General features: G+C 41.5%; 3 protein-coding genes across 6 annotated transcripts; 2 read left to right on the top strand and 1 right to left on the bottom strand.

The window, feature by feature from the left end:
* The first annotated feature begins 2,721 nt into the window (after positions 1 to 2,721).
* N4BP1 (NEDD4 binding protein 1) lies at positions 2,722 to 20,813 on the top strand. Of its 2 annotated transcripts, XM_054640470.2 has the most exons (7): positions 2,726 to 3,138; positions 5,479 to 7,238; positions 11,529 to 11,659; positions 12,043 to 12,139; positions 13,395 to 13,502; positions 15,015 to 15,122; positions 17,194 to 20,813. In XM_054640470.2, exons 1-7 carry the CDS (start codon positions 2,896 to 2,898, stop codon positions 17,522 to 17,524), a joined length of 2,778 nt encoding a protein of 925 aa, XP_054496445.2. In that variant the 5' UTR covers positions 2,726 to 2,895; the 3' UTR covers positions 17,525 to 20,813. The 2 variants fall into 2 exon arrangements, with proteins under 2 accessions (XP_054496446.2, XP_054496445.2); XM_054640471.2 differs by lacking the exon at positions 15,015 to 15,122 and having other exon boundaries at positions 2,722 to 3,138.
* A 43,028-nt stretch (positions 20,814 to 63,841) lies between these two features.
* SIAH1 (siah E3 ubiquitin protein ligase 1) lies at positions 63,842 to 82,464 on the top strand. Of its 3 annotated transcripts, none has more exons than XM_077184994.1 (2): positions 63,842 to 63,980; positions 81,064 to 82,464. In XM_077184994.1, the coding sequence occupies exon 2, from the start codon at positions 81,066 to 81,068 to the stop codon at positions 81,912 to 81,914; it is 849 nt and encodes a 282-aa protein (XP_077041109.1). In that variant the 5' UTR covers positions 63,842 to 63,980; positions 81,064 to 81,065; the 3' UTR covers positions 81,915 to 82,464. The 3 variants fall into 3 exon arrangements, with proteins under 3 accessions (XP_077041109.1, XP_054496580.1, XP_054496578.1); XM_054640605.2 differs by lacking the exon at positions 63,842 to 63,980 and adding an exon at positions 64,215 to 64,354; XM_054640603.2 differs by lacking the exon at positions 63,842 to 63,980 and adding an exon at positions 77,676 to 78,005.
* A 3,175-nt stretch (positions 82,465 to 85,639) lies between these two features.
* LONP2 (lon peptidase 2, peroxisomal) lies at positions 85,640 to 122,784 on the bottom strand. Its single transcript, XM_054640498.2, has 15 exons — positions 122,470 to 122,784; positions 121,384 to 121,618; positions 120,574 to 120,705; positions 119,146 to 119,268; positions 118,199 to 118,359; positions 117,908 to 118,002; positions 116,405 to 116,663; positions 110,784 to 110,925; positions 104,853 to 105,003; positions 104,146 to 104,272; positions 102,980 to 103,113; positions 95,038 to 95,180; positions 90,099 to 90,306; positions 88,862 to 89,052; positions 85,640 to 87,166 (listed from the first exon to the last, which is right to left on the bottom strand). The coding sequence occupies exons 1-15, from the start codon at positions 122,700 to 122,702 to the stop codon at positions 86,945 to 86,947; spliced, it is 2,556 nt and encodes an 851-aa protein (XP_054496473.1). The 5' UTR covers positions 122,703 to 122,784; the 3' UTR covers positions 85,640 to 86,944.
* Positions 122,785 to 144,179: the final 21,395 nt, after the last annotated feature.

Genomic DNA, 144,179 nt, shown 5'->3' with positions numbered 1-144,179 from the left:
AACTGCTACCAGCAAAATATTGCACTTTTCCATCTCTAAAATCAACTTACAAGATACAACCAAAGATCCAGGAAAGTGAAACTTCCCCTACAACTAAACAGAGCCTGTCACTTTGGATATTTTACTGCAAAATAAATTCCTCCCATAGGAGGAAAACCAAATCATTCTTTCTCAACAAATCCACTTTGTAAGCAGCCTATTGTAAGATGTCAGAGAATTTCCAGTGTTCTCATCCTAGATCACATTTAGGGTTTTACACCTGCATTTGTGCTTATGGCAAGAGGCTTGAAATTTCTCCTAAGTATGAGGAAGATTAAGTAGAGGCTGCAGTTCCAAAACAAAAATAAGGTAAAAATATGATAATTTTTCTAGTCCACATCACAACAATGCAGGGAGAAAGTTCCAACTTGTTTTAATAGTTGTCCTGTGTATATAATCATTAGTAAACCTTTTCCATAGCATCTTTTTTTCCACCTCAAAAGGGTTTAATTTGTCTTGAATGTCACAATGTCTGGTGGTACCTGATCTCAGCAGGCTGGGCCACAGAACCACAACTGCTCACACTCACAGTGACCTCCCTGAGAGCAGCCTCGGAGCTCTGTAATGCATTTGAATACAGATTTATCAGGAATATATCTAGAATTATACTCATACAATCAATTCAGCAGTGAATCTGTGTTTTATAACATACAGCATGGAAAAACAGGCAAGAAAGTACCCAAAGCACCAAGCATTATCCACATCATTGACAAGTCAGTAAGCCTTCTTTTATATGAGAGATTCCAAAAGACTGTGTTGATGAGATAGAAATAAATTTTCTTTCCGCTTCTGAATGATATTTTGCGTCCCAAAATGCTAGCAATTTCATTTTTATTATGAAGTTCCTTGGTTAAAATATCGCTTGTAAGTAATAATAGCTAAAAGAAACGTCGGCTGCAGTGTCTGCGTTTCAACAGTGGATGGCACCAATCACCTCAGAAATTGCCTCCCTAAATGGTAGATTGCACTCTTATGCGTGAACCTTGTAGCATAATTCTACGGGAAAGCAAAATGCAAATGTCTAAACAACAAAAACAGGAAAAAAAATATTGTCTTCAGGAAAGTGCTTCAGGGAAGCATGTTTCTTAAATATGACACTCTCTGTCAAAACCCTGTTCTGTGCAGAATGAGTGTGTGCAAATTCAGCCTGTGTACACAGATTTTTTTTTTTCAGTTTACCACTGTCACAGACAAATATTTTATTTGGCTCAAAGAATGACTTCAAATTCAGTTTGGAAAGTGTATATAGCAATACTCGGACAAAAGCTTTTAGTGAGATTTTCCTATGGGCTAAGAACTGCAAACTGTCATTTGCTTAAAAAATTCTAATAGGGATACAAGTGGCTTTATAAAAATATTTCGTATTTCTGTATTAAGCCTTTCATAGTTTAACATACAAGTACATTAAAGCAATATATGTACATTTAAATGCACAAGAATAAAGTATTTCTTTAATGCACAGCTGCTGAAGTCTAAGTTCGTAGCGATGCTAAAGAGATGGCCAAAACAAGCAGGAATTAAATAGTTCCAAGGGGAACTTGGAAGACACTAACCTGTGTTTGGGATGGTATGAAAGGAGACATTTACTGCTTTGTACAACAGCTGGTCCGCATTGTCAGCTCCAGGCACTCAAAAGTCAACAGCAGTCCCAGAGATACGTTTTAAGACCTAATCTTATCCTTCACATCTCTTTACGCCTTGGGGATGGGGTGAGGGGCGCTAAAATGTGTTCTCTATATTTTCCGAGCTATCAGAGCTAAAGATTTGTCCCCTGGCATTAGAAGGGATAAAGCTCGCATTTATTTTTAAATGAAATCCAAGTAGGCAATACCAGAGCTGCCAGTGCCAAGAGTGTGTTACACCAAGGTTTCCCCGCCAGGCGAGCGGGAGCCTCTGGCTGTGGCCGCGGGGCGGGGAGCGGCCCCTCCGTGGGGCTGTGCCAGGCGATAAGGGCGATAAGGGCTGCGGGGAGCGCTCACGTTCTCCCGGGACACACAGACAGGGAGGAGAGGAGTCGAGGGGCGGGGAACGACCGGGAGGCGGGGACGGGGGCCCGGGAGGCGGGGAGAGAGTGCCCGGAGGCGGGGACAGGAGGCCGTGAGGGCTCTGTGCAGTTCCGGGCTCCTCAGCGGCAGAGAATGGAGGCCGAAGGCAATGCAGCTCCTGGAGCGGGTCCTGCGGAGGGTGACAAAGCTGGACAAGGGACTGGAGCATCTCTCTTACGGGGAAGGGCTGTTCAGCCTCGGGAAGAGACGACTGAGAGGGGACCTCATTAATGTGTATAACTATCTAAAGACGGAGTGCCAGGAGGACGGACCAGGCTCTGCTCGGTGGTGAAACTGATGCACAGGAAGTTCTACCTGAATATGAGGAAGAATTTCTTTCCTGTGCAGCGGCTGCGCACTGGAACAGTTGCCCAGACGGGCTGTGCAATGTGGAGGTTCCCCGGGCAGGCCTGGCCGCGGTGCTGTGCCGTGTGCCCTGGGACGGCCCTACCCGGCCAGCCTCAGCACGGCCTGGGCGCGGTGCTGTGCCGTGTGCCCCGGGACAGCACGGCCTGGCCGCGGTGCTGTGCCGTGTGCCCTGGGACGGCCCTGCCCGACCGGGGCGGGCATCCTGACCCACCGTGGCCCCGCCCCGCGGCCCTCAGGGGGCGGCCCGGCCCCGCCTACACCGCGGGGGGGCGGGGCTGGGCGGGGCGGGGCTGGGCGGGGCCAGGCCGCCGGTGCTAACCATGGCGGCGCGGCTGCGGGCGGGCGCTGCCCGGCGCCGTCGCGGGCCGATGACGCGGGCGGTCGGTGCGGCGTTTCCCGGTGTCGCTGTTCCCGGAGCGATGGGATTGTGCGCCCCGCGCTGATGGCGGCTCGCCGGACACCGCACGGCTCCGCGCCGGAGCCCAGGGTGGATGAGTTCACCGTCCCCGCCGAGAAGAGCCGCCTCCTGGAGCGCAGCCAGGACCGCATCGAGGGCTTGTTCGAGGTGCGGCTGGCCGTGCTGGGGGCGCAGGGGGACTGGCGGCCCGCGCTGCAGCCGCCCAACGCCAGCGCCAGGATCTGGGTGCAGCTGGCGGGCTGCACGAAGGCCGTGAGCAGCGCCAAGGTACGGGGGCAGTGGGGCGCTGGGGCCCGCCGGACCGGCACTGCCGGGACCGCGGGTTGGAGGAAGAAAGGGTGGGGAAAAGCCGAGTGCCCCAGAAGGAAACAGAAACGGCACTGCTTTGGCAGGTGGGTGTGTGCCCGGTGCCAGGGAGTCTCCCGCTGTGTTGACACAAGCGCAAGGAATAAAGCGAAACAACTCAGCTCGGAAGAGCGAAGTTCACGGGCACAGCGTTATGAAATAGCCCGGCCCGCAGCTGAGGGGGAGCACCGCTGGGGATGAGCCGAGCTTTGTTTTAAAGCGAGATTAAAATGTTTCGCTTTCCTTCTTCCTCCCGGAGTCAAGAAATTCCTCGGAGTAGTTTGGGCGTTGCCATGTTTTGCCTTACGGACTTCGCTTATTCCGTCGCATTTAGTAGCTCGTTGGCAAAGCTCTCAATAAAGCTTAATGCAGCTATTATTTCCTTCGTATAAAAGTTGTCAGACCTTTCACCAGGCTGGAGCAGATAGTTCTCTTTTCAGCCCAGCTGTGATGAGTTAAGAGAACTGTCTGTGCAGGTTTGTCTCAGAGGGGGCAGCAGTTGCTGTGGAGTGTCTTCAGGCGTGTTAAATGTCTTGCACAACTAAGCTTTGGGGGGAGTTTCTCAGCAGTGATGCTGAAATTGATATTACTCATAATAAGCCTGGCAAGTACAGCTGTTGAATCATGTGATGAGAAGTTTGGTGTGAGCAGTAGCTAGGCTGAAGGTCCCTTTCCAACCCAAACTCTCGATGTATGGGCGTTGGGCGGATATATTCGGAGCACGTGTTTTGTGACTGATTTCAGACAAAAACTTGATTCCTTACCTGTGTCATGCACGTGTTCCTCTACGTGTAATGCACTTCCTTACAATGAACTGTAAGGAAAATACTATGACTATATAGGGGGTTGAATTATTTGACTCTAAAATTTACACTAAATCAATTTGCCTGGGCTCAGAGAATCCAGAAACTGTTACAGGTAGCTGCTCTTCTCCAGGCATCTGCAGCGCAACTTCCTTTTTTTCCAGGAAATTAAATCACAAGAAATAAATAGCACAAGATTTCCGCTTTCTAATTGCTGCTTTTCCTAACAAGATAAAAAAAATGTTTTCTACTCTTAATACTTTAAAGTATGAGAAACTTGATTTCTCTTCTAGGTAGAACAGTTTTCAGACACCGTCTGGAGGAATTCTTGTATAGAAAGTGCAATTGCTTGTGTTCCGCTGAAATGTTTGGTGGTAGAAATTTGTGTTATAATTTATCAGTCGCAGATAATGTATACGTTCTCCATTGCTACTTAGTTAAAAACAAAAGTTCCTAGATTTAGAGTAGCCTTTTCACCAATTATGTTATCTTGTCGCTCTGCGTAAGCAGTCATGTAGGGCGTGGAGAGTAACCCTGTGGGTTTTGCTGCGGAAGCACTTTGTGCTGATACGTTCCTGAGGCAGCCTGCCTTGGTACCCGTGATGATGTAACTCGAGGAGATAGGAAATGGGTTACGTTATTCATTACCTTGTGTTGGTTCTCAGCTCCATTTAAAAAAATTAATGTTTGAGAGTAAATAGACGTGATATACTTGGGATTCTGCAAATACAACAACTGCAGCTTAAAAGCTGTTTTCACTACATTAAAGAATTTTAAGCACAGAAGGAGGCAGTTTGGGAAAAATAATGCTATCTGAAAGAATAAATAGTATACTGTATTCACAGAGTTTTGAACTCTTGACACATTTAAAACAAGGTAGTATAGTGAATTTACCAATTTACCTGTAGTAGCTTACAGGTAGCAGAAATAGTATTGGGTTGGTTGGGTTTTGGGTTGTTTTTTTTTTTTGTGTGTGTGTTTGAAAATCTGGAACTTCAGGAACACAGAAGTATCTGGAGCCTGGTGGCTGCTTGCATGATAAGCCTTAGAAATGCACTTTGAAACTTTTTAGAAGTTCAGGTTTATGGACTAGGTAGAACTCTAGTGAAAGGCATTTATTCACGAAGAGTTCTCTTTGACCAAGGAATAGGTATAGGAAAATAAATCTCTTCTGACAGTCTTTTAAACTGTTTGATCTACAAATTAAGTTACCTGTTACTATACCTGGGTATAAACAAGAGAATATAAAAGAGCTTTCTGTGACATCTATTTAAAAATCATTTTAGATATTGGTGTTTTATTTCTATTGTCCTGTTTACTGGTAGTGTTTACTTTCTGACATGACTTATGCTAAGTTTGCTTTATTTTCTAATGTTTCTGTCCATTACTGACCTAGTAAAAACTAACTGGATATATTGGGATTTCACAACTATTCACTCTGCTCTCTTTCTCCTCTTAGGAGTACATCAAGGGAGTGTGTGAACCTGAGCTGGAAATAAAGGAGTACTACCCAAAGGACATGCACTGCATCTTCGTTGGTGCACAGAGCCTGTTTCTCAACAGCCTTGTTCAGGATACCTGTGCTGATGTAACAGTGCTGGAAATGGGATTGCTCAGTATTAAGGGGGGTGCAGAAGCTGTTGTTATGGCTCAAAGTCATGTGCAGCAGTTTGTGAAGCTTTTTGAGAATAATGAAAGTTTATTAAATGACAATGAATCAGAGATTAAAAAGCAGTTCAGACAATTTGTGGAAGCACATGCAGATAAGTATACAATGGATTTACTGATTTTGCCTAGTGCACTAAAAAGAGAGCTCCTAGCTCTCACCCAAACTGCTGTTTCTGAAGGGAAGACTGATATCATAGATCTCACAGGCTCTGAGAACTCAGAGCAACTTGGACAGAACAGCACCTCCGAAGTCATTTCTGCAAACACAGAAGAAAGGGCAGGTGGGGAGGAAGCAAGAAACAATGCTGACACACCTGTAACTGAGCTTACAAAGCAAATGGACACTGTGTTTTCTGATGCTTCTGAAACAAGATTTGTTCCCATAAAGGACCCTCTGTTAGAGGCAGTGGCCTGTAAAGAGAGGCAGTCATGTAAAAGAAGATCCTCTGATGAGGAGGTAAGGCTCCCTAAAAAGCATTTCTCTTTGGAAAATGATCCACAAGTGAAATCTGCTTTACACAAGAATCCTTCAGACCCTGATGCAGTTATTGATCTGGTTTTGGATAGCTGCATTGAATCAGATGGTCCTACTTACTGCCTTAAAGAAGGTGATGCTCTCTCTGAGGAAATGGAATATAAGATTCTTGTCAACTTTTTCAGAACAATGGGATATTCCCAAAATATTGTAGAAAAGGTTATCGGTATCCTAGGACAATCTGCGGAACCGTTACTATTGCTAGAAGAAATTGAAAAGGAAAATTTGAAGTTTAAAAAAGAACATGAACAGTCGTCTCAAAAGCCTAGAACTCTCAATCTTCCTTTAGGAAATAATGTAAATAATTCACAAAAGCTAGAAGACAAAGGCATTTCTGGGAATAAAAGTCCACTTAAATCCAGTCATACTTCTAAGGAGACAAAAAATGAATATCACCAAGTAAGAGGTGCTCCGGACACACAAGTTGGTGCAGAAGATAAAATGCATAGATTGGTATGCAAATCTTCTTTCCCTCCCAGCAAAAATTCAGTTCTGTGCTATAAACAGAGAGATGTTTGTGGCCCTGGTAAGAATCACAACTCAAGGTTAAGCAGTATAGAAACTGATGGTGGGGTGACTTCCAGCACGGTGCACGCCGGAGCTCTAAAAGATGTTGGCTTTGTAGCCAGAGGGAGCTCAGATGTGCAGCATATCTCAAATAAGAGTAAAAGTGCATTTCAGCAAAAATCTGCAGGGCCCTCAACTGTACAGAACAGCCAGCCTGGTTCTGAGGAGCAGCTGGGACACTGCAGCTCTTCCCAAGCGAGGCCTCTCCACCAGCGCCTTTCCCAGACCTCACATTGTGACCATCCTGTCCCAGACCAGTTACTGTCTTCACAAAAACACCCTTCAAATCCAGACAGAGACACAATGGGACCACATCCAGATCATTCAGTTACTGGAGTTCAAAGATTTTTGGACTCTCTGAAGAAGCCATACAAACTGGAGTTGATAAATGAACCTGGAAAACCATATTTAAAACATATAATTATTGATGGAAGCAATGTTGCAATTTCGTAAGTATTGTTCTTTTCAGCTATCCTTTTATTAACAGTTCACTGAACTTTCAGATGAAATGGGGGCTAAGAGGTGGCAGTGGCATGTGTTAAGGTTTTGCTAGCTAGGTTTTTGTGTGCATGTACACAGTTGTGCCATTTCAAAGTAACCTGATTTGAATCACCAGTGTTCAGCTCAGTGTAACACTTCAGTCAGAAGTAATCTCAGGGCAAGCTTTGCTCTGTTGCAATCAGTGTTACGCATGAAGTTTAATTTGCTTTGCCAGTGCCTAACAACGAGGTTAAATTATTGTTGACTTAAGTGGTTTGGGGGAATTTCTTGTGCTCTCAACATCTTGTAGTCTTAAAGTGGAGGTTCTCATCTAATAGTGACATATTTCTCATCCAACAGCATTGCATATTAGTGCTTGGATCCTGTTATGCTTTTCAAATGTATATATGTATATTTACCAACTATGAATGTGCATTACTGAGGTGCCAATATATCCTTAATGCGCCCCAGTGGATTGGCTGCACACACCCCACACTGGAGTAGGGCATAGTAGCTGGGTGCTATTGACATAGAGTCCCCAAAAAGGTTATTTATAACACCTGGAGCCTTCTACCCAACCAAATGAAAGCTGGTTATGAGACATAAGGGACAGAGCTGCCTCAAAACAGCAGAACCATTGAGATATTCAAATGTCCTACTAAATAATCAATGCTTGGGGGCCTGTTGGTTTGATCATGGAGGTATTCTGCAGCTTCCCTCTGGCTAAATAAAGCCTCACTCGTTTCTTGCATTTCATAAAGTGAAGAGTTGTTTTCAAAATTGCTTTGAATTGTTCTCAGTTTTACTTCTCAGTACCTTGAGAACTACTTCCATGCCTGTGCTGGTTCAGGGTTCTTTTGGCCCCCTTTTTTGATGGGGGTGTGGGTATTAATGCATCACCCACATGCTTAGACTAATGCTGTATGTGTTCCTGAATCAGTGCTTGCCTCAGAAGTCTAGAAAGCTGCAAAACCTGTAGAATATTTTCTTTTGACACGTGCAGCACCTTGATCTGTTGTTATCACATTCTCAGGGTGTCTGTGGAGTAAGAGAATGCCCAGAGTTTACCCTAGCTGCTAACAAGTATTTTTTTTAATTACTTGTTTTATATGCTGAAAACAGGCCTTTTGAGGGCAGACTGCAATATCCAGTTGTTGGATCATTTAAATTCTATTAAAATGTGGAAAAAGCTCAGAATGAAAGAATAATTGAATGGAATTATATCTTCCTAGAATAGTTTGTAAATACTATGTACTTGTGGTGGTGCATCCAATCAGAAACATCAGGTGCCCAAACAAGGTGGGAAACAAAGGGTAAGGAATTGTCCTTTGAAGCCTTGGTAAACTGTTTACCTGAATCATAGCCCAAGGAGGGGCACCATTGTTCCTACTCTTTGGGGAAGAAAGCCCAGGAGTTACTGGGTTGGGTTGTGGCCAGGGGGACCCTTCCTGCTGGCCAAAGTCAGTCATCCTGTGGTCCTGTAGCCAGCAGTGCTGAGTGAGGCCCTGTGAGCTCTCCTGGGGCTCAGCAGCTGTGCCAGCACCTCCCTGGAGTGGGACACTGCTCAGAGCTCCCAAATCCTCACCTTTGTCATACTCAGAGGACTGTTCCTGGTGTCAAAGCTCCCACACTCCCTGAGGTGTGACCCTTGCATGTTGGGAAATGCAAAGGGACTTGCTGGGAGCATTTCACTGACGCTGAGTGGAATTTGTTGATGAGTTCCTTTAGCACAGGGAATTAGGTGTTCACATTGTGTACCTGTGTGTGTGTACTGATCATGGTATGAATGGTACTGCCTCAAATCTACCATTAAGTCATTGTTACAGCTACAGCCAGCCCTATGGAATTGCTTTGTCAATGTCAAAGTGCTCCATGATTAAGTGCTGTTAACCCTTTTGCCCCCTTATCTTGGCATCCATATGCTTTGCACCCTCACCCCCTTCTGCATTCCTGGCTTCTGTGTAAATCCATGCAAACTGATTCTAATTTGATCTTTGTATGCCTTAATCTGTGCAGTAAATAATGAACTTACTCTTCACAAGTTCACAAGAGTCAATGTTGCCTCCAAACTGTGTGAAGCCATATTTTCACAAATTCATATGGCTTTGGCAATACCTTTGACAGTGTTTCTTTAAGTAGCCAAACCACTCATTTGTGACAGTGTTTACTTTAGTCACAAACCAAAGGGAAAGTGTTACATGACCCAGAAGGCAACCCGCTCTTTGCTGCTTTGTGCTGCTTGTGATCATCTTTTGTTTAATTTAGAAAATACCTTTGTAGGGTCTTCACAGGATTTTAAAGAACTGGGACAGGCAAAGGCAGTATTTGCAATGGCATTTGGAGAACAGATGCAGTCTTTGAGATGGATATCTTGAAAAGACCATCTTGCTGTAGTGATTTGCTGTCCCTTCAGGTGTTTATCTAATTCAGTTAAAACACTTCTAATTTAATTTAGTTTAGCAGTGACATATTTTTCATATTATAGCTTACATTAATTTAAATGTTGTTTGATGAAGTTGCTTCTATTTGCATGCTATTTTAAGTTGTAGCAGAGCAGAACTTTGTGGTCATTCAGGACAAATTGGGAGCTGGTTTTCTAAGCTTCAAAACACTTAAAAGCCAGTACACTGTAGTTCAGCCAGCTTGGAGCTCTTAAACAGGAGGATGAACAAGCAGAGAAAGCATAAATTTTGACATGAATATTGAGACCTCTGCATTTCTTGAAGTCTAGTTGAAAACTATTAATTCATTGAAAATACTTAACAAGTTTTGCAATTTATTGAATAGGATGCCTAACTTAAATTATTGGTATGATAACTGCATTTAAAGCTTATGTCCCAGAAGGTATACAAAAAGTAACTCTTCTATGAAAATTGCCTTCTGGTTTTGACTGTTCTTGACACAAAGAATGCTTAATTTTATTAAGGGCAAGTGTGGCATAGTATTTTTTTCCCTCTGGAAATTAGAGGAGTTAGATTTTTTTGCCTTTTGTATTTCAGATATGGCTTATTCATTTTCTGCCTTTCTACATATAGAATTTGTCTCCAAATTCAGAGAACCTTAATAGATTTACATTTTGATAAGCATATTTTTTACAGAATTTACAAAACTGGAAAAGGATAAATGAATGCTACTAGAGGCTGAGTTTCACTGTAAAATATTTCCATGGAAATCCTTTAATGACCATTATGTTGGGAAGATTTCTTGGTAGGTTAAATTAGGGTTTAAAGATAGGATTCTGTTCAAAACTGACAGGGCTTACTATTAGGGTTAATAATAAGCACTTGCCTATTATTTGGGAGACTGGTTTAAAAAGGAATACCCCTTGCTCACTTATTGTTAAAAGTACTTTGTAGTGATTTGACATCTAATTCAAAACATAGATTATACACTATTTTGCAAGAAATGCTTTGGCTGTTCATGCCATCAGTGCTCAATCAGTGTGTCTTTTCTAGGCAATCATATCTTTGTTTTGTCTAAGTGTAGCCTCTATGGAAATGCTGGAGCCTGGTTAGACAGTTAATTGTGCCATGTGTTAAACAGGCAAATAGGGTCACTGGGTTAATTCCAGCTGGGTAGGGCCTCACAAGGTCATCAATTCCAATCTTTGTGTCCCCTCATTTTAGGCAGTTGCTGGTTTTTTGGAAAGTCACTTAAGGGAGTTGTAAAAACAGATAATGTATCTCTTATATCTTTAAATTGAGAAAAAAGATTAATGCCAAAATACAATGTTTTGAAAATATTTCTCCAAAGAAATTTCATTATTTTGCTTCAGAACAATTGTTCAGACTGTTGAAATGAAGAGAGAGTAGGCCCTAGTGGTTATCAGAGAGTTGTTCAGATGTAATCCTTGGTAATCAGTTGAACCAAGGGTGTTCTATTTTCTAGGACTGTATTTGGAACTACTACAATATTGTATTATTACAATTTTAATCTATACTCAGTAGAGTTCAGAAATCATCACGATGGGCCTCTTTTTTAAAGCTAAACCTGCTTCTGATTACTCCATTGTTGTTGTGCCCAGGAAACTGAAAGGAGACTGAGCTGTGAAGTTGCAAAGTGATGTATCTGTTCTTCTGCTGAAGAGCTCTTTCCATTTAGAAGATTGCTTATCTTTAACACCCATCTGCCTTTTCTTTTCCTGAGGCTCTATGTGGGACTTTCAGCTTCACTTAGCAAGGTTTTGTTCCATTTTCTTTGTTTTCCTGGTAGTAAAACCCTAGTGAATTTAATCTCCCTTTTTTTTGTTTCACCCTCAGTCATGGTCTGAGGAAATTCTTCTCCTGTCGAGGAATTGCAATAGCTGTTGACTACTTTTGGAAACGTGGCCACAGAAATATTACTGTGTTTGTTCCACAGTGGAGAACAAGACGTGACCCTTCCATTACAGGTGAGGCACATTTCCTAATGTTTGCTTAATTAAAGCAGACTTTTTCTTTGGGACTTGTGTGAAGAATAAATGGAGAAGGAATGTTTCATCAAATGTTGAGCAGGAGCAGTCTGGCTGCTCAGCATGAGTAATTGGGTTTCCATACTCAGTGTGAGAGACCCTGTAATGCTCTTTAGGCTAGCAGGGGTGCCATCAGTGGAGGCCTTTTTGGGTTGGTTTTTGTTTGCTCTTTAATTTCTAGTGTTGACCTCCTCTTCTCCATTTTTTATATGAGCAATTCTTCACCTATCAATAACATTTCTCTAGCTTAATTGGTACAAAAATAGCCTATCTTCTCTCTGGTAATTTTATCTCAGACTAATTGTCAAATCATGTTTTAACAGAGCAGAATTTCTTAACGCAGCTCGAGGATGTTGGAATATTGTCTTTAACCCCTGCAAGGATGGTTTTAGGAGCAAGAATTGCTGCTCATGATGACAGGTACAGAATATATGTAGTTTTAAAGTCTTTTTGAACATCTGACTAATGGTTGTAAAAGCTCAATATTTCATGAGCAGTTCTGTTAGCTTGTTCTGCGACCTTTCTAGACAGAGCTATGCATCCAACTTAAGACTGAGTTTTACATCTGTTACATTATTTCACTGTTGTAGGAAACAATATTATGTATTCAGAACGTCATGGAGAACTACAAATTTTCATGGCAATTAAAAAAAAAAAGCTGTCTGAAGAAATTAATCCTCCAGTAATGTTTTTATGCTTTTCCATTCTATCCCTGAACTTCCTTTTATTCTTGGGGCATAAATCAGCTGCTGATCAGAGAGTATTTAGCTCCATTTCTTTCTTAATGCCATGTTGGCACACAGACCTTGCTGTGTCTTTGGAGCACTGTATTTGTAACAATGCATAAGCCAGTGAACCTCCAAGTTAATTTGACCAGCAAAGATCAACTTTAAAATGTGGGGATCATCTGTCAGTGAACGAGACACAGTAAGCTTTAGGAGTCTGTGGGAGTTTCCTAGTACTTCATTAATGTTTTATTTATACCCAGCCTTTCATAAGAAATGCTCTGGCAGTGCAGTTGAGATTACTGTGGAAATAAGTGGTATAATAACATATTTGCACTTTTGTTAAAAGCATGCACTTTTCTTTAAAAGGACACCATCCATTATCTTGTGGATAAAATTGATTCAAATGGCAAAAAATGTATTTTCAGAGACATTATAAAAGATAGCAAACATTTTTTTCTTAATAAATCAGTAGTTGCGTTGTCATTGTTTAACAAAAGAGTTTTTAAAAAATGTTGACAGAACAAACCACTAACATGCAGAGCACTGACTTGCAGAACACAGACATTAATGCTAAGCAAAAAAGTGTATGTCAATGAGTTTGTGTTGGATTGTGTAATAAATACTGTACTGCATAAAGCATGCCATTTACCTGTGCAAATATTTAGGTCATGGGTTTTGAGGGCTTTTGCTTGTGTGGGTTTGTTTGTTTGGGTTTTGAATGGGGAAGAAAACATCCCATGAAGACTCTGCTGCACTGAATAAGTGCATGCTACCCAAAACGTTGTAAGTTTAAGGTGGGTAAAAACAGAGTCATTTCCTGGTAATCAGGGTGCTTGTTTTCATGCAAATAGATTACTTTGGGATGATGAAATGTTTCATTTTTTAAGTCTTTGGATTGTTCTCAGCAAAACAAACTATCTTAGTAATCATTGAAATTAATTTTACAGATTTTTGTTACACCTTGCTGCTAAAACTGGAGGTGTTATTGTGACTAATGATAACTTCAGAGAATTTGTGACAGAATCATTTGCCTGGAGAGAAATTATTCAAAAAAGGTAATTACTGAATTTCTGTGAAGTCTTAAAAGGATGTCTGTCCTTGCAGTTGTATGCATTCTACCTACATGTGGGATTTTGTTATCTTTAATTAATCTGTCATGCAATTCTGGTAGATCCAAATAAAGTACTCTGTGACTCACTGTGGTGATTCATGGCCTTACAGTCATGTGTTGAGTAGTCTAATGTCCTTGTTATTCATATATTCTGTCATGTATGAGTGTTAATTGTTCTCATAAGCAGGAGTTTGGTGTAACAGCACGTGTGTCACTTCTGAAGGTCAGTGTTGGATCTTGTTTGAGCAGTCCACTTTCACAGCCTCTCTTGTCTGAAAGCTCATTTTTTTTAGGGAGACATCATAGCTGATGAGGATGTAATGTCACTTTTAATTATTCAGAATCAATCACTCTTTACTCAAGTGGGACAGATTGTCACAGCTAAACAGAATGAACACTTGCAGCATATCCATGCAGCCATTTCCCTGCAAGTGTTTTTCTTTGGGTTTAGATGAGTTCACTTAGTTATCAAATATTCCCTACTTCATCTTGTGGACTTGTTTCTGCTTGTTTCTTCTTGTTTGTTGCGTTTGGGTGTTTGGGATTTTTTTTCCAGTTTCAATTTAATCAGGTTATTTTACTGCTGAGGTGTGATCTTCTGTTAGTAAAATTCCCCACTAATCCCTCAGTGTCCCTGACATTTTCTGAGGGTACATCTGTTACAGCGGCTGGGGTCAATATAGCTCTAATGAAATAAGGAACTAAAAACTTGCCCTGCATTCTCACAATTTAGCTGTGAGACCATGGAGTTGATGCTGGCTAATCATGTAGGTTTTTACGTCATTTCTTGAGTGAATTCTACCTGAGTCAGGTTCTGTTCTTCCACAGAACTTTAGCAAGAGTGCTTGGTGTGGGCATCTTGAGTCTGTGGTTTTTTAAGAGCTTATGTTAACATCTGCTATTAGTTTTACTTCTGGGGAAATTCCACTGTACCAAATCTTCTCCTTGCAGACAAATTTCACTTGAACTGGGTTTGTTTGGGGTTTTTTTAATACAGATTTCTACCTGTCCCAAAGTGATTCCAGAAAAAAAGTTTTGTGTCTTAACTGTAAGCATTTAATGCTATATTTGCTAGTTGTGTGGCTTTCTGCTAACACAGGCATTTCAGCTACATGACTGAAGATCCTTGCAAGGAAAAGGAGTTAGAACAATCAAAAAATCTCTGATCACCTAGCAAATTCCACCATAGTCTTGTTGCAAATCTTCAGTCATAAAACAGTAGCTGTAAAAAAAGGGGGGGGGGGGGGAAACTGTGTTCTGTGGTGTAATAGGGAGAGTTCACACCTCTCATGGAATTATTTTGACAGGGAATGCTGGTTGTGTCTTAGCTGGGTTTACTAATTAGTCTTCAGGGACTCCTGATGTGGTGTCTACTCTAAGGAAATTCATCCTGTGCTACAAAGGTGAAGGACAACAAGGGTAAAATACCTTGTTATTTAAAAGAACTCTCTTGCAGGTTGCTCCAGTACACTTTTGCTGGTGACATATTTATGGTTCCTGATGATCCTTTGGGAAGAAATGGACCCAGATTAGATGACTTCCTTCGAAGTGAAGGCTGTTCTAGGTACAAACACTGTTTTCACTTTTGTTTGACGCAGTTATTTCACTTTTGAAATAAACTGTTCTCCTGCTTCACTCACACACCTGTAAAGCACAGTAAATTAAGCAGGAACACTGTAGCACGTAGCAGTTTAACAAAAAAAAAATAACCAAAACACATTTTTCCTGTTACTTCAGTTCATTCAGAAACTGCTGGTGACATTTGTCTCTTACTGAGATTTCTCTGAGAACTGAGATAAGTATGACAAAAGCTTCTTCTGAAACTTGACTCTGGTGGCTTTCATGCACGGGTGTGTTAACAGCACCCAGAGGTGCCAGAGGTGTGGGTGTGTGGTGTTAATTACTCTGATGTTATCTAGGACACCTTGGTTGGTCACTTCTTCATAGTGGGACAATAGGTGCTACAAACACTCAGGTTTTCTGTCACGGGGAGACACTTCACCTCATGGCTGAGGGTACTTTACTGCTGTCAAAACAATTTTTGAGGCATTGTTATTAAATCTGTTTGTATTTGAGTAACAGTTATAAATGTTAATCAACATAAATTGTTCGTTTAAGATTAATGTACTTTTTAAATGTGCACGTATTCAAAATATGAATTTGCTTTGCATGAACTGCCAAGATTTGAGGATTAATTTGCTCTTTTTCAAAAGAAAACAATATTCTCTTCTTTCACCAGTTTAGGAATTAGAAATGCTAAGAATTCTGAGGAGTAGTGAGAGGGCTTTTAAAAACAAATGAGGTAACTTAAAAATTGTCAATAGAAAAGGCAAGCTATTCTTAAGGATTAATACAAAGAATGAGCAAGAATCTCATCTATTGTAAACATTTGAGGAAAGTAGAACATTGTTATACCATAGATTACAAGCTGATTTGAAAATAAGTGTATTCACATTAAAAAAGCAAGTGCAGTGCTAGAACTCCAGAAGGAAATGCTGAGTATTCAAGCTCTTGTACAAAACCTTTGAGATGTTACTTGGAACACTGTGTTTTACCTGCCTGTGTCTGAGAGAAATAAAATGAAAACAGAGTGTTCTGAGGTAGGTGAGTGTGTTGATTGTAGAAATGGAGTCTTTTGAGAAGACCACAGAAGAGCTTGGTTTCATATCTGTAAATTTGGAACTGTAACTATGTTTGGGTGTTCGTTTTGGGGTTGGGCTGGGGGGGGGGGGGAAGGGGGACGACCAGGAAGAACAGAGAAAAGCTGCCAGTAAAAAAGAGTTAATTTTGTTCCTTCCCTGTGACTTTTCTACATGATTTAAATGATGCAGAAAGCATAAATGGCACCAGGAACAAGATCAGAAACTGGCAGAATCTTCAGCAATTAGAAAACCTTTCCACACTGAGTAACTGGAGGTGGCATAACCCAAATGCTTTTAAAGTAGAGCTCTGTAATTTAGGTGCTGTTTCCCTTGGTGGTAGGAAACTAGACTGTAAGATGAGTTCCACTTCACATTTCTCTGGTATCTGCTGGCATCTGAAGTAGACTGACCTTTATATTTTGTAGTGCTAGCAGTGCATAGAGTAGCATAACTTTTTAAAGTCTGAAATGAAATTGCAATAATTAAGAGTATTCAAATCATGAGACTGCTAAAACAACTTCATTGCCCTATTAAGGATACCATACAAGGGAAACAAGGCCTGGTCCAAATATGAGCACAGCTCAGTCCAGAGCAAAAGTACATGAGGAATAGTCTCATGAAGCACTCTTGGAACTGGTCTGTCAGCATTTTCACATGCTCCCTGTCAGTGTACATGTATTCAATGTATCTTTTTATCTATACCTTCATAAAATTTTCTGTAATCTGACAAGTAAAGGACTCACAGCATACTGAGCCTATTCCTGGGTGATATTAATGTTAGCTGTGCCAGATTCATATTGAGAACTGTTACACCCCCTGTTTTGTTTCACTTTGAAAGAATGCTTGTCATTTGATTCCAGTCAGTAACTGGCTGAGCAGCAGGGATGTTTAAGTTATACACATTCGTCTTTTCTCTCTCACGTACAGAGAGAACTGCAGCTAGAATGTCCTTTAGCTTAATTAATTAATTAAAATTTTTATTTTGTTCCACAGAGATTCCTGGTCAACACACACGGCTTTACAGAGCAGTGGACAATATTCTTCTGAGACACCCTCTTTCCTCCCCAAAGTGAGCAGTAGCAGTCAACAGCCTGGGGGCAGAGTGTATGATGATCGTTCATCCCCATTGCTTCCATGGGAAGAAAACACAGAGCCTGGTCCAGCAATTCCACCACAGAGATCTCCCTCTGAAACAGCCCAGCTAAGAGAAGCCCTGATCAAAATTTTTCCTGACTATGATCAAAGGCAGAAGATTGATCAAATACTATCTAATCATCCATTCATGAGAGATCTTAATGCTCTGTCTGCCATGGTGCTTGACTGAATGCTTCCACAACTTTTATATCACAACTGCTCTGACTAATGATTATCAATGTGAAGAAAAATGTCGCTCTTTTATGTTACTTTGTGAATATTAAAAACCTAATTTTATTTGTATAAACAAAGATATTTTTGTGTATGTTCTGTAGCTAATAGATGCCAGGTTTTGGTAAATTAAAAACTGCTGCTACTACAGATTTTTAGTAATATTTTCTGTGGGAAAAAAAAAAAAGTCTTCTGCTTCACTGGAATTGCTTGTTAAAGCAGTGGCAGTACTCCCTTTTGAGCAGGGTGTTAGTGCTTTTTACAGAGCCCTTTTCCTGGAAGGCAGAATTCCGGTCGTTTGGAGGCCCGCGCGTGGGAGCAGCTGCCAGCAGGTGGCGGCTGTGGGTCCGTGAGGAGCCCCGGGAAGGGCGTGAAAATCCAAGAAAATCCAAGAAAATCCATTTGCTCCTTCGGGCTGGGAGTGCTGTGCGTGGTAGTTAGAAGAGAAAGCGAAAATTCACAGCTCTCATCAGGAGAAGGTGTTCTGAATTCTTTAAAAGTTCTGAAATCTACACTTGTTTTTGACTATCAGTATTCTTTCAGGATAGTTTTAATATCTTTAACAATTGCACTGATTCTTTGTCTGTTCTAAGTGTGAATGGGGTGATGCTAACAGAATGAGACACTGTCTGTATAGAAATGGCTTTTTTGTGCAGAACTACAGCTGTAGTCAGCTCCACCCCTTTAGATCTGTTCTGGGATCTATCCCAAAAAGTAAGGGGCAAAAAGGAAGATAATTTATAAAAGCTGACCAATAGGACCACTTTCTAGAGCAGAGCAAAGTTAAGATTGTCTGTATCTCTGTACACGCTTAAGTCTGTTACTCCTTCCTTTTAACCAGTCTCTGGTGCCAAGTATTCATGTGAGTAAAATCTAATTAGGCTGTAAAGACAACTTGGGCTCCAGAGCCTACATTCAACTTCTGATGTACTGAGCCTTACCCTAAAGAATTAGTGGCTTTCTCTCCAGTTCCATGGGGTCTGAAATCACTCTTTGTTTATATGCAAAAGAACTGAAATATACTTGGGGAATTGGGGATTTTGAAAGACTGTTTGAAAGACTTTTTTGCATGGCCCTTTCACATTTTGTGAAGTCAAACAGGAGGCAGTCTTGCTCTTCCCTGAACACAAGCAACCTGAAAGAGAATTGCAGCAAGAACAAAAAAGTTTTAGGAGCAGTAGTTACAACTTCTCAAAAATACAGGTGGTGATGAAGAGAGGCCTTTAATGTTTCTGCATCCGAATAGACAAATCTAAATTATTCTTTATTCTGTATAAGTGAGTGGGAGATTTGCTATTGAGGTGGGCAGAGTCCTTCTGACCAGTACATGTTTGCCAAGAACTAGTTTTTACCTGTGAAGTGTTATGTAATCTCTGAGTTCTAACCCCATAAAAACTTAGGCAAGTTCTTAAAGCCTGTTTCACTGACTATAGTTGGTATAATTTTAATAAATAGTAAGAGAATAATCACCAGCTCCCTCACACTGCCTGGGGGGCCTGTGTACATGTGTGAACATGCTCCTTGAAGAACTTGTCTTCTTTTCATTAGGTATATCCCTGATTGCATACGTTGTTTCCACTTTATAGGTGCTATTGTGGGGATATAAATATATTGTAATCTTTATTTCATAGAGAATTTCTTCATGGAGTTTGGAAGGGACCCACAAGGATCATCCAGTTCAACTCCTGGCCCCCCTCACTTCAACATTCCCAGCCCATGCCTGAGAGCATTGTCCAAATACTTCTCGAGTTCTGTCAGGCTTGGGGCTGTGCCCACTTCCCTGGGGAGGCTGTTCAGTGCCCAAGCACCCTCTGGGTGAAGAGCTCTTTCCTTGTCTAACCTAAATCCCCCAAGTCAGCTTCAAGCCTCAAGTCCTGTCACGAGAGCAAAGAGATTGGTTCTCTTTCTCCTTTCTCTGTTTCTTTCTCCAAAGTCTGTTTCTGAAGCATGCCTCGTGCTATTCAACCTTGGTTGCTGCAAAAACTCAGCGAGAAGCAGCGTTTGGAGTGGAAAATACCAGGGACTTTCCCTTACGTGTGAGTGACCTGGCATTTCCCCTCCCTCCCTCCCTTTAAAGGGGTAAAGTCCTGAGACTGATTCCTGGTGTGGGGCCAAGTGCAGGATTTCTGTGACAAATACAACAGTTTACTGTCAAAAGGAGTGTTTTCTCTTACATCTTAAGAGCATGTAATGTAAACAATTTCATTGCAGTTGTCAACAAGCAAAGTTCAGATGAGTCCCAGTAGTCGGTGCTAGTGCTGCTGCTTTCCTTCCTGTCTCAGTGCCTTTTTGGGGTAGCTCGTGTTTTGGAAGAGCATTTCTGAACCAGAGAGAGAGTGCCTGTGAAAGTTCCATGACAAACAGTGACTCACAGTGTCTTTCTAATGCTGGCAGTGTTTCCTTCTGTTTTGCAAGCTTGCAGGCTATGTTTGATATGAATGCCTTTCCTGCTAGAATTCTGTGTAGCTGCATTAAGTGCTATTTTTAAATCTGGGGCTGGATTATGTTCTGGATGGCTCTGTTTTATTGGAAAGGAGTAGCTCTGCTATAATTCATTTATAAGACCTGTTATTTTCACAAATACAGTTTAGAATAATAATGACTTTGCAGATTCTGAGACCTAATCTGTCTGGTATTTGGAGGAGTCTGGTTATATAAGCAGGTGTTTCTCTGATGTGTTCAGTTTCTCTATTTTATCGCAGAATGGAAACCCAAGTGCCTTTCAACAGTGTAACTCGTGGTGTTCAGACTAGCCTTCCTAGCCTTCCTGACTGCTACTGTTTGTGCTCAATTTTGTACATAAATCTACCAGTTTTGTATATGTTGGTATGTAACTGTGCACACAGTGGAAATACTGCAGTGCTCAAGTAGATGGTGTTGATGATAACTTTTAAAAAACAGATGGATTTTAGATTTGTACATTTTTTACCTATGTATTGTATGCATTTATGTTTAGAATGTGGTTCCATTGCACTGTTCAAACTCTGCTGAGGTGCATATGACAACCCCAAGTTTTTCCTGTCTGCCTTGTGGCTCACCAAGTTCTGTCAGATTGCATTATATAATTTTAAATGGCTAATTCAAAGGAAGCATTTTTTTAAGAAGAAACTGGGTTTGAATGCACTGGATCCCCTTTTCAGTCTCCACTTGAGTATTTTTAACTGTTTCAGGAATGATATTTTAAGTGTACATAAGAGAAATAAAATATTACATATTTTTAATTAAACAGAAACAACAGTCCAAAGACATCAGAATTCTGAAATATATTAATTGAGTTTTATTTTATTATCATTTTTCACTGTGATTCAAATCCAAAGTCAAGTATAATTTTTCTCCCTGGTTGCTAATTGAGCATGTGATATTCAAAGTATTGAGTCTTAGTATTGATAATTTTAAGATAAATCTTTACTGAGCAAAATATTAAGAGTCTACTCATCAAAAATAAAAGGCTGGTTTGCACGTGTTTTATACAGAAACACACGCCCTTCTCAGTAAGAAGGTGAATCCAAGGCGGGCGCTCCAGCTGTCGGGGTTGTGCGGTGCCCGGCCGGGTGTCCCGCGGGGACAGGAGGGGACGCGAGGGGACACGAGGGGACACGAGGGGACGGGAGGGGACACGAGGGGACACGAGGGGACGGGAGGGGACACGAGGGGACGGGAGGTGGCGCCGCCGGCCCGCGCCTCGCCCGCCCCGCCTGGGGAGAGCCGGGCCCCGCCTGAGGGCAGCGCTGGTTCCGGACTGTGGCATCCCGGTGCTTTCCCGGTGTCCTCGCTGCTGCTGCTGCTGCGGGTAGGCTCCGTCTGCCTCTCGGCTCAGGGACCGTGCTCTGCTTTGCTGGTGGTTTATGTTTGACAGGCACATGAAATTGGTGGTAATATATTTACCTTTGATACGAGCTCCTTGAAATCAGAAGTGCGGCCAGAAGTCTGCTGTTTGAACAATTCTGATTGCCGGGAGTTTCAGATATCGGTGCATGAGAAATTATATTCTTACATAAAAATTAAAAAAAAAAAAATTTAAAAATTTAAAAAAAAAGAAGAAGAAAGAAAAGATTCAGAAGTATTGCATTAAAAATCAGAGACAGCATCAGAGAGGGCAGAGCTTGCTGCCGGGCATTGCTGAGGGGCAGAGCAGGAGCCAGAGGCCGGAGCCGCCCTTTGCTGGGGCAGTGACCTGGAGCACACAGCCCTGGGCCAGACTGGAGGCACTGGCAGGGAGATTCCTCCTCCTTTTTCTGAGGAGCATCCCTGCAACCCAAACTCAAACACACCCAGCTCAACGAGGGGTTTTGCAGACACGGAAATTGGGAATATCTAAAAGGCAGAGCGTGAATGTCTGGGATTATTTTCTGTGAGGAGAAGGAGGAGGTACACTGTGGTTTATAAATACTTTGTGTGGGAGGTCTTCACAGCAGAGGGCCTTGAATTAAAGAGGCACATCAGAGTCTTTTGCCAGATCTACTGGCAGAACACCAAGAATATGGATAAGGGCATTCTTGACATTCTGAAGTGAAGGGGCATTAAAATAGTAATATTTGGCATTCATTGGGAATAAATTAATGTTTTCTGTCATAGTTGTAGCTGTCCAAGGATTCTCTACATTAGGCAAACAGAACTTGCCATATTTTAACTTTTAACCAAATTTTTATTCTCTTAGCCTGTGTGCCTATCAGCTGCTCACACCTAATCTAAAGAGAAGTTTCCTGGGCTGAATATAACTTATTGTGAAACAAATACCATCAACACACAACCTCCTAGTGTCCAAACTTGTTTCCCTTCCAGACTTGAGCCAGAAACAGACTTTTGAGTAAATGAATAAGAAGATAACACTAGAAATTAAACAGTTTAAGACGAGGATCATGGTGATCAGGGTGATCATGAAATTAATTTGCAGAGTCTCTATCAACTCAGTGTGTGCACATGATTATTTTTTTGTATAAAACCCTTCAATGTGTTGATTTTGAATAAAAATTATTTAGGGCTCTGATTCATAAGCAGTAGACATTGTAGTGGCCTAAAATGGTGTTGGGGTGGTTGCAGGAGGTTGACTGCAGCTGCCCTTGCTGGTGCTGTGTGCTGGTTTCTCTGCTGTCACAGCTGGCACAGTGGTTTAAACTCTGGTGGGTCATGAGTCTGAGCCCTCTGTTCTCTGCTGTCAACAAAAATGCAGAGAAGATAAAGATATAGTAGCTAGATTGTTATCCTTTGTTTTACAGCATCCACCAAAGCCCTACTTTGTAAATGGAAATCAAATTAAGCTTTCCAATATTACAGCAGCTATGAGTCTTCCAAATGATGATGGATTGAAATAATTCATGAAAAAGCCCATGATATCTCATCTATCCCATCTGGTGGATTTAGTCTCAGGGCCTTTCAGGGACATTATTCAAATGTTTCTGGTAGGAGGTGAATGTAATTGCTGCTTGAGGAGCTATTTGGGAAGGGAGGCTATGATTTCTTTTAATATAATATTTAATTATATACAAATAATAAAGCAGCTTAAGTAAGTTTGTAATGTTTCTGTAAAATTATTATAACCCTTTCTTTCTTTCCTCACTGGTGGGCTCTTGCTTGTCTTTTATTTGTCTCATAATGCACCAATGGTGAGTGATGCATTGTGAAAAGGATTTAATGGGACTCTGCCTTAAATTGAAGTATCTGATCAGTGTTTAGTCAGTGCTGCAGGGGCAGAGACAGAAATAGTCTGCTTCTTTTTTCCCCCGACTAAGGTATATGTGACACCTTCTTCTTAGGACTGCTGTTCAGCTGTGGTGGTTATGGATTAAATACTAGTGCTGCATGCAGATATTCTCTTTCTCCCATAAAATAAGGGGTAAGTGTACATTGAAAAAGTTTCACTAGCATGATATCTCCCAATGCTGTAAACATACAGAAACACAGGCAAGAGGAACTCAGCTAAATTAAAACAGGCAGGCCAGTGGGCAAGGAGGAGCCTTGTTTGGTATCAAACAAACAGAGGCTGTGTGCTCTTGTGACACAATAAAGTCAATAGTCCTACACCCTGCTATGAAAGTGGGGCTTTTTCTAAGTATGAAAAATTGAAGTTATGAACATTGGTTTCCAGTTTCTTGCTGGGTGAAACAAGCACAAAATCTGTCCATTAGAATCTTGTTTCAGGCTATCTCATGGTTAGTGAATGCAAGAGGGCTGATCAGATATCAATGTGCAGAAGGGTGGGAAATATGATCAGAAACATTCAGAGCCTCTGAAACCCACTGGGTGGGTGTAGGGAACGAGTTCTATACCACGAGTAAAAATCTGACAGTCTGTTTGAAAACTGTGTTTGTATTCAGAGAAGACTGTGAGTTGTAACAACTTATTAAAGTACCACAGGCAGTGTTACTGTCTCACTGCACAGACTGCAGCTGTGAAAGGGCTGGGCATTGAGTCATATCCTACTGTAAAGTACCAGTTCAACAGGCATTAAATTTTACACTTTCTAACTTTTGATCTGAATTAAGAGCCTTTCTGAGAGTTCTGTGTTCTACTGAGTGATTTCACATTCTGGGCTACTGAACAGTCTTGGAAACAGGTGCCCATTTTCTGTTAAGTGTATCTTGGTAGAAATAAGGTGTATGTATGTATATGTGCGTATGTATAGGGCACACACCGTGGTGGCTGCAGCCTTCTCTGTGTTCCTTTTTAACCAGGTTGCTCCCTGAAGCTCTCAGCAAACACCATATTGAAGAGATCTGTGATGGCCCACTCCCCCTGGACTCCCAAAGCAAGTCTCTACAGACGAGGTAATTAGCTCCCAGGTGAACAGAATAGATACTGGAATGAAGGGTAACTTATATTATGGAAACACCTGACAGAGCCATCTGATTTAAGGTTCTTCTACACCACATGATCTGCAAATCCACAGTAAAAGAGAGTCATGATTTGGGGGTTTTTCTTGTTTTAACAGGGCAGGTTTAATTCCAGAAGGTACTCAGAGCTCATGACTCTTAGGGGCCTAAGGATACAGAAAGGAACTCTGTGGCATTTTCAGAAACACATAGGTACATAAAACTTCTGAAGGACCACAGTGCTTCAGGTGAAGTGTTACTTCAGCACTTAAGCACTTACATTTTTGAAAAGCTCATATTTTGTCTGCATAGAATATCACTAAAATGTGATATCCCCAGAAAGGAAATCAGATGTAGATTTGCAGTGGGAGGTAAATGTATTTTAGATCCTATGCCATTAGCACCATCTGGAGCAGTGTGTCATATGCCACAGGAAATGCACAACTGCAGCCACGTGGCTGTGCAGCATTTCCATGTAAACTGCCCCAAAAGTGGCTACAGTTTATTGCAAGATCCATAAAGGGGGGAAAACACCAGTCAAACTGTGGACTTGCTAAGCTGGGTGCAGCTCCAGTTCTGATCATTGCTTCCATGAAGCTGGAAAGGGTCTCAGGAGAGAGGCTTAAGGCTAGAGGTATAAACATGAAGCAGCTGCAAGGGAATGAGCAGTTGGAATTTTGGAGTATGTGGGAAGGCTGCACTGGTTTCATTACAATTGTTGGTGCAGGCAGAGATTGTGTTTAGAGGGTCCATCCTGTGTTTGGTGTTTAAACAAAGGAGCACCTAAGAAAGTTGTGAGTCCTGAGGTACTGAGCATCAGGACCAGTAGTTGTCACTTGCTGGCATTAAAGGCAGTGAGCTCAGGATCTTGGTGCAGAGACCAACCTTGAAATGCTTTCATAGGAACTTCAGTGTGCATCAAAGTGTCTGCTTTTGTCCAAAACCTGGCACAGGATGTTACTTTTCCAAAGCAGAAAGTGCATTTTCATCTGAAGTACTCCAGAGCCATTCTGAATGTCTTTGGCACATTAAATGTGTTGATGCTTTGATCTCACATTAATGTGAAGTCAGAATCCTCTTGGCCTGCAAGGGACCTTGTCAAAAAGCTCTATCTCCCCCTCTCTCATGAGGTTTTTTTACTGGTGGTTTCCAGGCTCATAGTTCATCCTCCATCATAACTCGTGCACCTGCTGTTCAGTACAACAGTTAGCATAAATGTTTACATTGCTTACTTGAAGCACTGGTACACAAGCAGGTTTTTTGGTGGATTTTTTTGAGTTTCTGGTTTTGTTTTGTTTGGGGTTTTTTTTTAATATATAGAATGGTTAGGGTTGGAAGGGCCACAAAGATCATCCACTTCCAGCCCTCTGCCATGGATGGGAATCCCTTCCATTAGAATAAGCTGTTGTGGGTTTAAAATACAAAACCAGCAAGCAACAGAACCCTTGCATAAAAGTGAGGGAATGTGGAAATACAGCTTGAGAGCAGGACTGAGAGCATTGCTCAGCTTGTGACAGGAGTGGATGTGTTAGCCACAGTAGCCATAAGCCTTGGCAAAGGAAAGCAGAGCCCTGAGGAAGGAGTGCAGAAGCCAATGGTGTGCTTGGTATGATGTGCTTAGCGTGCAGGAGCCATGCAGGACCCTACACGCCTGCACGGGTCTGTGGGAGGCTTGGATTAAGCAATGTAACTTAGTTACATAAATGTTATGGCTGTGCTATTTTTAGCTACACCTGAAAAGGTACAAAAACTGAGCTGTGTGGATCAATAAATGGCTTCATGCATGCAAAGATCATGGATGGAGCCCCTGTCTCCTCAATCACCAGCAGGGGAGCAGCCATGGTGCCTGACAGTGCTGTTAATCTGCCGGGCCGGCCAGGGGGAGGTAAGCTTCTTACAAGTGTTTGTCTCCTCAGGAATTCCCCTCTGCTTAACCAGTGATAAAGAGATGATGGTCCATTTAACCATAAAGGCCTCTCTACCAGCTGCCTCTGTATTTATTAGCACAGATTCTATAACACGAGAATAATTTATAGTACAATGCCATATCTTATTACACAAGTGTTTGGTGATATTTTCTGTTTCTTGTGAATTGTTAAATATGAGGCAGCCATGCAGAAATGCTTGGATGTGTGAAGGTAGTGAGGCATTTAATTAAGTTGCAAGAGCCAATGCACTCACAAATGGAATATTGAACATGCCACTTATTTCATTCATGGAACAAAATTGCTTGTGGATCTGAAAATGAAAAGACTTGCAGGCAGGCATGTTTCTCTGAATTCTAGAGGTATCATAAGTGGTCTACAGTGTGGGTTTAATTTGTACATGCCCTAAAGTGGGGGTTTGTTTGTTAACTAGTTTAATAAAGCGAATCCTTCTAGAAAATCCACTCTTGACTTTGCTTCAGCTGGACCAAAAAAATGCAAATCTCTTCCTTTCTCTTTGCAATGAAAGTATGCTATACATAAAAAAAAAAAAAAATTGTTTGAGCTTGCTTTTTGGGTGGGCACATCTTTTTTGGTGGAAGGTGTATTTTGGAGAAAGTAGGTTTGGGATTTTTTGGGGGGGTGCTTTCTGTTATCATGGTGGGGAGTTTCTTTGAGAGAGAAGAGACTCTTAGTTATTCCTGTTGCCTAGAAAAGTGCCATGTGTGGGGTTTGAGTTCACACAAACTGGGTTAATCTGGGACTGCCATAAGGGGCATATGGTCTCACAGGGAGCATATGGTGTGGAAGAACTCATCCATTGTAGTGCCCCAGAACCTTCCCAGCTGGTTTGTCCATGGGGTAACTGAAGTGTTCACTGGGGGAAACTGCACATTACCTGGGGAGGCAGGATCAGATTTCATTATTTGAGCCAGGATGCACAGTTCCCATTGTAATCTATTTACTGGAACTGTTTTCCCTCAAAAAATAGCTCAGGAATTAAAGAAAAATCTTGGCACAGGGACCATCTTTGGAAATAATCCATGTAAGAGTGAAATTGCTATTTAGGAAGCTTATAGCCTCATGAATTTCATTAACAATGTCTATTAAATACTCTAAAATTATACTTGAATATCATAGACCATCTTCCCGGTTCCACAGATGTTATTCAGCTGACCTTAACAGGATTACTTGTTTGTGCTTGTTTGGTTTTTTTAGAGTTTGGAGAAAATTGTCTCCATGGCTGAATTTTTCCACTAAATGTATTATTGAAGAGGCTGATGATGTTTGCTGTGATTGTGTACATTAGCTCTGTTTGGCCCATTGTTTGCCTGCTCAATGGCAAACATAAGGTTTTCAATAAGAAAATAGAATAGAATTTTATTTGTAGAATCAAGACAGCAATCTAAAGATCCATGGTTTTTCAGTGCTTGTAAAGTTCTAAGCATAAACACAAATTACTTGGATATTTTTTGTCCCCATCTGCAGTAACTTACATCTCTTCAAATGCTTATGCAGAGTCCTTGAATAGTGATGTATCTATGTAAACAAATTGCAGCGTGGCCTTAGAGATCCTACTGTATTGGCAGATTTTATAGCTGTATATATGCAAATTAGGATTCAATACTCCACACAAACAGAGTAACTGTGAAAATCTACTGTTATTGAAGCAAAAATAAGGCTCCAAGCTTGTGTGGCAGACCCCAAGATAATTTTCCAGAAGACTCTTTTGATAAGAGGTGTAGAAGAAAATGAATTCCTCATGTGTAGGTATGAGAATTTGGATATGAAAATTCTTGTTTCCATGAATATGAATATTAGTGGGGGCCTTTTAATTTTCTTTGGCTTTATCAGTACTCATGTTCCTTACATGCTCTGCAGTGAATGCTTTTGTGAATTCTAAGCATTTTTAGTAAAAGATCTTAAATTTATTTTATTGTCCCTGCTGTTACATTTGGTTAACAACTAGTGCAAGGTAGGGCCTAAATTTGCTTACTAAGGCAATATAACCCCAGATCAATTTGAGTCAGAAAGGACCTCAGGACATTACCTAGTCCAGGCTCTCATGGAAAGGAAGTTAAAGTTAGTGCAGCAAAACTTGTGTTGAGAAGTGTGACATGTTTCCCTGCAGGAACAATTAAACCACAGCAAGTTTGCATGTTGTTTTTCTGTGTGTACATTAGTTGGTACACAGAATTGCAGACACAAAACATCTCTCATATATTTTGTGGGAAGGAAATCATCTTCCTCTGTAGCATTTCAATTTCATCTGGCATTTTCAGAACAGCCAGGATGTGTAAAACGGGGAGATCACACACATAGAAAATCTGCATGTCAGTGTAGGAGCCTCAACATTCCAGTCTTTTGGCAACAGAAAACCCTGCCAAGGAAAACTAGCTAGATACCTAAGCAGAACAAGTCAACAGGAAATAGCCCATGAAAAGGTTTCCAGCAGAAAGCCATTGGGGTTTCTTAGCAGAGTGAGTACAAATTTCACAGATTATATGCTTGTTTAGTCATCAAGGTAAATCTGGGGAAGACAAGATCTCTTAACACTAACACAATTAGCAAATGGTATGGAATTGATCAATGTTCTGTGTGTTACCATTTTGCTCTTAACTCTGACTTTTTTAGATGTTCTTTGCCTGTTGAAGTGCACTACATTTGTTAATTAACTCCATCTGCTGGAAGTCTGGTCTGGCAGTTTAATAATATAATGAGTTGCTTTATTTAAAAATTGTGCTTGAATGTGCTACTGTTGGTCAAAACAAAGAGAATTTAAGGTGAATATATCTTGGAAATATCCTCATTGTGCAAGTGATGTCAACATATCTTAACCTATTTTATCTATAGTTCTCCACATTTGAGATTTATAGGAAATGGTGTGCCATGCATTCATTATGCAAAACATTAAATTTAACAGAATAATCTTGATCACACCAGCTTTTCTATGTAGATCATGTTAAGAAGTATAAATAATCCCACTGAAAGCATGAACGGGCTTGAATTTTGCAGCTTTGAAGAGTAATTGTTAATATTGAATCCCAAGCAAATTTCTGACTTATTTTTAACTCTGGCTTCTTCATTACATGTACTTAATTGTAAATCAGAAGTACATTTTTAAATACTTAATGTTTACTATTCAAGAAATCCCTGTGCCTGCTCCTGCAGAAGCCACGAGTATTCTACCATGTTCATAATTATTCTCATGCTGTTGTGTTGTTAATAAATAGAATTATATTGCCCTTCAATAGAGTTTACAGCTGAGCAGTAGATTGCATAGCCTGACATGTGGATGACAGGCAATTGTAGTTCACCTAATAACCTGGATGGTTGTCCTAGGGTTCAGCTTTTTGCATCCTGGGAGATTAAATGCTGCAGATAAAGAATTAGGAGAGAGGATGCCATGATGACCCATCTAATGATGAGTAAGTGGCTGGGTGAGGGGTCCTTCTGCCACCCATGCTGATAAAAATGTTTATCAAAACCAGTGGAACCCCACTGGTAGGAAATACTGACTTTTTCTTGCATCCATTTCTGGTTTTCAGCAGAACTGAAAAGCACTTTTTCTAATCTGTAAATACCTATGCTTAGAAATTGTCACCTATCAAAATTTTCTTTGACAAAACTGAGGTTTGTTAACCTTCTTCCTGCTGTGTCACTGTTGTGCCATAAGCTTTCCAAAATATTTTTACAGTTGAAGAGAAGCTGTCTTTCCAAACATTTGCAGATGCCAAGTGTTGTTTCTAGTTGATATTCTTGTGTAGAAATATGCAAAAATCCATTGTAAAGACCTGCTGAAATAATCCAATTACTCATGTGGGCATTGCAGACCCTTTGTATTACAAGGCTGCACAAAGAGCTGAGCAGTGCTAGTTGCAATGACCCTCAGGTCTTCCTGTCACTTGCTGCTTTTTAGGATGGCTTTTGTCTTAACCATAAATTTTTGTGTCCTTCCTTCTTCCTTCCTACATATGTTGTAATGCAGTCAGTGTTAGGAATATTCAGTGTGACCACCAAACTATGTATTTAACATCATTATTGGAACTTGCCATCCTATGAAGTTACTGGCAGTAAAGATTTTGCACCACTCTTTAGATTGCCTACATGAGTATAAACAGCAGGGTCCAGCATGGATCACCTGGCAACCTGCAGGTGTTGGGAGTTGTGTTTAAAATCTATTGTCAGCCTGCTTTTAGTCCTTTTATTAGTATTTAATAGTATTGTCCCTATTCTAAACAGAATACACTATATACATATATCTCACATATAGATATGTCCTATATATTTGTATATATAATAAATGAAATGCTCTTCTACACACAGGGTAAAATACAGTTGCCTTAACCACTGGTATTGTCCCCTATGAATTACACAAACTTATCTGTCCTGATCTAATCTTTCTAACTGAATGGAAATCTGACACTGTCAGGGTGTGAAGACTGGCAGTACTTGCAACAAAATAAGTAGTAGTTGGTGACAAGCACACAATGTTCTCTCACAAATCTACCTGCTATCTGCTCCTAGGAGTTTATAACTATGATTAATCCACCTAATTCAAATTGCTCCTTAATCACTGCCAGAGTTCATTACAAACATACTTAAGCTTAAAAAACCCTGTATCTGCAATAATTTATTAATCTCTATTTAATAATAAATAACCAAACCTCGGGGAGTTGACCTGGACTGCAACCATTAAGAAAATCCTGTCTGTAAGTAGATGCAGCTGTAACTTCTTTTGTTTCACAGAAAGTGCTTGGATGGAAAATAAACTCAGCCTATGTAGTAGAGCTTGAGATAATTAGGTTGAAAGTCATATTGCAGATTAAAAATAAGACCCACAGGTTCCTTATGTCTGATGTAGCCTGACTATATCTGTATACACCTGCCCTAATGTATTTTTATTTCCTGGGAATACAATCCTTTTTATCAAAAACATGAGTAATTTATATGTTACACCAGGACAATCTCTATTGACTTCTTTAAAGTCATGCAGAGAATACATCTGGGTATCCTTTGCCTCAGGAGATGTGTGTCTCTTCTTAAAAGTACAATCTACAGCATTAGCTACCACAATGGATTGTAAATATGCAATTTATCCAGACCACTCTAGCTCATTGAAAATTCTGGCTATAAATATATTTCTAGTAACTGAATATTCAGATATGTACCTAATGGAATTTCCAGAAGTGCCTAACTGGCTCCTTCCCATTGATGTCAAAGGAAAACAAGTGCTTTTGGAGCACTACCCTTCTGCCAGAAGTTTTTATTATTAATTGAAAACAGCTCAGGTTATGTATTATGAGCACATTTCAGTTTGGCTTCCCGAAGTGTCTCCATAATGTCCAGGCCATATTTATTTGGCTTGACAGAGTTAAAAGGGATTGCACAACCTGAGTAATTTACTGTTTTAACGGGTGCTTAGCAAAGGGTGTGTTGTTTGGCACAGGTTCAAACAGGCACTAATTAGAAAACAATGGGCTTTTCTAGGCCAAGGTGATGGCTGAAAAGGCCTTACTTTTCTAAGCTCCATCATGCCTTACCTAATTTTGTCAGTGTTTAAAGAGACTTTTAGAACACTATAGGAACATGTATGGTCAAAATGGTTTTTCAGGGGGAATTTTAGCATCTCCAAACAAAGCAGCTGGATTTTAAGCAACTGGGAAGAAATGAGAGCAGTCAACTTAATAAAATTGTAAAGTAAAGGGAATTCTCTGTGTGCCCAAGGTAAGATCACAATGCTCTGACTAATGATTATTAATTTAATAGGAAAACTAATTGTGAAGGGGAAAAAGTGACTTACCCAGAGCTGGTTTGCATCGTAGATAGTCAGAAATGACAGTTCCTACAGTTGGCTTGTGCCTTGTGTATAACATGTAACATTGCTTCTTCTAATTCATCATTAATCTCATCATTTTTATCTTTGTATTTGGTTATCTAGTTGTTTATAATAAAAACCACACTGAGCTATGACCAGGATAATTGAAGGAATCTTAAAGATATCTATGATGGGTTGCTCAATCACTTTTGTTGCGCAATCTCATTGAAGGGAGAAAAGGAGATTTGTGCTGATTGTGAACTTCATCAGTTTGAATGTTATACATCTAAGGAATCCTAGAAACCAAAAACATAAAGGACTTGTTTTGTTGTTTTTCCTGTTGGTGCACAAGTCTTTGATTACTGAGTTCTATATAACAAACTGCAACATTGCTTTGCTTTTTATGGTTGCTTACAGACTTAGAAGTACCAGGGTAGGGTCTTTTGGATGGTGGCTGATTTTGTCATGACAAATGTGACATAATTGTGTGAGAATGCTGAGTAAAATTTTCTTTTGGATTACTGCAGCTGCTTTCTTCAGATATGGGTGTGATATTTTGCTTTAAGCTTTTTATAAAGGAATTGTAGCTCAGGTCTTTTTTGAGTTGTTTCAGCTCTGCTGAATGATTTGAAGGAAAAATATTGACAAAACTGTATTTCTTAAGAATAGCCTCAGCCTGAGGTCTGAGTGAAACCTCCAATCCTTTCCAAGCTGAATGATGCTGAAAGGACAAACGAAAAGAAATAAGGAAGAGGGGGAAGTGCTCAGAAACTACAATATTTATATGTGTCCTTTGCATGGTTTTGGCTATGGAAAATGTAATCCCCTGACCTGACTTGCCCAATGGGCTCTCAAGACTTAGACTTTGGATCTTTCCTTCTCCTTTTGCCTTTTACTATAAGCAAAAGCAACAGTGCAGCATCCTGCATGTTAAATCAGTGCACAGACCAGTAAAGCTGAGAACAATACATGTGCAGAAGGCTCTGGGAGTGCAGCACTGACAAATGAGGAAGAAAAATATTAATACTCAAGACAAAGCAGGTTTACATGGGAAATGGAAGTTGTGCTGTTTTTTCGGCTCTATTATTCTGTGTAAACCTGGCAAAAGTTTGGCATGCCCTGAAAGAGGACTGAGCTACAATCTAGAGAGAGTACAGCAGAAACATGGTAAATAAATGTGTGAGGTGTCTCTTGATCTCTAGGGGAGCATGACACTTTTTCATGTCTGTATAGATCAGACATGATCTATACAGATTTTATTTTATCTATTTTATTTTTTTTCCTAGCGGCTTCAGTTGTTAAGAGTGAGATCAGTAGGTTTTGTCCCACATTTGAGAAATTTAAATATTGGTTGAAATATTTGGTTTTCTTTAGTGCATTCCATTGCAGAGCATCTTGTTTTGCTTTTGCCTCTCCCACTTCCTTTCAGAATTGTACTAGCAGCCTACAGGCTTGTTCAGCATTTCAAAGGGGCAATATGATTCCAGCCCAGAATGGTGTCAACAGGAGACAGTCTGCCCAGTGTCAGGTTTTTCTTTGTTTACGCTGTGAAATGAGAAGGGGGGAAAAAATCAAATTGTGCACAATTGGCTCCAGTAAATGCCAAGAGACAGTAAATGCCTTGTTTATTGCCTGGGGAAGGCTGGTAACTTGCTGACTTTCCATCGAGGCTCCTCGGTAAAGATCTCCCTTGGAGCTGGTTATGCAATTGATGGGGCAGGGTTTTGGCTTCTGGAGCAGCAGGCTTGCATAACAGGGCTTATAATCCAGCACTCCCTTCCCAGCCTGAAAGGACCTTTTTCATAAGACATTTTCTACAACAAAAAACTTCTTCCACATTTCTACACAATTACTGAAATAATGGTACCCTGACTCTTAAAAAAAAAAAAACATTCTACAAGAGATTTTTTTTTACTTGATCTCTTTGTGTATAGGCACTTTTAAAAAAATAATGAATCATTTATAAGTTCTTTTTTTTTCCAACCATGAAGGCTACTTTGTATTTTATTAGCAGAATTCTTGTTGATACAACACTGAAGAAATTGAATTATGCCAACTAAGCACTTCTTGGAGGCCTTAGCACAAATAGGCTGGTTTCTGAGAGCTTCATTTTTCTTACATGACCTACATTTGAAATCATAGGTGACCAAACGTGCAACCAGAAGGTTCTGTCTGTGTAGCTGGGAGAGGGAGGCCTGCATAGCATGACATTAATGCCACAACGATGTCTGTGGGGATGGCTGCAGTGGTTACTTAAGGACAATGGGAATTGGGATGTCTTGTTCTTTATTGCAGCCTAGGGGCACGCATTCTTCTTCCTCTAACAAGAAACTTCCATCTATTATTCTTCTCCTTCCTTCATAAAATGCACTGCCCATCTCCAGATGCTCGATTGGTGTGTGCATGGTTCTGTCCTCACAGGAATGTATGGATCTCCCTGGCAGCCTGGTGAGAATTCCAGGGCAGCTGATGGGTAGCTGTGTGTCACACCGAGGTCCTCCCTGCTTCATGGCCTGTCTGGGCAACTTTATATGTCAGTATCAGGACCCATGCAGTGTAAACTGACCTAAATATTTCTATTACTACTTTGTCCTGCAGGACAAAAAGCGGAAATATAGGAAAAAATGTGTAAATGAAGTCTTTGAGAATTGAAGTAGGAAATGTAATATCCTTTCCCTTCTGTCACTGAACTGCCCCACTGAATCCTCGTGCCCAGCAAGAGAAATGTTCTCAGCTTGTTACAAACGTGGAGGTTCTCAGGGTACTCATCAGCCATGAACTGGTGACTTGAAAAGAGCTGAAGTTACATCTCACATCATTGTCAGCTGTAATTGCAGATGACTGGTCTTTCTGAAAATAACTTTGGGGATGAAGATGTGGTACTGCTATTTCAGACAACAGCAATCAGAATGACTTACATGACATCTCATGAAATCTGTTATTAAGATGTCTGTAGCAGTCATTACTTGTTTTCCTTCCATGAAAGCAGATATGTAAGAGGAAACTAAGAAAGGTGCTTATTTAAATATTACTAGTTTAAGTTCTTGGATGAAATCTCTGAGAATTCTAAATCTGGTTGCTGAAGTCCTTATTCACCAGAGGAGCAGTATGGACAGCAGAACTGGAAGTTTTATAACTATTGCACAAATATGAGTTGTCATACATTTATGCATTTTTAACTCACTGTCCTCAGGAACTGGACTTTGCCAGCAATATTAGCAGGGAAAGGTTTTTGCTGGAAAGCATTCACTACAGAAAAATTTGTTTCTCAACTCTCCATTGTTCTTCTGCTGCCACTGCCATTGTCACCATTATTCTGCTGTTTCATCACACAAATGAATCTCCCAATATCTGGATTGTCCCCAGTGAGGTGGTTATCAGAGGGGCTGCTGTTTTTGTCTAGTGGATTCTCTGACACCCCAGGAGATGATTATTGGATCAATCACAGTACCAGGATATGTTCAATTATGTCTCTTGGATTCACTAAGCATGGTCAGTTTGGATGTGAATGGCAGGAAAATTATCCTTCTGTGTACACTTCTTTTAACTCCCTAAGGGGCTGACAAAAATAACACTAAATCTCCAGCAGGAATTGTTCAGACACATATTTTGAAAAGTCAGTTTAGTTGTAGCAAAAGAAAACGTCTGAGATGTGGTATGGGCAAATTGAAGTAAATTCTGAGATTATTTTGGATTTTATTATTGAAATACATTTGTAATATCAGCTGTATATAAATCAGGAAGCATGTTTACAGGTCATTCATGACAGTTAAATCTTTTATGAGGAACTGCACATTTATAATTTGGGGCTACCTAAAAGGCAAAATATGAGTCCCTGCACACAACCTGGCTGCTCTCCACTAAGCAGCCCTAGAGTTAAATCTGTGAGAAACTGGAACCAATCAAACATTCTGTTTATGCAATCCATGTTATTTAATGAGCTACTCACTCTGGAGTTATTTGATCTTTGACAGTTTAGGGGTGGGGATGGGAGGTAAAGTTGCATTCTCACTGGAAAAATCCACATTAATTTCAGAGTTTTTAACTGAGAGAAATGTGGGGTCTAGACTGTTGTATAGCAGCACATTCACTAAATTGTGTATGATTGTGTAGTCCAGTTCTTACAGTAAAAACAAGTAAAAGTTATATGAATTCAATATGTATTCAATTCAATTTTCATGTTCTGAAAGAGTCTGGAAAGGCTAATCATGAAACCAAAACCTATATCTGAAACTGTGAAATTTCAAATAAGTTTCCATGGACAAGACTTACTGAACAAGAGAACTTTCAGTTTTTCTCCTTAAGAGCCTTCAGCTCTGTTTGTCTGGCTTTTTAGGCACAAAATGAAAAAAATTTCCACTCATGTCTCCTTGAAACTGATCCATTGAGCTCAGGAGCAAGGCCAGAGGGGAAGAGAGTGTGTGCAGCTCTAGAATTACAGCTGTGAATTAAACTAGAAACATGTTATTGATATTACAATATTTATACTCTATACTAGCATTTTTATGGACATCACTATTAATGACTGCAAAACAGGATTTTTTTTTTCTTAGCTATGGGGTAAAACCCTTTCTGTAGACTCAGTAAAGATATCTGTGAGGGTCATGTTAATCTAGAACAGGTACAGCCTTACAAGGGGCTCACATCATGTCCTTGAGTGTTCAGCTGCCCAGCTGTCAGCGTGCCCTGTCTGTAGATTTGTGTCAGTGCAGCCCCCTGAGCACACACAACTCCTCCTTTGCTACCTAAGATGTATTGCTGCTGTATAAATCAGTCAAAAGCATACACTATGTTTATTAAAAAATCACTTTACAGTCGTCATGGTATGTAGTGGATGCTTTGAATGAAGGTCCTATGAAACAAACAAAATTTGTCTTATCAGGTTATCTAGTTATGCAGCAATCTGGGATAATTCATTGCAAGCAGAAAAGCAACATAATGGGGAAAGTTTTCTGTTTATTGGAAAAAAATCAAATTAGCAGCTTCAGAAATAGCCCTGAGTCAGACAGCTAGCTCTATTATTATGTTACTTAGAAGCTAATGTATTATGAACAAGTGCCAAATATTTCTGTGTAATGCAGAAGAGATTAAATGGAAGCTTCTATTTTTGAGATCTGCTTTGTAGCATACATGTAATCAACAGAAAGTCCTAGATAACAAGTAGTACACAGATAGCCCTGCTAATTATGAATAATTATGTAAATGGTTATAATCTCAGAATAGTACTTATCTGAGAGATTAATACATACCAATCAACAGAAAAGTTTTGAAAATTAGTTTACCAAAAGTCAGTTATAAGTTTATTTTTAAATGGTGATGGGGGAGCATAACTCAGCTATGTAGTTTTGTTTAAAATCACATTCCTAGGAAGGAGAAAACTCCCTGAGAGGGCTGGACTGCACAAGTACATCAGGTTTTGAGTCTGCTCAGCTAACTTGCACAGTACTTGGTTGTCAGAGATGACAAAAGTTGTGAGTTTCTGAATACACTTCTGTGCAGCCCTTGGCCAGCTCAGTCTGGTTTTATACTTTCTGTATTATTTCTGTGCTGGAAAGGTCGCTGTGAAGGGCTGCAGAGTCAGATATGGTAAGAGCAGTTTCTCCAGTTAATGCATTGCAGAGGCAACTCCAAAACAATTGTTCATGCAAATATTCCAATCTCTGAGACAAATGCCAAAAGTGATTTCAAAGATCTCTCTGTTCTAGGAAAGTTCAGATCTAGCTGACACTGTGCACAGCATTGTCAGTACAGGGGGTCAAACTGATCTGCTTTATTTTGAAACAGGATTTAGGATGCAGTTCTTACTGTGTAGAAATGTTTAGGACTCAACACAAGTGTCTAGAGTGAGTTGCACAGGAATGGGCTTATTTTAAAAATTCTCATCCAGAGCAAGTAGATGGCCTAGTTTTGAGTGAGAAAAAGCAGCAGCAAGTGTTGACTCACTCAAAACTGACCTCCTGTCTTTCCAATTCTGTGCTTGTGGAGCCAGGGCAGAGAAAACATCAGGGAATTTAGACTTTTAGCATGGATTTCCAGGCTCTGAATATATTTGTGTTCTCTGAATAGTTAGCGATTGTTTAGCCTTGGGTGTGTAAAACTGTTGCTGAGTTTGCAGGTGATGGTTTGAGCTTTTGTGGGCAGCAGCAGTCGCTGTCTTGCACAGTTCCAAGTGCCCAGGGAAGGCTCCCAAGCGCTCCCCAGCACAGCCAGGCGCTCCAGCAGCTGTGTGTGGAACAGGACCCGCCTGCAGGGCTCTGTGCAGGGGCTGTGCCCACCGGAGGAGGCAAAGCCAAGGCCCGGGAGAGGGCGGGATGCGCTCCACAGCTCCCAGCAGAGCAGCAGCGTGGCAGCACATTGCTGATGTGAAGGGAGCCCCGAAGGCAATTACTGCTGCCTCATTAAAAGGATTAAAACCACCTTCTCTTCAGACTTAGAACCTTTTCTATGTTGGCTCTGCAGGCTTTCTGAAAGAGGCTGAACAAGAAATCAAGTTGTGTTTTGGTTTAGCTTTTGAAGGAGTACTATTTAAAAAGGACCTACTTCTAAAGCAGAAAAAACCTGTCTTTTCAATAGGTATTGTTGTTAATTGTGAAGTAAAATGTACAGAGACACCTTGTTCCTATTGGCTTTCAAGTGTTTCCATGCTATTAAAAAAAAACCCAAACTTTTAAGCTGAAGCAAGTTCAATTAGGAAGCCTTTGAAAGAATCTTTCTGCAAGATGTATTAAATTCACTGAGATTTTTTTCCCCTTATGCTATCAAACATGTTATTCTTCATGGGTTAAATTCTAAAACTTACTTTCACTTGGGCAAATTCAGTTTTGGTTTTAATGATGAAGTAGCTTCAGTTTAGCTCCAAGTTTTGAAAATCAAAATACAACATATTAAATGATGTGGTAGTAGCAAATACAAGTTGATAATTGTAATGCTATTGCTAAACATTTTGATTTGGATAGATGAAAGTTCTGGAGTTTTTGCTTCTACCACACAATCTTGGTGTTAGGTATTAGTTTTCCCCCAACATGCATTTATACCATTTCCTCATTTGAGTAATCACTACCTCATTTGAATGAAACTTTAAAATTGCATAATTCTGTCTCTGAAATTCTGTAGAAGCCAATATTCATTTGAATTTGACTCTCAAATTCTTACCAGATGGTTGGATAAAGTTTATATTTATTAACAGTCTGTTCATGAATAGGAAATCCTCATGTGATCACTATGGGGATGAGATTTTTGGGCTGTTTCAGGAGTGTGCCAACACTGATCCACAGCAGCCCACTGGGAGCTACACAGTGTGTGATAGGGACAGACCCTGCCTTCAGGGAGCCTAACACAAGATTAACGCTGGGAGAAGTGGTAACAGGCAGAAGAGGAGGTTCTGAGGAAAGTCTGAGGTCTTTCCTCACTAAAACAATGATACTCAGAAACTTTTTATATCCATTTCAAGTGCTTAGTTTAGGGAAACAGGGTGTTATTTATTGGCCCAAGTTTAGGGGGATTTTTTGTTTCCTCTCTGAAAGGAGAGGATGTAGAGTGTATGTTTTACTTGAGCTATTCTCACACTGACTGAGTCTCTGGTTTTGTTGTATTTGTGGCTTTATAGAAAGGACCACAAATAAGGATGCACATTGTGAAAATAATGCTTTTACTCTACTTACCTGCTTCTCCTTTTTTTGGGGCACCAGGAGGAGTTCCAGTGCCTGTGTCTCCCAGGAAAGCCCAGTCCCTATCCCAGCTCACCTGCAAGAGGGGTGTGCTGGTCCTTTCTGCACACTGATAGTATCTGACAGGGAACTGGCTCAGGGAAATCCTCCAGGGCATTCCCACCGTGCTCCCTTTGCTGCCCAGTGATCTGAGCACAGAGGCTGAGCCTTATCAGTGCTGCCACTGAGCAGCCCCTGCCCGCCAGGCCAGGGAGGAGCATCTGGGAGAGCTGTGCCGATGCCCTCCAGTGCTTTGATGAGGGACTGGGAGGGGCCCTGGAGCAATGCTCTTTGTTCAGCACTCACTGGGTAGGGCTAATTGCATCTGAGCTTGTTTCCTCCTCTTTCTAACACACTTTGTTATTTGAAGTTCAAACTGGCTGTGACATTGATTCCTCCCTGGTGGCAGCTCTGCTCTTTACCAACAGGAAGTTTGCCTCTTGTGTGGTTGTTACCCACCAGCATGATTTCCTCCTCAAGAGGACTGTGCACACTAAACATCTTCTCTAGATGTGTCTTCTGTCATCAGTCCTGTGCTTGAATTGTTCTTTATTGTGTCTTATGTAACTGATGGGGCTTTTCAGATTGTGGCTGAGCCAAGTTCAGGGCTCCATATATTGTGGGAGCCATGCTCAGTGAAATACAGCTTTCTCCACTGGTAATGCTTGGCTAAATAGTCTTGCTGTTACATGGATTAAATTTACATAACATCTTGTCTTCCAAGGTTTTTTCATTCATTTGGTGACAAGGCACAGTAGTTAATAGATCAAACCACAGCTACACTGAGGATGGAATTTCAGTCTCTGAAATGCTAAGACAGCAGCTGTGCTCCCATGGGACAATGTAGATCACAAAGTCCTGGATAAAGTTTTTTTCATTTAAGTGGTTCTGGCTTAGAAACATGCTTCCAGGGCTGATTAAACCCAGACACTGAACATCTTTGGGAACTTCTGCAAATTATCTTTATGGAAAAACTCTTCTTACTGTTGGAATTACATCTGGATACCAGCTTCAGCCCAAGGAAACCCAGACACACCAAATAATTATTTTAAGGGGAAAAATTATATTTTTAAAGTAAAGGTGTCTCAAACATTTGATTTCTTAAGACAGACACGTGGCAAAGAATTTTATGGAATATGCTTTGGACTTTTCTAATTCTGACATAGAAAATATTCAGACACTGCCATGGTAGATGAAAGCAGAGCAAATATGCTCAGAGGTCCTAAGAAAATCACAGCTGGTTGGTTGTTTCAGGATCTGACCCAGCAAAGATTGAAACCATTTAGGAAATCAGAACTTTGGGTTTTACAGCCAAATCAATCTGATATTCTTAATTTTTATCTCAGCCTAAGAGCCCTAGCGGTAAAGCTGATTTTCTGGTGGTATCAGCATTTTCATATTTAATTTGTCTGCAAGTGTGTGCCTAAATCTGCCATCTTTTTTTTGAACACAAATGCTTTGCTTTTTCCCCCTAGTTTCTGTGTGGCAATGAAAACACTGCTAGATGGTCTAACCTCCAGATATTTTCCCTTTATGGCAGCTGGAAAATGTGCTCTCCAAGAAGTACTAGGCATAACAATAACCCAAAAGAGCTCCAGCTAAAAGGAATGTAGAAGTTTACAGCTACAAGCATGTTTTCAAGTGCAATCTAAGTAGGAGGCTACCAACTGTTGCTTTTTTTGTGAAGTAAATTTCCATGGCGGAAGGAGGATGTCTGAGTGGACTGAAAATGGTCTAAAATATGTAAAAGAAAATATAGGCTACAGGAGGAAAGAAAATAGACTGGGTTTTAGTCTGTCCAAGCAAACTAAGGCAGAGCAGGCCCAGATTCAGGGGCTGGCCCTTGGTCATCCTTGCTGGTTAATTGTTGTGGCTGAGCCCAGAGTGAAGGGATGGCTGGGAATTCCTTTTTTCCTACTTGCACAGATTAAGAACCTCTGAAGTGGTCAGGATTTTTCTTTAATGTCTGCTCCTTAAAGATTAATTTAAAATTACTGGGTCATTTACTGTTCTTGTTTTGTTTACAGGCTGCAAGCGCTTATCTAGACTGAAAAGCTAAAATAAGCTCTCTTCTCTTGTCTCGTCTCCCTCAGCATTTAAGGTACCAAGAATTAATGGTCAGGATAAGGTATTTTGGTCTAAAAAGATTAAGCTCTTTTTCCTACTAAAGCACCTGCATAAATACAGCCAAATCCAGACTCAACAGATGATATAAATGTTATATGATGTGACTCAGCAAAAGCACAGATGTCAGATCATAGGTGAATACTTTAATTCTAACTACTTTTAGTCTGTCATATAGATGAGTGCCATTACTAGCAAAGTCAGAAATTGTCTGCTTTGCCCTTTTTTACTATTTATTGCATATTCTCAGTTCAGTTGTGAGTAGCTGTAAAAAGTTTCCATGTGTGGAAGTGTGGGAATGTGTGTGCTACAACCCTGTTACTTTTATTCTGTACCGCTTGCAGACCTTAAGTATAGTCAATACCTTGTTTCTCTGCAATTCTCAGTCCATTATCTAAGTTCCAAATGGAAACATTTCAAAGATGCTATAAATTATTCTCTGGAACTAAATATGAATGAAAATTATCTAAACACCTCGTGCTTTAAGCATCCTTTGTTTGATTGCTTTACAATGTGAAGGTACTGGGGGAAAAAAATGATCGGACACATCCTGTTACTGTATTTAAAAGATTGGCATCTGAAACCAGATTTGATAATTTGGAAGCAAGCAATAGCTGCAATTTAAAAGGAGTGGTATTATCTGTCCCTGACTACAGTTTTGCAACAGATCTTAAAGAACTAGAAGCTTCCATGGAAATGCATTGGGAACCTGAGTGCATAACCCCCTTAAACTAATGGGCTAGGGTCCTCAGGGGAGGAGAGGGGCCTGGAGGGAGTGAACTGTAATCCAGTTTTTATAGATTTGTTACTGCAGTTCCCTCTGTAGTGTCAGAATACCCTCCTGGAAGCTGCTGCTTTTCTGTCAGCAGGGAGGGGCACAAGTCTACCTTCAAAATAAAAGGTGGGCCTAAATCTTGTTCTGCAAATGGAATAAAGGTGGAATATTTTCAGTGAGTCCATCCCTCAGTGGAGGGCAAGGAAGAATCCTCTCTGTGCCATCTCTTCCATGTGTTAGCCCAGCTCTGGACATTTTTGTACTGACATGCTCAGGATCTCATTTCAGTAACTGATATGAAATTCAAGGAGAAGGGAAGGGAGCAGCCATGTGTGTGTATGGGCCAGCAGCTTTGTCAGCCTCTTTCCCTGGGGAGTTCTGAGGGAAGTCCCTGGTAGCAAACCCAAAGCAAGACTAGAAACTCTCCCTCTTTCATCAGTGCCTGTTTTAGAGTGCTCAAGTGCTGCTGCAAAGGAGATCGAGGAATTTGGATTCCTCACGTACTTTTAGGTTGCAAAATTAATTTGATACCTTCTGCTGCCTTTGACACCAGATAGGGTCTGAAAAGGGCTTCACCATCTGTGTTTGTGTTGGCTTGGTCTTTGCATGTCTGGTGGGTAAGTCCCACAAGTATTTCTCTGTGGATTTTACTTAAGAGCCTTAGCTGATGCATTTTTGCATATTCCATTGTCTCTGCACATGGCAAATGCACTGAAAGCCTTTAACAAGTCCCAGATATTTCCATCTCTTGTTTTAGGGAAGTCTAAAACAGGATGGTAAAACTCTCCAGTCTATCTGATGTTGCTGAGCATTCTTTGAACTCAGTAGTAACTCCACACAGCATTTATGGACAGACAAAATTCTCCAGAACCATCTGTGCCTCATGCAGAATTTCAGCTTATCTATCTGTATATTGCATTTTAACAGATATGTAACATAAACAGCTTTTCTGGTTACAAAACTGTACAAAACCAGGTGTCCTGGTTACAAACTTCTTGTGAAGTCTTGGGACATGCTTCTAATCTATGATAAAGCCACATTTAACCATTTTTATTTGGTAAATATGCCTGGTAAATCATGAGGCAGGAGATTCATTGCATGCAAAATGGTTGCAACAACTGAAACAGAGAAGGGAGACGAGTTTTGTTGGAGAGAAGTTTTGATGAAGAAAGAAATTTGTGCCTGGAATCTTAGTAATGAAGTAGTTTTTCTCTAGTAAACACCCAGTGGCACTTCTGCCTAGGAGAGGAATGGGCATTTTCAGCCTTCAAGAACAGCAACCAGGCCTGTATTTGGACCAGGGCAGATACGAGTTGGTAAGTGCATTTAAGAAATTGAAATAAAAAAGAATAAATATTTAGCATACATTTTTGATCACCAAAATACTGTCTAGTACTGAAATGGACAATAAGTTTACTTTCTGCATATTACAAGTTCCTAATAAAGTAAATCAAGAAGGTTGAAACCCAGGTGGGAATCTCACTCTACCTTGCTGTATGCTTGAATTTATTGAAAATTAATAGAGTTTCTTGACCTGCTGTTGAGTTCTCACATGTCAACTTCACAGTGATTTCAATGAAATCTAGAATTTAGATTTGGATGTGTACAGGCTGCAGACACAAGTAAACTCTGTTTAGACAGCGTCAGGTAATTTTCCCAAGAAATGTAAAGATGAAATGCCTTTCCAGGAATTTCCTGTTAAATAGTAGCCTCTCTGTGAATTTAAACTTCAAGAGCTGGTACCCTGCTGAATAGGGCTGTATTGTTATGGGGACAAAATGGTGGGCAACTGAAGCAGCTTTAAAATGTAAATGTAGCTTTTCTTTTATGTCCAGATCTCTCTCTCAAAGATATCAGATTTATGTGTTGCAAAAATAAAACTACAACAACTAAGTTACATTTATTGGGGGGGGGAAGGAAAAACGAAATTGGAACCATATGTTCAGAACTAAGTTATTACTCCTTTCACAAATGGTTTGTTGTACAGCTTTTTCAAAATTATCCCAGATAAGTATTCTGTTGATGACAAGTTGGAATTAAATTAGGATAATACACCCTGCATTATTAAAAAAAAAAAAAGTAAAATAAACAAAAGTATCTTTCTGGCTAAAGGTTAGTTGTCACCTTAAAGAATTTTTGGTTTAGGTTATTAAAGCACTCAATAATGATTGGCTGCCCCTGGGAGACATTTGTAATATTTTATTCCATGTAAACATATGGATTCAATTTAGTCAAAGGACATTGTGAGTGAAAGCTGGCCTCTCTCCAATGCACTGCAATAGGTGTCTGGAGGTTTGAATACTTCATTTGCATTACTCTTATGAGATAAAAATTACCATCAATCCAACTAATGGAGACCCAGTAAGTGCCCTTTAATACTAAGAATCATAAGAAAAAATTGAAAATTAAATTCAAGTTCACATGCAGAATGTTGCTGCAGTGTAATAAGGATTTGCAAGAGAGGTGTACAAAACCTTTTTAGGAATCACTTTGCACAGATATGGCAGTAAAATAATTTCTAATTCAGACTAGTGGAAGTTTTCACTCTGAATTGATATTTGGGTTTTGCCATTTGATATCATAACAGAAATAATGTTAAGCTGCTTTGCTACCCTTTCACAAATGTCTGATTTATTTTCTTCAAGAGTAAATGAATTTGGGCCTTTATGACCAAGTCAAGGCAGTACCAAGCATCTCCTTTTGAGGTACCAAACACCACATCAACACTGTCATGAATCCATGGAGAAAAACATCCCTTGATAACTATAATATTTATGGTTTTGGCTCTGAGCACCAGTAACCATGAAAGACATCAATATTGTTGATTAGTTAGTGCACAGATTTAATTCCTGAGATTTAGCTGTAACTTCAAAGTGATGGGCCTTCTTGATTGAATTTAAGTTTCATGGTCAAGTCACATTTCTTTTGCAATTTATAACAACCTGGGAGGCTGTTCCCAGATGCAGTAAAAGCCTTTGGGGGAGCAAGGAGCTGGGTGGGGAGAGCTCGAACTGAGCAGATGCACTCCAGCCTGCATTCACCTTCTCTGGCTTTCAGCAGAAATTTTCTGTCCTGGATTCCTTGCAGTTTTGCAGTACTTGCTGTTAAGGAAATCAAATAATTGCATTTCAATTTGTAAAATGACCACATGCCAATATCTTACAGGTTATAAAGACTAACCCAGTACATTTTCCACTTGTGGAAGGTGTTACCTCAGGTTTGATGAAGCACTGTTACATCCTTGTAAGGTGTGCAGTTCCGACTGTGCAGCTGCTTTGGCTTGGGGCACCAATCCTGCTTGCTCTCACCTACTGCCCCTGGGTTTTGGAACTGCATTTTTGGCATTAATCAGTTGTCAAAACATAAATATCTGTTATCATCGTGAGGATTCAAGATATTTCACTTCTGCTCTGGCTTCCCATTCATAAGGCACAGATATTCTCAGAGATGTTCTCTGTTAGATCAAAATAATTTTTTAAAATAATTTGAAGCAGTACATGTTTCACATTCTTTCTAAACAGTAAATGCTGTATGTGTGGTCCTGAGACCCTGTCTCAGAGGGCCAGAGGGATCCTTCAGAGCCAGCTGGTGGATCAGGCCAGCCTCTGACACATTGGCTCCGCTGTGCTCTCTGACCTTCACTTCAAAATTCCAACATTAGGGGGAATTGTAGAATATGTGCTAACTGGCAAGAAAGGGAAAATATAAAAATGCTCAGAAATCAAACAGTAAATATTAATGCAAAGGGCCCATATTGGGTTTTTTAAAATATCTTTTAAAATTTTATGGTATAGCAATAGGGATGTGCAGAACATGGACACAATATTCATTCCATGTGCATCAACTCTGAATATCCCTTGCCATGGATCTTATGAGGGGTTTTCCTTGAGATTCTGTTTACAAAAATGATCAATCCAGATTTTTGAAGCATAGAAACACACTCACTTTTTGACTGTCCCTCTGCAATTTTCCATGGCTTGATAGAAAACACAGCCATCAAAGCAAGTGGAAAGGTTGTTCTTGGCCTCCTTCCCAGTTTGCAGTAGGTGAAGGTCCATGAAACTTTGGTATCCAGATCCTTGGGGGGGATGTGGGTGCATACATGGACTATACAAACCATAATAAATCACTTATTTTAAACATAGTTGGTCCTTTTTCTTGGCATCTAAATGACTGAGATTGTGCTGTATTTATTTTGTCTCTTCCTAAATGTTGTATTGAAAAGGAACAGATTCTTCCCTGCCCATTTCCTCCTATGAATTCATTTCAGTATTTTTATTTCTAAGCCTTTTTCAGGTTATTCAGAGGTATAATGAGCAAAGTTTCCAAAGTAGTATAACCATTTTTTCACTGATTTTCCAATTATATGGTATAGAAGCTCCACCAATCATATTTATCAGCATCCATTGCAAAAGTCTGAAGTATTACATGTGTCACTAACATTTTATTCCCCAAAAGTTAAGGGCAGAAAATAAGAATGCAAACAAGCACTAAATCTAAGCTAAAGGAAACAACACCAACTGCTCTAATAGTGAGATTTGAATGTGACAGCTGCCTGGCAATACCATGGCAGAAAACTCTACAACATTATTGGTGACAAAGGAAATCAGGAGTGCTGGTTGTTCTTGAACCACTGCACAAAATGGTGGAAATTAGAACCTTTCTGATGTTTCCTTAAGTACAAATGGAAAAAGAACAAACGGTCAGAGATTCTTTGCAAGACAAGTCATTTCCAGCTATAGTCTTGCTTCCCTGTATTTTGTAAAGGTACTTGAATTCCTCAGTTCAGGGGATTGCCCGAGTCATGCAAGTACTTGTTATGGAAAGACAGCACTTCTGTTTATACTGCTTTGACTTTCAGCAAAGGTCACTTGCTCCCACCAAGCTGTACCTCTTCATACAAGGAGTTTGCAGGAGTTCTGTGAGTTTTGTCACTGTGAACTTGTAGCCTTGGTGCTCTGCCAGGGGCTGGGACTCTTATGTGTTAGCTTAAACTCTGTGCAGAACCTTGCAAAAATCAAACAAAGCATTTTGTTGCCTGCAGACATAGTGAGGAGCTCACTGGATTAGTTCTCACTTCCTTCTCCCTCCACAAGGCACTGTCATTTTCAGCTCCTATGGAACTTCCTGATTACAGCACTCCCTCCCTGACAGTGAACAAAACAGTATTTAGCACACCATGTCTGAATAGCTCAGCGTCTAATTTTAAATATGTTTTTCACTGCCATTTTTGTGTCTCTGTTTTTTCAGTAGCTTAAATGAGGTCAAAGTCTTTGTGGCTTTTGTACAATGCAGGCTAATATATCTCAGTAATCTCATCATCAATTTGATAAGGGATTTAGGAGAGGTCTTCAGTCCCCATTTTGCCCCCAGGTGTCCGCTGGTTTAAAAAAAAAAAAAAAAAAAACAAAACGAAGAAAGCCACAAAGCTGTTTGAAAGCTCTATTTCTGGCTGAGTGCACATTTTAGCAGGCTCCTGATTTATTTATTGTGTTTGACCTGGCTGGCTGCTGGAGCTATGGAGATACTCTGAGTGCTGTAGGAAATCAGCTGCAGAAAATGTCAGGCATTCTGCTTGTCTCAGACAGATGCAGGTGCAGGATTACACAGGGATCTGTGCACTGTTTTCCTGGGATGGAGCAGTGCTTGCTCCAGCCACTGGCTCTCCCCTCTGTTGGCACGTGCCTCTTTGGAACTGTGCTTTTCCAGGTTTGCTGGGAGCAGGAGAAAGTTTGGTTCATTTGTTTTCTGTCAATATTAACCCAGAGAAGGCTGATCTTTGCACCAACTTTCTTTTTCAAGCACAGAATCCTCAATTATCCTCTATCCCCTTATGTATTTTTGAGGTGACGTAATCCCTATGCTGTATTTTTCTATAAATGAATAGCACTTTGAAAGAATCATTGTTTCTAAAAGTGGGTTAAGGTATCACTTTAAGATCATTGCAAGATCTCTCTGTTTGGAGGTTTAAATTTAGAAACCTGTGCTGTCATTAAAAAAAAAAAAAAAGTTGCTTTTCATCTGCTTTCCCCCTGGCTCCCAGGAGCCAGTCTCGATGTAGCAGACACTTCATTGCTATTTCCTTTTCAAATCTAGGACAGTGAAGCTGTGACACTTTTCAAAGTCCCAATGTCCTTGTTAATATTTCTTTGTGCTGTGAGTGAAGGTAAAGCTTATGCAGGAAGTGTCCTAGTTTCCAGTTCCTAATTCCAGCAGAAAAACTTTAGAAAACAGAAGTTTGACAGCTTCTGGTATTGCTGTATATTAAATCATGTATATTGTGGTGTGTAAAAGCTTTGTGCAATATGGAGCAGATGAAATGCAAAACCATGACAGTTTATGATCGACTTGTAAAATATTTTATGGCTACTTTTGTAAGAGTTTCAAACCTTCACAATAGTTTAACTGAGATGCAACTGTCTGGTATGTGAGCGCTTCTGAATGGCTCTCTAGCACCAGAAAGATATTTTCATACTGGAGTTAATTCAGCAAAAGACCACTAAGATAACCAGGGGATTGAAGTACATGGTACACAAAGAGAGGCTGAGAAAATTTGGTTATTTGAGCCTGAAGGGGAAACCTTATTGTTGTCTTCATCTGTTTAATAGAAAAGTGCAGAGGGTGACTCTTCCCAGGGGTGCAGAGCTGTAGGATGAGAGACAAAGCATGTAAACTGGATCACAGTAAATTTCAGTCACACAGGAAATGTTTTCATTGTGAGGCTGCTCAAACACTGGAACAGGTGACCAGAGAAGTCATGGGATCTTTGTCCTTGGAGAGCTGGATGGGATAAAACCCAGTTCCACCAGATCTAATTGCACCTGCTTTGAAAAGGGGATTGGACCCAAGTTGTTTCCTTTCTATGACTGAGCAAAGCATTTCGTGCTGTTTTTGTCACAAGAACAAAGCAGAATGTCTTTCATATAAAAGCTTAAATATTTTTAGAGTTGCTGTGAAAATGGGGAGCTCCAGATGCACCAGCTCTGGTCACACTTTCTTGTCCTCTCCCTTCTCTGTACTCATGCAGCATTAACAGAAATTGGGCAAATAATACAGGAACAATCAACAGGCTAATACCATAATGCCTTTGCAAAGGGTTTGACCTGGCCAGCAGAGCATGTTAAAACCCTATTTGTGTGTGACTTTTGGTCCATGCTGAGGAACAGTGGGGTCATGAGTGACAGTGTTTTGAATTCAAAACACTGGAGCAGAGGAAAGCTCCAATGAGATCTGAATTTTTAACCACCAATGATAGGAATGTGTGCCTCACACAGAAATTCCTACTTTCAGCTGTTTTATATTACCCCATAAAAATTGCTCAGAAATATAAATATGCACATACACACTTATTTTGCTAAGTTTAATCTCAACAATGTTTTAAATTGTTGCTGCAGCAGAGACTTAATTCAAAAAATGAAAGTGAATACAAAGGAAATGAAATTCAACATTCTGATCCCTGTGCTCCTAGTTTTATCCACTCACCAGTCAAAATCAGTTATTTCCTCTACTGCTGTGAGAAGCAAAGCTGGGACACTGATGGTCCTTCCCCACTGACTGCATTATGTTTTCAACTCATGCTTGAGGGGAAAAAATTCTTCAAGAGACTAAACCATTATAGCTTTTGCTTTCTGAAATGAAAGATTAATGGCTCTTACTTCCTTGCTACAAAGCATTCCTTTTAATTCTTCTCTGGTATAAGAATTTTCTTCACTTTTTCTACCACTTGGCAGGAGGCAAAGTTTTGTACAGTATCTGTAAGACTTCTGGGCAATCAGCAAATCCTACTAAAGTTTATATGAAGAAAACTGAGTGGCTCTTGTAAGAATGATTGATTATGCATAGTGGGGACATTTCTGCTATGGGACAAATACTGTTTTCCTACATGTTCACCGACCTTGCTGGGACTGCCAGTGTGCTACTGAGCTCCTCAGGAGAAGATATGACTGAATATTGGTGTTATCCATAAGTGCTGTATATATTAAAGGCTAGATTCTAACACCTAGACTTTAATTATTCTCTGTCCTTATCTATGTAACTTAGGAAGTCAGTATGGAGTAGAAACAGAAGGAGGAAAGGGTAATAATTTCTGAGTAAAGCAGGTATTTAGAAGATGGCAGTAGTTTTAAAAATGAGAGTACAAGAAACATATCCCTTTGAAGGGGTAGCATCTACATGGCATGCTGCAGGTTTTTGGTTTTAAAACTAACATCTCTGAGTACTGGCAGTGGGGAAAAAAGGAAACTAATCAAGCAATCTTGGGGGTTTGTCTTTCTTCTGTACAATTTCAAAATAGAGATGAACACATCACTGAGTTCCATAAACCAAATACCCCTCTATGCAATCCCAGTAAATCAGCAGAATTGCATCATGTCTAGTTACCTCTGCAATTTGGACTACATGACATTGAGTTCAAGGTGCTCATATATCAGGGGAATAGATATGTCACCCTTGGAAGATATTGGCATGTCAACTACTTTGCTTCAGGGTCATAAGTTGATGTGGAGCACTGTTTGGAAGGCCTTCCTTTGGGAAACTCTCTCCTGAGTATGCGAGTTCAAAAGGAAATATTAATAAATGTGAATACTGAGAGGGGAAGACATATTCTGCAGTTCTGCAAAATGAGAAATAAAGGGAGATCTATCAGTTCCTGAGAAAGAATGTATTGGGAAGAACCTTAATGTTACATGCCATTTATTAGGCATCATATAAATACCCCTTCTTTGAAGCAAACTGCACTGATGTTCCCTGCAACAAATGCTGAGGAGAAGGAATGTGGCTGAAATAAATACTTTTAAAGTTCTGAAGGTAAAATGTACAGAGTAGGATCTACTCAGACAAGATGGTAAGTGGGATGGACAGAGCTTTGGGACAATTTAGCTTAAAGCAGGAGGCAGCTTGGGGCTGTGGCTGTGCTGACACACAAGTGATCCCAATGCCCAGGGTGTCTCTGTTCAGCACCGTGTTGTTCTTGAAAGCAAAGTGGAGGAAGAAACCATCTTGAAACCAGTTCACTCCTTAGGGTCAACCACACCAATGGGAGGGACTTCTGCTGTGTGTGACCTTTCCCTGATACATAAACTGGAATTGCAACTTCCTGTGCACTTCCATCCCCGTGCACCTGCACAGCATTTCTGTCTGTGTCAGTGGGCTTTGACCCAGCCACACTCTGCATCCTGACCTTTGCACAAGCCGGGTATAAAGAAACTAAACTAGGCTGTGTATTCAGCTTTTCTGGCCCTGGCATGGGTCAAAATCAGTTCAATGGCTGCAGCAGGCTAAACTCAGGTTCTCTGAGGGGAGTGCAAGGCCGGCAGGGGAAGAATGGTGAAAAATTGAAGCCCAGTTGGCATATATTTTTCAAGAGAAATTAAAGGTGCTCTGGTAATACCTGGAAGTCCTAAAATCTCTGAAAAATACATCTAAGTAAACTCTAGGCCTTAAGCTTCCTCTGCAGTGGCCTGTAGAAGCACAGTGTGTTAAAGATAGCAGGCATTCTCATCATTCTCATTTTTATCCTGTGTGTATCACATTATACAGCTGTCTGCAGTTGGTGATACGAGCAGAATATATTGAATACATTTATTTGTGAAGCATTTAATGTTAAAATGCTTGATCTCATCACTAACTTTTAGCTTATATTGTCTTCATACTTGCTAGAAAGCATTTAATATCCAGATTGATAAATATTGCTCTTCTTAAATCCTGATTCACAATACAATATCTTGATGGCATAATAACTTACATTAGGACCTGATATTTATTTTGCTTGTCTTTACAGTTAAAGGGGTTTGATGAGATCCTGCCCTCTTTCACCAGCTGCTCGATTTTTCAGCTTTCTCACCACTGTCCAGTTTCTAGCAAAGTGGTGAGGGTAGGATGTTTTCTTATTGTATTTGTGACATAAGTGATCAGATGGCACAAGTGCTTAAATTCCACTCCAGTCCAGAGGCTGGACTTGATTGGTTTCACTGCACACAGAGTGCATGTTTGTTGGTAATCATGTTTTCTTGTCATACCACTGAAATAGCCAATCTTACTGCCTTAAGTGTAGAAGTCTGGCTAATATAAGTTGCAAATTACTATGTGGTGTTACAGCTCAGCCTTTCTTTCTTAATGGACTTAGCCTTGCCAGGGCTAAATCTTCACTAATGATGTAATCTTTGCTAATGAGGCTTCAAAAATACCTAGTCAAATAGTGCAAGATCTTACATAAATAATAGTGAATAATCTGAGGTAGCTAGCAGTTCATTATGGCATGGCAGGAGCTTGATGGAGTGCTGACAAATGGGTTGCAAAAATGACAGGCAATGTTTCCAGAAAATGTGAAGTGGTGATATTGTTTTCCATTGTGGATTTGACTCAGAAGTTTGGAACTTGACTTCTGGCCTTCATATCCAACACTTTTTGGCAGCATATCATTGTGTAAATAAACCTGTTTAGTTCTTTTATTATGGTTAATTTCCCAGATCATGTCAAAGTACATGAAATACATTTTAAAATTAAATTACCTTTTATCTTGAACATTTTAATTGTTATTATTTCAATATTCTTCATTCTGACATGTAAAATGTAGAAATATGTTTTTGATATTGTTACATTTGGGTTAATCAAGCCCTTGTACTTTCTGTGGGAAGCAATGGGAAAGGTTATCTGTATCATAACACAGCTGAATATTTCTGCTTTGTACAATGCTGTAAGATTAGGTGTTCCTGCATGGCAGACTTGAATCTATCCTGGCTTACAGTTTGAACCCTTGACACCCCCTGCCCCATTAGAAAAGAATGCTGGAAAAATACAGGAGATGTACAAGTTGCATTTTGGGGGAAAATCAGAACTATGAGAAGTGATTCAGAGATTTTGATGAGAGATGGGCAGAGCAAGTTCACTTGTAGGCATTTTTTGTACTTTTGTACTCTGGATTTTAATACAAGCATTGGCAATCTTATAAATTTCTACTATGGAGCAGTATATTAATTACAGGACATAAGATGTTCACTTATCACTCGACTACTGAGAGAGAAGGATGTTGATTATAGCAAATCAATACAGACAGATAAATAAAGAGGATAGCAAGGAATATAATGCTCACAAAGTCTTTGTCAGGATAGATGCTGCCCCCACGTTCCCTTGGAGGCTTGAGAGAGGATGCCTTTTGTTCTTGTACAGGAAAACTGACTTATATTTAAAGATTTGTGTTATGGTCATCGTGTGTGGGATGAATTTGCTGGTATGACAGACATGTTCTTTGAAACATCACTGAGCTGCTACCCAAGAAGTTACTAATTTGTATTGTGAGCTGTTCCATTGTTCCACAATGGAATCAGAAAGCCCTGGATCTGTTAAAATGGAGAATCTATTCACTAGAGTGGGAAATTATTACATTTACCATAATCTCATCTTCCTGTGTGAGCTATACAAAAACATTCCCTCCATCCCCCACAATTAATTTGCAGATGTGCAGTATATTTTATGTCTCTAATAATGAAATTATTTCAGATCTTACTGTGGATGAAATTAGATTGTGGTCAGTGGAAAGGAGACCACATTCTGGTCATACGAAGTCCAAAAGCTTATTAGCATGTACATCTTAGTCAGGAGGTTTGCTTGTGAGTAACTTCTGTGACATCAGAAGGGTAAGTGTCCATCAGCATTCTAATGTCCTGGCTGTTCAAAAGGGTTACTCCATGAATTATGGTCATGAGGACTGGGATTTTTCATAGTCCTTTTGTAGGAACTGCAAGGAGTGCACATCAAACATACCAGTCTTTTTTTTAATGCACACATGAAGACAAAAATTGCAATTGGGAAGTGCAGTGGCTATTCCAACATCCCCCAGGCCAACACAGAATCTGCTGATGGAAATAGAGACATAGGATTTCATGTCCTATTTTGCTTTTCTTGTTAATTGTCTGAATTTGGGCTGTCCTAGAATATGGAAGATTGGTAATGTTTTATTAAATATGTGCAAAAGGAGATGTATCAGAGCATTCACAGATTATGTTTGTCTAGGTGAAACTTGGTTTTTCAGACTGCTAAAACAGTGTAATGCATACATTACTCAGAGTTTATGTTGTAGATAACATAATCCTTTTGATGTAGGAAATAACATCTGTCAGATCTCCAAAACAGCAAATGATATTTTTTTTAGATTAGCCTTGTAACTTGTCTGTATGAGTAATAATGTGTATTACAGCACTTGGTCTAAGCTAGTCTCTGCTGCTGAACCAAAAAAACCCCATCACACAGGAACTCATTTAAAAGGCAGAGAAACAGCATTTCTTTGCCTACTGGCTGAAATTAGTTGTTTAGTGTTGTAACTGTGTTAAGACAGATCACACCTTTACATCTTGATGTCACTGCAATGGTAGTTCAAAACTCAAGGCAAAAACATGAAAAAGTGGGAATGACTTAGAAAAGGGTCTCAGACCAAGAATTGGTTGCTTTTTCCTCCATCAGCACAAGAGATGCAATTGATAACCTCTGTGCTTAATTTGTATTGATAATGTGCAGAGATTTATCTCCTTCCTAGGATCAGTCCTGCCGCCATCCTCTTTGGGGTAAGTGGCTTTTGGGGTGGTATTTTAAATATGGTTATGGGCTTGAAGCACAAGCTTAGGCTGCTGTATTTAGTGGTACTGACATAACCAGGCACCTTTCTACCACCCTGTCCCTATTTGTGTTAGTTTTAGTTTATATTGTATAAAACCATGTTGGAAAAGATTTTGCATAGTAAGAAGGGTTTTGTTATGGTTTCATTAAGCACCATGTTATAATAAAGTTACAGAACTAGAAAGCTACAGAGATAAATGAAATTTAAAATAGTTTGTGAGGATTTATGTAAGCATGTACACAGTTCAGAAGGCCTCTGGCACTAATAAACCCCAGTGTCTATCCTCTAACTAGATTAAATTCATTTCCATTAGAATTCAGCAGATGCAGCAGCCAGGGGTTGTTTTTCATTCCCAGGGGGTACCTTCTCCTTGATGGAAACTCCAGATACCCTTTTGCTTTTCAGTGTCTAATTGGTAGACAGCAATCAGGAAGGTGACAATAAAACTGAGCTTATGGTAAACACCAGTTAAAAAAGGAGGAAAGAGTTGAAGTGGACATGGTTTAAAGCAGTTTCTTAATGGACTTCAAAACTAAAATGAAAAAGGAAGATTTGAAACTGTGAAAAACACAATGCCCAATTCAAAAATTTGAACCTGGATAGTGGAATAAAACAATTTCAGAGAGAGCAGCCATTGTAAAAGATACTAAATAGTCAAAATGAAATCAGAAAGGAGGAGAAGTGGCAGATTAAGGAGTTGGAATCAAGAAGTTCATTCCTGTTTTCCAGGAATATGTTGAAATTTATGTCTGCCTCAAAAAAACCTCCACAACAAAATCCCAAAATTTTGAATGCAGCCCTGTAGGAACTCTACACTCAACAATGATGAGAAATTTGATTGAGTAAAATAGTTGGATTTTCTGAATGAACTCTAATTCCTTGCTAAAAGCAGTTTTACAGCTGCTTTGATGTGCAGCTGGAGAAGATTCTGCTGTGGTTAGTTACCAGGATAGGTCACATTCCAGACCTTCCCATTGTAATATTCTTCTAAGGACCATTTCTTGGAAGCCCATGGATGAAATTTATTGATTGTGAAAATTATTGTCTGTGATGTGATGACTGAAGGGGGCCATGTTTGCTGAAACTATTGGAGTCACTTTGAGATTTGTCCCTGAATAGTGTAGCTTAGAATACATACAGAGAGAATTGATTTTATTGCCATTTATTTTATGGCAGTAGAGTTCCCTACCACACATCCAAACTTTCTGAATGTGTAGGATGGCTAACAGCAAGAACAGCTCTGCAGCAAGAAATCTCCATGTCCTGGAGCTAAAGCTCTTCTAAACAAATCAGAGATTTTTGCATTAGCACTCTTTTCAGAATTTTTAAGGAAGCATGCGTTACAATAATAAATTAAGAAATAATTTGAGACTGTGCAGATCTCAGCTTCATATGATCCAGCTCCAGTGGCATATTATTCAAAATAAGGAGATGGTGTTACTGCAGGTTTCCCAGGTGCTGTATATCAGGCTGAGCAGGCAGACAGGGCTGTAGTATTTTATCATGTCTCCAAGTGCCTCCCTGGGGTGGGCCTGCTGGAATGCAATCCTGTCTGCAGGATCCCTGTGGTAACAAATGCACTGTGCAGTGCTTCTCCTTATCCCCACTGGGCCAGCCAGCACAGAGTTTGCTCCATAATTATGAAAAAGGATGTGTGTTTCACTGTGCAGATGTTCAAATGATGTACTTGCTTTCTTCCATTTAGAGAGAAAGAAACTTTTTAGCAGTATCACAGTGAACACAGGCACAGCTTGCAAAGGATTTCTGTTTAATATCTTATTGAATGTTGTTACCATGTCACCCAAAAATACTTTGGAAGATGATATCTTTCTGCAGCTGACAAGCTATAAATTTTCTCTCAGGCAGCTCTGCAAATGTGTGATCTTCCCAAGAGCTTTTCATTTTAAGCAAATGTACAAAATAATCAAAAGAAGTATGGATTTATTTATAACTACCTAAGAGATTTTACATTCAATTTTAGGCTTAGTTTGGTGTAAAAGCCTAATTTTTAATGAATCGAGTCTAATAATTTTACAAAAGCCTTTCACCTTAGGCAGGGAGCTGTCCTCTCCATACAACTGAGAGCAAAAAACCCAGCCCCAAAACCCAAACCAACAAGTAGTAACAGGAATTAAAAACCTAACATTTTCAGTGGGGAAGACTATGGTGACATTATTGATGATTAGTGTCACCATTCTAATTAGGATGGTGAACCTTTTTTTGTCATATGACATTTTTTAATCGTTCTGTTGCAAACCAGACTGTTTTAATTATTTTTTCCCTTTTTCTTACAACACTGTTAAAAGAGCCCTGTTGAATAAAAAGAAGCCTGTGCCTCAAAATCTTTCATGTGCAGCACCAGCAATCCATGGGGAGGCTGGAAACAGAGGTGCCACAATGGTAAATGATATGACAGTCAGCAGGAAAAAAGATGTGTGCAGTATGAATTAGGCATTTATATCAAAGAACATTATAATGCCTCGAGCTTCCTCTGTACTCAGGTGTGAAAAACAGAATGTTATCTCTTGTAATTTTCCCCCTTCTCTGGTAAATCAGAAGTGTCAGGGATAATGCATGTAATCAGATTTCTTTGAGGCTGACAGCTTCCTCAGTGCTTCACCCACTCTGATTTTATAATCCTCATTACACTCTGTGGTGTCTGCTTGGACTGTCTTCCAGTAAAATTAACAGGAATGTTGAATGACAAAGGATACCTGGCAGTAAATATCCTTACTTTGCACTGTTCCCAAAATACCTAATGTAAGGTGTTATATTTGTACAATATATGATTTGCTGGTATATTTCTGGTGATAAGTCTTCATTGACATTGATAATGTTTTTAAAACCTATTTTAAACAGAAATAGGAATGGGAATAAAGTTGACCCTTCCTGTACTGTATGATCTTGCTGCATTTGCACCTTGGTGACCATGAGAACTCTGCTGAAAAATTACTAACAAGAGGAAAATTCAGAACTCTCCAGTCACCCATCAATGAAAGCTGAAAGCAAACCTTTCTCCTTTGTCCAGGCTTCCCATGGTAGTGCTCCCATTCTTACTGATTCATGCAGAAAATGAAAACCAGGAGACTTTTTGTCCCTGTTTGTATGGATAGAGGAAGAAAAGAGGGAAAAAGAGTGGAAGCATGACCATTTTCTTTGGAGGTGTTCTGAAAATGCTCCTTTTCTGGCAAATGTTTGTGCCTGTGCTCAGTCACGGGCCTGAGTGCAGTCAATGAGAACAGGAGAACAATGAAACATTTATGTGTACTGAGGGAGCTGGAACCAGTAGGAGCTGGTAGACGTGGCAGGATCTGAGCAAGGTGTTAATCATGTGCCTTGGGAGACTGGTGGCAAGTACAGAAATGGGGATTAGTGCCTGTTTTCTCATCAGAAAACTTGAAGAGAAGCCATTGGCCTCTGTCAGAGGCATTTCACAAAAGCAAAAATGGGATTTGCAAGCAAGGAAAGTGATGCCACTTTCTTTTTCTCTCTAATATGTTCATTGCATATTTCATAAATAGGCTTATGACAAAGACATACCAAATCCTATACAGGTCCCTCATTTTAGGAAGGCTCACAATGTTGGCTCTTTGCCTGAGCAATGAGCAACAGTATAATGAAACAACCTTTATGAATTTAGAGAAAAACTACTTTTAATGTGCTTGGTATGGAACTATACATCAGCAAATTAACTTATTTGTGCCAGCTACAGGTGTTTCCATACTCTGTTTGCTGTTTGTTTCTGTATTAAACTAAAGATGTGCTGAGTCTGGTAGAGGACTTTTTTAATACAATGTTTAGCTTTAGCTGGCACCTGATTATGTGCATGCAGAGATCATCTATCAAAGTAATTCACATCTGGTAATAGGCCCAGATTTAAAACAAAACAACAAAAAATATCCACCAAAAAAACAACCTGTTTAATGGATGACTTATGACTTTCTATTGTTTCTAATTACATATGACTAGCCAGTATTGTTGTTCTTCATGTCATGGTGCAAGACTAATTTCTTCCATGCAGCCATAACCTCCTAAGAAGCTTACCAAAAGAAAATCCTCAAAAAACCCTTGTTCAGTCTTACAGACATGGAAATTTCAAAAGTGGAAAAGTTATGATATTTGTTTTCCACTATTTTAAAATAATTTTTTTATCCTATAGTTGGCTTAATGAATTCTAGTTATGTAGTCATGATTTCTACATAGTATCATGTGATCACAGAATTTCTCCAATGCTATTTAGTGCTATATAATTACACATCTCATTTTTCACCCAGAAAAATTTAAATGAAGCCTGCGTGTTTACATAGTAAGACCTGGATGATTCAGGAGATTTTAATTGGTTTTAAAGGCTTTTAAATTTAGTTATCTGGAATCTAAAATAGGTCAGGGCTGATTGGAATTTTATTTTTTCTAATGACTAGTTATAGATTATTGCAAAATAACTTGATGGTCCTCAGCCTCTCCTTGGATTCATACTGATCCTCAGGAGGGCTGGCTCTTTGTGTGGCTAAGAGTGTACTCCTGCTGCCTTGAAAAGCAGAGCTTGTTTTAAAACAGGATTTAGATTAATTATGGCACCCATACTGGCACTCAGTCACTTGCTTCCCTCCTAAAGCTGGAAGGTAATAATTGTCTAGAAATGAGCTGATCACAGATATTTCTGTGGAGCTCGATGAGCTCAGCTGGTACATCAGGACCACCAAATCCAACAGTCTAACAGAACACGAGCTTCCAAATGAAACATTTATTATTTAAGATACTAAGAGTGGGATTCTATTTACCTTCTGAAACTTTAGGTCTTCTCAAAGTTTTGTTTGTTCCTTTATTTTAGGGGAATCCAAATTTGAAGTAATTGCTTTTATATTGCAGATGTTAGAGGCAGCCTTGCAGGAAAAAATCCCCAAGACTTCTGTCACATGAGTATTTATTGATAAAATTAATGGAGACAACAATCCTGTGCATGCCCAAGGCTGTGCAGGTCAAGAGTGGGATATCACAGGGTTTCAGAGATGTTCACTACCTTCTTACAAACTAGGTTTATACCAGACAGTATTCAATGTATCCAAAATTGCATTTTTGTGGAGTTCTTCTTAGCTCAGAATTTTATTGCTATGCAAAATGTGCAGTTCAAGCACACATATGAAACAGCTATTGATGTTTTTCTGTAAAAATAAGTTTCTTTTTTAATTAGCTGCTTTAAGTAGTCATGCCATTCTTTCACTTTCTTGCTGCCAGAAGGTCCCTAAATAAAGTGTTTGGAAATACTGATGTTTAGCAAGCAGGGCAGTGAAGAATATAAATTCACACTCCCAAACTCATCCCACTGCAGAATGAAGAGATCAGTAGAGATCTTAGATGTCCTTTTGCAATATGTGTAATCACTAATTTTTAATTAGTGTACTGTTACCTTTGGGTACTTCAATTAGGCAAGCCTCAAAAATAAGTGTGTTTTGTTGGACACTCTGTACTCAGTTTTCTTAATGGCTTCAGTGTTCTTATTTTGATATATAATAAAAAAGTAGTTAGGATAGGACACTGGGTAAAAATGAATTCATTACTTTTAGAGACTTTGAAAAGCTGTAAGTAGAAAATCACTTAAGCATGTGTATTTTTCCTTTCTTCAGTGTTGTTACAGACAAGCTTAGAATTGAGTTTATGTTTGGGTGCTTTGTTTAGGGTGTAGGCATTTAGGTCCCAGGACTGAGTGTTACTCTGACTGATCAGAAACAGTGTTTCTGCCTGAGAAATCGAATCTAGACAAACATTTGAGTAGCCAATTTGTCCTCTGATAATCATGTTTCATCTCAAGAGAAAGCTGCTATGTGTTGATCTTACTTTCTTCATTCATGAAGCAAAAATGGGTTTTAAAGAAACATAAAATAATCAGCAATGACTTTTCACATAAAAATCATGTATCCAATAATAATGTATGAACTTAGTAAAATGCTATTGTAACTCATGTAAGTAGTGTGAACAAGTTTATCCCTTTTACTCAATGGATGTGAAATAATAGGGCTTTTAAGAATGAGGACACTGTCTAAAGTTTAAAGGAGAGAAATAGTATTTTATTACATAAAATGAAATGAAGATTACAGACATTATTGTCAAATAAGAAAACACAGTAAGGCCATTCAACTATGGGACAGCATACCCCTAGAACTTCAAGGACAGTGGTTTTACACACTTACACACTGACAGTAGGCACATTTCTAGTAAACAATGCACACAAAAGTAATGTCAATAAAGTAGTAAAAACTGATGTTAAAACTACTGATTTCAGTTTGAAATTATTATATTAACAGATACTGCTAATTTAATGGCTTCCCCATAGAGTCAGCCTTTATTACTCAGCATTTAGAAGGGCCTCAGATGGAGTGCTGTGCCCAGTTGCCAGAACTATGGTCAAAAATAATGAAAGAAGCAGCTACAGAGTATGCAGAGAGCAAAACCAAGAATGATCAGAGGCCTTGCAGTGGTCATCTAGTGATAGAAAGGAATTGATGTAATGTACTGAAGAGGAAAGTATTATAAAACAGGAAAGTGAAAAAAAAAGCTTCAGTGTTCACAGAAGTGTTTCAAGAATGAGCTGAAATTATAATGGGAGATTCAGATTATTTATCACAGGGGGGACCAATGTAATGCTAAGGACAGGCAAACATCAGAAGAGGTTTAAACATTTCTGCTGTGGGAGGACTTTTATGAGCTGCTGAAACAAACACTTGGTAGGAACAACAAAGGCATGGCTGATCCTACCTTGCAGCAGCAGCATGGAGTGGATGATGCATCTTTGAGCCCTTTCAGCCCTCGTTTCCCACAGTGATGAAGGCTGTGCCACCTTGCCATGGGGTCTGTTCCAGCCTTCCCTCACTACTCACTCTGACCCTGTGGGCAGTGACGGCCCAGTTCCAGGGAGGAACGAGTCTCAAACACTCTGAAGTTCCTGTAGCTTCCTTGCAAAACTGAGCTAAGTGGTGGTGCTGCTGCTGACTCTGGTGTGCTGGAGGGGCTGGCAGAGTGGGCTGGGTGAGGGAGCAGGCTGGGAGCACAGCAGCTGCCTTGGCTGTCCCTCTGGGGCACCTGCAGCCACAGGCACCGTGAGCCTGGTGCCACCCGGCTTAGGGCAGGTGGGCGAGCTGGTGGCACTGCAGGGGGAGCAGGAACAGGGGAATGAATTGGGAGGCTCCTGTGGCAAAGTCAGAGAAGAAAATCCCATTAGAAACAGGGTTTAATTACCTTCACTGCTCAGGAAACTAGCTTCACTCAGGGAAAAGCAAGTGTTTGTAGGCTGTTGTTTCATAGTGACCAACCAGCAATGCATCGATCTGACACAAGACTTGTCTTTTTTTAGCAAAAGTGTGTGTTTCCAGGATCAAAGTGTTAACCACACAGATACTTTGTACAAACCACACAGATTACCGGAACTGATAAGCATTGTGGTTCTCATCTCTAAAAATACCAACTGCTACTATTATAGCTGCTTTTTCCCTTGCTCTCTATAGGATGGTACCTTTTTTAGAAGCTTCCACTGGTGAATAGACCTCCATATGTTTAAAAATACATCAAATGATTAGCACTACTCTGTACTAAAATTGAAGGTGGGGGAAAAAACTTCAGTATTGAAAATATGTTGCTTCAGGATTGTATCCTTTCTATCCAGGACAAAAATAATTTTATTTTACTTAATCATATCTCTTTAAGTATTCAATAAGTCAGCCCAACTATGAGTTGGCAGTCATTGCCATGTGTATCACTCCTCATGAATACTTAAAGCAAAAGGCTTAATAACCACTGCATAGCTACAAGGTGTGCAGGGAGAAATTATATGCAAAGAAGTTAAACTCTTGTAGTTGGCCATCCTTTGACAATAAATAATTGATATTATCTATACTTGGGAGGATTCTTAAAGAGTGCATTTGGTACATATTGCACTGCATCACTACAGTGATCTCTGAGATTCTGCCTTAAAATTAATCACAAAATTCTCTGAATAGGAGCAGACTTGGCAGATTCAATACGGGAATGTTATACAAAAAGAAGTGCTTTACTGGTCATCAAAAGGAATGAGGATGATAGTGAGAACCATCTGGATAATCAATTAAACTGGCCAAGAAAATGCTTCAGTCATTCAGAAAATGGAAACAAGACAGCAAATACATATTTTTAAATATTTTACTGAAAAGAAAATAAACAGTGTCTCTCCTCTGGCAAACCTCTGAATAGCTTCAGTAAATGAGCATGGTCCTAATCCAACAAAGCGTATGCAAGCACAATGGTAATTACATTTATTTCATCCAGCTTACGTGTTGAAAGTTACATTTGTATTTAGGGCATTGCTGGATGGGGACCTAACCTGAATTATGCAAAGTCTTTGAACAGAGACTGGAGGAGGGGTTTGTTTTTAGCAGTCCATTAAAAGCACCAGAATGCCCCCGTGCCGGACGTTCCCGGCCTTTCTGCGAGAGGCCCCTTTGCGGGCTCTTTCATTTTCTACCACACAATCCCGAGCCCTTGTGACAGTCCCCGCGTGGTCCCGCGGTGCCCGACCCTCGCTGCCCGGGCACGGCGGGGCCGCCACGACCGCGAGGCCGCGGCAGCGCCCGGGGCCCGTGGGGGCTGAGGGGGGCCCGAGCGGCCCCGGGGCGGCGCAGGTGAGAGGCGGCGGTGCCGGGCCGGGGTAGGCGGCGGCGCCGGGGGCGCGGAGGGCAGCGCGGCCTTTGTTCCCGGCCGGGCGCGGGGCAGAGCGCGGCCCGCGGGTGCGCGTGCGCGGGAGGGGGGGCGCCGGCGGGAGCGCGCCCGTGGAGCGCGCGCGCGCGGAGGCGGCGGCAGGATCGCTCGGGCGCAGCTGGCGCGTGCCCGCGGCGCAGGGAGCGAGCGAGGGAGGGAGGCAGGGAGCGCGCGGTGGGCTCGGGCCGCGCACGGAGCGTCTCGGCCGGAGCGGTGCAGCGCTAGTCGGCCCGCACGGAGCCGCCATCGGGGGAGCCAAGGCCGCCTCAGCGGGTCCCGCCCTGCCCGGCGCCCACAGGTGAGCGGCGTGGGGAGAGCGAGGGGCAGCGGGAGCGGCCGGCCCCGCGCGGCCCTCAGCCCCAGCCCGGGCCCCGCCGCCGCCCGCGGGAGGCCCCGGCGCGGCCGCGGGGCTGCGTCGGGACAAGGCCCCTGCGCGGCCTAAGCGCGGCCCGGGCGGGCGGTGCTGAGTGGCAGCCGCGGCTCAGGGGAGCGGGGCGCGGCGGGGCCTGCGGGAGCGGCGGCCCCGAGCCCTTCCGCCGGGCCATTGTGTGCAGGCGGAGGCGGCGGCCCGGGCCGGGCCTGCGCCGCCCGGGCTGGGGCTGCCCCTTTGTGGGCTCGGCCTCGGCCCCGCCGCGCTTTGTGCTCGGGGAGCGCCGCAGGCTCGGCGCGGCCCGGGGAGGCGGCCTGGCCCCTGCGAGCTCCCGGCGGGCCCGGCCGCCGCAGGAACGGGCTGCCTGCCGGGGTAAATGTGCCGCTGGGTGCCCCTCGCTGGCATTACCGACAGGGCTGCTCGCTCTTACCTAATCGGTGAGAGCAACGAGGGAGGGAGATTTTTGCCCCCTCAAAGGATTCCCCTCAAAGATGAAAAGGCCGGGGACCTTCGTGCCTTCCCCTTCTCCACGGTTTTAAAAGGACGGGAGAAAACAGCGTTTGTAGTGAAAGGCAAAGCATCTCAAGTATTTCTTCAGGAGAAGAACCAAGTTTCTTTTCCAGTGGTGAACTGGTGGCATATACAAGATTTCTCCAATATTCTGCTTGCGCCCTCCTTTTCAGCCAGTCTGGGTGCATATTGCCTCGTCTCTGAGCAGCCTACTCATAGTCTAAATAAATAGATAAAATGATTTAATTTGTTTAAGGTGGCACATGGGTGTCTGTTAGGAAGCTCATAGCTAATTGGACTAGGTCATGAAGGACATGGGATATTCCATGCTCGGGACATAGTTTCAGTTGTCTGTTTATCTCCCTTCTAAACTGAGACTAGCACGGTGCATTCCAGAGGGGGAGGGAAAATGGAAGGGACTCTTCTCAACCCTGATTTAATCAAGCTGGTCTGCAAGAAGATTTCAGCTATTGGAGTGCAGGTACACTGATACAGAGCTTTTTAGGGTAAAGCTTGGATCTCTGGATTCGTTGCACAAAATTACTTTGAGGAGTATACCTGAAGTAAAAATCAAATGCTAAAAGTTCTTTTCAATGGAAACTAATGTTCTTAAATAGCCTTTGCCCTTTTCACAGCAGTGAAAAATCATAGAGGAAAGCACAAGAATAAGACCTATCCATCAGTGATACAATTTTAGAAATCTGTTGTCACCTAAGAATTCTGAACCTGATGAAATGATGGGCGGTTTTGACCTGAAAGTGCATGTCCAGATGAAGTAGCTGAACTGTTACTGTGCCATTTCTATTGATAAGGTTTTAATGCCATAGTCCAATTAGATTGTAGTAGAGGAGTTAGCTCAGAAATTCAGCGGCTCCAGCTAAGTAGGTGTGAACTAAGGAAAGTGAATACTTTAAATAACAAGAGTACTTTTCATACTTAGGTTTGAGTAGAGTTGCTGCTCTTTGCTTTGTGTGAATTGAGAAAGAAATCCTGCTGAAATGTCAGACACGTGCCTCTAATGTGGAAAAGGGGAGCATGTGCCCATATTCATGTGAGAAGCAGCTCTTTGGTCAGAAAATTCAGAGAAATCAAGTAGGACAGTTTTATAAACTATGGTCTTCAGATGAAACATTCCGGAGGACTGTGCATGCAACTGCCATCAGAAATAGGATGTTCTTCATTTTAACTTAGAATCACTTTGCTTTATTTTTCTTCTGTAGTAGTGCTGCTAGTCTTGGAACTGACAGCTTTGAAAGGTGGACTGAGTTTTGCCAAATGGATTATTAGTGCCTTTTTTTCTTTAATGCTTATTTTCAGGAGCTAAACTGAAGCAGAATAGTCAAGGTGAATGAATGATATTTGAAATTCTTGAGACATAAAGAACTCAGTTCTGCAGTTGTGGTGCATGTAGCCAGTCTGCAGAAGGCCAGAGTGTGCTCTGTGTTTGCAGCTGCTGCCTGTGGTTACCTGAATTCCTGCTCAGTGCTGTCGGTGCTACCTGCTGCAGAAAGCAGCCGCACTGGAGTGAGGATGTTGGCAGGCTCGAGTTCATCTCAGCCATCACGTGGTGCCTGAAGCTCAGGATCTCAGCTCCAGAGTTTACAGTCTTAAATGTCATGAACGTTGTAGATGCAGATTTTTTTTTTTGCTTTTCTGTTACTTTGGTTTTTGAATGGAAATCAGCATTTTAAAAAGGGAAAACTAGTTGTAATTAAAAAAAAATAGTAAGAGGATTTTGGGTTTTTTTGTGGTTTTTTTTTTTGGTTTTTTTTTGTTTTTTTTTTTTTACTTGGACAAAATACACACCAGAGACAAATTGTTGCCTTAATAAAATGCTTTCATTAATAAGAATGTTTCCTTAGTAAGAAAAATTTGTTGTAAGCAGGTTACTCTTTTTGAAAGTGTATGTACTGTTCCTTTCCTAAATGTTCAATGGCATGGTAAAAATGTAATTTTGATGTGTGTTTTCTGTGTACAGTATCACATTGTGGGCTAGAAATTGGGAGATATGCATAAGTACTGAGCTGTTACTTCAGGTTTACCTGACATTTTGCTGTTGGCACTTAAATGCATGTAAGCAAAGTCTTCCTAAGTCAGTGACCTGGGGTTGTTTGATATGCCAGGGTACATTCAGCTGTTAACTTTACAGTGGAGTTAAGGAACACAAAAGGCAGCATTAATGCCCCATTTAATAGTCTTTAAGTTTTGTACCACTAGAGAGAGAGAGAGAGAGATCCTAATTCTGACCCAAACTGCATACTACGTTTCTGTAATGGCCAGGATAACTGTTATACATATATGCCTGTTTGAGTGACTGTATAAAATGATGATTCTTTGTGTTATCATAGGAATAAGGAGAGATTTGGTTACTAATTCCACAATACTTTAATCAGATAAAGTGCTAGATAATTACAGCTAACCAAATGGTCCACTTCTGATTTTAACTTGTTTTTCTTTATAGAAGCTGAATATGAAAAGTGAGGTTGTCTGTGTTTTCAGAGAGGAAGTAAAATGTTACTTAAATGATAAAATCTGTATTTGTCCTCTTGCACCTGGAAAATTAATTATAAAATTACCATGGATATATTCCTGGGCAATTGATATAAGAAGAGCAGTAAATTGCTCTATAGACAGTTGATGACCTTTTCCCTTTTTTGGTCTGCCTTATCCAGAAACACATTTTTATCTCTTCTCATAGCAATTGATGACCTTGCTGGACGTGAAGAAAAACAAAGAGAGTGTAGTGATAACTTGGCTGCTTAAAAAATTACTCATCCACTCCTTAAAAGTGAAAGAGAAGTTCTTTGAAGTGTGGTTTGTGTGGCTGGGGTGGTTTAACCCCAGCTGGCAGATCAGTACCACACAGCCTCTCTCTTCACTTCCCCACCTGCGGGATCAAGGAGAGAATTGCAAGAGTAAAAGCAAAAAACCTCTTGGATTGAGATAAAGACAGTGTAACAGGTGAGGGAAGAGCTGCACACACAAACAAAGCAGATCAAGGAGTTCTTTCACCACTTCCCATGAGCAAGGCAGGTGTTGAGCCATCCCCAGCAGAGCAGGGCTCCATCGTGCTTGGTGGTTACCTGAGGAGACAAATGCCATCACTCCAGACATCCTCCCTTCCTCTTCTTCCCCCAGCTTTATCTGCTGAGCATGATGCCAGATGGTCTGAACATCCTCTGCTCAGCTGGGGTCACCTGTCCTGCCTGTGTCCCCTCCCAAGGTGTTGTGCTCAGCCTCCCCACTGCTGTGCTGATGTGAGAAGCAGGAAAGGCCTTGACTGTGTGCAGGAGCTGCTCAGCAATAGCAAAACCATCTGTATTTATCAGCACTGCTTCCAGCACAAAGCCAAAACAGCCCTGGCCCAGCCACTGCAAAGAAAATGAACTCTAACCAAAGCAAAAGCAGCACAGTGGCATGAAGTCTTTAAATATTCTAAGGTTCTTTTCTAAAACTCTTGCACATAGTATTGAACAGAGCAAAAAGTAATTTAGTCTTTGAAGAAAGACAGCAGCCACTTTTCAAGATTTTGTTTTAATGCTGTCAAGGAGGAGCATTAGAATGCCACTGCTTGTAAGAGTTACTTTCAAATACACGTTCAGATGAAGTATGTTGAAGGAAAATTATTCATAAAATTTTGCTAATGTATGGATTGTGTGAAGGTTTTAACTGCAGTAGGAGTATTTTAAAGCCATTTGGTGTTAAACTGCAAGAAGGAAAGCTTGAAAATAAATTGCATAAAAATTTCTAGAATTGGTGTCTAGCTTAGAAATGTGCATGTGTTAAAAGGCTTACCTTTGTTGTTTGCTCTGTGTTACAGATCTTTCATGAGGGAAAGTTATATGTCATATATGTTTTACAAGGGGATGACAACTGCAATACAAGGCATCTGTTTTGTAAACCTTGGTACAAGTGTTTTATGCTGAAGTGTGATGTAGGTATTAGTTTGAAGTGGGTTTAAAAGTTTTTTTCTATGATTTTTTCAAAAGTCAGTGTTATTCCTAAAATATGTGGTTAGTTGCTGTTAACACGTGAATGTTAGGAAGGAGAAATCCTAGCAGGTGTACCCTGCACAGGCTGTGGCACATGCAGGGTGCAGTTCCTGCGGGGCTGCCAGCGTTACCTTGCAGTGCTGCTGCTCCCATGGGATGTGAGATGGAGCAGTTTCAGTCCCAAGTTCAGTTGAGAAGTGAACCTGTGAGGAGAGGGTGACTGTTCCCCGTGCCCTTCCCGGGGCAGCTGCCACCGTGGGACCGTGAGTTTGTCCCTGCTGCAGGAGGTGCCACCCTCTGTCACTCTGGCTGCACTCGGGTCCCTGTCAGGGCAGGCTCCGAGCTGAGAAAGGATGGCTGGGCCCTCCATTGCCACATGGTTTGGTGCTTCCTGGGCTGCCAGGGGAGCTGCTCAGGTGCTTGTGCAAGGCTGCTCTTGTTGAATACATTACCTTAAAGAGAAAGAAAACCAGGGAGCACAACCGCTCTGTTTGGTGGCAGCCTGCTTTTGTTTGTTGTGGAAATGGTGGAATTACACTCCAGCGTCCCCTGTGTGTGTGCCTGGTGTCATGGAGCCTGTGTCTGGTGGGACATTATTCATGCTATAGATAAACCATTTTCTTGTAGTGCTGTGTGAAAGCTCTTAAGAAATATTGCAACTGAGCAGTTTTCTTAGAAGTGCTATTAAAATATTTAAGAACCTTTAAAATATGGCATGTTGCTACTTTGAAAGGTAGTGACTGTAACTCTTTTCTGTAAAAATGGACTCTTGTTTTATTTTTTTTGAAACCTCATCACCTTCTGTCTTTTTATTTTTTACCAACAGGGGTCTGCTACAGTTTTTATATTTTAATCTTCTTAAATTACCTAATGTTGTTTTGAAAATCATTTGCATTTTTGTGTGATACCTGTATGACCCCAGTTTAAGGTGTAAAAGAGAAACTTCTCATGTTTAAAGCTGATCACTTTTGCTTTTATTTGAGCCTTAAGTCTTGATCCTTTCTGTCTCACAAGGTGCATGTGCAATTGTCTTCTTGTAACAGTTGTAAAAATGCTTTCCTCAGCTAACATTTTGGTTTCTGAATGACTGTTTATTTTGAACTATATATGCACATGTATTTATATAAAAGTCTTTAGAGTCATAAAACTGCTTTCATTCACAGGAATTTTCCCCCTTTCTGTGCATGAAGGCATCAGCACAGTTGGGAGTTAATTTGTATAGGGTTCATCTCTCCATGGTCGATATCTGTGTGATTGCACAAGTGCCCTAAGGATGTAATTTGGAGACTGGTTGCACAGGTGTGACTAGGGAATCATTTGGCTGGCAGATGTTGATGGTGTACTATGAAATTTTAGTGTGGCTTTGTGCTGGGTCAAGTCTAATTATTTAGAAAGGAAATTTTACAGATAAAAAATATGCATTCCATAGTAGAAGCTAACATGGACATTCTTCCAAAACAGCACCTATAAAACAGTAATTTTAAGAGCACTTTTGTCCATATTAAAACCAGCTGCTGATCTAAACAGTTTTGTTTAAAACTAATGTGTCTGCTTAAACAAAAGTTGTTGTTCCTTGTACAGTCGTAATTCTCCCATGCATGTAAAAGTGCTCATCTACTTATGGAGTTGAGTGTAGGGAAAAAGAGGATTTCATTGAAAGCTGTTCTATAATGTGCATATGGGGAAGTAGATGTCAGGTTGCCTATGAAACTTTATTTTTTTTATTTCCCATTTTTTTGAATGCTTGATCTTCCAGCCTATTCTGGTTTTAGACAGAATTTTCTATTCTGCTTTAGACAGTGATTCATGGCTAAGAGTTGATGCTAGAGATTCAGCACTGCAACAGACTCAAGTTTTGATTTTGAATACATAACAGAAGAGAGGACAATTTTTTGCAGAGAAAGACAGTGATAGGTCTTGAATTTAGAAAGTGCAGATAAAGAGAACATGAAGTAGCAGAAAAATATGTCTACTCCTGTCATTTCCAAACCATTTATATTATCTTGTGTTTTAACTTCTGGTGCAGACTCAGGCCTGACTTCAGAGTGATTATGACAGAATTTTAATTTTGTATGCCATGAAGCAATTCCCAAGCAATACAAATAAGTGAGACAGTGTGTACATTTTACTTGACATTTGAGATGCACCTGATCAGAATTTAATGGCAATAAAAGAACATGTAATTCTCTTGCCCAAGAGCTTTTTTTTCTTCTGAATTTAAATAACTTGCTTGACAATCTGGGTACTTGGAGCTTCACAAAAGACGCTGAGGGAATTTTTTTTTGATAATTCTAGGATCCCTCTAAAGAAAGGCTACTTAACTTTTCATAAAATCAGGAGGGCCTTCAGATTAGATACAGTAGAGGTGGTGAGAAGGGTGTTGCCAATGTTTCCATAATTTGTGTCTTTGATGTACAAAATACTGGAATGAGTAGTTATCCATATGTGAGCAGGAGTTTGAAAGTAAACAGTGATTGAAGTCTGATAATGGTGGACTACAAAAACTGAGATGTTAAATGATTTAACAGTGTCTTTTAGTGTGTAATGATATTCAGTTATTACTAAACAGGTAAATTTGAATAGGGTCTAACAGGGTTAACTTGGTATCCTTATCAAGTCATTCCTTTTTGCATTAATTGTCAGACTGACAGCTACTTGTGGTAGTTTCAAACCTGTAAAAGGCAGGGAAGTACTTGCCTGTGGTGACTCAGAAACTCGTGACAAAACAGGAACTAGCCCCAGGTCTCCCTTGCCACAGGCTTGTGCTCTGCACCACTGATCGTGGGTTTGGTTGGCTTTTTTTTAAGGTTTCAAGGAATGCTCAGGCTTTTCATGCAGCATGGTGGGCTGTGGCGGCAGCAGCTCCACCCACTCTGGGTTGGACATTTCCTGGGCCTGCTCTTGTTTGGGAGTTAAAGCTGCATTTTAAACCTGAGGGTTTGATCAGAAGCTGTAGAACTGTTGCTCTCTGCAGCTGTGTAACCAGGCTTGGCTGCAGAGTTGTCAGTAGCCGAGTTTGAGAATTTGATTAACATTTTAATAATGATTTTAAAAATATTAATTATTGCAGCAATTGAATTTTCATGCAACAATATTACAAGAAATAGTTGATTTAGAATTGATGAGTGGGGAAAAGCTAAGTCACTGCAATAAAACAGAATTGGTTCTAATGGAGGCACATGGGCTTCAAAGAATAAGTTCCAGAAACACAAGGCATGCAGAAAATGGGAGTTTAAAGAAATGAAGTATTGAAAAGTGTGGAACCATCAGAAATGCAAAAGTCCCACTGTAGTTTTGTACTTCTTTTACTAAAGTCTTACATAGTCTAAGCTCAGTCCTTTCTGTTTTCTACCTGTGGTATATCAACAAAGTACAAAAACCTGTGGCCCACCTTACATTGCCACAGCTTTCCTTTTGAATTAGTATGCATAGTAGGAAAATTTTAGTTCCAAAATTTGGAAATGTCCATTTTAAAAATACAGCCTTGATCCTTTACTTTTAAATGTTGTGTGTTTTATTCTGCTTGTGGTGTGTGTCTGATAAAATGAATGCATTATCTTTATCAGACATTCTTCTAATAGTTCTTGCTTTTGAAGATTATTTAAAAAAAACAGATTTGTAAAAACTGTCACTCAGACTAGGGATTCTGTAGTTTAGTACCAGAGGTTCTGAAAAATTAGTAATTTCTGAGGTATTAAAAGTTAGACTTCCAGTGCCACTAGAGTGTGTTCTGTGATGCTGGATGATTTGTGTAGGATCCATACCTGACATACCTTGTGGCACACTGGTCTGTACTCTGCAATAAGTATCTTGATTCTCCAAGCCCTCTCCTACATATTTGCCCTCCTGAGTTTAGAGTGCCATACCTTACACAGGCTCCACTGTCATCAGGGCTGCATACAGGAATACAGAACAAGTGAAGGATCCCAAGAAGAAATGATTATTTAAAGTGGAAGTATGTACAAACCTAAGGAATTAACAAATGGAGGCATCTCTATAAAAGTAGTCAATGTATGTCATCCTGTCCTGACCTCCTACAGAGGGGCTTTCTGTGTCATGGGTCAGTCTCCTGTAGGGCAGTCTTTATTTGTAGGTCTCTCTGATTAGGTCTAGTTATTTTGATGGTCTGCTCCATACTACTGTTAAGTTATGCAGGAAAAATATTGAGCATAAAATAGGTCTTGAATTTGAATTGGAATAGTTAACACAGAAAGACTTGGTAAGTGAAGACACATCAAAGTCCAGGTACTTCTTTTAGCTGAGCCTTACTGAATTCAGGTAAGAGCTTCCATGCCACACCCTCCTCCCTGTGTCTGCCACAGACACAGGAATGGTGATGCAACATTGCATGGCAATTACAGCATGCACTGAAGGGTTTGCAAAATCAGACTGAGGAAAGAAACACAGCCCCCAAATTGACACACATGGTAGGATTTGCTGTTAATGTTTATACAGGGGGTTGGTTATTTTATTTCTCTCCTTTAAAAAAAATCCAATCGAGTGTAATTGTATACAGAGCCCATCTATGATGCCTTGTAGAACAATTGAGTGCTTCCTGTCTAGAGACTTCTGAATGGCATATGTGTTAGAGCATGAAAAATACCTGGCTTTCCTCTTTTCTGTTGCTCTTACTAGTTCACTCTGTAGCTGATCCTTCTGTGTGCCTGCCTTACTTTCTATTGCAGCCTTGTATGTCCAGAACTTTTAGAAAGGTAGCTGTCTCCCTGTGTTTATAGATATTACTGGGCTGAAATGTTGAAGGGTGATTCTGATACAGCTCAGTTCAGTGTGTTCTGTGCACAGTGAACAGAAAGTAGATATTACTGAAAATAAAATAAAAATCTTTTCCCTGTTACTTAGTTTGCATAGAGTTATCTGTATTTTTCATCTGAAATTTTCTTTAGTTTCTTAGATTCTCTGGTTTCTGCCATCCTTATTTTGAGACAGCAGGCTGCAGGCAGGCACGCTCCTTTGGGTTTCTCAGAGGGCTCCTGGGGCACAGGTGCCAGGTTGGGTCCATCCTGTGGTTATGATGCTGTGGGGTCCCTGTGGGGGCAGCTCTGGGTGTCCTGTGGCAAGGAGAGCTTTGGCCACTGGCTGCCTGCTGCTCCTGGCACTGGGGATACAGAGCTGGGGAAGGAGGGAAGAGAAGGCTCTTGTCAGACAGCACCACCAGGTGCAGTGCAGGACACAGCCTGGAGCAGTGTTTCTCTATCACCAGCTTCATACCTCTCTGCTAGGTGGGATTTGGCAGTGTCACAGCAAGGCAAGCTTGTTTGTAAAAAAGAAAAATACGGTCAAATCTGTGTACCCCCTAGGGACTGGGGGCCATTTGGGCATCGCTGCTCTCTGAGAAGCTGACACGTGCTCTGGGTGTCAGAGCAGGGACACAGGGTTTGGGAAATGCTCCATGCAGCCTGGCCAGGGCCTTGTGGACAAGGGAACTCAGGCATTTTAACGTGCTCAGGGAGTCGACTTCCCAGCTCATGAGCAGAATTTGCTCTCTTTAAAATACCAAGTTTTGGGGTAAGAGGTTTAGGGCTGGAAGGGGGAGAAACGGGGAGAGCAGAGGTACATGGCTTGATAAATCCAATGTGGAAGTGGTCCATGATCTTTCTAATGCAAGTGTTTGGTTTTGTTTTGTATTTAAAGAGTGGTTTTTCCCTGTATTTTTGTTCAGCTGTACATAGTTTCAGAATTAAATCTGGGGGTTTATCAGGTTTTTTCACAGAATGTTGTTCCTCAGCTTGTCTTCCTTCACAAGGTTGGAGTACCATAGCAGCTTGGGCTCCAGTGTTCTGTGCAAAGGTGGATGTTGAAGCTCTCTTTGAATGGAGAACAGGTTATTCACTTGTTGGAATTGATGAAGTTCTTTGTTGCATTTAAAATGGAACACTTTGGTCATAGTAGTTGGTTACTAAAGTGATTTTGATGTGGTCATTGTATGTCTTCTACAGGATACTGTTCCTTCCTAATTTTTGCTTATAAAGTTGTTGGAAAGAAAATGTTTAACAGCTAGGGAAAAACCTCTCCTGGGCTGATGTTGAATATTCCAGCATAACTCCACAGGAGAAATAGAGAGCAACAGCAATGAGGCAGAAGTCAATCAGTGCTACCCAAGTCAGGTGTCTGCACTGAGTTAGAAGTAGGTCACTCTGATTTGGGGGTGTAACGGTGCTGTTGGTGTTTCCATGGCTGTGTTTGTGTTTGCATCTGCCACGTGGGGTGTGCTGAACAGGCACTGCCATGGCTCTGCTGGGGATCATGAGGAACATGTGTGGGACACGTCAGAAACGTGGGGTGTCAGGGACTGGGGACTCACTGCAGTGCTGGCCACAAAGACGATTCCATGGTTATAGAAATCTGTTGGGATTTCCCTACCTGGTGGTTGGAAAATGGGGTTGGTAGGGAATGTCTCGGTCTCATTTTATAGTAGTCTGTTACATTGGATTGATCTAGCTTTTGCTTGTTATGCAGGAAAAGAGAAGCCCTGAGGTGTCTGAAAAAACAAATAGCATAGTTAAGGGCACCAAAGAAAAGAATGTCTGTAAGGCTTGAAAAAAAATCCTAATTCATTAGTCAAAACCAGAGTGTATAGAGACTAAATTGTATTATATAGTTGATTAATAATTTATGTCATGAGCTGTCTTGTAAAAATTCTGAAGTAGGCCAGCAGGTCCAGAGGCTGTGTCTGAGCAGGGGTGCACATGTGTGTCCAGGCCTGCATTTGATCCTAACCATGCCAGGCCCTTGGGATCCAACATGTCCCAAGAGCTGGGAAAGAGAAACTGATACACTGCAAAAGGCAAAGCCTTGGGCCCTAAAATGTCTTTGAAATTAAATAAATTTAAAAATAGTAGTTTCTTCAAAAATATTGGCAATATTTTCTCTGATATGTTTAATGAGTATTTTCAACCTTTCATTTAGCTTTTGGGTTTTGACATTCTTTGGCTTGTGTTATGTCTTGAAAAAGGTAACTTGTGCATGTTTTTCACAACTTCATCCTATTCTCGTTTCCAGTGCTCTCTAGCAGTATTGTGTGTAAAAAAGTCTTATTCTCAAATATGAATGTACTGTTGAAAAAAATGAAAGGTTTTCTATTACTTTGTTGGTGGCTGTAATGCATTAAGAGTGGATTTTGAGTGGAAGTTCCTGAACTCAGTTTTGAAATGTTACAGAAAAAATTTTGTTGCATCACATACAGACAATTGTGATAATTTTTTTTCCGTCCTTTTTTTACTCTTATATGAGACTTTTTCCCTTCCAGCCATTACAATGACTATACAGAACTTTTATGTGTTTTTTTCCCCCAAACTAATATCCAGTTACCCTTTCAAAAGCTAGCTAAAATGCTAAACTCAAGTCTAATCTATTTGATATGGGTGAGGATATGAGAGAAGATGTGCTATTTGATATGAGAGAAGTGGATGATGCTAAGTTGAATTTGTCAAAGGTGCCCTGTATTCCAGTGAAGCACAGATGTGATTTCTAGAATGTGTGTGGTGCTAACGCCTTGGTAAGGTGAGAAAGTGGAAGAGAATCAGTCTAGTCCTGTTTATCATTGATAACTCCCTGGCACATGCGGCACACGATCTTTTTCAACTTCTTCAGACTACTTTCTGTGCACCTGTGCCTCAGCAGAGCATTCTAACCAGTGGTTCGGTTGTGCCTTCCATTCCCCCGGGATTTTGGTTCTGTCCCGAGGCACGGGGCAGCCAGCCAAGCACGGGGCAGCAGCAGCTGCAGCCAGGGGCCGGTGACTGTGCTCTGGGGCACTGCCACACGAGGGGTGGCTCCTCCCACATGCTCTTAGTTCCTCAAAAGCTGTTTCTATGCAGTTTTTCTTCAGCTTTTCTGTTCTGCTTGTAAACTTTCTTGACTCTTACCATGTGGGATGCTGTGTATTGCACGTTTGCGGGTGAGACTGAAGGAAGCCTTGTATCAAGGGTGCAGGTTTTCTTTGTAGCAAGTGGGCATTATTTGCCGTGCTGATAAAAGTCTTCTTGAAAAGGACTTGGATTTCAAATAGTAGGAAAGCGTTTTAAAGATAATTATCTTTACTCAGATTTTGTAGCCTTACTTTTTATGTGACCACAACAGTTTATCTCCATGTGTTTGTTCTGTTGCCTCCACTGAAACTTGTTAGTTCCATGACTTTACCATCATTACATCAGCGTTCCATAATGTCTAAGCTTTTCTGAGCAAAGCGTGTGCCTCATGCAAGCGTGTTGGCTTGGCTTCCAACTGCTTTATCCTTTTACCTGTTCTAATTTTTTTTTTAGTCCAAGTAGATAATCAGATATGCCACATTGTTTTAGTTCTGTTGGTCATCCTTGAGATTATGCTTTTGCTTAATCAAATAATATTTATAGAAATGGAGAAAATTCCTGTTGAATAGGACTTTACAGATCCGTAGTGAAAAATGCTCATCTGAGGAATATCCTTGAAATAGGAGGAAGAGATTTTCATGTCCTAGAAGAGTTTTGAATGGAGGCTATCGCTTTTTCAAGCAGTTATTTCGGGGGAGGCGAGGGCTTTCTCCGTGCGCACGTGTGGGGCTCGGCCGGGCCGCGGGCATGCGGGGGAGCGGCGTGTGCGGAGCGGCCGGGCCGGGCGGGCGGGGCCGGATCTCGGTCCCATGGCGGGGCGGGGCCGGCTCCCGGTTCCGCGGGAAGGGCGGGGCCGGCTCCCGGTTCCGCGGGCGGGGCCGAGCCGCGTCCTCCCCCGGAGGCAGCGGCGGGAAGGGCGGGGCGGGGCGGGGCCGTCCCGCGCCGGCAGTGCCGGGGGAAGCTCGGGGAACCATTTTGGGGCGCGGGGCCGGAGCGCGGCCGCACATGGGGGCGGCGGGCCCCGCCCGGGGCGGTGACATCCGGGCGCCGCGCGGGGCCCCCCGGGTGTCGCGGGGGCTTTCGGCGCCGTCCCCGCCCGGCCCGCGGCCCGAGCCCGCCTGTGCTGCGCGGACGCGCCATGAGCTCCTCCGCGCCCCATGACGGGCAGATCCGCCTCCAGCGGGCCGTACTCCTGGAAGGGCGTCTGGTCTGCGTGCTTGCCGGGGAGTAAAACCTGCAAGGGGAAAGGTAGCGCCGTTTGCATTGCCTTATGCGCAGTATTTAGAGCTGGGCTTGTAGGAGCTGTTGAGTTGTGTCCCGCGGGAGGTCTCGGTAACCTGTGCATGCCACCTTTCCCAGAACAGTGTCGAGAATGCTTTTAGCAACAGGTCGGTGCGTTCTAGATGTTACCAGGAGCAGCTTTTCTTGATTTAGAGCTAGGAAATCTTCAGATGCGTTTTCCCCTTTTCACTCTTACTGTTGGGTAAATCTTTTTGAATATGTACAGTCTTTCTGATAATTGGAGTTAAAGGACCTAATACTCTTGAAAACGACACCTTAGTGTTCCTTAGTTTGTCCCTGTTGCTTAGAAACTTGTTCCTAACGTGTGCAAATAAAGATAATGAAATAGCAAATATTGCATATAAGTGTTTTTTACCTGGAGTAAGGGATTTGTAACCAAAAATATATTTAAACTTTATCTCCAGTTCTGTAGTTGTTTTTCCTGGGTTTGTAATTGTATTGTTTTCATAGTTTGGTGGGTTAAATGTATTCCACTGTTAAAACTTTTGCTTGTGATTAACTTGTAACTTTTGAGATAGCCATAAAAGATGTATTATTCATCTTTGTGTTAACAAGAGTGATGAAAATGTAGGCTTTGGGCAGGTTTAGGCTTGGTAAATTACAGTTTACAGCCTTATGCAGTGTCTTTCCTGCATGCTAATCCCAGTGGTCTGGTTCAGAGATTCCTCCTCGTTTCCAGTGACGCTCCTGTGAGTGTTGTGGAAGGTGTGCGGGAAGGCTGCTCACACAGGGGCACTGCTAACACAGTTCTGTTCTACCTTAGAAAGCTCAGGTGGGAAGTGCATCCGTGCACAAAGTCTTTCACAAAGTTGGTAGGTTGCTTCATTTAACTGTTGCACGGGCTCAGCGAGGTGTAATTAAAGACAGCAGAGCTCACCCAGCTTGTCAGGCTGCCCAGGGAACTGGTCTGACGCAGTGGTTTTCACCAGCCTTATCTGCAGGTTGTGGAGGATCCCTGGATCAGGATGTACAGGGTCAGGCAAGAGGAAGCACACACAGCTTTTTCTGAAATGTGTGTGTTTGCAATATTTGAAGGGAAACTTCTTCCAGAATTTTACATATGAATATGCTTGTTATTTCTAAGCTGTTCCCGAGCGCTCAGTGTGATCAGCATTGGTTCGTTGTCCCGTGTCCGATGGTTTGTTCTGGAGCTGCAGGGTGCCCCCCACCTGCAGCTGCTGGGACACAGAGCAGGGCAGCTGGCAGAGGCCTTGCTGCTCCAGTCCCCTGGCTGGTGCAGCATCACTGCCCCAGGACACATGCTTGATTTGTCACAGACATCCTAAACTTCTCATCTAAGCTGGAATGCCTCATAGTGGGAAGATGGAGCCAAAAGACACAAACATTATTCTCATATCTCTGCAGGATCGGTTATGGCCCAGCACTGAAAACTGCTGCATGGGTGTTTTTCCCAAGTATTGCTAGACCACCAAGACTGAGATGAAGGAAGAGTTTGGTGGGTTAGGAAGATGCTGGCAGTGGAACTTGTGAGACTCATAAAATCAGTGTCTGAGAATCATATCTTAGACACTCATACTTTTCTAGCTCTGGGGAGAGGTACTTCTGTAGAGGAATTTGGACGTGTCTGTCTCTCGTTACTTTTTAAATGTCAAGGACTAAGTCATTTTGCAAGGAGGGATCTCTTAGTTCCTCTGCTTTGTGCCCTGAACAGTGCATGTCTTGCAAAAGCATGCACAGTATGCTGCTCTGAGCTGTCTGGTCCAAGTATGAATAAGTTTGTGGGTGAAATGATGCTAAATATGGGAAGCTTGCCTATTGCCTAATATTCCCATGTCAAATAGCAAGGAGATTAAAGATGAGGTTTATTTTGAGAGCTTTATACGTACGTGACAGATCCAGAGCTGGTTGTACTCGCAGAGAGGCACTTAGGGTGGCTGAGAATTGTACTGTGTAACAGAAGCCAATTTTGGATAGCATTTTATTTAACTGCCCTTTACCTACAAAGGTATGGTTTATTTTTTCAAAACTGCGTTTATTTTTTCAGATAGTGCTAGTAATTTCTTTTCCACAAGAAGGAGGAGAGTTAGAAGTGCAGGAAAACATAACATGTTAAGAAATATGGTTGGTACTTGTTCCACATCTGTGGAATGCCTGAGCAAGCTGTTTGGTCAGACAGCTGTCACCTTTGTCTGGGGACATTGGAGAGGGCAGAAGTTCAGTAGGAGCTCCACTGAACATAGAACTTCATCAAGAGGGACTGAAAATGTCTGAGTATTTACATGGTACAATGAATTCTCAAATTTAACAAGTTTGAATTTTTGGTCTTATTCGGGAAATTAGATAAAGTAATTGCTTTGGGTTTTTTTTTTTTTTTTTCTGGTATTCTCCCAAATGGTTTAGTTAAGGAAGCTGAAGCAGTGACTGTGCTTTACAAGCTGTGGGCCTCAGTAGCAAAGTAATGAAAATGAAGAGTCACTGTCCTATCCTGGGAAAAAAGTAGGGTAGTAATTGTCTGAGCTGTGTTTTTCAACTTTTTAAAAATAAATTACACTGTAAGCACGGTTACTGAGAAGGTCACATCCAGAAGATAGTTTTTTTCCATTAAAAATGCCTCATTTCTCATACACAACAGCTTAGAATTGTTCCGTACACAGAGTTGATACGTACTTCAAAGTTGAAGTGATCTGGGTGAAGCATTTCATAAATGCAATATTAAAAAAACAAACCAACAATAACAAACATCTTATTTTTAGCATGTTTTTACTCCCCTCCCTTGCAGCTTCCAGTAGGTAAATGCCACTTTAGAACAATAAGCAGAACTTCTTCACTCGTTGTTTAGATGTCATGCAAGTGTCTGTGCTGTTGTGCACAACGGCTCTACACATACCGATGTGCAGTTTGTAGTACTTGGGGGTGGTTTGTGGGTGGTTTTGCTTTCATTGGTATCTTACTGTCTCTTGAAGCTTTGTGAGTTAAGAAGTGCTGTATGCATGGCAGTGAAGTGTGGTGAGATCTGAACTGTGTGTTCTGTGTTGTGTTGCAGAAATGAGCCGTCAGACCGCTACAGCACTACCCACAGGTACCTCCAAGTGCACGCCATCGCAGAGGGTGCCCGCGCTGACGGGCACCACAGCCTCCAACAATGACTTGGCCAGTCTCTTTGAGTGTCCCGTGTGCTTTGACTATGTGCTGCCACCCATCCTGCAGTGTCAGAGTGGCCACCTGGTCTGTAGCAACTGTCGCCCCAAGCTCACGTGCTGCCCCACCTGCCGAGGCCCGCTGGGCTCCATCCGTAACCTGGCCATGGAGAAAGTTGCCAATTCCGTACTATTCCCGTGTAAATACGCCTCTTCCGGCTGCGAGATAACTTTGCCACACACAGAAAAAGCAGACCATGAGGAGCTGTGTGAGTTTAGGCCTTACTCCTGTCCCTGTCCCGGTGCTTCGTGTAAATGGCAAGGCTCTCTGGATGCTGTAATGCCGCACCTGATGCATCAGCATAAGTCAATTACGACGCTGCAGGGAGAAGATATAGTGTTCCTGGCCACGGACATTAATCTTCCTGGTGCTGTTGACTGGGTTATGATGCAGTCTTGTTTTGGCTTTCATTTCATGCTAGTGTTGGAGAAACAGGAAAAGTATGATGGTCACCAGCAGTTCTTTGCAATTGTACAGCTGATAGGAACGCGCAAGCAAGCAGAAAACTTTGCTTATCGACTCGAGCTAAACGGGCATAGGCGGCGATTGACTTGGGAAGCAACTCCTCGATCCATTCATGAGGGAATTGCAACAGCCATTATGAATAGTGACTGTCTAGTCTTTGACACCAGCATTGCACAGCTCTTTGCAGAAAATGGCAATTTAGGCATCAACGTAACTATATCCATGTGTTGAAATGGCAATCAAACCTCTTCAGGCCAGTGTTTAAAACCGTTGCATTTAATTTAGCAGAAATAGGGTAACCATCTTTGACTGTCAGACAAATTATTTGGTAGATGGAGGGTAGACATAAATGAAGGTAAATAAAAGGAAAGGCTGTTAAATTACAGGAAGCAGTTGCATGTAGTAACTAATATATTTAAAATAAGTCAACAGTAAACCACTGAAAATATATATACACCCAAAATGGGCATCTTTTGTATTAAGAATTGATTCTACAGGAAATGTTGTAAAATAATTCTAAAACTTGTTTGTAGATTGATTGTACTGTTGAAAAGGATACTGTTTCGTGTTTTTGTTTGTGTTTTTTTCCTCCCCCTTTGACTGACAAGCCATGTTGAGCGGTCTGGTCTCTGGCCGCTGCTTCCCCTTCTCCTCCCCACCCCCCCTTTGTAAGTCACTACATAGTATTGCTGCTGTTTGTGTATATTTTTTGTGTATTTGCTAATTTTTATTAACTTCTAGTTTTTCATTAAATAAATATGACTTTCTTTTCTGTAATTCAGGTTTTTCTCTTTTTTGTATCTTTTTAAGATTAATTACAGGTGTCATCTTTTGATATGCATAATTGCTATGGTAAAACTTATATTTCTGTATGTTTGGTAAATTATGTCTCTTTCAGTAGTCAATTCATTGGTGATACTGTTCTTAATTGAGCTATTTGTGAATGTACTGAACTCGAAAGGAGTGCTTATGTTCAAAGATGTGTCAGGAAAGACAGCTCCTTTAAAAACAGGTCTAGATGTTGTTGTACTTTGAGTTATCTTCTAACAAAAATGAAACAATTATTAAGAAGTTTCCGAATTTGGAAAAAAAAATAGCAATTCACATTTCAAATTTAGAGATGCTTAGAAAATTGATTGCATCCTTGTATTTGTCGGTTTGCAGTACAAAGGAAGTATTGTATTACACAATATTGTAATTATAAAAGCAGACCATTTGTCTAAAAAACAAAAGGCAGTCAGAGTGAGATGTTTTCAGTCTTTTTATATTCGTCATTAAAAGATTACCTGGCAAATGAAAAAAAACACAGCCAACTTCTGCTTTTTGCTTTAGCTCAAAGTTTGACACATTGATGCTCTTGCTCAGTTTCTTGTCTTCATGTCTTTTGGTTGTTACTAAAGCAAGTGTCTGGAACTGACTTTTGTATCTCATTTTGGTGACATGATCCACATGACAATGCAGATAAATCTCTTCCAGGTGTGACTGACCAGCCCTAAAGGCTTTGGAAGGATACTGGGCTTTATGCAGACTGCCTGTATGTGCAAACCTGAACCACGAATGTAAATGGGATTTGTGTTACAAAACAGACCCAGACAAGAGCAGGGAAAGCTGTTCCACCTCAGCAGGAAGAAAACCTTTGTCAAAGCGAGTGGTGGCGGCTGTGTCGGGGAGCTGGTCTGGCTGTTGACTACTTTTGTAACACATTAAAATACAGTTTATTTACTGTGCACTGTCTTAACTTTCTTATCAGAAGTTGATCTGTTAGGACAACTCTTGTTCTTACTGTTTTTGATGCATGATGAGGTAAGTAGTTCTACAGGTAAGGAACATAAAATCCATTGGGTTGGATTAATAAAATACTGCAGAAATAGTTGGCTTCATGTAGTAAAGTTTCACTCTGAAAATTTGATACTTAAGACTGTTTGAACTGTGCACAGATGTAATTTAAAAGATGTATTGGTACCTTGTGACAGTAGATAAATGCTTCCAAAACTCCTGCAATCTAGCATTTTTTTCTTTTTGAATATACAGCCAACTGTTAGCAGTTTCCTAAATTCAGTAATTATTCTCGCCTAATTGAGCTTGTCTATATTTACCTTCAGTTTGTCTTTAACAGAAAGTTGGCTAAATACTCCTTTTAGAGGAGCCCCCATCTATCTCCTTGCCTCCCTGGTGCCTGCCTGGCTGAGCTGAGCCCATCCCAGCCCTGGCTGTGCTGAGGGGACGTGGTGGGGAATGTGTGAGAGGCCAGGGCTGTGCCGGGCTGGTCACTGCTGTGCTTGGAGGGTTCAGCTGGGGCTGTGTCCCCAGGAGCAGTCACCCCTGAGCCCTTGTGCTGGGCTGCACTGGTTTGATTGAGCCACAGTGGGCTGAAGGTCAGGCTGTGCTCTGCAAGGGGCCCTCAGGAATGGCCTTTGCAGTGAGCTTTAGAAGCTGCCTGCTGTGCTCAGACAGGTTTGTTCATGTTTCACAGACAACAGCTATAGCATAACTACTGTATGCTGACTTACTGTAATGTAAATTAGTATTGCTCCATTTGGTGTTAAATAATTGTATAAAACCTTTAATTTCCATCCTCGGATGGAATTATGAAATTACCCTTGGGCCCAGATCCTCAACAGTATTAAAAGCCTAAAGAGTGTGAGGATCTGGTAAGTCAACTACACTGTTATATATGAAAAAAGAAACCATACTAGAAGTCTGTACAGTTTACTACCTTATCTAAAATAAATGGTGTATTAAAGCCTGGCATTGTCTTAACATTAGCTGTTTATTTTGGAAAGTGCTGTTTTACTTTGCTGTATTGGGAGGAGTATTCAAATTTGTCTCTAAAAGATGAAATGCAGTAGATCTTGCATTTGTCTGCTAGCACTACCTCCATGGTTTTTTCATTGCCTTTTTGGAAGAAAAAAGGCCTTAAAATGTTTGACAAATGTGGATGTAAATATTTTGATTCTGTTGTGACAGTTCCTGCTAGTTCTTGTTTGCAGTAGTGGTTTAAAATTAAAGCAGGTGAATGGTTTTGTATTGCTGCCTGTCCTGTTGTTTTACCCAGAATCTTTTCCCAGCTGCTGTGATTAAAGCAGGAATTGTTCCAGTGGGATAGTTACTATCTGTAGCAGTTTACAGTGTGGATAGAGCAAAGGAGCTACCACTGCTTTCATTTTTGATAAGCTTCAGCTGTTTTGGGGTATTTTTCCGAGGGACACAAGGTGAATCTCTGCTCTAACTGTTCCTAAGCAGATACTCCCCAGGCTCTTGCCATCCCTTCATTCTGCACTGCTCTGGCTCACTGCTGCACAGGAGTACTTTGCTCAGTGGAAGCCAAACAAAGGGCACCAGAGTGTGGCTGTCGTGTCTGCTGTAATGGGTCACGCTTATGTTGGTTCAGAAAAATCTCAGCTCAGTAACAGAACCTCCTCAGCTCTGGCAGCAGGGACAGGAAGAGCTGGCACTGAATGCCTGGCATCATCCTCAGAGTGCCATTAAACCCCTCACCTTCAGGTGGAGTCCATGGGGACAAGACTTAGGAGCTGGAGTGATGACAGAAAGTCATCCTTGAACTTTCTGGGGAGCAGCTCACTGTTGACCATGCTGGAAACTTTTTTTTAGTAGTCCTTATTCTCATCTTAAAAAATGCAGATTTGTTTGGTCCATGTGTAAACAGACTGTGCTGGAATTCCAAGCATGTCATTGCTCTCACAGTGCAGAGCAGTGCAGGATTGTTTCTCCATCTGTTTGGTAAAGGATTTTTCCTTACTGCTTTATCAAAAGCAGAGCAGCAGCACAGAGTTACCAGGCTGGGGTTTTACCTGGGAAAGTTTCTTTGCACTTCTTCCCTGCACATTTCTCATGAGGCAGAACATGTTCTGAGACTGGGGCTGTTGTCTGTAGTCTCAGAACATCCTTGTGAGTGACTAAGAGTGCAGCTCTTAAAATACTGACACAGAAGCAGGTTTTATTTTTATCATTTTATTAGATTAAGTCTTTTGTCGAAGTTGTAAAATCTTTTGTAAAATAGGTGTTGAAATTCCCACTGAATTGATTTCAATCAGTGCTGTTCTATTCCAGGTAAATCAGCTTTGTTATCTACAAAAATGAAAGCAAAGCAAACTCTTTACTTTTGATTTTTAGGCAGCTTCTAGAATAGGCTGTTGTGACTGGTACAGCTTGTGTTTCATAAGCACTTTGGGGGTTGTTTCAGAACCAGGGAGCAAGAGAAGGATGTAACAGCACCCAGGATTTGCTTGTGGGGCTGCCCCTGGAATAAAGAATGCCAAGGGCCCGGATCACACACTCACTGAAGCACAGTCCTCTCTGAGGTTCAAGGGGAGATAAGAGATAAAGCTATCAAAGGACAGGGAGGCTGCCAGATTTCTTGAACCTTACATTATTCACACTGAACAAAGATTCAGAATTTTCTTGGCATTGTTCAAATGGATTTAATTTCCATAGGTAAACCTCCAAGCATCAGCATCCCAGAACCAAGGGGGTTTGTAGTGGGTAGGAACAAAGGACATGAACTCTGCCCCTCCAGAACATTCCTGGGTTTTTTCATTAAGGCCTCATGCACACTCCACCCCCCCCTTGCTGCTGCTGCTGCAGGGACAGCTGTGCAGATGGGAACTGATGTGTTCTCTCCCTTCCTACACAACAGTTCCTACACTTCAGTTCTGGCATTGCTTCCTGCATTTGAAAAATAGAACAAACTAGAACCAAGTGCTAAAAGAACTTCCTAACTTCATTTATTAGGCCACAGTGCTTCTCTTCAGATGCCTTAAGCGTATTTTTTTAGATTTCAAAAACCTTATTTTCCCCAGATACTGCTGCTCCTTAGCACATTATTATTCATTATTATTACAGATATTTTGTAAATAAGCAAACCTGCACTAAATCGGTTGCTTTTTGTAACAACCCCACCTATGACCCCCCCCTCCTGCTGCACATTATTCCCTTTTTAAGGATGTGGCCAGCTGCTGCTATGTACACACCTAGGTGCCAGACAGGCTAAGGAATTCTTTCTCATGCTCAAATCCATCAGGAAATGAGATTCAAGATTCTTTGCTGATACAAAGCAGCAAATGCCCCTGAAGTGCAGTTCCAGGTTGGTAACTGCAGCAGCATCTTCCTTTCGATGGCACTGACACCCCCATTCAAACCCATTTAGCTCATAGTGGTACCTGATACCTAAATGTAGCCGAAAGAGATCAAGAACTATGGGACTGCAGAGAGAAGCAAGCTCAGGCTGCCTGCCTGCCTGCCTACAGTTTGCTGTTGAGGTGCTCCAGGCTGGCCTTGGCCGCGAAGCCGCCGTCGAAGGCAGCGTTGAGCACCTCGTCCAGGCAGGCGGCCAGCACGAAGCTCAGCTCCTGCCGCACGGGCGCCGCGATCTCCTCCAGGTCCTTCTCGTTCCTCTGGGGAAGGATGATCCTCTTCAGGCCAGCTCGGTGTGCTGCCAGCACTTTGTCTTTAATTCCCCCGACCTGAGGAGGAGAACAGATACATGTATAAAAACACGAGCTAATAATGAAATGATCATTGTAACATCACATCAGGAGTTAAATTTTGAGGAAAGGTTCTGCCTCCCTCAGTCATTTAGGAAAGCAATTAAAAATGCAGTCAGAGTTGTAGCTCATCATGTGCTTAATGAGGGAAATATGTTAATATGCTACAGTATTCTTTCTGTAACAGCTAATAACCAGAGAGAAATACATTTAGGAGTGTAGGTACAAAAGAATCAATAGTGGGAAAGTCATTGCTTTTCAGGAATTTCTGTAACAAAAATGGCCTTCACTCTGGTTTTTTTATATCACTGAAATCCTGCACCTGCATTAGAACAGAAGATTTTTCCAATAAAGGCAGTGTTAGATTTAGGGGGAAAAGAGTCCTAAGGCAGCAATGTCCCATGAAAAATAACTTGAGCTATACAACAAAATATGCTCAGCAAAGCAAACCCGTGTTCAGGAGTGGAGAGGCACTGAGCCTCCTGGTTGAGTTGCTAATGAGATGTAAACAGGGGTTAAATTAGATTTTTTTACAGCTGTAGCTTCTTCCCCCAAACTCCTCTCTATTCCTACAGACCATCTTAGAGCAGAAACTTGTAATTTTACAGTGCTTTAGAGAGAGGAAGGGCCTGTACTGCCGTACAAAGGGCAAAGCCTGGCTGCTGTGACACGGGCAGAGGGGACCGTGATCCTCACGTGACCCACAGCTCCAGGCAGAGCTGCACACTCAGCAGTGAGGGCAGCCCCTGGCACAGCCCTGGCACCTCAGGCACTGGAACAGCAAGATTCCAGACTACCTTGGGGAAGGAGGAAAGTGTGGGTTAATATTTACAGGTCCCTTATCTCTGCACACAGCTTTAGCAGCAGGCACAATCAGGACAGGCAGACTGCAGGGCTAAGCTGGCTCCCACCAGTCACTGCAGGGTGCTCCAGACCCCTGGACAAGGGCCTGTCCTGTCACTCTCTGCCCCCACAGCCTCCCAGGCCACTGCCTGCCATGGCACCTCTGGTTCTGTCTCCTCTGCAGGAAACAACAATCCTGTCCCTGATTTCCAGCTTCATCCTCCTCCTGTCCATCATTTGGCACAAGATGATAACTCCCATATTGGCTTCAGCCCCCGTGCCAGGCCCCACTGACACTTTGAACTAAACTCTGTTTGTCTGAACGCCTGCTCTGCCTTCATGCTTAGACAAAGCTTTATGGAAACCCCATCTGGCTGAGCTACAGCCAAGGATCAACGTTTAAGAGAAACCTAAAAGTAGCTCCCTGGATTCAGGAGTAACCTGTATGCAGTTACTGTGAGAGCTTTAAGTCACAACTTTTCAAAGACACCAGAACCAACAGTCTGAGGAAGCACATTTAGAAACTGCAGTGCAGACTCAGAGCCACCTTGCATTTTAAGACTTTGAGGTTTCCTTTCTAAGTAGACATTGAATGCATTTTCCCAAAAAGCCACATCAAGGCTGGCTTTAGCTGGAGAGGCAAAGCAGAGGAGTGGGGCAGTCCTGCAGCAGCCTGGCCTCCTCCAACTGCAGCAGCAGAGACCACATTGCTGCTAAGGAATGATCCAGCAAGGCTGTGGATCCACGCTTTTCTGAGTGGCTATAAACAGATTTTATATCCAAAATAGGGAGCATTAATACAACTTAGCTCTTTTCTCCAATGATGCTTACTGGAAGAACAAGGCCTCTTAGTGTAATTTCTCCTGTCATGGCTACATCTGAGCACACCAGCCGCCCACTGAAGAGTGAAGCAAGGCAGGTTACTATGGTAACACCAGCAGATGGTCCATCTTTTGTGACAGCTCCAGCTGGGAAGTGCAGATGGATGTCAGTGTTGTCAAGGAGATCAAAACTTCCAGAAGCTTAAGGAAAAAAAGAATGGTTTGCATGTTAAAAATCTAAACCCATTTTGTTCCTGGTCTTTATTCTAAAAGCCCACCAAGAACTAAAAGCCTTGGCACTATTTACTAACAGTAGGCTGAAAAAAACAACACAATATTGCAGAGGCCCTAGGAAAAAACAACAAAGAAATCCCAATGAGCTTTCCTAGACCCAGATTCCCAGAAAAAACTGTAACATGATAACCAATAAGCTTGGCATTTGCATGCATTGGGAAACGAAGAGTAGGGATTAATGTGGAAACCAAGGAATTTCCACATAGAATTTTTATGTCCCAAACCATCAACGTCAATGTTCAGAGAACACTTCACAGAAACTCACAATTATAATCAAGTGGAACTCTTATTTATGTCCTTCCACCTGTAATGGAGTACATGGAGTGTAAACCAGAGAGGACACAGGTAATCCCTGCAGCATTTCATACATTAATTACATTTTGGTTTTTAACCTATCTAAACTTACACAAATAGTAGAAGATACTGCTGAATTATTTGGCTGATCAGCAGATGATCAATCTAGAAAGCACATTTCTACAAGTCCTGGGAGGTTCAGACAAAAAAATAGTTAAAATGTTCTTGTCCTATTGCACTGCAGTTCCACAGCTGCCATACAAACCCAACACTCTCAAAATACTAAAACTTAGACTAAAATACCTTTTAACAGAACCTGTCAGAGAAAAGCTACAGACTTCCATATCTGTCTCCATCATGACAATACTGCTGGAAAGCTTGAGTGTAAAAATGAGTCAGAGGCAGTGTCTGCCACAACCAAGGAAAGCACCTTGGCACTGAGGCTGCCCACAACCTTCCAGGCTGGGGCAGGGAGACACAACTCATGTTCTGCCAGGCCACAGCCACCTTGGCTTGGCAGCAGCTGGGAAAGAGCAACACAGATGCACTCTGGGGCTGCTCTCATCCCCAGGGCAGCACTGCTGGCTGAAACCCTTTCCCTGTACGTGTGCACAGCCCAGGTGACTCGGCAGGTGGCACCAGCAGGTCCCTGCCCTCACCGTTGGTCAGCTGGTATCTCTTGGCGTTGCTGCGCAGCCAGCTGATGGCCAGGTGAGCCGACTCCTTCATGACGTCCCCCAGCTGCCCAGTCAGCGTCAGCTGGCCCTCCCCTTCCATCCTGCTGGCTTCCACAAACATGATCTCCCCTCCCAGGGGCGTCCAGGCCAGCCCTATGGCCACCCCGGGCTGGTTCAGGCGCTCAGACACCTGAAGGGAAACACAGGAAGCAGTTTAGGAAACAGCCATTAAAAAGAATTGGAAAAACAATTCAATAGCTGGCTTTGAAACAACTGTACCCATCAAAACACTAAAGTCAAGCCAAGTGTCTGATCTGTTATATTTTAATTTATTATTTAATGCAGCAGTAGTTCTGGATATGTGTAAACACTAATTACACAACAGGAGCTGTATGTGGCAGCTTAGCTTAAGGCCATGGCAAACATCTAAGGTGTGTCATTCTTGAAACCTTCCCTGCCCCCAAAAACACCTTAAGAATCTTTCTCCTCAAAGGACTCAAACTATTCAGTCAATCCTGACTGAATGTGTATGTGACTTAACCCATCTGCTGGAGTGTGTTTGCCCTGTTACTCCTGTGACAAAGCCACTTTTGCTCCCCAGTGTTCCCCACAAGCCTTTTTAAAGGTGGTGGCACTGCCTGAGCTGTGGCCAGCCAAGCCCCTGATGTTGTTCTCTGCAGACTTTTCCAAACCTTTGGAACAGCAGAGGCATGACCAGCCTGTGTTCCCAGGCCAGGTGGGGACACCTGACAGAGCCCTTGAGGAGTTAGAGCAGCCGAGCAAGCAATCAGCAGCTCCAGTGGCAGCCAAGGGCAAGGAGCCCACACAGCCCCTCCTCCTCCTGCCTCTGCTGGGGCTCTGCCTTACCTGAGCACTGGCAGCAGACTCTGCCCTTTGCTCTCATTAGCATCAATTGGCTAAGAAGGCTCTTTCTTCTTCTAGCATTAAAACTGTGTGTTTCACTTTTATGGTATCAAAATACCTCACCAAGCATTTTCATCCCTGCTAACATCAGTTTCTATATCCATTCCCTGTGTGTTATTAGTTACAGTGATTTACTCTGATTATTTTAGTCACTGCTTGGTAGCTCAGGTTAACAAAGTCAGCTCACCCTGGTCACACTGAAGTCCAACAAAGCTGGAACATTCCCCTGTGCACTGGAGACTGCTATTGGGGCAAACCATTAAAGGTGAGATGAACACAATTCACTGTCCACGCCCTCTCAGCCCAAAGCAGCCATCAACAAGGTTTATTGATCCGGGGCTTTTGTTTCAGTTCTTTTAGACCGTACTCTGGATCAACTGGAAACAGTTTAGAGGCTGTTTGAGAGCTCTGGGGCACAACACAGCAAATGGGACAAATCAAACCCCAAATGGTTCTAACAGACTCGGCACAGGCTCCCTCCTCTATCCTCAGACTAGGCAGGTCCCTCCTCCTACTTTCACAAGTCAGTTGAGATCTGATAAGAGAAATCGCCTGTGTAGTAGGTGTTGATCACCTTTGGACCATTGTTCCTTGCCAAGCAACCTCTCCTGCTGTCCTGGAGAGAGACTGGACCACCCCTGCTGCAGGCTGAGCCTTTCTGAGCTTGCTGACAGGCACCCGTGGCTGCAGAAAAGCCCCTTGGAAACCCCCCCACAGCCAGAGCCACAGAACCCCCAACACTCAGAGGAAAGCAGCCTGGAGAGCACAAGAGAGACCCACAAAGTGTTACAGGGAGCCCCACAAGACTGAATCGCTCCTGGCACCCTGAATAATTTCTTCTCACCAGAAGTCAGATGAATTTAAATTAGAATAAATCCTTTCTTACACTTTCTAAACAGCCTCAATTAAAAATGCCCATTTGAATCAGCTGATGGCTGGTGATGTCTGTCAGGTGATGAAGATGCCACTGAGCAATGGAGTCTGGAGGTCTGAGAAGTTTTGTAGATGAGACCAAACCAGCTGTGATTTAGCTGTACCCTGAGTACATGAACATACTGTCAGATGCATTTTAGCTGCCTGGATACTGCAAAATTTAAGTCTTAACATTCAGCACAGTCATTTATTTTAGAGTATTTCAGGTTATCAGCTGCAGTTTTGGAACTACACCAAGTCAGTGCAATGGACCAGAAGCTGGCAAGTCCCTGATTCCCAATGGGAGATGAGAACCAGTTACTTGCTGGCCTTGAGCACATTTGTTTTCCTTCCACAGGTTCTCCCAGCCTGACTGTACCAACTTTTTTTTCTTCTCTTCTGATTCATTCCCTGGCAAATCACTGCTGGCAAAGCACATTTAACAGTGGCTTCCCTCTGAGGGAGGAGGATTTCCCAGAAATATCACCACAAGACTGACAGTTCTTAGACAAATATGCCAATCTAAACCTGTACTTTGGACGGGTTTTGCTTCTGAAAGACACCCTGATGTTTTTCCCTGATTAAATGGTGCATGTCACAGGAAACAGAGCCATTCTTTTATGGCATCTGCACTTTCATTTCCTAGAACAGGCCCCTTCCCTGACCTGCAGCTTCTGTCCCTTCAGCTTCACTCAAGTTATGAGGATAGAAACCAATCCTGATGGGCCTTCCTGTGGTGCCAACAACCTTTGGTACTCAAGCAGAATTAAGGGTTGAAAAAAAAAAAAAAGCTAAAAAATCCCACAATACATCAACTAAAATCCAAGCCAAAAATACAAATAGTTTGTTATAAACCCACTGGATATTTTAGAAACCCTTTCCCCCAAAAGTGTGCTGTGCTGAAACATTTCATTAAATCATCTGCACTTTAAACTGATTAGATTATTCTTTCAAAGCCTCACTATGTGATTAATTCCAACATTTGTTCTGCAGGGAGACACGTAAGATTATTTATTTGTGATAAATGAATGAATCCAGCAAGTAGGAGCTGAATATTCTGTTCCATCCTCCTGCTGGGAGAGCTGTGCAGACAATAGCCAGGCAATGCCCTGGAAAGGTGAAAGATGAATCCCTGGCTCAGGAATTCCCTGAAGGACAACAGATCAATGAAGTCATGTCATGTTTTCAGTTCCATTTGCTCAGCCTCATGCAAGCACTGACACCGTGGCTGCCTCTTTGTGTCTTTGTTTCAGCTGCTGATAAATGGCAAAATGCAGGCCCAGGGTGAAGCTCTCAGGCCAGACCCAGAGAGGAGACCCAGGCTGACCCTGCAGAGCAGAACCCACAGCAGCCAAGCTCAGAGCAGAAACTCTGCTCCTCTAAAGAACCTTAGGGGCACTTGAGAAAATTCTAAGGAATAACACATTAGTTGGGAAAATTCCTTAAAATAGGAGTTATGTTGTTATCTGAGCAATTTACATGGAAAAACCCAGAGTGTGTACTGAAAAATATTCACTCAATCAACACAGCAAATAGTACATGAAAAGAAATCCTGGCCTGCTTGGGGAACTGATCTGTGTGGATTCATCTCTACTTCTATTTATGCACTAAATTTGCCTTCTAAATATGGAAATGTTAAAAAAACCTTTTGAAACAGTAGTCACAAGTTTCAATCAGTCTTATTTCAGTTTAGAGGCCAGCAGATTCATGAAATGCTTATCTGCAAATTTATGGCATCTGTAATGGAGCCCACAATAAATAAACAAAACCCCACCAAAGATAAGCCCCAGCTAGCACTCCTGTGTTTGTACACTTGAACCACACTTTAATTACTTAATCCTACAGAAAAAAGACAAAATAGCAGAAATTCTTTTCCAACACAGCCACACTACCAAATTTAAATGAATAATCAACTCCAGAAACAAAACTGACACCAGGTGGGACACCTAAGAAAGTCCCATATTAGCACTGAATTCTTACATTTGTGTCATCTTCCTGCTGGGTACAGAGGCTTCTGAGATGTGGAAAGAACAAAAGCTGCTGACAAGTCAGTCATTTGCCTAAAGAGTAAATTCTTCTCATTTCTGAAAGTTAAAAACCAGATGACCAAAGAACCTTGTGGATGCCCTCAGCCCAGAGCCACCAGGCCCTTGGTCACTGATCCTCCCTGCCTGCCACTGGTCCAGCTCCCAGCAATCTCTGGCACTGCCTCCTGCCAGCTGTTTCCTCATTGCTGCCTCTTCCTCTAAGAATCTCTTCCATGATAAAATCTTCATATCCAAAAGGCTCAATTCAGGTCTAAAAACTGATTCATTCCTTAACAATCATTCATTTTCTCCTGCTATCCCAATCATCTTGCCTCCTTTTTGCTCTTTAAGTCCCACTGGAAGTTTGGTCCTCTGATTTAGGAGAAAATAACTGTAAGAGGAAAGTTCTCAGAACCAGAGAACAACTGTCAGTGTCACTATCACTGGTGAAATGAGAATCCCAAACTAACAAACTCCTTTAACTGATGGCATTTCTACAGAAAGGAGCAAAATACAGATGGGGGGAAGCAAAAAATCTGAAATATGCCTATTGAGGAGCAGAGCTGGAGGTGCCTGACTGATCATAAAACATTTGAATAGCTAAGAGTCACATTAACCTAAAGAATGTCTGAGAACTTCTGGTGCAAGCTGAAGTGCTTTGAATACCCCAAAATGCTGCCTGGCTTTAAGGAGGATGAGGAGCAGTCCTTAGCACAGCTGCTGCAGAGACAGGATTCCTGGGCTCTACTTTTGGCTTCTTTCCCAAGACCACCAAACATCCCCCAAACAAAAGCAGAATTGTTTCAAACTGAAAAAACACCACCACATTCTTCAGCACTGCTGCAGGAATCTTTGCTAACAGAAAAGTCATTATGTCATTTATGTACCCTCAATTAAAAGAAAAGAAAAGCTTTAGGTGAAAACACACTTTGTGGAACATAAAGGAACAGTGCTGTTATTAACATATTTTGAAGTTATTAGCATTGTATAGACTCAGTCAATAGCAATAATCATATCAGCCAGAAACAGCATCAAACAGAAACAAATGAGGATGTTACCTCCATGTCATACATGGGGGGCCCCAGGATATCTTTCAGAGCATGGAAATCAATTAAAATTGGCATTTCAGGTGGCAGAGCCAGGTCAGCTGTGTCACTGATGGATTCAGGTTTGGCATCTTCTGTGACGTGTTCTTTGCAATCTAAGGGAAGAAAATCTAATTTAGCATTTGTAATGGTCTTTCCTAGACAGAGGAATTTTTAAAAAATTGTGACAGAAAAATAAAACATGCAATGAAATGCTCAGTAAGTTCAGGAAAATGTGCTCAAACCATCTCTCACAAAAATCTTGTCAAATTAAAGATAATATGGCATGAAATGTAATTATTAAGCTTAAATATGTTCTAAGTGTTCATCAAAGATAAAATTAAATCTAGAGCACTGACAGAGATGCAACTCATCAGCTTAAGTGCAATTTAAACTAATTCAAATAGCAAAACACATTAGGCTCATTTAAGACTTTACATTTTTCACCAGATTTGTGCAGAAAAGCAGTATTTCACAGAATCAGAATAGTTTGGGCTGTAAAGGACCTTAAAGCTGATCTTGCTTTGGGGTCTTGCAGGGACACCTTCCCCCATCCCAGGTGGCTCAGAGCCCTGTCCCAGCTGGCCTTGGACACTTCCAAAGGATGGGGCAGCCACAGCTTGGCTGGGAGCCTGTGCAGGGCCTGCCCACCCTGACAGGAAAGGGTTAATTCCTGCAGGAGGAGCCATGTGCAGGGTGGTGTAACAGAGAATGGGCAGCTGAACAATTCTGGGGCAGCTCTGACACTGCAGGAACTCCTGTTCCTTTCCTGAGTGTTTACAGGTGTGCCCCAGCACAGAGCACGGGCAGGGCAGCCCCTGCAGCACAGGCTCTGCTGGGACATTGCTCATGTTGGCTTTTGTCTCCTCGGAGTTTTAGGGCTTTAGTCAGGCATAGAAGGGTTTGGGTTGGAAGGGACCCTAAAGATCACCAGCCCAAGTCCCCACCACACACAGGGACACCTTCCACACCTTCCACCTACTCAGGCTGCTTAACTCACAAAACTGACATCTGACATCTCCTGTCTGTTCAACAGCCAGCCCAGAACAGAACACACACAGGCCTTGTGCAGTGGAAAAATCTCAATTTTGGTGTAACCGCCTGTGGCTTTTGTCTTGAAATACTACACACACAGAGGGCTCTGTTCTTCTCTTTGTTGAAGGAGATATTGCTAAGGTGCCATGCTCAATAACCAGTAGCAGCAAAAAATTCCTCCAAGGTCCAATTACCAGACATTTTCAGAAACACCTACAGGCAGGATATACTCTTGAGGGAGGGCTATAAACCTCCAGCAGCCTGACACTTTTGAATGCAATATACTCAGGTGTCACCAGGAGGGAGCAACAATTAAAGCAACAGTTATGGGTTCAGAAAGGGGCTCTTCCCTTCCTTCACTCACAGCAGGAGTGGATTTCTTACTTGTACAGTGGCTTCCTTAGCAGAACTGCCTTCAAATTTCTGTTTTCTCTTTTTATACAGAAGTGAACTATGGTATTCACAGGGAATGCCCCAACGAAGGGAGGAATGATGAGGAGGACTCCATTGGTATCAGAAGGCTAATTAATGACTTTATTATACTATATTATTCTATACTATATTACACTATATTACATCTAAACTGAATCTGCCAAGCACACACACACACACACACCTGGCCCTGACAGCCCAAGGAAACAAAACACCATCACTGTGGGTAAACAATCTCCACATTGCATTCTACTTTTGCACAACACAGGCACAGCAAATGAGATAAGAATTGTGTTTTCTTTGTCTGAGGTTCAGAGAATGTGAAACCCAGAAATATTCTTGGGAAGAATTGTGCCTTGCTTTTCTCTGTGAAGGGAAATGTGGTGCCAGTGAACTGTGATGGGAACCATGGCAATGCCAAGTTCACCCCAGCCTGCAGAGGAGCTGTTTGCATGGCTGAGCTCCAGAACTGGCAGGGCCTGACACTGCACAGGTAGCCAGGAACTGGGAGCAGAGGGACAATGCAAGCAGGGAATCATTTCCCCACAGATCTGATCCAGGTGCAAGAGGCCTATCAGCATTTCTCAAGAGCCCTAAGCAGTGTTTTAGTGAAGCATCTCTCAGAGAAATGAAGAATGCTTGGACAATCCAGCTGTTCCTGAGGCTCTGGGGCTCTCTCAGGCAGTGCTCCCTGCCCTGGGGCTGCCCTGCACACACAGAGTGAGGACTTTTGTTCCCAGCCCCAAGCCCAACACACATCTGAAGTCTGTATGACACAGCAGTGTACACTGGGCTTCAGGACTCCTGCACAGATTCTGGATCCAAATATGGCTTGTTTACTTTCTTTGACTTCTTTCTAATTTTAGTTTGAAAAGGAACTTTCTGGTTCTTCCTCTGCACATCACTGCATGCACAGTAACTGAAGATCCAAGAGTACAAAAAAGCACAGAAAACCACAAATCACTGATCTGATCTATTCACTATAACATGAAGAGGTGGTCAGTGGTGCAGAAGCAATTCTCAGAAGGGATGAAGGAGGATGTCTCCTTTCACAAGATACAAACTTTCCTGGTACTAATGCTGATACATAAAGACCTTTTTACAGATAATTTTTTGACTGTGCAATTCTCACTAATGCCTTAAGAGAGCCTCAAGGAAAACATTCCACATCACCATTAACACAACAGCAGCACCTCAGCTTTCATTCAGGACTCCAATCTAAGAGTTCTCACCAACAGCCACTAATCTTTCATTGTCCAACCCACTGCTCCATGGCTAAATCCCATTCCTCTGCTGCAAACACTGCCTTAGTCAGATGCCTCCTGTTGTTCCAGCATGTCTCTCTGCTTTTGTTAAACTGCTATTTTTGTACATAACAAATTCAAAGACATAAATACTGGCAAGTCTAGGAAGCTTGACCCTGCATGATATTCTTGCAATTCAGACTGCAATTTCAGTGCTATTTGATAATCTGAGATGCAATCCATATTTCAAAGCAAAACTGAGTTTTAAACCAGCTGCTTTTGTTCTATACCATGATATTACTGCCTAACAAGCACAAATGTATTTATTTCACCTAGCTCTGTATACAGCAGAAGAGACAAACTCCTCAAAAACAAATCAGGGAATTTGAGGCCACCTGCCCCATTAAAAGAATCAGAAACTCTCTTCTATATCTGATCTAATGAGTAGATCCTGTTTTATGATCTGTAACAACAACAAACTCCAGACCTTTTCCAAAAATGTTAAACTAAATTCTGTCACTATCTAATTTTCTGTAAAAGCAGTGATGTCCAAAATGTAATTACAAACTCTAACTTTTTCTTTGAAGGAAAAAGCCATCTCCATTTATCATCTTTAAACAGGTGCTGACTATGAGGAATCTATGCAGACACAAGTAATTAAGATTTCCACTAACAGTGACAAATTGTGTTCCTTACCTTCCCCAGACTAACAGCCATAAACCACAGTACAAGCTAAATGGCATATTTATCTAAAACAAGACACTTAAATTCAGGTTTCCAGAAACAGAACTTCTCATTAGGACAGCAGCTTAATCATCTTACACTTTGAGACAAGTTGGCAAAATAAACTAAAAGGTCAAAAAGTGCCCTCAGCAGAGCTCCAAACTGCACTAGAGGAACCACCTGCTGCTCTGCTATTACATGTCTGCTTACACAAAAGCAGCATGGTATTGAGTTGTTTTAACATTTAAAAATTGTAATACTAAAAATAAACAACACATAACCCTCCCCAAGTAACCAAAAATAAGTTCAAAAAACAACCAACCAAAAAAAGACTGTTTGTAAAATTTTCCAAGCAGAATCTGCAGCTACTCAAAGATCACAATGTTCTTCAGGAATCTGTCTTTGCAAGTTCCCAAAATAAAACTACATCTCACATGTAAATAATGGATTTGTAAGATAATGGACTCCTAAGAAAACATACTGACAATGAACTATTAAATGTAATTAAAGATTTAATGTTAATAGACATTTCATGGCACAAAGATTAGACTGCTGCCTTCTAATGAAAATGAGAGAATACAAAAGTCTAAAACTTCCTCAACATGTAGCAAATTCTCATCTCCTCACAGAACAGATTTAAATTAAACACTAGCAACACAAGTCTTAAACCCAAAGATTTCTAGCCACACTTACTGACCGAGATAGAATTTTATTATACTTTAATTGCCAACAGACTTGAAACCTTGTCCATCATCCTGATGCTCTTTTTTATATCTCTGTAGCAATTCAGCAAATCAGTGTTATGTTAAAACTACTTTAAAATGTTAGGCTTCTACTTTTCTTTTCCTTCTTTCTCACCTGACTTAGCAGCAGATGCTTCAGCACACAACAGACAGACTCAGAATTCTTTTGGCCCCTTCCAAGTAAAAACCCCCAGAAGTGCATTTAGGTAAAGAAGGATGGGATGGTTCTGCTGACAACAGTTCACATTCAAAGGTAGCCATAACATCAAACTGCTCCCTAAAAGCAACATTCCACTGCCAAACTTAAACCTTATGCACCAAACTTTTAGGAAGTGTTTCTTTAGGAAAGGAACAATTTCCTGGGGCCCTAATCCTGTTTGCAGTTACTTACATGCTTAAATTTAATGCTATGTGCATTTCTCCCCACAGCACCAGAAAAGTTCTCTTTCCACGAAAGAATTACATTCCATCATTAGTGACCTACAACAACAATGTGTACTGGAAACACTTGAAGGTGAGGTGCTCATGCAGGAATATTTAGGTAAATTAACATGGAAAAATAACACTTTAAAAATTAATTTGTATTCAAGCCAAACTTCTCAGAACACTTATGTCTTTTTGACCTCCTGCAGAGAAGTCATTCCAAGCAATTTTCAGAAATTCCAGAAAAAGGTCCACATTGCAGAGCTGGAAGCTCTCTAGGGTCAGCAGAGCTCAGACCTGGGTACCTGCAGTCACTGATGCTCAGCAGATTTCATGTGTCAGTTCACATTGACCACTTTGGTCAAATTTGCATTTAATTTCAAACCAAGTGTTTCATCCACAAGGAGTGTAACAAACTGCTCTGTATTGCTGGGTTATGGAAATATTAAAGTATGTTTAAAGCCTTAGTTTCAACATAAACACAATCCTCATTTCATCACTTTTGCTTATGAAATATTACCTGTCCTAAATCTCCCTTTGGGTCTGAATTAGACAAATTGTTTTTTACCCTGGGTTTCAACTGCTGTATCATGACATGATGCCTTAGTGCACAGTTGCTGCATTGTATTCTCAAGGCAGTTGCACTAAAATAGGAAGGAGAGTTTCACATATTTTTGTGACTTCTAGAATTTCTTGTAGAGTCCAAAGACTCGAGGAGTGTCTCATAAATCTGAGCTAGTGTTTCAGTGAAAGATCAGCCAGCATGGCTGTGCACAGGGCTGACTCCCCAGAGAGCTCTGAAAACGCTGAAAAAGCTCCCTGGGCACACTCCACAACTGACACAAAGCAACATTCAACTCACCAGCCTCTCCAGAAAGCTCAGGAGTTCCAGAGCAGGGAGGCACTCCAAGCTGCCCGTGCATTTCAGGGGGGCACTTCTGGAAGTGCTGAACCCAGGCTCAGAGTCTCCCTTCCCTCCCTTCCCAGAGCCCACTGCCACACAGGGGCAACAAAGCCTTGAAAACAGCTGCTCTCCCTGGAGGCAGTAACCTGACTGAATCGATGGAATGGTGGAAAGGCTGTGATTCTACCACCTGGTGTCCTTACTCTTACTACAACCCCAGGCAGAGGCACTGAGTTGAATTAACAGCACCGTGGCAGGATTTGCTATGCTCTGGATCAGGTAGAAATTCTGTTTTAGCAAGCAAGGCAAGCCTGCATGTGCCCTCTCCTAGTCACAGCTCAAGGCACACTAACTGCAGAGTGTCAGTCTCTCATCAGCAACACACAAATGCAGGAAGCAAAAATGACTGCCAGGAATTTTTATAGAGATAAAGAAAAAAAAATTCCAGAAATTATTCTAAATGAAACTATTAAGGGATGAGAACTTGATTAACTAATCTTCCAGAGTCATTCATTATATGAAATAAAAATTCATCATCATGATGCACAACTGCACAAATGTCCACTAATCAACAGGAGGAAAAAAGGCCAAAGAAATCAATTTAGACTACAAGTCCCATTATTTGCATCAACTTGCAAGTATTTGGAGATATTTACAAGCTTTGTTTTGAAGACTTAGTTGATTCCAACCTACAGAATGAAAATAAAAGTATTTTTTAAAAGGCTCCTACTCTCACACACTCCCAGGAAATGACACACTGTAAAAACACACCAGGGTGTAAGCACGGTGTCAGTACAAAATAAAACCCATTTTCCAGATTGCACTGTTCTGCACAGAGTTTCACTGCAGAGACACCTGTCCCTCAGACTCCTTTTATTAATACACCTTTTTCTTATGGACAGTTTTCACTTCAGAAATACAAGGCAACTCTTCACAGCTCATTTTTTTCTTAACTCCAAACTGGGTCAACCAAAAATGCCAGCATTTTGCTCCCTTCTGAAGCACTGGGGCTGCTATTTTCACTTAGCTTTGGTAAGTTGCAAGTCCAGAACTAATTTTAACAGTGTGTAATTTTAACAGTGTAAATACCTCAGTTGCAAGCACAGTGCTAATTTTAACATGGTAAATAACTCTCTCACTGGATTGAGATGTCTAGTACAGTTCCTTTTTGTTACCTGCCTTAATAATAAAGTGTTTCTTCTTACAGTACCATGAGTTGTGCTCTGAACCTACCTCTTGTCTATTTTAGCAGAATGCTTGAAGAGCAGAACATCTCTTTTTATTCAGCAGCTGCATTAGACCTCTGAACCACAGTTTAGACACAGCTACCTACTTTGCAAATATGACTTGTCAAAGTTACCATGCAGAAGGTGCAGTAGCCAGGACACCTGGTACTGCCTGGTGCTGCTGAGCTGGGCCAGCACAGCCAAAGGCTCAGCACTCACAACCACAGAAGCATCAACAAGTCAGTGTTTGACTTCAGAGTCCATCAGAGCACAGAAGGTACAGGACACACACACAATAGAAAAGGAAAGCATTGGTAAATGTCTTAAAAGCTCTGCCTTTTAATGGAGATGAGATGATTTAAACTGCAGGATTGCTCATGGATGCAGTCACTGCTGCTGTGAGAGCTCACTGCCTTTAAGCCAAATGTTCAGAGAAAACCAAGCTGAACCTGCTTAAACAAACAGCCAAATTCAATGTTCTTATATTACAGTTTTCACAGACATTACAGTTATCCCAGAACACTCAACTCACTTCATCCTTCCCCCTCCTATTTCCAGACTAGAAAGAGACCTGCCTTTACTGGTGAAGCAGTGACCTGGGTATTTTTGCTGTTTGAGAGTTTTGTGTTTAGTTTTCTTTCAGTGTGTTTGATGACTGGAAATGATAAAACACTGTCTGTACATATGGGAGACAAGAGCAGACTAACTGAGGCTGAGAAGTTACCAAAGCTTTGAGAGACTTTGAACAAGCATGGTCTTAAAAGGCACATAAAAAGAATTCTAATTTCAGAGCCCTTCAAGCAGACAATTTTTTTAGTGTACAACAAAATAACCAGATTGAGTTCTGAGCTAGTAGGAACTACAGCCATGCTTAGAGAAGAAGTGAAAGATTTGCATTAAAAACCTAGGAAGACATACACAAATCATAACTGCATCTCTAGGACATAAAACGGATGCACTGAACTTGTCAATTACCAACTCAGCAGGCTGAAACTACTCAAATTATGTCCTAAGTCACAATTCAGCACTAAAACTACACATAATAATATTGTCACACTATCTGCCAGGCTTTTGAAAACAAGAGTCCTTAAAGCAGAATAAAACAGGAGGAAAAGTTGCTACATTAGCTTCCTAGTGACTACATTAGAAGCTCCCTTTTTAACAAAACATGCCAAAGATACCCACCTTCTCCTTCCCCCAGCTCAGCACGATCTGGCTTTGCTTCCTTGTGCTGCCCTTCTGCCACCTTCACAGCCACTGCTCTGCAAATGGCTCCCAGCTTCCGATCCAGGGCCCGCACTCCCGCCTCCCTCGTGTACCTGGGGAGACAAGACTGGGCTGGGCTCTGCAGGACAGAGCTCTCTGCAGTGGAAACACACTTCTCACTGCACACACACAGAAATGGCATGGCAAATGGACCAACACCTTGGGCTGCTCTGGCACTTAGGAAAAAAAGAATTTGTTTTTATCAAAATAATTGTGGTTGCTGATAAAATTGCAGACTAATTACTGAGTGGGAAGACATGACTAACAGCTGGTGCCAAACCTTCATAAAATGCTAAGCAATGTCCAATAGCACTGAGCTCTTCTCCTGGAAGAATAAAAATTAAAAGGAAAAATTATTTTAAAACTTGAAATATATAGCTCAGTGGAAGTTGAGGAACTGGCCATAAAAGAATATTTTGTTTTAGTCTATGAACTAAAAAGAAGCACCAGGCAGTAACACTACACAAAACAGCCAAAATACTGGTCATAAAATACTTCAATTCATTGAATCAGTACACTTTTTCATTGGAAATGAGCTGGTTTCAAGTTCCAAAGATGTTTTGATCAATACATTTGCTGTCATGTCTAACAAAAACCCCAGTTCTAATGAATAGAAGCTATTTAAAAATCCTGTACTTTAATTTTTTAAGCCTAATTCAAGATCTAAACAAATGTGCCCATCAAATCACAAGGGAAAAAAACGAAGCCTAATTTCCATTTTTTGTATGAAAATTATAGCAATATAACTTGGTTCTTTAAACTACATGTTGTATGCTGCCAGGGCCATGGCTGCAGACAGTGCAGCCACACCAGCCTCAGGTATTCCTGTTTATTCAGGGCCTTGGCAATTGTGTCAGCACAACTGACTGTGAGCCTCACCTGGAGAGCAGGAGCAAAGGATTCTCTACAGAAAGGATGTTCTCTAGAGAAGGTAAGAGCTAGGGAAAGAGCAATTCCATAAGCTACCAACTGTTGAACTGCTGAAGCTATTAAGGACAATACATATTAAGATATATTTGTATTACCACTTCATAAACTGATTTATAAAAGAAGGTATTTACACTGAAAGCAATGAACAGATTTACCTGGTAATTATGCCCAGAGTGGTTACTTGGGGAATCTGTATTTGCTGTGGAGTCAGACCATGTAGTTCAAGCTGTTTAGGAATCAAGTGTCTATGTGCAATTTCAATTTTTTCTTCTTGTGTGTATCCTTCAAAAGAAAAAAAAAAGGCATTTATGTATTTATTAATGATGTTTTTGCTTACATACTACAATATAATCAAATTTCTTATCTTTTACAATTCTACCTGACTGAATTTAGGAAAAAGCCTCCCCCAGCTATAATTTACAAGGCTGTTGGTATGATCCTTTGTGGCTATTCAAAACTTCACACAAACAAGAAGAGAATTTTAGTGTTTCAAAGACCCCCTTCTCTATTGGAATCTTAAAAAGATGCATCAGCCAAGTGACCATTAGAATACAAACGAATCAGCGAAGGAAAATATCATTACAGAATGTACCCATGTATCACCATAGACCTGGAACTGCATTTTCCTGAGTGCTAAACACTTTTAAACCATTTTCTTGAGTGCTAATCCAATGGTAAATACTATCCTTGTGACAGAGGCCACAGGAGAGGCATCCTGCCTTGTCCCTTCTGATGACCCCAGCCATGCACTCCAGACTCCTGGCAGGCCTTCCTTAAGGAGCTGCCTTTCATTTCAGCAGGAACACCCCAACCTTGTTTAAAGACCTGCAGCAGCCATGTCATGAAGGCACTGCAGTGTTACCTGGCACCTGGATAACCTCCATTCTGTCCAGCAGGGCAGGTGGGATTGTGGCTGTAGTGTTGGCTGTAGCTATGAAAAGCACTTGGGACAGGTCAAAGGCTACATTTAGGTAGTGATCAGTGAAACTGTGATTTTGTTCTGGATCCAAGACCTTAACAAGAGTGAACACAAAAAAGTCACACAATTGTTCATTCAGAAGTAAATAAAATATGCACATTTTTATTATATTCCATTTGGATCTGTCCCATCTGACTTTACAGTAATGAAATACATTATGGCTATCAATAAATCCTGGCCTTGCCTGGATTACTCTGTGACTACATGTCACATCACATGTACAGTTCAAAAAGCCACTTCCCCTGACTTGTTGCTGCCCCTTTCTAGAGCTGCTGCAGCATTTCTCCAGCCATCAAGCACTTCCCTAAGCTGCATCTCCATGACCTTTCACACATGGCAGAGTGGTCCTTCAAGGACTCACAGCAGCCTTGGAAAAGCAGTCCATGTGGTCCCATGGAACAAGGAGAATTCTCCCAAGTGATCCCTGACTCCAACCCTCACCTGCTGCTGGCAGCTCTTCTTACTATAAGCTTACTTCTCACTCCTACACCAGCCTGTGAGATCTCTTTTGTGAGACCAAGGGGAAGAACACAATCCCAGCCTTAGCTGCTGTCACAAAATCAGCTGCCCCACTCTTTCTGCTTTGTCCAGGTTTATTACTAAAGGAGGAGTACAAGTTCTTATTGCCCACGACATCCCAGGCAAGCTCTGACCCTTGGCAAGCCCCGGCCTTCCCAACACAATTGTTTTTCTTTTTGTTCCAAAACAACACAGACAAAACTGAACAAGCACTGCAGCACAAAAACACAGTCTGACCAACCTCAAAAATCTACTGAGCAAGTAGAACTAGGGCTTCAATAACCGTGTTGTCTTCCTATTGTTTTTAGTACAACTTAGGTGTGCTAATACAACACTTGCCTAGATTTAAGATTAGGTGCTAAGTATTCACTACAAACACGCAGCATGAGGGTACTGAGATGCTGTCTTGTAGATTTTTAACAGTGCCAAAAATGGCAAGGTCATTGTACACAGCAATGTACCCCTGGCTCCTGTATCACCTGAGAAGCACCTTTGCTTCACATCCCCTTGAAGTGCAGCCACACTCTTCCTTGCCACGTGATGAATGATCAATGCTACACCCACACAAAAAATTCTCATGTCACAAATAATGGGGCCCATGCATCTCCTGAGAAACAGCACTCCACTGTCAAAATAACTTATCTGCCTACACCCAAATGAATGCACACAACCTGAATTATAGCCAAGAACAATTTGCTATAATGTTGTTATAGTTATTTAATTATCAACAATGTTGATAATTAAAAAACAACGACTGAATTTGGGGACTTCTTTGATGGTTATAAAGAAACAATTCTGAATTTTCATTACTCTTCAATTCTCCTCAGGCTTTGAAAAGTGAAAAATCTTTTCAAAAAATTAATGATGAGAACAAACTTAAAAAATTATTCTATTACAGAATGCCAGAATCACAGCTGACTTTCCTAAAAATCAGAATACATTTGGATTTTATTTTGAAGAGCTGCAAAGATTTAAAAGCAGTTACACATTCCCCTTAATAGTGAAATCTTAAAACATACTGAAGCATATGCTCCAATTCTGAACCTAGAGCTGGAACTCAGTGAATGCCATTGTGCACTGGCTCTAAGCTATTCAAAAGCTTTTCTTACCCTCTTCAGCAAGAAGCTGCTGTCATTTACTCCCTTCTTTACAAACAAAGGCAAAAGGCCTTGAAAAATCCTGACAAGCCAAGTCCACTGATACATAATTCAGAGCTGTGCCTTACCCCAGCCAGCCCCCCAGCCCAGCCCTAAACCACAGGGAGACACAACAACAGGCAGGGGATGCAGCACAGCAGCTACAAACTGGCTTCAAAACAAGCAGGTCTATACCAAATATTAGCTTCCCACTCAAAGTCTACTCTAGCAAATTTTTCTAAACTGTTTTAAATAGCTAATCCTAATTCAACTTCTTTTTTTTAATACTAATATCTCCACACAATTCTAGTCTATCAGCTGAAGTGTTTGCAATTCCAAAGCTGCTGAAAAACAATGTATTCTAAAAGACCAAATTGGCATTTAGACACATTTATTTACATGCATGTTTCTCTCTCCTTCTAGTCTGCAACTAGAAATCCTTATGAACCCTACTAAGTGCCAAGCTGGTGAGTACAATGTTATTTATGAAGATATACAAAATATTGATGCTGAACTCACACGTAAAAAATACTATCCAATAAAGATAAAGAAAACTGTAATTCAAACCAACTTGGATTATATCTAAAATGTGAATTATCTGAGATTTTTTTACAAGGGCTGGAGATCCTCTGGACTCATAACTCCTTGTCACGGTAACTGTTTTTTAGAACAAGATACAAAGCAATGTCCTGCCTCTGTATTTCAAACAGACTTTCCAAAGCAAATAGAACTGTTCTTCAGTTAGGTATCTGTGCTGAAGTTCAAGCTCAAAAGTCTTCCAAGATACTCAACTAATACAGAAATATGAAGTACAAAAAGAACATTCAGTGCACAAAATATCTTGGCTAATTTATGACAGATAGCTCACATGCATACAAAGGCTTCTCTGTAACAGCTTTTTATTACCACAAAATCCAGAATAAATTCCATGAACATTTAATTGCCTGGCTATGCTCCTGGTCTAATTTCCCTGCATACAAATAGTCACTATCAGGCACTTGGATCCATTTCTGTTTTCTTCTGGTTTTAACAGAGGTCATCTAAATTTAGACTAAAATATTCCTTTGTTAATGAACAGTAACTGGAAATAGGAAGACATTCTGTCTTGCTGAAGCAACAGCTCTGCAGAAGCATTAGAACTAAACACATATCCAGCAATTAGAAAGCACCAAGCTTTGCTCCCAAGCTCACAGGGATGGCAATTTTCTTCCTGAATATGCCCTGTTGTGGACAGCAAGAATTTAACACACCTCCACATTAAGGAATAAAGGATGTGCCTTTCATACTTAATGGTGGCACTTAGCACACAAGCAGCAGTGTGAACAGCAGATGCAGCAGTTAGGTGACCACTGCCTACTGTTTGCTCTCCAGCATAACCCCCACCTCTGCTCCCTCCAGATGGACCTTCCAAGCACAGAAACCACGAGAAGCAGATGAAAATGAGGCTGTAATGTCCAGCCATGAGACATCTGTCCATTAGAAGAGGTAAAGCACCTGCTTCGGGATGTTTAGCCAGCAGCAGAGAGATAGAAAGATCTCACAGGGGAGCAGCCCAGCCATGGTTAATAGAGCAATTACTTCTCCAGATGCAACTAATGGGCAATTAGCAGGGCTTACATAAACCCTGCAGCCCAGGCAGGCAGTGGGAAGTGAATCTTATGAGGCTTAGCTGGAAAAATCCATGACAGGAGCAGAGCTGAATATCCCTGAGAATGTGGTTTTAAAAGATGGAAAACAGGAACATCTCAAAGTAGCAACAAAGTACCAGAATTCCAACACAACCAATTAAACAGGTATTAATTAAGTTTGTTTGCCTTCACAACTGACACAATAGAAAACCACAATTGTTCTCCACTGAAGGGCAGGGAATGAAAAACAATTATAAAACCCAGTAAAGGTTGAATAAAATTACCAATATTAATCTACAGATCTAGATTCACGATTGGAACACTCTTTCCAAGGAATTCCAAATCATTGTGTCTGCATAGCAAACAACAGCCAGCTAAATAGAAAAAAATTGATTTTCAGGTATTTTTATCCATTCATTGACTAGAATTAGGACAGCTTAGTTCAAGTACCTAAAAGACAAATGACAGGAGAGGTATCAGCAAACTTAGAAACAGAGAGCATTACACTTTCAGCAAAGTGTAAATAAAATCCTTCAGAGGAATAGCACAAGGAATAATGTATTTCTTACACTTCTCTGCTTGTTTTCTTTGCACTTTGAGGCCCTTCATGCACCCTAAAAAAGTGTACTACACTCTTGGTAAATGCACAGGTAAAGGACCATAACTGTCATTTTTAAAAGCTAAAGAAGTGAAGCCACGCTCTTTGCTAGCACATTTAAATTACTACTAGTTCATGTTAACATGCAAAGATCAAAACAGAGCTCTCAAACCACAGCCTGTTCATACACTGATTTTCAAAGAACTCGTTGGCCTTGTCAAAACAGTAATTTTCCACTATCTAGCAGGAAGAAAATAATGACGTTTGTAGGAAGTCAATTGACACTTCATTTGCAGAATGTCATACAGCATCCAGATGAGCTCATGACACCTTCATTTAAGTAGCATTTTTCATATTTAAATCACTGCATTAAGCACTGTCAGTCAAGAGAGTCATTAGAATGACTCGGTAGGCAAATACTATCAGAACCACTTTCACCCCCACCTACTAAAGCTACCATACCTCAGGTCTGACAACTGAGATGCTTCTAGGATTATGCCCTAAGTCACTTCTGTGACAGCCAGCCAGGCTAGCTCAAATAATGTGGGTATTCTTTACTAATGCCTCTCCCTTTGACTGAAACAGGTACAGCACCATGCCAGAAGCAGTGCAGCTGCAACAGTGGGAACATGGCAGCCCCTAGGGCGGAGAGAACATAAAAGAGAAGGCAGGGTGTAAAACTACAGCAGTACAAGGAATCTCTAAGCATGCACAATCCTGAAACCATCACTGTGCATTAGTGCTGCATCTGCCCTGGCACTCCCAGCAATTCAGCCTGGGCCAGCCCCACTGTGCCAGCACCTCCCTCATTCTCTCCTGTGCCGTCCGTGCTGGCACAGGAACACGGACACAGCCTGCTTCTGCCCAGGGAAGGGCAATGCTTTGTCTCTCCCCCACACCTGAGGACATGCTCCTGCCTCTCTCCAAAGCAAAGAGAATGTTTTATTCTAGCAAACTGCTAGAACAAAAGCACTGAATATGCACAAATCGGTGGAAAAGGGAATTGTAATCACGTCACACTCCAGAAAATGGAAATTGGGATGAAGGTTCTGACAACTCCTTACTGCTGTCTGCAACATGATGCATGAAGCTTGCAAGGCACAGGTCTCAATTTATCTTCCTTGTGATCACTCCAGTTTTGGCCTCCTGAAAGCCCAACTAACCTAATTAATAATACCTCAACACTTGATGAGATTTACAAAATATTCCAACAGTATCTCATTCACCAAAGTCATCAACTGAATCTCTGGAATGTTGTGTCTTTAAGGAAATCAACTTTGACAACTCTAAAACCTTCATGATAAAATAAGTGTAATATCTGCTTCAAAATTAGAGCAATTCATATCTGAGTGCCAGAAGTTCAGAAAAAATGCACTCATGGAAAACCTGACTCTCATGGAAAGCTAACACTCATCACAGCATAATCAGCCAAACACTCATCACACCATAATCAGTCAAGGAGTGGGAATCTGTGACTTACATGAAAAATCCAAGTTCAGAAAGTTAATTACAACACAAATTAAAGAAATGCTCCTAAGAGAACATGCATCTGGTCCATATTATGCACTGGGTAAACTGCTTAGCTCCAATATAAGCTGGTACCATCAAGAGCTTCAAAAATACATTTAAGTCCCCCAAATAAGTGATGTTCAGGGCTTGAACACTATTTAAATACAGAAAACATCCCAAAATCTTTCCTTGTGTTCAAGTACAGCTCACTGAGATTTCTGTTACTTAGCCACTGTGTAACAGCATCTGCACTGTGCCCAAGGAACTGACAGGAACCCCCCATGTCAGAACTCAGCAGCTGATATTGCAATATCAGAACAGAGCTGGCACTGCCAGACCTTCTTTTGTCCAGTGAATCTTCTGAGTCCAGTTTAATTCTTTTAAAATTCAAATGAAACAATGCTTGCAGTTTGACACCTCTTACCTCAAGCAAGGCTGCTGCAGGATCCCCCTGCAAGCTCTTTGCCAGTTTATCCACCTCATCCAAGAGGAAAACAGGATTGTTGACCCCGACAGTCTTCAGCCCATTGATGATCCTGCCAGGCATGCTGCCCACGTAGGTGCGCCTGCGAAGGAAAGGGGATGGGGAAACGGGGGTGACACAGGCAACAGGAGCAGCAGCACCAAAGATATCACTAATAAAACTCCAGGCAAAATAGGAGAACAAACAGCACTTCAATAATTCTTGCTTTTTTTGCAAAAATTTGTGGAATACTTGATAAAAATATGGAATATACAACGGAGCTAATACAGGCAATTGTAACAGCAGATGAAAATTTGAGTTCCATGGTGAACTAGCTGGTCTGCAAAGATAATAATTTGCATTAAAGTGTATCCAAACTTTATAGCTTGTGGACACCTTTACATCTTGCAGTACCAGCATCCTTGTACTGTAAGAACAAGCAGAAGCAGATTTGGGAACCTCATTAATAAAAACATTTTCATAATTACAATGCTGGGATTTTGTCATCACAACAGAGTTCACACAGCATGTTACAAAAGAGAGCAAAATTCCAATTATGCTGAACTGTCAATGTCCCCTTGACAGCATGGTTTAATAAACACCCACCAAAAAGAACAGTATTTACTGTCATTTCAATATAAAGTGAAAAGCTGAACACTGCAATGAAACAAAAAATGACGAATTTGAATTTATTTAGCGAATCAGTAAAACCTTTTTTCCATAACACACACAGAGCAGAACTACATTTTACAGATGTATACAACCCCTGTTTGCTGCATTTATCACACTCATTCCTGCTTGTGCCATAACTACTCAAAGCACTATAATTAAGAGCATGAAATTCTAAGAAGAAAGAGATACACTAAGTGCTGAATTACATATCTAGCTCATGACCCACAAAGCAGACAAGCAGAACAGGCCTGCTTTGCCACAGGATCTGGTTCACTACTGTCCAAAATAAACAGGATGACATTTACAAACATGAAACCAAAAATACCACGGGACTCATTTCAAAAAATACTAGAGATGACTTTAAATATATAAAAAACCCCCAAAAACCAAAAAAACAGAACCCAAACCACACAGCAATGGTGTCGGTTCCATGTAACATTCAACCACTGAGGAAACAAATTGCAGTAAATAAAATTTAATTTTAACTTAATTCTAGATCTGACAAAAAATAAAAGGTTTTACGATCTTCTAAACAGCCAGCAATGCAGGAGAAATTCAGTTTGCCTGTTAGGACCTTCCTGAAGCAGCTGCTAAAGACTGAAGCAGCTGGCAGGCAACAGTTGCTCCCTTCAGTGCTTTAGTGCAGTGTCAGTGTGCAGAAGGGAGTGGATTGCTGTGGAACGTTCATTACAGATCAGCACTCTGCATGGGCAGCTCTGCCTCCTCCTCCTCCTCCTGCCCACCCACAGCCCTGCCAGCACAGGGAAAGCAGCCCACAGAGTGCATTCAGAAAATGAGGAGACTCAGTCAGAGCTGCAGGTCACACAAGTGAATCACTTACCAGTGTAAATAAATGTGTCAGTGTAGCAGTTTGGGCATTCCTTTGGTTTTGGGGGATTTGGGTTTTTTTCAGTTATGGGTTTGGGTTCTTTTCTTTTTGTGGTTTTGGGTTTTGTTTGGTGGTGGTAGTTTTGTTCTCCTCTGGGTTGTTTTTACCACAAAGTACTCCCTGCACTTGAGAATAATTTTATATGCTTCAGAGACAATGCAGCCCAACTGTTTCAATATTTTGCTTACGGTAGTAATAGGGTAACACAATTAGGTAAACATCAAACATTCTTTGCTCTTGCTTGCTACATTATTCTCAAGTGCATGCTTTAAAACACTACCCTTTTTTAATGCATGTTTGTGATTTTAGATACAGTTTTACTTGGTCCTTTTGAATCCCATGAAGATTTGAGCTATCCATGTTCCACTGAGTTTTAAGAAAGAGGCTGGTTTATAAACCAAATGAAGGCAAACAGATGCAATAGTCTAAATCTGTAGTACCTCTTCATTTACTAGACATGGACCAATACATATTTTATTATAGTAATAATCAAATGCTTGAGATCTCCAAAGTTATTAGGGGAACACACCTCAACAAAAGAATCCTTGGTAAAGCAGGCCCTACATATAAAACCAGCCAGAATATATTAAAATTACAAGCAGATATGGCCATCTATCTGTCTGGCTGTTAACCTTTGCCTTGTAAGGTGTGAAACTAAATGCTAATGTTTAGGAACACTTTCACTGAATGTGATGTTGAATTCATTATTTTTGCCTGGGTTGAAAGGAGGTTAAACAATATCCTACATTGCTTTGCTCATTTTTTGATGCAGTTTCTTTCCCTGCATTAAACCCAGAGGACAGTCAGCTTTCCCCACTCAAAACAGGAAGCACAGAGCAGGGTTCCTACTTACCTCACTTTAAAAAACCAAACCCCCCTTGAGAGCTCCAGGCAGAAGTCTGCAACTTAGTAATCTTTTTATATAGAGTGAAAAAGTACCTTTAAACAAAACACTAGAGTGGTATAGTATGTCATCAGGCACTGTGTATCCTAGAAAATGCAGGAAAAACAGCTGGGAAATCCAGCCTTCTTGGTTCTCCAAAAGTCAACTGGGAAAGCCTAGGAAACAGAACCCTTAAAGCAGTGCTAGATTTATTGAAAGAAAGAAACAGGACTCACTTTCTTCACAGTGATCTCAAGACAAATACTTTAAAATATTTTAACTGCAGGGCTAGAAAAGGATAACAAAGGTAACACCACTGTTTCTGAAAGTCCTTGCACAAGGTCACAGCCTTTTTGGTTTTTTGGGGTTTTTTTGGTGCAAGGCCAGAGACTGCATCCACTCAAGGGCTTTACAAATCTCTGCTTTGTACTTGTCTAACACAGCTCCTTCCTCTCCTGGGTGAAGCTGTTTGAAGTTGTTTCTCCCTGGTGCAACAAGGCCTGTGCAGAAGTTCTGCCAGCACAGCTGTCCTGGTGAGGAATCCACCTCTGCTCCAACAGCTGCACCTGAACAAGTCAAAGGCCTAAGGCAGAAGTGAACTGTCCAAGCTTCTGAAACTGCAAAGCAGGGGTAATACAGGAGGGGTGCTTCACATGAAGGTGAGAAAGCAGAGCTTCACACTTACCTCACCAGCACCACTATAAATAAATGGCACAATTACATCTTTCCTTTTCAGAAATAGAAAAAACACACAACAGAGTGTGATTTCCTGTGATACAAAATATCAATACCGAGGAGATTTTAAAAGCAGCTTGGAAAAAAGTTCTAAGTCATTCTTCAGAGTGGTTTGTGGAGTTTTTTTCTTTTTATCTTTCTTTTTAAATACAAGTAAATGACAGATGTAAACCAACATACTTTAACACATGGTATAGATGAGAGGTAAATGCAGACAACAGCTGAAAGATGTCTGATCAAGGAGCTCTGCTTTGGTACCAAGAGGATGATTTCATTTTGGGAATGCAGAGCAATGCCTGTCACTCTTTACTAAATCAGTGGAGGATTCCCAAGCTGGTTCCCACAGGATCCCCAGTGAAATGGCCAAACCTGGGCAGCTCCAACTGCCACATTTACACATCAGGTGGGACAGCACAGTTACTGAGACAGCACAGCCCAGCCTGCTGCTCTCCCAGAGCCTGGTCTGCTCAGTCTCTCATCTGCACCTTTCACCAAAGTGGCCAAGTGAAAGCTATTTCAGGCACTGTTTGCTTGCAAGTCAAGCTGAAACAGTTCCTTTTGAATGTTCTAGTACATTTGGTACATTTTTCTACATGTTCAGTACATCAGTAGGCACATACAGTACTGTTCCCCTGCAATGTTAATGGAATCCTTAACTTAAGCCCCAAGAGCTTTTAGGAGAAAAACAATCTCAAGTGTTCCAAGGTGTAATATTAGAAAATCAGTCTGCTTGACAGTGAAACTCAGAAAGCAACAGTCTGTGACCACCTCCCTCTGGCTGCCACCAGACTGCCAACGTGCATTCACCTGACTGGGAGTAACTTGAAGGATTTATTCACACAAAAGGACACTACAGAGCTCTACAGAAAAGCTGTAGTTCTAAGCTGATTAAATCTTATTCTGAGAAAGAGGAAAACTAACCAAAGCAGAATTTAAAATCCAGTATGCAACAGGTGGGTTTGATTTTAGCTACAAAAAACTGGAAAAAGCAGTTGGCTACAAAGGACTCCTGGTACCAACTGCTCTGAAGTTCATTTTTAAACTATACACTTGCTTGTTGACAGTAACCACACAATATTCTTGCTAATTCTAGATTACATTTTCCTTCACTGGTGAAAAATAAAATCTCTTAGCAAATATTTACCATTGGCTAATTTCATACACCTTAAATATGAAATTAGCCTCTGAATTAATAACTTAATAATGCCCTCAAAAATGTGTGACAGCCACAAACATCTGAATTAAAAAGCTTTTGAGAGGCTCTCTCATATGACTCTCCCTGTCTTTACTCTTTATGAGGTCTAAGCACAAGATGGGAAATTTGACTTTTGTTTATAATGCCAAGCTCAAGATGTGGTTTCCCTGTTACAGAGGATTGAGTCCTGCTCTGCTCTGGAAAAGTTACTTTCCATAATGCTGAGTATTTCACAGCCTCTAGTGGCTTCACTTCGAATAGCACATGTTGTTGAGTCACATTTTAAGTTGTTTTTAGGACATTCTATTTTAGGTGTACCCTACTGAGAGTAGCTGCATAGCCTCTGGGCAAAATTAACTGTTAGATGGCATAAAAAAAAATAACAGACAGGTTTTAATTCACAGTATTCACCTGCTGCTGTAAGGAAAAATTTTATTCAATAGCATGAGTTAAAAAAGAAAACCTGACTAAAAATCATTATTCCAGATTTTCTACACTGCATGCAATAAGCAAAATAAGTGTAATGGAAACAAAAATGCTGCACTGATGCTTGGCAGTTATCTATCACTATTGCCCATTCATTATGCTTCCAGGTGCAAGGACTGAGAATGGACTAATACAGATTTAAAATACTGAAAGTAGATACATAAAGAGCCCAACATCAAAAACAGTCCTAAGGAATGTCATCCCAAAAAATCTCCTTTGAAACCTGCCAGCTTAGGTGTTCTTGCATAGATACCCTTTTGAAACAGGGAAACAGTGCTCAAACAAGTCCATTGCTATCCTCTAGCAACCTTCATGTATCACTCCAAGTTTCCTCTTGTATTTTAGCAGCAAACATGGTTATGAAAGAACGTATTGCTACCACAGGTTACACTGGATAATTACATCTTTACATCTCTCTTAAAAAGCAGAAAAATCAAGAGTTTACATTAAACTTTCTACAGAATTTTACTTCAAAGTGCTAAAATAACTGAAGATGAAATCCATTCCCTATGAAAATAGAAGGCAGCAGCAGGAGGAAAGAATAAAGGCTGCACCACAGCACTAAACATCCATTCCCATTAAAATTCTCTCCCAAGGAAGTCCACTGAACACCAAGGAATAGCAATAAAAACTTACCATTTCTCTGTATTGGCTGAACAGTGAAAGCAAGCAATACATTCTGCAAAGAAAAAACTGCAATTAGGAAAAGAAGAAGTAATTACCTGTGGCCTCGAATATCAGACTGATCACAGACTCCTCCTAAAGCAATTCTGTGGAATTCTCGACCCAAAGTCTTTGCAATTGATCTTCCAACACTGGTTTTACCAACTCCTGGGGGCCCCACAAAACAAAGAATGGGGCCCTTGAGGTTGTTTTTAAGCTGTCGCACAGCCAAGTACTCCAACACTCTCTTCTTCAGCTTCTCCATGGCGTAATGGTCATTGTCCAGAACGATGCGGGCTGCGCGGATCTCCAGGCGATCTGGATGGACACAGCCAGGGATCAATCACAACATCTGCCCTGCAAATGCAAACACTGATCCTACAGCAGCAACAGATCCCTTCAGCAGGGCAGTCCCCATTCACACATAGCACAGACAGTGCTTCTCTAAAACAAGGTATTAAAGTTCTCTTTGATCTCCTTCTTAGCTGGATGGATTATAGTACTGAAAATGACACAGTGCTGATAATTATTTCAGCCTTGGCTGTCATTATCATGATTTTCTATTTCTGTAATCATGTGTGTTTTTATTCACTCTTGCTACAGAGTTCAAAGTAGCAATCACATGGGTCACACTCACAAACTTTGCTTAAAGTAAAAACACCACACTTCACATGACACAGCTTAATTCTAAAAGATCAAAGAGCAATTTCCACCAAAAAAACATTCTGCTAGGACATGGCTGTCAACAAACATTTTACTCATTTGGGGATTCTTTGAATAATACTGCAAAGTAAATGTAGGCAGATCTTTTTACAATTTCATGATTAAAGAAAATATTTACAAAATTTGTAAACAGCCAGGGCTCTATTTCAAACCAGCAACAATTCATCACTACAAGTACCACCAGAAGGGTAGGGATGGACATGCAAGTGGGCTAAGTCCACCTTGTGCAAAGTAATTTTGCCCATTTAACCTACTTGTGCTGCTCAGGAGAGTTGGTTCCTACTCTTCTCTCACCTCCATTTTTGCACACTGTATCTGTATTAGCAGTATCACCCTCTACTCACAACTCCAAAAACTACAGTACAAAGCAGATATAGACTCAGTTTTTCAACTGCACCCCAAGCTGTAATTATTAAAATTAAGTACAGTTGTGCTTTTTTATCCTTTTGTTTCTTACCACACTTGCTTAAGATAAACCAGAATCTTCTTCAGAAAGACCAATGTTACAGAAATTCCCAAAGGGGTTTTTTGTCTGACATATAAGAAATAATTAGATGTCCATTTCTTTGATACATACTGGCACAAATTGTAATTAGTAACATCTTCATTTTTTAATGAAACTATTCTTAACACTTCTTAAATCTACATTCTTAGATATCCAACTGAGCTACACAGGCTATTCAGTTAGACTTCTTAAAACTGAAGTGTAATGGTTTACCTGGCTTACAGTAACTTACCCACAATGTTTTTACAAGACTGAACCAATTCACAGTTTACATGATAGTTACTTGTCCTAAAACACTTGTGCACAAGAATCACCACTAAGAGAAAGGTTTCACCTTTTGTACTCTTGTTCCACGGCAATTCTACCATCAGTTCCAAGTAATTTCTTGTCAAAGCATATTCTGGCATTGACTGAGGCATCTTCTTTAATCTGGAAATGCAAGTACAGAATTCAAAAGGCCAACAAGAAACTAAATGCAAAGGAAGCCTCTACTGCACCACGAGGCAGCAATTTGTGCCTGAGGTTTAAAATCATTTCAAAAAAACAACCAACACATATTAAACAGGAGAAGGTCTGCAAGATTTGTTTAAATTTTAAAAGAAACCACCATTTAAAAGCCTCCTACCTTTTTATTTCTTTAAGACAAACTTTAAGAGCTTGTTCAGACATACTGGATGTTCTAATTTTTTTTTCTAGCATGACAACATCATCATGATCTTCTTCTTCCTCCTCATCTTCTGTAATGCTTCCGTGGCTGATTCTTCTATTAGGACGAATAGCTACAACCTGTGCAATGGAAACAGAGCCACAGAACTGCACCAGGTCCTGGGTTTTAAATAACCTGTGGACTTTGCCTTTGAATGAAAATCATGGCAAAAACAGGTAAGGTGCACAGAAGAATTCAGAACTCAACAAAGTTTCAACTCTAGAAATTAACTTCAAAAAGTGTTATTGGTGCTACTTTAAAAAGTTACAGTTCTTTATATATTTTCTAAGTAAGTTTATTGTATAGGCTAAACTCTAAAACAACACAAAACAAGAACAAAACTGAAAGGAGCTATTTGTGGTATTTCAAGCACTGCAGCTCATCATATTAAGCAGAAAAATGGGTAAATCTCTCTTATCTTTTTTCATTTCTCAATGACTTTCCAGTTACTAAACTATTTAAGTGCAGTTAGATGCAGCAAAAGTGAACAAGCTCCATTTTACAACACCCATTCTTTATCTGTAGTTCAAAAGCTGGCACTCATCTGCAATGCCATCAGTAAACAATACACCTTTCACTGCACAGGCCAGAACTCACTGGGTGCATACCATGACCTCAGGAATCTGCACATTCATTTAATGTCACAAAGTGCTCAGAATGAAATAAAAATTAAATTTAAAAAACATTAAAATAAAGCCTAGGCAGTTTTAAACAAATATTTTGTATTTTGTGTATCTACACAGCCAAAGTTGCCAGCTATGGCTACATATTAAAAACACACAGATTAAAATCATGCATTCATCAGCCTGTTTAAAAAGTGCACCTTATTTAGAATGTTTAAGTATTCCACATTTAAAGCTGCATACCCTTTTATCATCATCCTGTTTGGACTTTCTTGTTTTCTGAAGCAGCTTCAGGCCTTCGATCTGTCTAACAAGCAATGGTATGGTCATCTTGAACCGTTCTTCCAGCCTAACAGCATCTAAAATCTGAGAGCAGGGAGTTGTAAGCAGCCAAGTTCACAGTGATGAATCCTCACTCTGGGGGAAGGGAACATGGAGGTACTGCTACTGTCTTTAGACCAGAGGTACAGAATAGATGGATTTAGGAAAACAGGTAGCAAAAAAAGCAAGGAGAATACAGTACACAAAATCTAGGCCTCAAGGGTATGGATGCCTGAACTACAAACCACTTCAAACTAGAGAAAATTCTTTTACCCTGTCTCGTTTGAAAACATCTTAATATTTCAGTTGCATTTTCTGTAGCAAGCATCTATCAATGTTCTATTTTTCAATTACTGGGCCTCAGCAAAGAGATGGCCCTGTTAAAAAAGTTACAGCATCATCTCCTTGGGTAACCCAGGGGAAAAAAATCACCTTGTGCCTTCAGGTTTTTGTTCAGAGATTTGTTTATTTTGTCTTTTTAATATTTTGTACACAATTTCATTTTCATATTAAATGAAGTTAATGTGTGGAAATGGGTAGAATTCTACTCCTCTGTATTTCCACAGCTTCCACCAGCTGCTCTTTTCTTTAGAACTCCTAAAAATGAAAAAGTGACACACCAATACCTAACGTACCTTCCTCCAGCAGGATATTCAGCTACAGTACACACCTTCCCTTCACATTACACTGCATTAATTTCTACTTGTGGTGCTTTGAAAGAACCTAACACACACTCAATTCCAGGTGCAGCATAAGCAGTTAGAGAAGAAAAGGAACAACTTCCAAAACACAGCAAGCAAATACAGAAATCAGATGAATAAGCACCAAGCCATAAAGATCAGTTTTGCACAGATTTACTTTGACATTTGATAGAAATTTAACCACTGTCTCAGTTTAAAGAAACCCAGACTTCAAGATGTTTTTAAAAATACTTAAATCTAATACTAAAAGTATTTTAATTCTGAAGTTATTAGTATTAAGACACGTATAATGATCAGTCAGCTGGGATAAATATGCAAAGTTTCAACACAACCTGAAGACAGATTTTTCATCTTTACTATGAGAAGTCCATGCTCTACTAATTTGAGTTTAATAAAGTGAACCATTTCCAAGATTTCCCAACTAGATCTATTTACCTTGGGTGAGTTCTGCCACATGCATATAAACACTTTAAACCAGACCATCAAACCATTTTGCAAGCACTCATGCTCAGCTGTAACACAAATCCCTGCTGGCATAATGTTATCACTGTACAGTCACAAGTGTAAGCAACTCCAAAATTACCCAAAGTGAGTGACTCTGGAAGGCAGCACACCTAAGCAGCAGTGAAAGAGCTGAAGAAGACGATACCTGCAGCTTCTCCTGGTTGGTAGTTCGGATGATCGAGGTCAGGATATCGGGCAGGGCTTCCCTGGGCAGATTGTCCAGGAGGCGCCGGAGCTTTGCCACCGCAGGCACGGACATATCCAGCATCTCAACCAGCTACAACACACAGGGAACAACACTGATGGCTGCTGGGCCCCTTTGGGATGAGCTCAGTGCCTCTCTGATCTGAACATGATTGTGGCTTTCAGTCTGAAGCATGTCCAGGTAGTTTGCCAAAAAGCTACTGAAATAAGTTCACCAAAGTTCACAGATGAGGCACTAACTCAGCACAGAGCACCAAGACTTTGAGCTTTCTGCTTGTTTCAGAAGTTCAAAAGTATCATTATTGTTTGCAGCATTTTTTTTCAATATTTTCATCTCCTCTTTCCCCCACATACACAGATTAAAAACTTCCCCATGACTGTTTTTCAATACATCCTTATCTACTGTTTTTCAATATATCCTACTGGATATAAGTTCTTATATCTCTGTAAAAATTCATCAAATCTTTTACTAGAATGTATCTATAGTATTTCTATATATGAAACACCAACTTATAGCACCAACACAAGCAGTTGCACAAGATTCAGCTGCAATGAGCTGGGTAGACACCCTGGAACTTGGCATAGAAACCTTAAACTGTAACAGTAACATTTATTTTGTAGCAGAAATACTGAAACTCTACTAGTTGCTGAAAAATATAGGAACTGGAGAAACAGAAGGGCAGATAGAAAACAAGTAAAGAGCCTAAGTATACCCGCAGGTTATGTGACACACAAGAATAAAACAAATTACCTGTACTGCATACTTGTAGAATTGTTCTGAGAGCTCTCCAAGCTCCTCCTCAGATTTATGGCCATTAGTGAACTGCTCCAGTCGATCTAACTGCTGCACCTCAGCAATGGGATAGGGCTTCTCCTTCAGCAGCTGCAGGATCTGGAACCGGCACAGGCCTGTCACCAGCAACGTGTAATGGGGCTTGGGCCAGTTGCTACCAACCACCTGAACTGCCAGGGCAGCAGTGCCAATCCTAAAACCAGATCAAATCTTGTATTATCTGCCACCTTCCACAGAACATTTTGTGTGCTCCCTGTCAGAAGCAACCAAGCTGTAAGTTGCAAGACCCTGATGGGTCATAGTTCCTATTGTGAAATGTAATCAAATTATTCAATTCCCTTTGTAACACAGATTACAAAACCAAACCCCTAAAACCTGAACACAAATGAGTTAAGAAAAACTAAGAAAGGTACTGTAATATCAGTTATGCAATTTAGAAACATATGTCATTTTTTCATAATGGATCTGGCTGTGGACAGGCACACTGACACTTCTGCTGAAGCAATATGCACTGGGAAATGGGAGTGTCTGTAAATGACAGTTCTTCCCAGCCTTGAACTGAATCAATATTTTAGATCACCGGAGCTACTGAAGCAGATTTACAACAGAAGTTATTTTCTTGCAACATCTGACTAAGTCCACTGATACGATAAAGTTGCGAAAGCAAGGGTTATATCATGTAAGTTTCACCGGACAGAAATACAGCTGTTTTTATTTTATGTGAACTAAACCAATATCCGTGTTACCTATTAGGTGAAAAATCCTATGGTTAACAGCTGCGACAGCCCTAGAGCTGCTTTCTTTCGTCTTATTTTGCTCGGCCACCTCAGCCTCTTTTTAAACTTCCCCTCCGGCCAGCCCGTCCCCGGCCCCTGGCCCGCTGGGTCGGTTGTGAGACCGGGTTTAGGGGAGGGCAGAGGCGTTTCCCGGAGCGGGGCGGCCCCGCGGGGGGACCCCACGGCGAGCCCCGGCCGGGGAGGCCGGGCCGGGCTCCGGGGGCCCCGCAGGCCGCGAGGGCGGCAGGAGAGCCGGGCCGAGCCGCACCTGTGCAGGTTGGGCAGGTCGTCGCAGTCGGACGTGGGGTCGCTGGTGTTGGGGATGACGCCGATGATGGTGCTCCGCAGCGAGGTGCCCTTCAGCAGCCGGCTGCGCACCAGCTGCATGTTGCGCGGCGAGTCCACGCTGGTGCGCATGGTGGAGCCGGGCAGGAGCACGCTCTCGTGCGTGAGCAGCAGCGGCAGCCGGGTCGGGATCTGGATAGCGCTGCCCGCCGCCATGGCTGCTCGCCACCCTCGTCCTGCCCGCGCCCCTCACGCCGGCCCCGCCGCCATGGCAGCCCGGCCCCTCACGCGCCGCGGCCACGCCCCCTACGGGCGCCGGCAGGGACCGGCCTCGCGCGCCCCGCCCGCTGCGCCCCCTGGTGGCGGCGGCCGCGCTGCTCCCGGCCCGGCCCCGGCCCCGGCCCCGGCCCCGAATCGCCCCCATCGGTCCCGAATCGATCCCGCCGACCCCGAATCGGCCCCGCCGCTCCCGAGGCGCTCCCGCTGCTCCTACTGCCGCTCCCGGGGCCTCTCGGGTCCGATCTCCTTGCAAACAGCGAGCCGAGCAGGTCCCCTTCAGTCCTGCCGAGGCCGCTGGGCCGCCGGCAGGTGTCAGGCTGGCACTGGCAATGGGTGTGGGCTGAGCGCTCTGAGGAGTGCTAGGGGCTCCGACATTAGAGAGGGAGCGTGTGACAAATCCTCTGTTAAGTGGGACTGCTACGAGCTGAAATCCCCTTTTTTGTTGGTTTTTACACACAACTGTGCTCTCCTGCATCCGCGCTCCGGGTCGAAGGGCTCAGCATCCTGGTTCAGAGCCCCAGAATCGTTCGGGCTGGAAGGAGCTCTGGAGATCACCCAGTCCCAGCCCCTGCCAAGGCAGGGTCACCTGGCGCAGGTGGCACAGGAACGCCGCCGGTGGGTTTGAAATGTCTCCAGAGGAGGACACCCCTGGCTCTGCCCTGCATGGGAAGCAGCTGTTGCTCCTGCTGAGGAGGCGCAGGTAGCGCAGGAGTCCTCCCACGTGTTCCTGAGTGTCCCGAAGCGGAGGGAGGAGCTGCAGACCCCACATCTCCCTGCGGGTCCCCAGGGCAGCGAGATGTAAAGCCCATCTGGTGCTCCCCGTTCTCAGCCTGCCTGCCTGCTGAGGCCTCGCTCACTGCCGGGAGTTCCACTGCCATAGTGGAATTCAGCAGCCCTGCAGGCACCAGCCAGCCCACAGCTCACTGGGACAGTGAGCTAAAACAGCCCAGGTGAAAGGGCTCCAAGCACTGAGGCCCTATGGAGAGTTCAGACAAAAATGTGGGGTTTAGAAACTTTCTTTTTTAATTTTTTCCCCCGTTGGTAAATGAGGTGCAATATCAAAATTGCATAATGCAGTGAACTAGGTTGGCCAATCTCTTGTTAATCACTGCCTTGCATGATTCCTGCTGAACAAAGGTAATCCTGTACAGAGGGGAAATCACAGTAGCAGCAAACTGACAATTTGAAATGCAAAAGGATTGCTGCAGTTAAAACCTTGCTTAATCATGGGGTTTATTAAAACCTTCATCTGTTGGTTTACTGGAAAATGCACGGTAATAGGATATATGGAAATACCACCAGTATATTTAAATGCAAGAAGTTATTACAGCTGAGAAAAATATCTTCTAAAGCTACCACCTCAGGTACCTTAGAAAGAAGCTGGAATTTAATGTACTATTCAACATGACATTTAGAAAACATTAATATAAAAGGGCACATAACACATGTGGAAAGTGTTTTGTGAATTTCCCAATGTTAAATATAATCACTCTGTAAACATATGTTCAACAATTACAAATGTTTAAGCATCTCTAACTGTATTTGTTTGGAATATGAACACAAACTAAACCTAAAGGTTAAATATTTGCTCATCATGTTTATTGAGTAATTTTCTCAGTTTGAGTATTTTGATTAAAAAGAATCTACAAATGGCATCGTGTTTATTCTGCAGACTACCATTTTCTACTTCCTTCAGAGATGACTGGTATCTGTTGTCATTAACAATACTTTCTTAATTAATTCTGAAGCTATATCAAGAAATCTCAATTATTATAATTAATTCTAAATTCCTTTCAGTTTCTCCTGAGCAACTCTTAATACCCAGGGCTGTGTTTTACTGTGTGCCCTAAGCAATACTACAGGGTCACATCCTGATTATGATGTCGAGATAGTACTGGATCCCCCAAATTGTATTTTGCTTAAATATAAATAGATCACATTTGAGCAACAACCTTTCAGAATGTTTTTCTAGACTAGCTGAACATTTCTTGACACCTGGAGAAGCAGTGTAGCAGTAAGTATTAAGATATGCCTTCAGCTTGGGGAATATAAGATTAAAAGGGACAATTGCCACAGGGTCTGACCTCCTCTAACTCTCACCAGCAACTTCTGCATCAAGTCCATGGTTTTTGACTTCCACTGTATCTCAAAGGCATTCAGCCTTGGTAATGAGTGACTGCAAGAGAGCACCTGCCACCTCTATGGGTGTTCAGTAGTTAATTACCTGGTTAAAATTTGCACCTTGCAATTTTTACTTGTACTCTTGGCTTCCAGAGACTGGCTTCTGTTGTATCCAACAGACTGAAGAGTTGCCTCCTATAATAAATATCATTCCTCAGTGACCACAACCAGTGCTCCATGACTGAGTCATGGCTTAACTTCGAGCTTCTCTTTCTCAGTTTTTAAATAAAGTCTCATCCTCCTTAAAATGTGGGTAGCCTATAACTGCAGTAATCATCTTGCAAATGTTATATAAATGTCATATAATACCCTCTTAGTGTTTGCATTCAATGTTCCCTGCCTGTGAAATCCTGTGTGAAGGTTGTTTGGCTACAGCCCCATTTCACAGAGCTCAGGTGGTCCTGCTTTGGTCTGGGTGCAGCACAAGCCTGGCTGAAGGAGATGGGTGGCAGTGCAATGGGGTAGAGACAGGGACCACTCTAGCAGATGGTGTAGGGCACCTGTGCTCCCCAGTTCATAAATCTGTGTCCTGCAGGGTCCCCTGCTTCCTCTCTGAAGCTGGACTGACACAACAGCTGGAGCCCACAGAACTTTCATTGGTAGAACAGCTGGGCACTGGTTTAGGTCCCAGGTAAGCATGTAAGGAGTGGCATTCATTTCATGTGCTTCAGAGACTGACAGCATAGCCATGCTCTTCCCGAGCTCCTTGGGAGACCACACTAAGGATTTTGCAATAATGATCTTCTCAAGACCTATTTCTTTAAAAAGGATTGCAATTCACAGATATCTATATTTTATGCCTGTAAAACTCATATACATTTTCCTCTCCCCCCAGCTCTGCATTATTTCTTCTGTTTACACAAACAGAAGAGAGAGCTCAGTATTTCCAAAAACCAAGACCAAGCTACCTCACAGTGAAGACTTGAGGTTAATGTGTTCGAGATTAAAGCTCAGTAATTTTCTCCTAAGATGTGCACACACTTCTGCCTCCTCACTGGCACTCTTTAAAGCTCTCAAGCCCTCTGCAGCTATTTTATAAAACAAGATTCTCAGTCTGTCATAAGACTTTCCCTTTCTCATACTGCTTCTGTTTCATACTCACAGATTATTTGATGCAGTGATGTTCTTTAGGAACTATTTCTCTCCAGTCTCAACTGCTATGTCTATAAATCAAAAAGTTTTCCCATTATCTTTTGAATTCTTTCTCTATACTGTGTGAAAACTTAAGAGCCTCTCTTAACAATTACATAAGCTGGCTTTAAATCCAACAAAACAATATTTCTTAAAGATGCTGTGAAAATATGCTTTGAATTGACTCAAGGTCTGTTTCTATACATCAGTTAATATGAAATATCCAATAAGAACTATACAGGCTTGGTGCAAGATGAAGAATTTACTGTCAGAATTTTGAAATGCATGTTATGATAAAACATGCATTTTGTGAATTCTGAGATCAGGGTTATATGGATGCATGGTCTCTGCACAGGTGTACTTCATAACTTCTCTGTTCATTAGATTGTTTTCCTCAATAATATTTTCTCCAACCCAGATGCTTCCTACCATCTTGGCCTGCATCACAAATACCTCAAAAATCTTTCAAATAACATAATTAGGAAGGAGGTTTATGTAAGGCTATTGAAAGGATGTAATAATATAACTGAACTGCATTTTAAAGTGCATTTATTTTAATGTCCAACTTTTCTAAGTGTAAGGTTGAAGTGGAATTTTTAAAATCTGTTTTTGAAATGTAGTCTTTGTTATTATTTGTATCCTCAATCATTCCTCCCTTGCACAAAAGAATTTGGTTTTTTTCAGATCCTGATTGATTAAAAAGCTGCGGTTGGTTATGTAAGAACAGCACATGGAGCACACACCAGGAGCTGCTGGCAGCACTTTACTGACTAACAGAGTGAGAGACCTTTCAGACATTGCTGAAGCTCTGTGGAGGATTCTTTATGGCAACTGTAAAATGTGTTTTAGGAGTAAGTGCTAACAGACCTCACTGGAGCAGCTGAACTTAAAGGCTTAATCTTTTATTCAAAAGTATGAGTGAACTCCAAGAAAGGGACAGGGGGAGGTACACAGGAAGAGGAATTCAAATTACTGTTAAAAATTGAAATTTGAGCTAGAATAGCATGGGGCAGAGAGAGTTCTCACCTGCCTTGCCTAACCAGATTTTCACACCAGATTTATCCATACCACAAAAAAAATAAGGATTCAGAGGAACTTCTAAAGGACAGAAAATATCCATGGGAAATTAAAGCAATGCCATCAGTAGAGCTGTGCTGGTGAGGATACAGCTGAAGGAATTGAAAAGGAATTTCATTCACACTTAGTTTTGCTGCACACAATACCATACTACCTGGAATATATTTATTTTTTTCTCTTTAATCTGCATACTGCCAAATCAGCCTTTTTAGAGAACTGCTAGTAAGAGATAAAAATATGCTCCCTTAGTATAATGCAACTGAATGAAAGAGCTGAAAAGGCTACATTTGAGGCTTAGATATATTTGGTAAGGTTTTGTAAGCCTAACCCTCTGTTTTTTTAACCTCATAAAGTAGAAAAAAGTTTGCCACCAAAGAAGAGAAATGTGGAAAATAGTGGAGTTACTGCCAGAGCTTATTGAAATAAATACTCTTCCAAGTCAAACTCAATCATATTTGTAGTCAATATTTTAGTGAAGCAACAGTTTGAAGGAGCTGCAGAATCACATTTTTATGTCTTTCTTACCCAAGGGAGCATTTTCTTTCCCATTGTTCAAATGAAATTTGCTGACTGGCACCTAAAAATGCATGCAAATGTTCAGAAGTAATTTTAGGGTTTGACCTTACAGAAAGTCCACACAGACTGTGGGATGGAGCCCAGAATTATTCCATAGACATAAGCACAGTAAAGTTTGGGAATGAACAGGAGTTTTGCTTTTTCTCCTTAGCAACTAAATAGGCTGCCTGGTCTGAATTTAGTTACTCTTCTGTGTTTCCAACAGTTTGAGAGGATATTAACTGCACACTGTAGGTCAATCAATTCAAGAATGTTTTCCTACCTGATCCCTTTCAAATCTGCAGGATAATGATTCTCTACATGAACCACGACCTACTCTGCTTTCAGTTACTCAAACAAATTTTATCAACGTTATTCAATTGTTCAGAGGTGAAACCCTTAAAAATTAAAGTTAATTGAAGCAATTACCTATGTCTGAATTAGCAAAATAATCCTTCTCATTCTTTGCTGTTGTACCTGCACTCTGCCCTTTGGCAGGGCTGTGTTACACAGTCACCCCACCCTCCAGTGCCAGTTTGACCACGATACAAATGAAGGGGGTCATTAGTCCAAATGCTATCCATCATTTCATCTTCACAAATATTTTTAAGCTGCCAAATATTATAAATATTGTTCCAGCCACTGCATTGATTTAAAGCCACTAAGTAATCATAACTGTGTACTCCCTGAGGATGTTCCAGGAAATTATATACTAGAACCAATTTCCTCTCTAATATAGTTGTGGAAATTCAGGTCAGGTAGCCACTGACCTCATTGTCTGAAATTCTGAAATCTCCACAGCACAAACATATAATGTGTACATGGCAACAACATTGCTGCTTTGTGCTGATTCCTCTAATGTACATAAATCAAGTTAAACCAATCATATTTTTCATAGAAATTACTGCATTAGCTAAGCACAAGAGCATCCACAGTTCTACATTTTTCCCCTGTTGGCCCTCTTGTAGAAAATTATGATAGAGAAAATACAAAACATGGCAGATAAAGGTACATTTGTTTTTGCCTATTGCCTCTTTGTAAAACTGTCATGTGTACAAACTTATTTTCAGTACATATTATAAAAACTAAAAAACTAACCAGTTCCAAAAATTCTGGGAGTCTTGCCAAAAACTGCTGTAAATAAAAATACATATAAAAGAAAGACGGGATTCTTAGACATTTTAAAGTCTATAATAAATAGCTGAGAATGTTTTGTGATTTACAAATATGAGATTTACTGAGTCACTGTGATGTGCATAATTTTCTTAAACTGGACAGATAGTGCAGCTTCGTGATGAAGCAGAAGCACACTTCAGAACTGGCCTCAGTGAAGAGTCTTCCATTTAATTAGCAGTTTCTCTGGTACCATCCGAGACAGCAAGAAATGTTACCAACATGACTTCGGTCTCTAATTCAATCATTTATTTGGGGATTATTTCTTCAGGATAGGAAGAAGAAAACACAATCCTAAATGCATTTCAAAATGGACTACAAATTAAGAGCTTAAAAAAACAACCTTGATTTCCCCACACCTCTGCATAAATCTTGACATTTTACTCCACTTTTCTCCTTGCAGTCATTTGCTTTCATGGCCTCTTTTGCCAGAGAGACAAACAATCACTGTTGATTTATCTAGTCACCTCTGGAAAGCATTAATATTGATAGAGTGAAAACATGTCAAGCAGGTTCCTTTCCACTTAAGGAAATTTCCCCTGTATTATGGAAATGCAAAAGAGGAGAGATAGAAATGCTGAGCTTTTTGTGCCCATTTAGAAGCTGTTTAGGAAGGGAGGAGCACATTTCTGTCAACTGCACTGAAGAAAGACCAGCATGTTCAATTCTGGCATGCAAATATGAACGGCAGCAGTGGCTTTGTTCTCATGCACGCAGTCCAGAGCAGGTGCAAGGCTGTGCCATGCACATTGCACAGCAATGCAAGAGGCACAGCACTGACAGCTCCCACCCAGCACTGCCTGCTCTGCAGCTGCCACTCAGAACCAAGACACACTTCCTAAATAAAAATGTCTAATAATGGACATCTAGCTAGTTTATTAAAATTTAGACATAGATTAATATCTCTGTTTGCTACCAAACTCTTCTTTGTTGGTTGAGGTTTTTTAACAAAATGTTTAGAATTTATATTAATATATTTTAAATGTAGTTTCCACATAGAAACAGATGAAAAGCTTGACTGTCTTATTGCAAATGCAGGGAGTATTCTCTTCAGCCTCATCTGTTTCAACAGTTGCTGAAAGCTGCCGGGCTGCCCAGGGCCCAGAGGAACAAAAGCGGCGGTGAAGCCCTCCCAAGATGGCGCCCGCGTGTGGGGAGGCAGAGGGACCATGGCGGACAAACCCCCCTGGGCTCAACCTTTGCCCAAACACAAAAGCGGGCACTGCCAGAGCTGCTGCAGGACTCGTGGAGCAGCCCTGGCAGCCGGTGGGAATCGGTGGCGCTGCCTGGGAGCTGCGGCCCCTCGGTGTGAGGCTCCCGCAGAGCCATGGCGCTGTCGGTGCGGGCTCGGTGCTGCCGCCCGCTGCCCTCCGCAGCCCCGCGCGGGCTCCATCGCTGCCGCTGCGGCCGTTCCTGGGCCCCTGGGCTGCGGGGGAAGAACGGCTCTCAGCAGGCACCCCAAGTGCCCCGACAGCTCGGGCCCCGTCCTGCCCACAGGCCTGGTGAAATTCCCCCGGCAGTGCAGCTGCTCGGCTGGCCGCTGCTGCCGTCCATAAAGCACGCCCAGAGCGAGCCCCTGCCAGGGGAAGCCAGAGAAGTGCGTGCCCCGTGCTGCCACAGCTCTGCCGCCACCAGGGAAAGGTGGGAGGGCGCAGCACGGGGCCCTCAAGAGCATCAACATTCACTGCGTAACATGCGGCTCTGGGAAAATGTGCTCTCCGTGCTACTTCTAAAGATGCCTTCCAATAAACCAGTTGACAGTGCAAGAAATACATTTTATTTCTTCATTTGTTTCCTATAAACATGTCTTACACCGTTTGGGTGTTGGACAAAAGTCCATCAAGTATGTTACTTTTGAAACAAGGGAAATTTATTTCTTTACTTACAGATTCTAGCACCTTAAAAAAGTATGGCTTGCAAACATTGAAGCAAAACAAAGGTTCAATTGCGTAAAAACAATTTAATTGAGTAAAGTACTATGGAGATTACAAAGAACAAGACCTTTAGTGGATATCATAGCACATTTAGCATTACATATTCTACTTTCGTAGCTCTAAGTTCTACATGCTATTTATGAACAATTTTACTAATATTCTTATTTCATGAAGATATTCTTTACAATATTCTTATATTCACTACTTAAAAGGAAAACTTCTTAAACATCTAAATACAATCTGCATTTGGAAAGGTAAAATATCTAGTCTAACAATGAATACTACTCTATTCCCCTGGCTGCAGCCCTGTGCACAGTTACTCAGCATTACATTTGCTACTTTAATAGAACTACTTCCTATTCACGAACAATTTTACTTATATTCCTGTCTAATTTTACTTATCTTCCTATAAATATTCCTATTCTCTATACATAAAATGAAAATTTCCTAAACATTTAAAATACAGTCTGGTTTTGGGAAGGTAAAAACATACAGCCTGGGAATGAATACTAGTGTATTCCCTGGATGCAGTTCTGTCCCAAAGTTTCCTGGGGGAAGGGCTTGGCAGATGCATTGTCCGTCCCTTCTATCCCCTTGTCCTCTGAATTCTGCGCGTCCTTCAGAACGAGACACGGATCCGGAGGCCTGATGTCACCCAGCCTGTCACTGTAGTCTGCGTCCTCTTCTTCCTCCTCCTCCTCCTCCTCCTCCTCCTCCTTCCGGGCCCTGCTGGAGTTTCTCCGCCGGCTGAGCCATCGTCGTAGCCAGGGCCGCCGTGCCTGGGCAGCCAGTAGAAGGCAAAGAGCACGAGGAGCATCTCTGCAGAGGCCCAGAACCACCAGTGCTGGCAGGCCGAGAGCCACAGGCTCTCCTGGGCGCTTTCGGGCTCCTCCTGGCTGCGCTGCAGCATCTCCAGCAGCAGGGCCACCTCCCGGCTGCGCTGCTCCTCGCGCTGCAGCATCTCCAGCACCAGGGCCATCTCCCGGCTGCGCTGCTCCTCGCGCTGCAGCATCTCCAGCACCAGGGCCATCTCCTGGCTGTGCTGCTCCTCGTGCTGCCGCAGGAGCTCCTCGGTCACCTGCACGCTCTGGTCATTCATCTGCACCAGGAACTGGAACACGTTCAGCAGCGCCACGATTTGGGTGAAGATCCCAGCCATGGTCTGCAGGGAGGGGGACAGAAGGGGCTCAGCAGGGCTGCCAGGGAGATGGCTCCTGGGTAGCGGGGCAGGACATGCAGGGCCCCGGCAATGGATGGCAGAGGGAGCTCAAGGGAAAGCTCAGGCCCCATCCCTGCGGCCCCCACTGCAGCTGGCACCCGCTCTGCCCAAGGTGGCCCCTGCGCCCTCAGCCCAGCCCCTAAGCCCCCCATGGCAGCCGCTGCTGCCGGCCCAGGCCTTGTCCAGCAGAGCCTCCTCCCGCTGCCGCACTCACCGCTGCCTCGAGCTGCACTGAGAGTCAGCCCTGCCGGCCGCTGTCCTGGAGCTCCCGGGGACGTTTCCATGGCTTGGCCTCCGTGATGTCACTGGCCATGGAAGCCAACGGCACAGCCTGGCCATGGAGCCCAAGGGCACAGCCTGGCCATGGCCGTTGGCCCTGGCTCTGCAGCAGGCAGGGCACACAGCACCTGCCATCCATGGACCTGAGAGTCCTGCAGGCACCTTCTAGTGCCTGGATTGCTGCTGTCTCTAACAACTCATAAGATGTAGCATAACATCCCCAGGATATTTTACGTTCTAAACTACTCAAAGACCATGATCCAGAGCCAGCAGCCTTTGAACTGCAGAGTAAGCTCAGCTTTGAGCTGAATAATACCAAGCTCTTGTGCTACAATCATTGTTCTCCAAACCAGAAATCTCTAGAAACATTCCCTTTACTGTGGCCTTGTCATTCTCCAAACCAGAAATCTCTAGAAACATTCCCTTTATTGTGGCCTTGTCATTCTCCAAACCAGAAATCTCTAGAAACATTCCCTTTAGTGTAGCCTCTGACCCCCTGCCATATGCAATGATGCAATGAATATACACACACATGCATATATGCTGTTGGAACATTTTCTGTATTTATCTCCAAAGATAACATTTTGTCATGACAGGAAAAAATCCCAGGGAGTTTGTCACCAGGTTTAAATAGGCACTTAAAACGTTTTAGAGGTACTTATAAAGTTTTTTCCATTTTGCTCCAAAGAATAATCTGAACAAGAAACTCTGGAAATGGAATATTAACAGAATGACTAATTCAGCACCACGTAAGGCAGATGGACAAGTAAGGGCTCTGCTCTTCAGAAATATGAACCTCGTTTAAAAATGATGACTCCTACCCCCACCAAAGCAAACTAAGTTGCATCTGTAAGTGAAAAATTAAATGCAGAAACAAACGGATGAAATGTCATTAGCTGCAATACTATGGAAGTGTCTTAGCTTGCTTTTTTTTAAGTGGGTGTGTTGCCAAGATAATGTTTAGCCCCGGCCGCAAGAGGCAAAAAAATAACTGATGATGAGGAGCTACAAAGTTGCTGAAAGCTGCCGGGCTGCCCAGAGCCCAGAGGAACAAAAGCGGCGGTGAAGCCCTCCCAAGATGGCGCCCGCGTGTGGGGAGGCAGAGGGACCATGGCGGACAAACCCCCCTGGGCTCAACCTTTGCCCGAACACAAAAGCGGGCACTGCCGGAGCTGCTGCAGGACCTGTGGAGCAGCCCTGGCAGCCGGTGGGAATCGGTGGCGCTGCCTGGGAGCTGCGGCCCCTCGGTGTGAGGCTCCCGCAGAGCCATGGCGCTGTCGGTGCGGGCTCGGTGCTGCCGCCCGCTGCCCTCCGCAGCCCCGCGCGGGCTCCATCGCTGCCGCTGCGGCCGTTCCTGGGCCCCTGGGCTGCGGGGGAAGAACGGCTCTCAGCAGGCACCCCAAGTGCCCCGACAGCTCGGGCCCCGTCCTGCCCACAGGCCTGGTGAAATTCCCCCGGCAGTGCAGCTGCTCGGCTGGCCGCTGCTGCCATCCATAAAGCACGCCCAGAGCGAGCCCCTGCCGGGGGAAGCCAGAGAAGCGCGTGCCCCGTGCTGCCACAGCTCTGCCGCCACCAGGGAAAGGTGGGAGGGCGCAGCACGGGGCCCTCAAGAGCATCAACATTCACTGCGTAACATGCGGCTCTGGGAAAATGCGCTCTCCGTGCTACTTCCAATAAACCAGTTGACATGCAAGAAATACATTTTATTTCTTCATTTGTTTCCTATAAACATGTCTTACACCGTCTGGGTGTTGGACAAAAGTCCATCAAGTATGTTACTTTTGAAACAAGGGAAATTTATTTACTTACAGATTCTAGCACCTTAAAAAAGTACAGCTGGCAAACATTGAAGCAAAACAAAGGTTCAATTGCGTAAAAACAATTTAATTGAGTAAAGTACTATGGAGATTACAAAGAACAAGACCTTTAGTGGATATCATAGCACATTTAGATAGCATTACATATTCTACTTTCGTAGCTCTAAGTTCTACATGCTATTTATGAACAATTTTACTAATATTCTTATTTCATGAAGATATTCTTTACAATATTCTTTACAATATTCTTATATTCACTACTTAAAAGGAAAACTTCTTAAACATCTAAATACAATCTGCATTTGGAAAGGTAAAATATCTAGTCTAACAATGAATACTACTCTATTCCCCTGGCTGCAGCCCTGTGCACAGTTACTCAGCATTACATTTGCTACTTTAATAGAACTACTTCCTATTCACGAACAATTTTACTTATATTCCTGTCTAATTTTACTTATCTTCCTATAAATATTCCTATTCTCTATACATAAAATGAAAATTTCCTAAACATTTAAAATACAGTCTGGTTTTGGGAAGGTAAAAACATACAGCCTGGGAATGAATACTAGTGTATTCCCTGGATGCAGTTCTGTCCCAAAGTTTCCTGGGGGAAGGGCTTGGCAGATGCATTGTCCGTCCCTTCTATCCCCTTGTCCTCTGAATTCTGCGCGTCCTTCAGAACGAGACACGGATCCGGAGGCCTGATGTCACCCAGCCTGTCACTGTAGTCTGCGTCCTCTTCTTCCTCCTCCTCCTCCTCCTCCTCCTCCTCCTTCCGGGCCCTGCTGGAGTTTCTCCGCCGGCTGAGCCATCGTCGTAGCCAGGGCCGCCGTGCCTGGGCAGCCAGTAGAAGGCAAAGAGCACGAGGAGCATCTCTGCAGAGGCCCAGAACCACCAGTGCTGGCAGGCCGAGAGCCACAGGCTCTCCTGGGCGCTTTCGGGCTCCTCCTGGCTGCGCTGCAGCATCTCCAGCAGCAGGGCCACCTCCCGGCTGCGCTGCTCCTCGCGCTGCAGCATCTCCAGCACCAGGGCCATCTCCCGGCTGCGCTGCTCCTCGCGCTGCAGCATCTCCAGCACCAGGGCCATCTCCTGGCTGTGCTGCTCCTCGTGCTGCCGCAGGAGCTCCTCGGTCACCTGCACGCTCTGGTCATTCATCTGCACCAGGAACTGGAACACGTTCAGCAGCGCCACGATTTGGGTGAAGATCCCAGCCATGGTCTGCAGGGAGGGGGACAGAAGGGGCTCAGCAGGGCTGCCAGGGAGATGGCTCCTGGGTAGCGGGGCAGGACATGCAGGGCCCTGGCAATGGATGGCAGAGGGAGCTCAAGGGAAAGCTCAGGCCCCATCCCTGCGGCCCCCACTGCAGCTGGCACCCGCTCTGCCCAAGGTGGCCCCTGCGCCCGCAGCCCAGCCCCAAAGCCCCCCATGGCAGCCGCTGCTGCCGGCCCAGGCCTTGTCCAGCAGAGCCTCCTCCCGCTGCCGCACTCACCGCTGCCTCGAGCTGCACTGAGAGTCAGCCCTGCCGGCCGCTGTCCTGGAGCTCCCGGGGACGGTTCCATGGCTTGGCCTCCGTGATGTCACTGGCCATGGAAGCCAACGGCACAGCCTGGCCATGGAGCCCAAGGGCACAGCCTGGCCATGGCCGTTGGCCCTGGCTCTGCAGCAGGCAGGGCACACAGCACCTGCCATCCATGGACCTGAGAGTCCTGCAGGCCCCTTCTACTGCCTGGATTGCTGCTGTCTCTAACAACTCATAAGATGTAGCATAACATCCCATGGAAATCCTAGAACGTACAGCAGAGCTTTTTGTCCAAAGAATCCCTTCATATTTCAGTAGTTCTGCTTCTGTAGGTTTATATATATCTATATATCTTAGGAATGTGTAATATATTTCATAAATATATAAAATACATTTATATTCCTCATCAAGTTGCTATTAACATGCAGCTCTTTCATTAAACCAGACTTTCTAATTCCTAAAGCTTTTTTCCCCACATTCCTTCACTTGCATACTGCAATGATTATAAAAAGGGAAACTTGACTATTTCTTAGTGAGCAAAAGTGACCTGAAAGAAAAAATAAAATGTAATAGAAGTCACAGTAGCAAACAAATATTCAGTGGTTAAATTTGGAGCATATATGCTTCAAAAAATATGTGTAAAATGAGGTATCACAAATATCACTTTTCAAAGCGTGGCACGAGGTCTTTGTAACATTTCCACTTTGTAACACTCATGACCAATTATCTTTTTATGTTAATTTTTTCTCAGATATTTTAGTATAAGGAAATATTTCAAAAAGGCTTTTAGAGCTTGATTGCAGATGAAGATGGCTAAATTCACAACTGAATTTCAATGAGCGGCAATTTCATTAACTCCTAAGTGTACCCAAATAAAGAATGAGATTTTAACATGCATTAAATTGATTACAATGTACTATTGGGAAACAGCTTTTGAAACAACCACCTAAGGCACAAAAAACTGTGATTCAAATAGCGAACACAACTGTAATTGTGGGGGTTTTTCCAATACCAGTTCACAGAAACAAGATGAATTAATGTAGTTTCTGAAACATTTTATAAAGAAGGATCTTTATATATTCCTCTTCTGAGACCTCTCTCCTAATAAAAGACAAAGAGAACAAAACATCAGAAACAATCTCAAGAGAGTAGTATTTTTTGCTCCATCCCAGTGGAACAGAAGGCCTCTGTAACAGATCTGGAGATTCAGATTTCTTTTCATAGTCCTATTCCTCCAAATTTAGTTTTCCTAAATCACTGGGGGCTTTTAAAAATCTGTTACAGTTTTGTAACAAAATGAAACCAAACAATACCTAAAAAGAAAACCAAGCCAAAACACTGATCTCAGTTTTGCTAATGCTTTCTCAGTGCATGCTTTTCCCTGATATCTGGTACCTGATTCACATCCAGTTCAAATGTTCCAAGCACCTAAACTCATTATATTCATAATTCCAACCATTTTAAAATCCAGACTCTGTCTTAACAACCATGACAGACAATTTAAAAATAGTCTCAAAATCACATGGTTCTTCAGAGACTTTGAATTTTGTAACTGATCTTGGAGCATGCTAAAGGTCACATGTGCTGACCTTTAAAGCCTGTAAAGACTTTATTTGTAACATTGTTTTCTCTCTGATTTTCAGATACTTACAAAAACCCCAAACCTGCTCCTTTTCCTTATTCTAGTCAAGTGACTGATAGTCCCTTAATAATTCTACTCACAATCTCTTTGCTATTAAAGATATGTAGACCTTTATGAAAAAGTCAGATGTTTCTTTAATTCACACATATTTAACTCGATCTTTTCTCATAAATTATTCCCTTACTTACTCTCCAAGTAACTTTTCATGCATTTTTTAAACTCATTCCAATTTTCCTAATAAGCATCAATCTTGAAATGCTGATAGAAAGATAGATAAGGAGAAACAGTCTTATGGGACATATAGAACTGGCTACCATGCCCATGTTGGCTGAAGATAACTATTAAAGGCAACAGTGTCTGTGAAAATGGGATGAAAAAGGCAAATAATCCACCAGATAAATCTGTAACCCCACTGTTAGGGCAAACTGGTTTAATACAGGAAAAAAAATCCTGTCCATTGTATATACTAAGTAAAAGCTTATGTCAAGTCAGTAACTTGTTGGTTTGTAAGTGCTCAAAATTTCAAAGAGTGCTGCTTGTCCAAAATGGAAGCTAGAAAGTGTAACAATTTATCTCTTCTCATACAATCTGTAATTTTAGAACTAACAAGAATACCACAGGTCTCACAGTAGGAAAGAGCTGCAATTTTACAAAGAACACATAAAAGCAAGATGAAGGACTGAACCGTAGGCATGGAGCTGTATAGTTCAGAGCATACATACTACGATTAAAAATGCACTCAATTTTATTCAGATGGGGAAAAATAAGAAATACTTTCAGATACAATTATGTGGTCTATATACAAGTCATACTTTCAGATACAATTATGTGGTCTATATACAACCTAGAGTTAGGTATGGAAATTCTTCCTCATGGAGCTACAACTGAAATATTACAATTCATACTAAAATGCATCCAATTGTACTGCCATTTAAGAAAAAGGGAGAAAAAATAAAAGAGAAAGACTAGATTTGAAATTGCTTATAATTTTTTTAAGTGAAGACAACCAAAACTATGTTGTAGGAACAATCTTATTGTAGCAAATTTATTAATAAAATTAACCCTAAGAAGAAAAGTCTTCAAACATAGCCTGCTTTGTGTCTCAGGATTTCTTTCACCCACTTGTGTTTCTTAAAAATTCTGCAGAGCAGCCCATGTTTAGTTGCAGTCAAGTCTGTTTCAGATGTGAGTTTGTAGTCTGTCAGAATCCTGTCATAGGTGGAGGCCTGGGGATCCAACATGCCCTTGGTTGTATCCATGTGCTCTCCTAAGCACAATCATCTTTGGGATATATTTTCCTTCTACTGCTGGATTTGCCTCTAATAACCTCAAATAAACTGTGCAATATGTACTCCTCATGGAAGTATTACTACTTATAAATAGTTCTGTGTTTTACCATCTTTTAATAGTTTTCTTCTACTGCTAATAAAATTACATCACATCCTGTCAGATTTAGCAACCAAGCTGGTGAAACAATGAAATAGAGAGAGGTCCACTGAGCATCTTCATAAAGAAATTCTCATTAACAGGCTCAGGAGAATGATTGTGTTCCCTTCTGCCATTTCAGTGTGGTGACTGCCTGAGAGTCATTTATAGTCCATTAACAAGGGCCAGTGTCTCAGCTGGGGTGGATTGAAGTGAATGAAGCTCTATTATATTAGAGCTGCTAAGCATCTGTTACTCAATGTTACAGTCAGTTTCCAAATGGTGAATTAAGTGCAGAATTTTGCCTGTTTTTTCTCTGATCAGGCATTTAAGAGCAAACATTCTGAAATGTTTTGAAATGAGGCATATTTTTTTAAAATGACTGATCCATGATCTGCATTAAGGGATTCAAAATGCAAATGAAAAATTATGCTATGACTGATTAAACTAATCCAGCTACTCCAGAGGCATGCATTTCAAATTATATAGTTGCTGCTAATAATCAGAGCAAATGCTAATGTGATCAGTCACAAAAGTGATACAATCAGAGCAGCTTGGTACACAGCTACTTTGTTCCCTTTAAGATTTCATCCTTCTCTGGCAAAAAACTTGGAATGAGAATGACCCACTTCCAAACTGCACAAGAGGAGACCTCTATATAACAGTTCATAATAGATCAGTTATTCCCTGACCTGACCTGTGCTGAGAAAGGTCTTTTCTTTGGCTGGAGAAGTAGCTGTCAGAAGGATACATTTAAACAGAAGTTTTCTATATTTATATTCCTCTCAACTCACCCTGAAGCTCATATATTAATTTCTCCAAGTGTACATTCTGGCTAAACAGTTGATAACTGCAACTTTTACTTCAGGTTTAGGAAAGATGGGATTGCAGCCTTCAGAAAGATTTAGGATCAAATGCTGTAGCCCAAAAAAATTGTTAAACCTGGGGGGCAGCTGAAATCATAAAGGACCTTTCTCCCCATTTTCCATCTGCCCCTTTTACTACCTGCTGATCATCTCTGAAAAGTACTGATTAGCTAAACCAATTTGAAAACCAAGAGAAATCTCATGTGATTCATCTGAGTCAGATAAAGAACAATATGCAGAATTTTAGTGAATATGCAGCACTTTGCCTGAGCAATAGCCATTTTGTAGAATGCTATGAAGTAATTTTGAATGCAAGTTACTAATGCCCACAAGATTGAATGCTAGCTTTTTTTTTTTCCTTCCCTTTAGCAGCTTTAAACAGCCATAATCCATTTTTTTTCAGAATTCCCTGCACTGATATGTCTTTTTCTGTTAAAAATTGTAATTTTAGTGACTCTTGGACTGGAGATGGAACAGCTGAAGTAGCAAATGACATAAAATTGAAATCTAAATTTGCTGCAAATTTCCCTAAGTTTTGGGATTATGTCTATGAGGTTATGCCTAGCTCTGTGAGGGAATAATTTCCTATATTATTAGCAAAATCAGCAAAGATCAGGAGACAGGTGCCAATGCTCTTTTATGAAGATGTGAAACATGAAAATCAGTAACTGCAACACTAACAGCAAAAAACAAAGAAACAAAGGCACAGAAGAAAGCTTCACAAAATTTGTGTGGGATTTAATGGTTATGCTCCATGGAATGCTAAAACTATATCAGGTAAGCAAATCCTCATCTGATTATGAGCACAGCCTTATAATCATGGATCAGCTGTAATTATTGTAACACTGTAACAGTGTTTTGTCCAGGTATCCATCCTCTAATTTGTGTCCTTCACTCTTCCCCCTGCATAGATGAAAGAGGTCTAGTGATCAGCAACAAGGAATCATCTTTGTGCTTGTTGTTTATGCCAGAAGAGATATTTATTTGTTGGATGATCCCCTACCAGCAGTTAATGCACATGTTGGAAAGCTTATTTTGGAACACAGCATAAAAGCTGCTCTTAAATAAAAAATAATAATAAATAAAAACAATGCTTTTGGCGATGCTTCGACTACAGGAGGTAAATAGGGGTCTTTTTATTTCACTTATGAATGTTGTGGTATAAAATATGCATATCTATTTTCACAAAATAGTAACAATTCTTCAAAAAATGTATGCAAATAAGTATCAGAGAGACACTACTTTCCCTTTAGAAATGGAACAGAAAGCAAACAATACATCTGGAGATTGCTGGAGAGCAGGCAGAAGAGAGGGAGTAGCAGGTAAATATAAAGATTTGAGTTTTCAAGGGGAGAGAGATTTTTGTTACAAGTTCACTGTGAAGATCATTAACAAGATAATATTAACATTAAAAACAGATTTTAACTTCATGATTATTACCTGTTGAAATGAACTGAGCTTATTAGCTCTGTCAGTCTCATCTCAAGAAAAGACCAATCAACATGGCTTCACATTTGTTTCTTTTGATTTTGAGTATTTTTCATGGCCTTTGTTTGTTTGCAAAGAGTAAGTGCCTTTCAGAAAGTAAAAGAATCGTCCCTAAAAAAAATTAGCTGGTGTACAAATGTCCAAGTGCCCAACTGTTTTGAAATATAAATCATTAAATAAAAAGAACATTTCCTTTTTCGCCTTTTTCATGTGTGTGGGATTAGTTTGGGGTTTTTTTTGGCAAGCTAACTAATTGTCTTGGATCACCAAGGTAAAATAAGGACACTAAATGAGAGTTAATATTTACCAGTTGTATCACCTCTGTGTGTTCTGCCCACTGATCATTCCAGAACAGTTTAAACAAAAGCTTAAGCTGTCTGTCTTCACTGACAACTCATTCTTTGAACTTGTACACTAGCTTGACCTGATTCCTGGTTTGTCCCAACGCAATCCTGGAACCTGATATTCCTACAGTTTCAATAAACAGGCAGAAGCACATTTCCACTTCATCACCTCCCATGGCAAAAAACCCTCACCAGTCTTTATGAGATCAAAAATATTGTAGCATTCCACCAATGACACAGGTTATGGTAGTGAGTTTAGCTATTTGAAGGCCATATTAAGCAATTCCTTAACTAATTGTAGTTTCTGAGTATTCAGTAATCTATGAAATCTATAGCTTTCTTCCTCTTGAACTTGCCCAGTCTGCCTTTGGAACTACACAAAGCACAGACAGTAAATTCCAGAGATTTACTGCCTATGCTATAAAGAACGCATCGGCTTTGGCTCAGAAAAGTTTTGGGCATCCCAATTATCACTGATCATATAATTCCTACCCCTCTTGTTTGGTTTGTTCTCATCTTTTCAGATCTCTCTTACATCATCCCTTAGCAATTTTCTTTATAGCCTGAAGGTTCATTTCAAGATGACAAATAACTTTTTAATCTATAAAAATTCTGCCTTGCCAGTTCAATTCAGAAAAATAGAAAAGGGGGAGGCAGAGGGGGAAGTGGATCTATAACTAGTTGTCTATGGAACAAAATTTGGCTTTTGCATTTCTTCCTATTGACATTTTTTTTGTCAAAGATGAGAAGGGGGAAAATGGAATATCAATGCAGTTCTGTATGCAGACCTACTCATCATTCCAAGTAAGTACATATAATTTATTATAATTTGTTAGTCAGTCAATAAGTGCTACAAAATGGAAGGAGTACTTACCATACAGCAGCATTTAGCAAAGGCAAGGACTCTGTATGAATAAGTACATTTCAAAAAAGTTCCTGTGAAATAGCTAACACAAAGGCACTTTTATGTGATTATTGTGCTAAAGTATGCTTAATATTGGCAGACATTAGCACAAAAACGACCACATCTTGTTCTACAAAGCATTTTGTATTGCAGCTCCTGGCTCCTCAGCACAAGGAAGTCATAAGCCTGTTGCAACTGGTCCAGAACTGTCAATAAACAGTTCAGGGGGATGGAACACCTCTCCCATAGGCAAGAGTTGAGAAAACTGGGGCCTGGAAAGGAGAAGACTCCAGGGAGACTTTATTGTAGGCTTGCAAGACTTGAAGGAGGCCTATAGGAAAGATGGGGACATTTTAGCACTGCCTGTGTCAAACTAAAGGAGAGTAAATTCAGAGTAAGTGTAAGGAAGGGGTTTTTTATGGTGAGCGTTGTAAAACACTGGCATAGGCTGCCCAGAGAGGCAGGGGATGCCCTATCCCTGGAACCATTCAAGGTCAGCTTGGGTGGAGCTCTCAGCAACCTGATCTAGTTGAAGATGTCCCCACTCATTCCAGAAGAGTTGGACTGGATGAGCTTTAAATGTCCCTTCCAACCCTAAACTACTCCATGATTCTGTATAACTTGACAAATGCATAGGGGGCATGTGAAACTAAAGGAAAGGAAGGAAGAGATGTAGCAACAGGACTGACAACTGCAGACATCTACATTATGGATACCTGAAGCAGATTATATGAATCACAGCCTTTTACATCAGGTTTGCTATTACAATACAAAAAGTACCATCTATAAAAGCTATTACTCAGTTCATCTTCATAAAATGTCTAAAAGCCTCTAACAGGGTGTCTCAGTGAAGCCATCACTCTGTGTAACCTCAGTCTGTAACAGCCTCTCTAATCTGCTTTCACTGATGTTGCTGTTATTTGTGTACAAGACACAGAGCTAAGTGGAGTAGTAGATTTTACTATGAAATCATCAAATCCTTGATGTCCTGGCTCTAATGCTTTTCTTTATTTTTCCTTACCTATGAAAGCAACAGGAAGACTTTCAGACTTGAAGAAATTTATTTTCCTTTCAAAAGCATTACTTAAGAAGGTGCTTTATAAATGTTCATATTGTAAAAGCTGTAATAAAATTGTTTGCTTCTCCTATAATTTTTAAACTCTACCATCTGATTCTCTTCTTTCCCATTATCCACAGATTTTACAGAGTCCAGTGAGTTTCTCTGATACAATTCCCACTGGCAGCCTAATGAACCATTTTTGCTAATAATACACATGAATTGGATGTGAGCCTTTCATCTCACAGTGAGATTTTTTTGCAGCAGTTTGAAATCTTCTTTATTCTAGTCAAAATAGCTCTTGTTTTTTCTTTTTCTGCTAATTGCAGTTGCTATCATAGATATCAATTTGGGGTTTAAGTAAGTCAATGGACTGTTCCTTCAAGATATTTTTAGAGGTTTGAATTGTCATTTTTGTCTGACCTACAGAAATTTACAGCACATCCTTTTGATTTTTAGCCTTAATCTTCAATTCTTTTGCAAAGGCTTATCAGAAGCTGAGAACAGTAGAACCAAGCATCCTATATAGTAAGCACATTCAGCATGGCAAGCTGTCAATTATTGTCTGCTTTTTGCACAAAGGGCTCTGGCTAAACCATTTTTTCTGATGTAGTCAAGTCTCTCCATGTGTGCAGAGTGTGATTACAAAGGTTGGTGTCCAGCACTGCTGCCTGTTCACCCAGAGTCCTGCAGCCATCCTCAAAGATCCAGAAATAGGCCGGGTTAGAATGGCAGACTGAAGTGGCTGGAAATTCTCTGCTGTAGCACACGGTAGAGAGCACCCAGCAATGCAAGAATTTAGA

This window comes from Agelaius phoeniceus, chromosome 12 (assembly GCF_051311805.1).
Source record: "Agelaius phoeniceus isolate bAgePho1 chromosome 12, bAgePho1.hap1, whole genome shotgun sequence".
Classification (NCBI taxonomy): domain Eukaryota; kingdom Metazoa; phylum Chordata; class Aves; order Passeriformes; family Icteridae; genus Agelaius; species Agelaius phoeniceus.
The sequence above is the reverse complement of the archived record's forward strand: the minus strand, read 5'-3'. Positions and strand labels throughout refer to the sequence as shown.

Excerpts from the sequence above, each read along its gene's own strand:
- SIAH1 (XM_054640603.2), top strand. The coding sequence starts at position 77,915 with ATGACGGGCAGATCCGCCTCCAGCGGGCCGTACTCCTGGAAGGGCGTC. Across the intron at positions 78,006-81,063 it reads TAAAACCTGCAAGGGGAAAG|AAATGAGCCGTCAGACCGCT; the intron begins GTAGCGCCGTTT and ends GTTGTGTTGCAG.
- LONP2 (XM_054640498.2), bottom strand. The coding sequence starts at position 122,702 with ATGGCGGCGGGCAGCGCTATCCAGATCCCGACCCGGCTGCCGCTGCTG. Across the intron at positions 116,664-117,907 it reads GTGGAACAAGAGTACAAAAG|ATCGCCTGGAGATCCGCGCA; the intron begins GTGAAACCTTTC and ends GTGTCCATCCAG. Across the intron at positions 110,926-116,404 it reads TCTGATATTCGAGGCCACAG|GCGCACCTACGTGGGCAGCA; the intron begins GTAATTACTTCT and ends TTTCCTTCGCAG.
- N4BP1 (XM_054640470.2), top strand. The coding sequence starts at position 2,896 with ATGGCGGCTCGCCGGACACCGCACGGCTCCGCGCCGGAGCCCAGGGTG. Across the intron at positions 11,660-12,042 it reads ACGTGACCCTTCCATTACAG|AGCAGAATTTCTTAACGCAG; the intron begins GTGAGGCACATT and ends ATGTTTTAACAG. Across the intron at positions 15,123-17,193 it reads CGAAGTGAAGGCTGTTCTAG|AGATTCCTGGTCAACACACA; the intron begins GTACAAACACTG and ends TTTGTTCCACAG.